The sequence below is a fragment of the Homarus americanus genome, unplaced genomic scaffold, assembly GCF_018991925.1.
Source record: "Homarus americanus isolate GMGI-L3 unplaced genomic scaffold, GMGI_Hamer_2.0 scaffold30314, whole genome shotgun sequence".
Classification (NCBI taxonomy): Eukaryota; Metazoa; Arthropoda; class Malacostraca; order Decapoda; family Nephropidae; genus Homarus; species Homarus americanus.
Genome location: NW_024725341.1, coordinates 18345 through 148875, shown reverse-complemented (window position 1 = coordinate 148875; position 130531 = coordinate 18345). Strand labels below are relative to the sequence as shown.

Below are 130531 nucleotides of genomic sequence, written 5' to 3'. Positions count from 1 at the left end.
GGAATATGGCACTTAATGTCGGGTCCTGTCACGGTCGCCATTTGTTACGAGTTGGGGATTTAGAATATAGTTAAAAGTCTACCCAGATCCCAACAGGCAACAACAATAAAAAAACAAAGACAATCGGACTATAGAAGGGTAGACAAAGGATGCGAGTTTTTGTTGTGTATAATAAAGTACCATAAATTCCTTAACAAAATATTCAGCTTTCTATAATTTACCCTTAACCATACTTAACCTAAACATTAACAGTATATACATATTTATGCAACATACAATAATTTGAAGCAAGGTGGAGGTGGGGAGGCAATATAAGATTACAAATACTTAAGTGCGGAGCTGAGATGGCTGACGAGTGAGGCTGAGTATTGTAGAAGACGGTAGGTAGTCACTGTGCCGTAGGTTTCCAGGATAGGTGATCCTGTGGTCACTTCCCAGAGTGAACTGAGCTTTCCTCGATCTGGATCTGATGAGGAAGACTTGGAGGAGGTGACGCAACAACCAGGATATGGAGAAGGGAAACCCCGGAGTGGTAACTAAAATCAGTCATACTCGGGTTTCGTCCCTAGATGACGTGGTTCGTAGTGCTGGGTAGGTAGATCATGACAATTGATGGCGTGGTTCGTAACAATATATTTATATATATATATATATATATACAGTTGTACCCCACTTAACGCGGTCAATAGAACCCAGAGGGTCCCGCGTTAAGTGAAATCCGCGTTAAGTGAACAACAGAACATATGGGATTAATTCCAATAGAAACCGGCCCGACCCCCAAACTCCACTTTTTGAAGACACATAACTATGTTGTAGTAAAAATAACATCTTAATTTTATGATGGTACATGCACACAATTAATACTTAAGAGAAATAGAGAAATACAGTCGCCAAGTTAATGTCCATTCAAATAATGGACTCAACTCCCTCCCCCTCTTCTCACACTACACTTCTGGCTCTTCCCTCTCTGAGAAATTTTTGGGGGAAAACCACGAGATTTTAATAAATAATACCTCAAACTAAAGTTAGGATAATACAATTGACATTGCTGGATTCCTTGTAAGTCCAGGAATATTTTGAATATAAATGTCATATATTTTTCACAAAAGATAACAAATTTACTCAGATTAAACATTTTATCTAAAATTTGTATGTCTAATGCAAAATATATGATGTTTATATTCAAAATGATCACCAAATTATAAGAATTCCAGCAATGTAAATTATATTCTGGCCGGGTAATTTGTATGAATTTTATGAGCTAAAACAAATATCTTCAGTTAATAAAAAAAAAATATTCTTCACGACACTATCTGTCAAAGTACCCCACCTTGCCTCCCCCCTCTTCCAACCACGCGATCAGTCCCAACCCTCCCCCCCCACCCCCCACCAATCCTCCCTTCAAGAGAAAGAGTGGGTGAAAAAAATAAATTTTAACATTTTGTATTAAATAATACCTCAGATTAAAGTTAGGATAATATAATTGACATTGCTGGATTCCTTGTAAGACCAGGAATATTTTGAATATAAATGTCATATATTTTGCACAAAAGATAACATATTTACTAGAGAAAACATTTTATCTAAAATTTGTATGTCTAATGCAAAATATATGATGTTTATATTCAAAATGATCATCAAATTATAAGAATTCCAGCAATGTAAATTATATTCTGACCGGGTAATTTGTATGAATTTTATGAGCTAAAACAAATATCTTCAGTTAATAAAAAAAAAAAAATATTCTTCACGGGGTAACAGATGGTCGGTCGGTCCCTCCCTCCCCCCCCCACCCCCCACCAACCGTCCCAAGGAGATGTGTGGGGAAACCAGAATATTTAACTTTTTAGTAATAAATAATACCTCAAACTAAAGTTAGGATAATATAATTGACATTGCTGGATTCCTTGTAAGACCAGGAATATTTTGAATATAAATGTCATATATTTTGCACAAAAGATAACATATTTACTAGAGAAAACATTTTATCTAAGATTTGTATGTCTAATGCAAAATATATGATGTTTATATTCAAAATGATCACCAAATTATAAGAATTCCAGCAATGTAAATTATATTCTGACCGGGTAATTTGTATGAATTTTATGAGCTATAACAGGCAGTCAGGCAGGGTGGCGGGTGGGGCAAATCTAAAAATAGCGTCTCAAGCCAGACACTCACCGCGTATATGTGGAAAAAATCCGTGTTAAGTGAAAGTTCAGCTCTGGCGAGGCACCGCGTATATGAAAAAACGCGTTAAGTGAAACCGCGTTAGGCGGGGTAATACTGTGTGTGTGTGTATATATATATATATATATATATATATATATATATATATATATATATATATATATATATATATATATATATATATATATATATATATATATATATACATATATATACAGTGACCCCTCGTTTAACGAACACCTCGGTTAACGTAATTTCGATTAACGAACTGCCTTCCATAAGGATCTTCAATTCGGTTAACGAAAAAAAATTCGCTTAACGAACTTCTTACGAACCGACCTCAACATGTTTTCGCTTGCACTGACCGGGCAACCAGCTTTAGTATCAGTCCGCCAATACATTAATCGGTTCTAGGGCTTAAATTCCTTACTATTTTTGTAAATATCAAGAAGTTTATACTATTCAATAATTTTAAAAGTTTAATATTCAATTTTTTAGTCATTTTAACAATTATTGAACAAAATTGAAGGTAAAGTGACTAGTTTAATGCGCGGCATCCAGCCTCTTAACACAGCAAACAGGCGTCAGTCTCTCTCTGTTTTCACTGGAGGTAACATCTTGCTTGAGACTCTCTTCAACTAAACGCTTTTTTTCTGTGTTTCCAAGCAAATTATTGGTCATTTTGAAATATATTTTATATATTGACAATATATAATGCAGTGCAGTGTTGATTTAAAGAAAATAATCTTGAATTAAACCAGAGAGCTAAAATTTTATGGGTGAAATGGCACCATGGGGTGACTTCTCTTCCACCCCAATACCTTCTCTTCTTCCTTCTCCTCCACCCCCATTCTAAATCCCATCATCATCATCATCATCCAGGAGCCTTCTACATACACACCTCAAAGTAAGTGAACTTTCTACCATTTTTGTTGAATTTAGGAAATTTTCGGTGAGCTGGAACCAATTACCCAAAAACCCATTGAAACAATGGTTTCGGTTATGACGAACGACCTTCTGGAACGGATTGAGTTCGTTAACCGAGGGGCCTACTGTATATATATATATATATATATATATATATATATATATATATATATATATATATATATATATATATATATATATATATTTGTGTAATAAATGTATGTAGTAAGTATGTACAGTAATCTTTTCCACTCAAATCCTAATGAAACACAATTGAATTAGAATACTCTAGCTGGTTGAAGCAAGCTTATAAATTAAAGAAAATACTTGCAGTGTGTTTAATATATTACAGTATGTTATAAATAAATAAACAAATAAATCGGTAAATCCATTTCAAGTAAATGAAACAATTGTATTCGACACCGACATTAGTTCCAGTTAAATAACAGACGTTTAAGTGAGTCACTAGTGTTTACACTACACCAGCCGGTAACATTTGAAGACATTACTTGAAGTGAATTGGCCTTATTTTAAAAAACCAAGGATGTGTAAACAGCACTGGTCAGTGGGATGGTTGGTAAAGGACTACTGGGTCAGTAAGCTCCCAATGGTAAGTGTCACATTTGGAGTACTGGTCTTATACAGCGAATAGAGCTCAAAAGTGACTTTTTAAATGGAAATTTTGGGGGCCGTCTTATACACCCCGTCGCCTTGTAGGCCGAGATATACGGTAATTCGTTAACCAAAATTTTTTTTAATCGTACCGTTCGCTAACTGAGGGACCACTGTACTGTATATACTTACAATATAAATAAAAATAAATTTACTAAAAAATAAATAAATAAATAAATAAAATAAATACAGTAGTACCTCGCTTAACGCGGTCAATAAAACCCACAGGGTACCGTGTTAAGTGAAAACCTCGCTAAGTGAACAACAGAACATATGGGATTAATTCCAATAGAAACTGGCCCGACCCCCAAACTCCACTTTTTGACGACACATAACTATGTTGTAGTAAAAATTTTATCTTAACTTTATGATGGTATGAAAAAACAAGTAATATAGAAGAGGTTAGGTTAGGAAAAATAAAGGTTAACATAGGAAAAATAAAGGTTAGGTTAGGAAAAATAAAAGTTAGGTGGAACACTTACTTTAGTAGAAGAGATGGGTCGGCGTACGGGGATGGAGGCTGGTTCCGAGGCAGAGGGCAGGCTACTGGCCCTCAGGTGAGTCACCATCACTGTCACCCACACTTGTTATGGCCTCCCTGACAAATCCCTCAAAGTCATCTTCACTGTCTCTACCTCTGTCACTATCACTGGCTTGGGCTGGCTGTGGTGGGTTGCGGGCGAAGAACTCGGTTATGCTTTTTTGACGGCTGGTGTTTATGTTGTCGTGATACACCATGATGTACGGCTCCATAGCCTGCACCAGCCGGGTATGGAAGACTTCATAGCGGTCATCGTCATTGTCGCGGGAAAGGAAGGACTTCATTTTCTCTGCACACTCCATGGCACCCTTAATATCACTATGAGTTAAACTGTGTTCTTCGGAGAATGACGCACCTTCTTCCTCCTCTTCACTGACGTGATCTTCTTCCAACATCTCGTCGGCAGTCACTTCAGGATCTCTGATCACCTCCAGGATGTCTTCGTTGGTGGTCTCGGAGAAGCCTTCAGCTATAATAGTGAGCGCAGCTTATCTGGCAAGGTCCACTGCTACTGCAACAGTCTGAACCTCACCAGTCACAGGTTCACTCCTCCTCTCACCTGGTATGCCATGCAACACATGTCTCCATGCCTGACGAATCGTAGCAATAGACAGCAGATCCCATGCCTCCACCAAGAAGTCTACAGCTTGTTTGACGTTAAACTTCTTCCAAACTTGTTTGACGAGAACTTCTTGAGTTGCCACCTCTTGTTCCTTGTCCTCGTCGCTTTTACTCTCGCTGTCGGTGTCACCCAGCTTACGCAACTCATTCTTGGTGTTGGTAGAGTCGTTCAGGAGCTTGAACTTCTGTGCAGAGTACGCAGCTTTCACATTGCAGATCAACTCCTGGTCCATGGGCTGGATTAATGACGTAGTGTTGGGAGGAAGGAAGACCACTTTTATGTTGGGGTGACGATCCATAAGTAGGGGCGAGTGTCCAGGTGCGTTGTCAAGGAACAACAAAATGTTGAATGGAACATTCTGTTGCTCGCATAATTTCTTCACGTCAGGAACAAAACAGTTGTCAAACCAGAAGAGGGACAGAGAAGAGGACATCCACGCCTTACGTGCGGTTAGCCAGTGGACATTAAGCTTGTTCATGTCCATATTCTTGTAGGCGTGCGGCTTGCGGGCTGTGTGAATCACCAATAACTTTGTGTAGTGATGGTTTGTCAGACCACAGCTTACATCGCGAGGAAAGCCAGACTTGACCCGACATTAGGGAGGTCCTGACCTCACATTAGCCAGGTCAAATGTAACCCTCGGAGCCCAACTCATGGGGCCACAAATCAACCAGGGCCTCTCATGTCACACGGCCCCACCTGATGACTTCTCCAGAAAGTACGTCTTACATCTCAGAAACTCCAGTCTGACCCGACATTAGGGAGGTCAAGTGTAGGGGAACTCTCACGGTTGCTCTCCCAATATACACACGGCCCCACCTGATGACTTTCCCAGATAGTTTCTGAAAAGTCCAGACCTGACCTCACATTGGCCAGGTCAAATGTAAGGAGACCCTTCGCCGCCCCCCCCTCCCCCGACCAGCTGAACCTGACGGCTCGTATCCCAATATATAGGACGTCCTAGTCCTCCCTCAGGGAATTCGGAGAGTCAGAGAGAGAGACACACAGGGATCGGAGGAGGAGGTCCACCACAGCCGAGTCCCGCTCACGGGAGGAGAGTCGTGCAGGACTTCCCTCCCCGACTTCTCCCCGGTGTCCCAGCTAAGCAGTCGCCCTCCCGACACCAGTGTCCCAGCTAAGCAGTCGCCCTCCCGACACCAGTGTCCCCGCTAAGCAGTCGCCCTCCCGACACCAGTGTCCCAGCTAAGCAGTCGCCCTCCCGACACCAGTGTTCCAGCTAAGCAGTCTCCCTGCTAGGCCTCCCCTAGGTCACGTGAGTGTTTGTCAGAGCTTTCCACGGGATGAGTTACTTATGTGGGAAGTGTATTCATTTCATGTTCGTGTCCGAGAATCAGTGTCTATTAAAGTAATAATGTCCTAGTAACTTTCAATAGAAGGTGTTATTAATGTGTCCATGTCATGTTCGTAATTGATAAAGAGTTGTAACGAAGCAGTGTTTGACAAGTCGCCTTTAAGAACGTAATAGATGTGTATTGACGTATAAGATACGATAAGTGTACGATAAGTGTAAATAACTATCACGGCCACGCTACCAAAATCTTCCTCTCTTTATACTCTTATACTATCAATATTCTACCTATATGTAATCTTCTTCTTGTGAGTTTGTCTCATTACATTTGGTTTACAGGTACCGGAGGCATTGGTGGTAAACAGGACGGCGATGCGTTCCTTCTGCATCTTCCGGCCCCGAATCTTGCTGGCATTCTTTACAACAAAGGTCTTGGACGGTAGCTTTTTCCAGAAAAGACCAGATTCGTCCATGTTAAACACCTGGTCGTCGGTGTACTGTCTTTCCTCCATAATCTCACGTAAGAACGGAGGAAAATCTCTAGCCGCCACACGGTCAGCACTCGCTTCCTCACTACCAATGTTGATGTTGGTGATCTTGTTCCTCTTCTTAAACCTATGCAGCCAACCAGAGGAAGCATTGAAGGGTTTGGGCTCTGCAATTCCCAGCTTACGTGACACTGCTGCTTATAGCTCATGTGCGTACTCCTGCACTGAGCGCGTGTCCACCGCCATGTTGCGTCGCGCCTGACGAATCAAATAACTCGCCAGCAAATTTTTCACTTTTGCCAGCACCCTGTTCTGGCAATACCTGATCGTTGAAGCACCTGCAGACTTTGTGTTTTTCATGTGCTCTTTGATCTTGGCTGCATCCTTCTTGATAGTGCGAATCATAGATTCGTTGAAGCCATGCTGGCGTGCGAGACCAACTTGCCGTGTTCCTTTCTCCAAATCTTGAATGATCTGGTACTTCACTTTGTAGCTTAGACCACGGCGTGTCTTCTTGGGCTTAGGGTGGCTGGGTCCAGGTAAGGAAAGGTCTCTCTCTGGTGGCGGTGGTGGTCCGGCGGAAGCCATTTCACAGAACAATGGGTTCACGTATACACGGAGCAGCCTAGAGGGATGAAACTGCCGCGGCTAGGTCAAGCGTCGTCTTTCCTCCCTCCCTCCCTCCCCCGGGTGGACACGTCATAATACTTTAAGCCAATTACAGCTAGCAGCAGAGGGGGGTTAGGGATTCATGGCCAATCACAGTCCGATACGTCATATGACGTCAGTGATAACGCAACAAAGACACACACTGCGCAACCTTACCGCGCGGCTTGCCCAAGCGGAGGGAGGAGGCGGGAGCAGGCGGGTGGGGCGAATCTAAAAATAGAGTCTCAAGCCAGACACTCACCGCGTATATGTGGAAAAAACCCGCGTTAAGTGAAAGTTCGGCTCTGGCGAGGCACCGCGTATACGGTAAAACGCGCTAAGCGAAATTGCGTTAAGCGGGGTAATACTGTAAATAAATATTGAAGTGATAACTGTGGTAACATTATGAGATGTTTTTATTACCACGATGCTTTTGTACTATTCCAGATGATACTAAATGTTACATAATACAGTCAACCCTCACTTTACGCGGTTCCACATTCCGCGTTTCCACGTTTACGCGGTGCCCTGCCGGAACCCAGGATGCTCACATTCTGCAGTGCGTGTACCCCTTTACGCGGAGAGCGGCTGGCGAGCCGTGTCATTTTTGGATCCAAACCTCCCGCCCTCTCCCGCCATCCGCCATGTTGTGTAAGCGGCGCGAGCATGGTGCGCACAAGGTCGCCCAGTCATCAAAACATTACCAGTTCTTCACCCGCCACCCACCACAGCCGGCCCAAGTCAGTGATAGTGATAATTATAGTGAAGATATGGACTTTGAGGGGTTTGACAAAGAGGCCCTGCAAGCCTCTGTGGTGGATAGTGATACAATTGATACAAGTGATACAGGTGAGGGCCAATAATCTGCCCTCTGCCTTGGAACCAACCGCCCATCCCCATGTGCCCAGCCATCTTTTCTACTAATGTAAGTGTTAAAAAACCTAATATTATTGATATTTCTCTTAATTATTAATTGGGTGTGCATACCATCATAAAGTTAAGATTATATTTTTACTACAACATAGTTGTGTGTCGTCAAATAGTGGAGTTTGGGGGTCGGCCCGGTCTCTATTTCAATTAATCCCATATGTTATGTTGTTCACTTTACGTGTTTCTCACTTTCCGCGGTACCCTGTGGGTTATATTAACCGCGTAAAGTGAGACCCAACTGTACTTCCTTGAGATAAATGTGTACTGTAGTATATATCAGGTGCCTTAAAGAGAGCTCAGCCATGTTAATATTGTTATTATTATCCACTCTGTATCTGTGTTTCTTCTGGCTAAATAAATTGTTTCAATTCAATTAAATTAAATTCGTATCATCATATTTTTTTTAAGAATGCTCGTATAACGAGATCCCCCTGTATTATATTACTGAGTTACTGTTATAAAGAAGTGCCAAACTGATGTTTACGGTAGATCCCAAAAAAGGCTGTGTAATTCATCCTATTTTTCTCCATACAATACTGTACAGGGAGTCCCCGGGTTATGAATGGGTTCCATTCCTGAGGACGTTCTTAAGTAAAATATGTATGTAAGTCGAAATACATGCTATGTGCACACCGTACTTACAGAACAATGTTTAAAATCTCACTATGTCATTATGTAAGTCTTTATATGCATCTAAAATCACTTAACTTTAGAGAAAAGAAGAAATAGAATGACAAAATGCAGTAAATGAAAGTAAAAAATAAGTCATCGGTTAACTAAAATACTATAAATTTAAAGTTTAACCTCGTTCTTATTGGCAGGTGTTTGTAAATCGGACGTTCATAAGTCGGGGACCCCCTGTATACAGTACAGTACTGTAACTAAGAACTGTATAATTAAGTTTATGTGAATTTGAATTATTGGAAATTTTAGGAGAATACAACCTTTGCATGTATTGAAACCTGAATGTACTTATGGATAATGTTGACCTGGCCACATGCTGTGGTTTATTGACAATTGCATTTATTGAAATTGCAGATAATCAAGCAGGGGCTAGTGACAATGTTACGATTACGAATAAAAACCAGTGGAGGTGGGCAGTATCCCCTGACTGAGCATGTTACTGGGGAAAGCACTCTCCATGACCTTCTCTTGGCCATCCAGCATCTAACGACTATTCCTCCGCAGCAACAAAAAATTTTGACAGGTGAGGATATGTATACAGTCCAGTCCAGTATATATAATTTTGTTTAATAGTCTCCACTTGTTATATGGACATTGATTTGATAATTTTTCAAAATTCATTGTGTTACAATTTTTCCAGAAGTTGGTGAGTACAGGTATATTTGATATTGAATTAATGTAGTGAATTTTTTTAATTTAAATTTGATACTGTACTGGTAGTACAAATACTGTACAGGTACTTTATATTGCTTGTATGCCGAGCTTGGGACCAGAAACAAAATGGATTTGGAGATTTGGAAAGTTTTGTTAATAGGCTTAGATCATACATACTGGTAAATTTTAAATATAGTAAGAGAATATATGCCAAAATTTCGAGAATTTGATCTGCTGATGACCCCAGAATGAAATGCAGCACAGTGGGGTCTCATTTTGCACAGTTATATCATACTGGCATATGCCCGTGCACTGGAAATCCTCACAAGTGATGCCATTTAACGTGCTAAAATCACTACAGTATATTGTTCTGGATTCGTCAGACCTTTAATCTAGACCGAATTTGGGGAACCAACTTAACCTCCCCAAAATTTCATCTACACAGAATGTCTCATAAACTGCATCTACATTATTAAATAAATATTTTAAGAAAGCCCAGGAAGTTAATTATGTGACACTCCACCAAATAGAGGAGGTGTGGGAAGCTCTGTGAGATGATGGAGGTTCGAGGCAGGGGTTGAAGGCTAATCGGATTCAAAGCCTTCAAAATCAACTGTAGACACTTGTAAAGCAACTTCAGCTTCATCACCAATCTCCAGAGTGACAGTGTCATCGTCACTGGATTCCCCTTGATCTTCTTCATGTTGTTGAGGCGTAAAATAACCGGCAATGAGAGCTTGGCAGTAAATGGTAAATATTTTTCATGTCTGAAGCTAAAAGTTGCTCCTCGCCCACACTAGTGGTGGAGATGTTACATGTTTTATCCCAGCAGTGGGTGGACCAGCATTTTAGCATAAGGTCCGCGTAGGTAATATTCCTACAAATCTTTAAAAAAAAAAAAAAAAATCAGATTTTGTCCGAATTATCCAAAATCCGGATTAAAGGGGTCCGAATTAATGAGGGTCGACTGTATATATACTGTATGTGCAAATAAATCACTGTAGGTGCACGTGATCCAGGTATATGCTGATAACCACAAGGAAAAAGAAAACACGAAGTTCCCAAGCGCTTTCGTGTAATTCACATCTTCAGGGGTGAGTACAAACTAAGTAGAAGTGCAGAACAAGTTATATATACAGTACATATACAGAGGAGGGTGAGATCAAGTCCACAGAGGTCAAGTATAGGTAATGACCCTACTAATCTTCACAAAAGCACCGCAGCAGTCGGTGGTCAGGTCAGAGGGAAAAACTGACCAAACCTTCTCACCTGGTTACAAATCTTCTTAATTACAAAATTGTCCAATTTGTACATACCATTACTCAAATTCATGCTAATGGATTCAGTATGTTTAATGAGACTAGATTCTCTAATGTTCTTACTGTCAATTGAATTACAAGGTAATATTGAGGAGGCTTTATCCCAGTCAATGCAATGTTTATTATCCCTCAAATGAACAAACAAAGCATTGGATTCCTGGCCTGTCCTAACACTATATTTATGTTGTTTAAGTCTAGTTACAAGATCTTTACCTGCCTGGCCTAAGTAAAACATATTACATTCCTTGCAAGGGATTTTTTAAATGCAGCCATTTGTATTGTTGGGGGGGTTCTTGATTAACATTTGTTTAACAGTGCAAGAGTTTTTAAATGCCACATTGACGTTCCAGGTTTTTAGTTGTAAAGGAATTTGAGAGAAATTTTTGTGAACTGGTAATACTAAGAGATTCTTATGGTTATGGGTGGGCTTGGGATCAGTTCTATAAAAAGATTTCTTAGTAATGTTCAGGCATTTGTCTATGAAAGATGTAGGGTATTTAAGGTTTGAGCCAATATTATAGATATACAGTGGGGTATGCTATAACGAACGGATTCTACTACGAATATTCCTATAACAAACGGTTTTACCTATAAAATTGAGAATGCTATAACGAACGCAACTCCTACAACGAACGCCGATGAATACGGGACTATTTCGCCTGGCGCATGAATATTGTTGTACCGCGACCCACAACAAGAGCGTCAGGCGCCATCTTTGTCTCATTGTGTAGCCTGTGCACCACTGTTATTGTTGAAATTTCATCTTTTGATGTGGAAATAGAGTTATTTTTATAAATATTTTGTTATACAAGTGTACAATTGTGACAATGAATCGTGCAAAGCTCATAAGTCTTCAAACTAAGAAAGAAATCATAAAGAAACGTGAGGATGAAACAAGCATTGCAAAACTTAGTGATGAGTATGGGATGGCTAAATCGACTATATGTACGATTTTAAAGAATAAAGAGAAATTAAAAACAGTGCAAGTGGCTAAGGGAATCTCTAGAGTTAGCAAAGCAAGGTGTAATGTGATTGAGGAGATGGAAAATTTACTCTTGTTGTGGATAACGGAGAAAGAAATGGCAGGTGATAGCATTAGTGAAGCTATAATTTGTGAGAAGGCCAGACAATTGTTTGAGGACCTTAAAGCCAAGACTCCCAGTGCAAGTGATAGTGATGTGCCAGTGTTTAGGGGTAACAAGGGGTGGTTTACTGGTTTCAGAAGGAGAAATAAAATACATAGTGTTGTGAGACATGGTGATGCTGCTAGTGCAGATAAGGAAGCAGCTAAGGAGCACCATGACATTTTTTTGAATATTATTAAAGAGGGAGGCTTTGTTTCTCAGCAGGTATTCAACTGTGATGAAACTGGACTTTTTTGGAAAAAAATGCCTCGCCGTACATACATTACCAAGGAGGAAACTTCTGTCCCTGGCCATAAGCCAATGAAAGACAGGCTTACCCTCCTTCTTTGTGCTAATGCTTCTGGTGACTGCAAAATAAAGCCACTCCTTGTGTACCACGCAGAAAACCCCAGAGCCTTCAAAAAAATTAGGAAGACCCGCCTTGGCAGTCAAACCCAAAGGCTTGGGTGACCAGGAATTTATTCTCTGAGTGGGTGATTGAGGTGTTTGGACCCAGTGTTCGGGAATACCTCAGGGAGAATAATCTTCCACTGAAAGCTTTGTTGGTGATGGACAATGCACCAGCCCACCCTCCTAATTTGATGGTTGAACTGCCAGAGGAGTTGAACTTCATCACTGTGCACTTCTTGCCACCCAACACAACACCTCTCATCCAGCCCATGGATCAACAGGTAATTTCTAACTTTAAGAAGTTGTACACAAAGGCACTGTTTAGAAAATGTTTTGCGTCCACTTCTTCCAGTGATGTTAGCTTGAAGGAATTTTGGAAGAGTCACTTCAATATAGCAGACGCTGTATTTTTAATTACCTCAGCCTGGAAAGAGGTTACTGTGAGGTGTCTTTGTGCTGCTTGGAGGCCATTGTGGCCTGAATGTGTCCTTCAAAGAGACTTTGAAGGCTTCGAAGAGTTAGAAGAAGAGGCTGTTGTTCATGAAATTGTGTCTCTGGGCAATTCCATGGGCCTGGAAGTGGATGATGATGATGTTGAGGAGTTGGTGGAAGAGCACAGTAAGGAATTGTCCACTGAGGAGCTGCTTGAGCTTCACAAAGAGGAAAATGAGACACTGAAGCGGAGCTTAACTTCTGAGGAGTCAGGGGAGGAGGAGGACAAGGAGGAAAGCCGCATCATTCCAGCCAAAGATCTCAAGGATGCGTTCTTTTGCTGGAGCAAACTGTCCAAGCTTGCTGAGGATTATCATCCTGATGTTGGTTCTGTGCAAAAGGCCATCAGTGTGTTCAATGACAATGTTATGAACTACTTTTGGAAGGTCCAGAAATCAAGGTTGAAGCAGCCAACCCTGGATTCCTTCTTTACAAAGGTAACAAAAGAACCTACAGACAAAGTGCCTGTGAGACAGTCACCAAAGAGGGCTAGGAAGGATGACTCCTCTCCTTCCACCTCTTCTCCATAATTCTCTCCTCCCCCTCCTCCCCCCTCCCCCTCTGCCTCCTGTCCTGCATGCTGAACAACACTAAGGTAAGATAAAGTACCGTATTTTTTACATTTTCCACAGAATTTTTCAGTGTTAAGTGGTTGTATTTGGGGGCCTGGAACGGATTAATCCTATAACGAATGAATGCTATAACGAACGAGGTTCTGGAACCAATTACGTTCGTTATAGCATACCCCACTGTATTTATATTCTTCATCAATGAATTCCGGGCTGCAATTTCTCAAAGCACGTAAAAACATTGTTGAAAATACTGACTGTTTGACTCTATTATGGTGGGCAGAATAATAATGAATGTATGAACACACAATAGTAGGTTTTCTATAAATACTGAACTTAAAGGTGTTACCTATTCTGTAGATCAGACAGTCTAGGAAAGGCAATTTACAGTCATGCTCTAATTCCACAGTGAATTTGATCGAGGGGGCTAAGTTATTAAGTTATTAAGTAATATCTTACCACCTTCAGCAGTCTGGTTTAGATATGTAGATGATGTATTATGTCTCTGGCCAAGTAATGAGGACCTAAATGCTTTCCTGCCACAACTTAATAACTTAGTCCCCTCGATCAAATTCACTGTGGAATTAGAGCATGACTGTAAATTGCCTTTCCTACACTGTCTGATCCACAGAAAAGGTGTGAAACATAACATAGTCTAGAACTGCTTTTAGTGCTCTTGTGGTATGGTCGGTAACATTCCCTAGTCCCATGCAGTAGGTCGAGGGTTCGAGTCCTGGCTGGTGAGGTAGTTGATTATATGTTCAAAGTTCGCATGTTATATGGACTAAAAATGAAGTATATATATATATATATATATATATATATATATATATATATATATATATATATATATATATATATATATATATATATATATATATATATATATATATATATATATATATATATATATATATATATATATATATATATATATATATATATATATATATATATATATATATATATATATATATATATATATATATATACATACATACATACATACACACACACACACACACACACACACACACACACACACACCTCTCGGAGCAGCCAGGTCAACTGTTTTGTTGGCCCATACCAGCCCCCTCCCCTGAACCCTCCTCCCCACCGGAATATCAACATGTTCTCGCCAGAAGTTGCTGTTTCATTTAGGAAAGGAATGGAACCAGTGTTAAACAGAGGTGAACAGTGGTGAACGGTGCTTAAGTCAGTGAGAACAACTCAACAGTAACAGTCATACCCGGGTTGACCTTCACACAGTGAGGTCCCAGGTACCCAGTGATAGCGGCCCGTGAGACCCAACAACCAGCGATGTGTTAATCCGTCTACGATAGGAAGGCCTGGGACCACACCTCACTCATATAACACCATCTGTGAGGGAATTACTACACCACGTCAGGCCCCTCATAACACCATATGTGAAGGAGTTACTACACCACGTGAGGCCCCTCATAACACCATCTGTGAGGGAATTACTACACCACGTGAGGCCCCTCATAACACCATCTGTGAGGGAATTACTACACCACGTGAGGCCCCTCATAACACCATCTGTGAGGGAATTACTACACCACGTGAGGCCCCAAATAACACCATCTGTGAGGGATTTACTACACCACGTGAGGCCCCTCATAACACCATCTGTGAGGGAATTACTACACCACGTGAGGCCCCTCATAACACCATCTGTGAGGGAACTACTACACCACGTGAGGTCCCTCCTAACACCGTCTGGGAGGGAGTCACCACACTACGTTTTTGCTGTTCAACACCTACAATAATCTGTATGTTCACTGTATGTTCCTTTACCTTTCTCTAATGAAGGCTTTTGTTAAACCACCAATGTATGTAATAAGTCATTTATGTCCAATGTATATTTTCAGCCTTCGGGCTGCAGAACTTTTTCAATAAACCGTCAATTATTATTATTATTATTATTATTATTATACACACACACACACACACACAATCATGCGCCGGTTAACGTCTGACCGAACAACGTCCGATCGCATATACGTCCGTGGCCCCACCAAAAAAAAATCCGTGACGCCTGCTGGACCACCACTCCACGCCCCCTTGATGGAGAGACGATGATCCTCCCCATACTGTTCAGATATTATGTGTTAAAGGAATATGCTTCCTCCCTAGGCTTTTTTTAAGCATTTGCCTCTAGGTGTAATGCTAACCTACATCTGTTGAGGATAAAATCTTTCACCTACAAATTGACTAACACATTTACTGTATTCAGATATATCTAGTTTCCTCAACAATTGCACCCCAGTTGCAATTAGGGTAGCAATTTCAAATTCTGTGGCATTACTAAGAATAGTGAAGTCTCTGGTGCACTCTAAGATTAAGAGAGAAAATGGAGGACTCAGGTGTCATGATGTGAGAGAAAACGGACTCGTATGATGGGGGACCAAATAAAAAAAGCATAGCTACATGTTTTGTGGACTACAGTATTAAGCGTACCCTTTTCATCACTTTGTAATAAACCTAGCCATGCCTATGTGTGTTTATGATATTTACCATAACATTATATATATATTTAGTGGGCATAAATGGTCGTAAAATGGGAAACTTGGGGTTGGGTCTTGGGTGCCTGGAACCAATTAGAATAAATCCCATAGGTTCTGTACTTTCGATATCGGCAGGGTCCCAATTAGGCACGATAACCAAGGGATGACTGTACTGTACTGTATATACTTGTGACACTGGCCAGTTGCTTCTGGTGTTATGGTACAGGGGTACCAAGTGACAGCACTAGGATCCCGCTTCCTCTATCAAGGAATAAACAATTACAATTTAAATTGAAAAAAAAACCATTCAAATAATGGGACCTAGCGAACCTAAATGGCCCTAGAGCGTGCACAGTCACGTATGCATCGCGTATTCTTATAGATTGTGCTGCCAGGCGTACGTTATCTAGTGAATTTACTCAATATTGTACACGTACAGTAACAATGGACCTAAGGGCAAATCTGTATTGTACATGTACTAAATGTTTACGGTACTAAAATTGTTATGTCTATTGCAAATATAGCTTGTTTATACAGGTATTCAAATAAATTACTATCTTACAAGAATCCCACCAATGTAAGTTATATTCACCCAGGTCGTTTGGGTGGCAAATTATGAGAAGAGCTTAGTCACTCTTAAGTAATGATAAATATACACGCAGGCAGGCCTTCAGCGCCAACTGTCAAATCTTATCTCAAATAAATAAATAAACAAACAAACGCCAGACATTCTGTCACCTCGCCTCCCCCCCCCCTCTTCCTGCCACCCTCGTGTTCAAGATAAAAGATTGGTGATTTCTTTATGTTTATTTTATATAATATCTCAGACTTAAGTTACGGTAATATAATTTGCATTGCTGAAATCCTTGCAAGACAGAGATTAATTTGAATATAAGCGTCATATATTTTGCTCAAGATATAAAAAATGTAGTACATTAGTGTACAATGTACATTTTATAAAAAGTTTTTCAACTGTAGTTTTGGGTAGATTTACACAAATTTCTTTCATTTATTTTCACCCATTTACATTCACACACCATACTAAAAGAAACGTAAAATAAATTAGTGCAAAGCTGGACTGCACATGAACTAATTTGATTACGGTACTAAAATTGTTATGTCTAGTGCGAATTACAACATGTTTATATTATAATAAATCAGTATCTTACAAGAAACCCAACAATGTTAATTATATTCTCCTAGGTCATATCACTGGCATTCTAAAATGAGAGAAGCTTAGTCGGACTGTTAAATAAACACACAGAGACCTTCGGCTCAAACTTATCACCTCAACCCCCCCACCCCCCCCAACCGCTCGCTGGGTGGCTGGCTCCGTCCCTCCCTCCCTCTCTCCTTCATCTGCTCAGCCAGGGGTTTATTTAGGCTTACACTTTTTATCTTATATAATATCTCAGACTAAAGTTAGGAGATTATAATTTGCACTGCTGGAATCCTTGCAAGAGAGCCAATAATTTGAATATTAACATCATATATTTTGCTCAAGAGATAAAAATTGTTGTACATTAGTGTACAGAACTGTAGTACATTTTATAAAAAAGTTTTTCAACTCTATTTTTGGGTAGATTTACGTAGATTTCTTCATTTATTTTCATCCATTTACATGCACACACCACACTAAAAGAAACGTAATAGAAATAAATGACCTTAGTGCAAAGCTGGAGTGCACATGTACTAATTTGATTACGGTACTAAAATTGTTTTGTCTAGTGCAAATTATGGCATGTTTATACAGTAAACCCTCGCTTTACACGGTCAATTGAACCCACGGAGGCCTGCGTAAAGTGAACGACATAACATATGGGATTTAATTGAAATAGAGACCGAGGCGACCCCCAAACTCCACTTTTTTCCGACACAATATGTACGTTTTAGGAAAAAAAACATCTTAACTTTATGATGGTATGCACACACACATAATATAGAAGAGAACAATCAATAAGAGAATAATATACTGTAGGTTAGGTTAGAAAAAATCAAGTTTAGGTTTAACACTTACATTAGTAGAAGAGATGGGTCGGCATAAGGGAATGGAGGCTGGTTCCGAGGCAGAGGGCAGGCTACTGGCCCTCAGGTTAGTCATCATCACTGTCATCCACACTTATCAGTGCCTCCCTGGCAAATCCCTCAAAGTCACCATCACTGTCTCTGTCACTATCACTGGCTTGGGCTGGCTGTGGTGGGTTGTGGGAAAAGAATTCGGTAATGCTTTGTTAATGGCTAGTGTTGATGTTGTTGTGATACACCTTGATGTAGGGGTCCATAATCTGCAACAGCTGGGTAGTGAAGACTTCATACCGGTTATCGTTAGGGTCGTCGGAAAGGAGGAGCTTCAGTTTCTCTACACACTCGATGGCACCCCTTACATTACCATGCGAGAACTTGCGTTCTTCTTGGGATGACGCACCACCTGCCTCTTCACTGACGTCATCATCATCTAACATCTCATCGGCAGTCACATTAGGATCCCTTATCACCTCCATAATGTCGTCGTTGGTGGTCTCGGAGAAGCCTTTAGCTGTAACACTCTGCGCAGCTTCTCTGGCAAGGTTTACTGCTACTGCAACAGTCTGAACCTCACCAGTCACAGATTGACTCTGCCTCCCTTGCAACACATGTCTCCATGCGTGACGAACCGTTGCTACAGACAGCTGATCCCATGCCTCCACCAAGAAGTCCACAGCTTTCTTGACGTTAAATTTCCTCCAAAAGTGTTTCACAAGTACTTCTTGCTCTGCCAACTGTTGTTTCTCGTCCTCTTCGCTCTTGCTATCGGTGTCACCCAGGTTACGCAACTCATCCTTTGTGTTGGTATAGTCCTTCAGGAGCTTAAACTTCTTTGCAGAGAATGCAGTTTTCACATTGCAGATTAATTCTTGGTTCATGGGCTGGATTAATGACGTAGTGTTGGGAGGAAGGAAAACCACTTTTACGTTGGGGTGACGATCCAACAGTAGGGGCGAGTGTCCTGGTGTGTTGTCAAGCAGCAACAAAGTCTTGAATGGAACATTCTGTTGTTCACAGAATTTCTTGACGTCGGGAACGAAACTGACATCAAACCAGGAGAGGTACAGAGCAGAGAACATCCACGCCTTACGTGCGGTCAGCCAGTGGACATTTAGCTTGGTCATGTCCATGTTCTTGTAGGCGTGCGGCTTGCGGGCTGTGTGGATCACCGATAACTTGAGCTTATAGGTACCGGAGGCATTGGTGGTAAACAGGACGGTCATTCGCTCCTTCTGCAACTTCCCGCCCCGACACTTGCTGGCAGTCTTGACAATGAAGGTCTTGGAAGGTAGCTTTTTCCAATAGAGACCGGATTCATCCATGTTGAGCACCTGGTCGTCGGTGTACAGTGAGTTCTGCTATAACGCGTGTTTTGATAACGCGAATTTGCTCTAACGCGATTTATGAATTCGGAACAATATTTGTATAACGCGATCGCTTGTTTGCTATAACGCGATTTTTGCTTACTATTTCTCCAATTTTGTGGTATTAACTGTGAATATGGTAAAGAAGAATATCTCCAAAAAGCATTCTAATGATAGAATTCTCGGTGATTATCGTAAAAGAAAGGATATAACACTTGAAGAGAAGCTTGATGTTATCAACCTCAAAATCACCCTTCTCCCCCATCAAGTTACATTCATATTTTTTCAAGGTAAAGTGTTAAATTTACTGTATGATTTCATTATTAGATATGAATGTAACATTTATTTAGACTGTGCTATCCTTTGTGTTAGGCTAACTACTAAATTTTTTCGATTTCGAGTAATCTGCACCTAACCCTATTTTCTCCATAAGCCCTGTTATTTCTATTACGCGATTTTCTATAACACGATATTTTACAAGAACACAATTATCGCGTTATAGCAGAACTACCTGTACTGTCCTTCCTCCATAATCTCACGTACAAATGGAGGAAAATCCCTAGCCGCAACATGGTCAGCACTAGCTTCTTCACCACCAATGTTAATGTTGGTGATCTTGTTCCTCTTCTTAAACCTCTGCAACCACCCAGAGGAAGCATTGAAGGGTTTGGGCTCTGCAATTCCCATCCTACGTGACACTGCTGCGTACAGTTCACGTGCGTACTCCTGAACTGAGTTCGTGTCGACCGCCATGTTCCGTCTTGCCTGACGAATCAAGTAGCTCACAAGTAACTTCTCCGTCTTGAGAAGCACCTTGTTGTGGCAATACTTGATCATAGAAACACTTGTAGACTTTGTGATGTTCATGTGTTCTTTTATCTTGGCTGCATCCTTCTTGATTGTCCGGATCATAGATTCGTTCACACCATGCTGGCGCGCCACATCAACTTGTCTTGTTCCTTTCTCCAACTCTGGAATAATCTTGTACCTCACATCGTAGCTTAGGGCACGTCGTATCTTCTTTGGCTTAGGGCAGCTGGGTCCAGGTAATGCAAGGTTTCTTTGTGGTGGTGGTGGTCCGGTGGCAGCCATTCTTATGGAACAATGGATAGCGATATACACGGTGTAGCCGGGAGGGGTGTAACTGACCCGGTTAGGTCAACGGGCTTCATCGCTCCCGTGGCGGGGCACATCATATTACATTACACTAAACCAATCACACTCGTAATTTTTTAGTTAAAATAAAGCCAATGGTCAAAACCGCAATTAAAAAAACACGTGAATACTGTACAGTGAACCCTCGAAGATCAGGATTAAAAAGGGGGGACCACCTGTCCAAAAAAGCCAATTGTCTGAATCTTCTGGTGAATGTACAACATGTATAAAAAACGATAAATAATGATATATAAAAAACATCAAAAATACACTATATATTATGCTGACCACTGGGGTTAGTTATACAAACTTTATCCTGTGAAAAAGCCATAACTTTGAGCAACATATTACAGTGATATCCCCATATGTCGGAACAATTAGTGCAAAGCACTTCCGAGAATGAGAGATTTCCGGATAACGAGACGACTCTTAAAATCGGAAAAATCTGTCATCCCCGGAATTTTCGGGAATTTTCCGGGTAACGGAAATTTGTCTCGGAATTTCCAGAAAATGCACCTATTTATATCTCATAAAACACGGAAAAAACTCCCCCTTGCCCGGAATTTTCCGAGTATTGGGAAAATTTTTTGTGAATTTTCCGGGAAATGTGCCCCATGGAAAATCGTTCCCAATGCCAGAATTTTCCGGAAATTTACGGCTTTGGGAACTATTTTCCGGGAAATTTCAATTCCGGCTTTCGGAGAGTTCCGGGTTTGAGAAATTCCGGCTAAGGGAGATATGACTGTGCTGTGATGTTTATACTCAAATTATTTGCTATCTTTCAAGGATTCCAGCAAAGCAAGTTATTTTCTGGCAAGTTTAGTCTGTGACATTTTATAAGATAAAACCTTTAAGCCTAAAACCACCTTCACCCTGTTTTGGGAATGCTTCTTCGGGTGGCTTCTTAGCCCAGAACCCCCAAATTTTTGGTCCGAATCTTCAGAAATCTGGATTTACCGGGTCTGAATCTTTGAGGGTTTACTGTACAGTGCAGAAGACTTATTGTTGGTTTGTTGCTAAAACCATATGTCTCGGGTGAGCCTTGCAGTCTTGCACTGCAATGCAACTGGTGGCACAGTTTTTCAGTAAATTTCAAATGCTATGATTTACCGTAATCATAAAATTATTACTGTACAGTCAACCCTCGCTTTACGCGGTCCCACATTCCGCGTTTCCACGTTTACGCGGTACCCTGCCGAAACCGGAATGCTCACATTCCGCGGTGCGTGTAGCCCTTTACGCGGGTGAAGTATAATTTTTTTATTTAGCTCATAAAATTCATACAAATTATCCAGCCAGAATATAATTTACATTGCTGGAATTCTTACAATTTGATGATCATTTTGAATATAAACATCATAGATTTTGCATTAGACATACAAATTTTAGATCTAATGTAAGTATTTTGTTTACTCTGAGTAAATATGTTATCTTTTGTGAAAAATATATGACATTTATATTCAAAATATTCCTGGTCTTACAAGGAATCCAGCAATGTCAATTATAATATCCTAACTTTAGTCTGAGGTATTATTTATTACTAAAAAGGTAAATATTCTGGTTTCTCCCACACATTTATCTGGTAGGGAGGGTTGGTGGGGGGTGGGGGGGAGGGTGGGACTGACCGACCATCTGGCATGGTTGGAAGAGGGGGGGAGGCAAGGTGAGGTACTTTGATTGACAGATAGTGTCGTGAAGAATATTTTTTTATTATTAACTGAAGATATTTGTTTTAGTTCATAAAATTCATACAAATTACCCGGCCAGAATATAATTTACATTGCTGGAATTCTTACAATGTGATGATCATTTTGAATGTAAACATCATAGATTTTGCATTAGACATACAAATTGTAGATCTAATGTAAGTATTTTGTTTACTCTGAGTAAATATGTTATCTTTTGTGCAAAATATGACATTTATATTCAAAATATTCCTGGTCTTACAAGGAATCCAGCAATGTCAATTATATTATCCTAACTTTAGTTTGAGGTATTATTTATTACTATATCTTAAAATCTAGTGGTTTTCCCCCAAAAATTTCTCAGAGGGAAGAGCCAGCGAGTGTAGTGTGAGAAGAGGGGGAGGGAGTTGAGTCCATTATTTGAATGGACATTAACTTGGCGACTGTATTTCTCGGTTTCTCTTAAGTATTAATTGTGTGCATGTACCATCATAAAATTCAGATGTTATTTTTATTAGAACATAGGTATTGTGTCGGAAAAAGTGGAGTTTGGGGGTCAGCCGGTCTCTATTTCATTTAATCCCATATGTTATGTTGTTCACTTTACGCGTTTCTCACTTTCCGCGGTACCCTGTGGGTTGGATTAACCGCGTAAAGTGAGGGTTCACTCTACTGTATTGTACAGTACTACGGTACATGCATTTCTCTTATATTTATGATCAGTGTACAGTCATGCGCCGGTTAACGTCCTAGATACGTTCTTGGAAACGTGACTTTAACCGAAATGGACGTTGTCCGATCATCACAAAAACGCAATAACGAAAGTACAGAACCTATGGGATTTATTCTAAAATTGGTTCCAGGCACCCAAGACCCAACTCCAAGTTTCCCATTTTACGACCATTTAGACCCTCAAATTTATATATAACATGTTATGGTAAATATCATGAACACACATAGGCATGGCTAGGTTTATTACAAAGTGATGAAAAGGGTATGCTCAATTTAGTAGTCCACAAAACATGTAGCTATGCTTTTTTTATTTGGTCCCCCATCATACGAGTCCGTTTTCTCTCACTTCAGGATGCCTGAGTCCTCCGTTTTCTCTCAATCTTAGAGTGCACCCGAGACTTTGTTATTCCTTAGTAATGACACAGAATTTGATATTGCAACTGGGGTTGCAATTGTTGAAGCAACTTAGGCATGTCTGATTACAGTTGGAATATTCAAGATCCATTGTGAGTGATGTTTAAAGGTTCAACTGTCTTTATGGTTGGTAAAACTTGTCAAGTCTGTCAGTCTTAGTGGCATGTGTGAGTGCTTGTGTTTGTACAAGTGCTTTCATTCAGACCAACTAAAGATATAATGTTATGGTAATTATCAGAAACACACATAGGCATGACTAGGTTTATTACAAAGTGATGAAAAGGGTATGCTCAATACTGTACAGTGGGTAGTCCACAAAACATGTAGCTATGTTTTCTTTATTTGAGTGCCCCGTCATAGGAGTCCGTTTTCTCTCGCTTCAGGATGCCTGAGTCCTCCGTTTTCTCTCAACCTTAGAGTGCACCAGAGACTTAGTTATTCCTTAGTAAAGACATATAATTTGAAATTGCAACTCCAATTGCAACTGGGGTTGCAATTGTTGAGGCAACTAGATATGTCTGATTACAACAAATGTGTTATTGTCAATTTGTAGGGGAAAGATTTTATCCTCAATAGATGTAGGTCAACATTACACCTGGAGGCAAATGCTTACTAAAGCCTAAGGAAGGAAGGATATTCCTTTAACACATAATATCTGGCCAGTATGGGGAGGATCATCGTGTCTCCGTCAGGGGGTCGTGGAGTGGTGGTCCAGCAGGCATCACGGAAGTGTTGTTTTTTTGGGGGGGGGGGAAGGCATTCTGTGGTCCGGAAACTCCCGTGGTCCGGAACGATTTTAGTTTGTCCAATAGGTAGATAGGCAGTTTTTTTTTTTTTTTTACTTATCTGAATTATTATTATTATTATTACAGGAGTATTAAATTTTTGCCCCTCAGGCCCCAATGTGGGTCAGTGACCTATGCCCGGGTGGGCTAATCCCCTTAAAAAAAACAACAACAAAGCCGCGGAAATTAAGGTTTGTTTACATCCGGCAGTTCGGCTGCTCTCTCTCTCTCTCTCTCTCTCTCTCTCTCTCTCTCTCTCTCTCTCTCTCTCTCTCTCTCTCTCTCTCTCTCTCTCTCTCTCTCTCTCTCTCTCTCTCTCCCCTCTCTCTCTCTCCCTCTCTCCCCTCTCTCTCTCTCTCTCTCTCTCTACTCTCTCTCTCTCTCTCTCTCTCTCTCTCTCTCTCTCTCTCTCTCTCTCTCTCTCTCTCTCTCTCTCTCTCTCTCTCTCTCTCTCTCTCTCTCTCTCTCTCTCTCTCTCTCTCTCTCTTTCTCTCTCTCTCTCTCTCTCTCTCTCTCTCTCTCTCTCTCTCTCTCTCTCTCTCTCTCTCTCTCTCTCTCTCTCTCTCTCTCTCTCTCTCTCTCTCTCTCTCTCTCTCTCTCTCTCTCTCTCTACTCTCTCTCTCTCTCTCCCTCTCTCTCTCTCTCTCTCTCTCTCTCTCTCTCTCTCTCTCTCTCTCTCTCTCTCTCTCTCTCTCTCTCTCTCTCTCTCTCTCTCTCTCTCTCTCTCTCTCTCTCTCTCTCTCTCTCTCTCTCTCTCTCTCTCTCTCTCTCTCTGTGTCCTATTTCCTCTCTCTCTCTCTCTCTCTCTCTCTCTCTCTTCTCTCTCCAGAGTACAACATTTAACCCTTCAATATATATGAGCAGTAAATAAGTGTTGCTTTCATATTCTTATGTAGAGTAATGACGATATATTTTCACATGTGCGCACTTACATACGAGCAGTCTCACTTTTTTTTTACCATTAATGGTTAGCTACTTATATTGTTCCATTTATTAGCATTAAATAACATTACAGGTACTTCAAGCAACCATATTCATTTTTTACATTAATTTTACTACAGCTAAACTCAGGGTCTTATTTTCTTCAGTTTTATATGTAGAACCAATCAGTCACTGGTTTCGTAAGCTTTAACATAAACAATGCCGGCAGCCGTCTCGTCTCCTCTAATATTCCACGTATTATTAATAAATTGTATTGTTAATTTTGCACACACGTACATTAATTCAATAAAAACAAATTCAGAAACATTAATTAAAATATGTTTTCACGTGTACGCATGCGCACTTACATATTCGATCTCTCTTTTTCTTTACCATTATCGTTAGCTACTTCTATTGTTCCATTTATTAACATTAAATAACATTACTTAAAACAACCATATTAATTTTACTACAGCTACAACCAAGGTCTTATTTTCTTCAGTTTTATATGTAAAACCAGTCAGTCACTGGTTTTGTAATCAACGAAAACAATGCTGTGTCATTTCCTCGTGTGATTTAATATTCTACGTATTATTAATGAATTGTATTGCTCATTTTGCACACATAAACATTAATTCAATAAAAAAGATATTCAGTAATAAACAATAATGAATCTTTTGTACATAAGAGAAATGACGCTGTTTACACGATTATGCACGTCGTCTGCACGTTGGCGGGCCATTCAAACCCGTCGAAATTCAAGTTTCCGCCGTCAAAATTTGTATTTATTTATTTTTTTGTGTGTTCCAATAAAATACGTTAAGAGTTAAAAACTCGCGAAATTTGAGAAGCTACTATACGACATTTAACCCTTCAATATGTCTTCAAAGAGACCATGACGCAGAGAAAGTGGTGCTAGTGCTTCCAGGCATAAGCACAAGTCACTATCTATCCAGGAAAAGGGTGAATTTCCATGGTCCGGCACCGGTCAGGTCCCGAGGTTGCCGGACTAGAGAGGTGCAACCTGTAGGACAGTATGTTATTTAGCAATACAGGATTTCTGTTTTTTAGTAGTGTATTGCATCTCCTATAATGGGAGTCTATGAGAAAATGGTTCTGATTTATGTGAAATCAATTTATGATTTTTTTTCAAGGATCAACTCTTTTTTTTACAAATCAGGGAGTGCCAGTATTTAATTATTCTGGGCTTATACCACAAAATTATGCAATAAGAAAAATTTTATGTATTTTAGGATGCCATGAAATAAGAAGGCAAATTGTAAATCTGAAATATTTAGGGGCTATTGTAATTTCCTTGCCTATTTTGGAGTAGCACTAATCACATCAGTAAATTAAGCCTAATAACATCTTTCAGAATATAAAAGAAAAAAGTCGGGTTATGAGAAGTTTGTTGAGGGCAGCATCTGAGGGATGTTTGTGGAGCAAGGGTCTGTATCTCTGCAGTTCTGCCGTACTGGCTAGTAATCTCCCGTGGCGGCCATGGAAGGGATTGACAGTGTTTGGGGCAGTTGATAAAGTCATATTGAAAGTCAGTACAGAGTAGTTGTTTTACAGAAGCACTTGCATTGGCTTGGGAGACCTTCCTGCTTTTAGGGGTATCATAAAGCCATTTGGAGACCATTTTCTTTCAATTTGATGGTTGCAGATTTTGACTGAAAAAGAAGTGTGATTGGTAACACCCACTGGAATGTTCACTGGTAATATTTGGCTCTGTTATGGTAACATTAATGTGCCATAACTGTGTAGGATCAATCCTGTTATTTTTATTATTATTATTTTTTTAAATAATGTGTTTATTGTTAGAAATTTTTTAATTTATATCATTGATCTGTTTCAGGATTTCCACCAAAACCAATCACAGGAAATCCTGACATGACTTTGAACAGCATAGGAATTCAGAATGGAGAGGTGCTAATAGTTGAAGATGTTGATCCATCGAGTAACATGGTAAAGTAACACAACTATTCTTTGATCAGTTATGACTATCTTGTTGTCTAATATTGTACTGCACTTGTCTGCAAGTGAACTTATAGGTTTTTAATTCGATATTTAAAGTTGAAAATTAAATTTATTGCTCTCACCTACTTATTCAATATAGTACTGTAAGGGCATTTGGAGTGGACAGGCTTAAACTCTACAACTTCCATCGTACAGAACCTCTCTGTGGTACAACATCATAATACAGTTGGTACTGTATTATAAACTCCCATGAGATATATCCTTCTATTCTTCTCTGCTCTGACCATTCTCTGTATAAAACTGGTTAAATGTTATATGCTGTACATTACACACACACTACAGATACAGTGGGCCCTTAATAGAAAATATTTCAATAGAGAAAAATTTGCTAGTGTTAGCCTCTATTAAGACCAAAATTTGAGTGAAATTGAGGGATTCCACTTGTGTTGTTGTTGATACAATAATAATTTATTGTGATACTTCCACACTGTACCAGGACACTCCAAAGCACATGCAGTACAGACCTCACTGTACACAGTGCCTAAAGGGCATGATGGCCTGACCTGAATGCAGGTGTTAGTTGAGAGAAGTACTGTATGTCATGTAACATCATTAATAGCACTACTGAATGTTATGTGGCATTATACAGTGAACCCTCGAAGATCCGGACTAAAAGGGGGGACCACCTGTCTGGAAAAGCCGATTGTCTGAAACTTCCGGTGAATGTACGACATGTATAAAAACGGCAAATAATGATATAAAAAACACCAATAATACACTACATATTATTCTAACCACTGTGGTTAGTTATACAGACTTTTTCCTGTGAAAAAGCCATAATTTTGAGCAACATATTACTGTACTCAAATGTACAATACTACATTAAAGGACTAACATTTTATCTTTTTTGCAAATTATATAATGTCTATACTCAAATTATTTGCAATCTTGCAAGCCTACAGCAATGCAAGTTATATTCTGCTAAGTTTAGTCTGTGAAATTTTGTAAGAAAAACTTTAAGCCTAAAACTACCTTCACCCCTGGGAGGGGGAGGTGAGGTGTTGACAGCCAGGCATGGGGGAGGAGGGGGAGTGAGGTGAGACATTGACCAGCCGTTGGGGAGATTACCCAGTACGTACCGTATTTACCTGCATATAAGACATTTTTTTTTTTTCAATGTATCTCAAATTACCCTGCATCTAATGCGCCCGTATTGCAGATGGGATGCCGAGCGCCATAGGCGGAGGTGCCTAGCTAGGGAGTCTGGGACGAGCAGTAGTCCACTAAGCACAAAAATTGTGTTACTAATAATATTACTAATAATAAAATACAGTCAACCCTCGCTTTACGCGGTCCCACATTCCACGTTTCCACGTTTACGCGGTACCCTGCCAAAAGCGGATTGCTCACACTCCGCGGTGCCTGTACCCCTTTACGCGGGTGAAGTATAATTTTTTTATTTAGCTCATAAAATTCATACAAATTATCCGGCCAGAATATAATTTACATTGCTGGAATTCTTACAATTTGATGATCATTTTGAATATAAGCATCATAGATTTTGCATTAGACATACAAATTTTAGATCTAATGCAAGTATTTTGTTTACTCAGAGCAAATATGTTATCTTTTGTGCAAAATATATGAAGTGTATATTCAAAATATTCCTGGTCTTGCAAGGAATCCAGCAATGTCAATTATATTATCCTAACTTTAGTCTGAGGTATTATTTATTACTAAAAATGTAAATATACTGTTATAACCCAATCATTTCTCTGGTAGGGAGGGAGGGAGGGACCCAGGGAGCAGGTGGGAAGAGGGGGGGAGGTGGGAAGAGGGGGGGAGGTGGGAAGAGGGGGGGAGGTGGGGTATTTTGATTGACAGATAGTATTTCGGTAAGTATATTTTGTTTATTTATTGAAGATACAGGTATTTGTTTTAGCTCATAAAATTCATACAAATTACCGGGCCAGAATATAATTTACATTGCTGGAATTCTTACAATTTGATCATTATTTTGAATATAAACATCATAGATTTTGCATTAGACATACAAATTTTAGATCTAATGTAAGTATTTTGTTTACTCTGAGTAAATATGTTATCTTTTGTGCAAAATATATGACATTTATCTTCAAAATATTCCTGGTCTTACAAGGAATCCAGCAATGTCAATTATATTATCCTAACTTTAGTCTGAGGTATTATTTATTACTAAAAAGGTAAATATTCTGGTTTCTCCCACACATTTATCTGGTAGGGAGGGAGGGACGGACCGACCATCTGGCGCGGTTGGAAGAGAAGGGGAGGCAAGGTGGGGGTACTTTGATTGACAGATAGTGTCTTGAAGAATATTTTTTTTTTATTAACTGAAGATATTTGTTTTAGCTCATAAAATTCATACAAATTACCCGGCCAGAATATAATTTACATTGCTGGAATTCTTACAATTTGATGATCATTTTGAATATAAACATCATAGATTTTGCATTAGACATACAAATTTAGATCTAATGTAAGTATTTTGTTTACTCTGAGTAACTATGTTATCTTTTGTGCAAAATATATGACATTTATATTCAAAATATTCCTGGTCTTACAAGGAATCCAGCAATGTCAATTATATTATCCTAACTTTAGTTTGAGGTATTATTTATTACTATACCTTAAAATCTAGTGGTTTCCCCCCAAAATTTCTGAGAGAGGGAAGAGCCAGTCAGTGTAGTGTGAGAAGAGGGGGTGGGAGTTGAGTCCATTATTTGAATGGACATTAACTTGGCGACTGTATTTCTCTATTTCTCTTAAGCATTAATTGTGTGCATGTACCATCATAAAATTAAGATGTTATTTTTACTAGAACATAGGTATTGTGTCGGAAAAAGTGGAGTTTGGGGGTCAGCCGGTCTCTATTTCATTTAATCCCATATGTTATGTTGTTCACTTTACGCGTTTCTCACTTTCCGCGGTACCCTGTGGGTTGAATTAACCGTGTAAAGTGAGGGTTCACTGTACTGAAAAACAAGCCAAATTATCACAATCTATTATCTCAAACTTGAGGCAAATTTGCTGAAGACGTAAATACAGTTAACCCTCACTTTACACGGTTAATGTAACCCGGAGGGTCCCGCGTATAGTGAGAAACGCGTAAAGTGAATAACATAACATATGGGATTAATTGAAATGGAGTCCGGGCCGACCCCCAAACTCCACTTTTTGACGACACACAACTATGTTGTAGTAAAAATTTTATCTTAACTTTATAATGGTATGAAAAAACAAGTAATATAGAAGAGGTTAGGTTAGGAAAAATAAAGGTTAACATAGGAAAAATAAAGGTTAGGTTAGAAAAACTAAAACTTAGGTGGAACACTTACGGTAGAAGAAGAGATGGGTCGGCATACGGGAATGGAGGCTGGTTCCGAGGCAGAGGGTGGATTACTGGCCCTCAGGTGAATCACCATTACTAGGTGAAGCACCATCACTGTCACTTACAGTTGTCAGGGCTTCCCTGACAAATCCCTGTCACTATCACTGGCTTGGGCTGGTTGTGGTGGGTTGCGAGCGAAGAACTCGGTTATGCTTTTTTGACGGCTGGTGTTTATGTTGTCATGATACACCGTGATGTACGGCTCCATAGCCTGCACCAGCCGGGTATGGAAGACTTCATAGCGGTCATCGTCATTGTCGTGGGAAAGGAAGGACTTCATTTTCTCTGCACACTCCATGGCACCCTTAATATCACTATGAGTTAAACTGTGTTCTTCGGAGAATGACGCACCTTCTTCCTCCTCTTCACTGACGTGATCTTCTTCCAACATCTCGTCGGCAGTCACTTCAGGATCTCTGATCACCTCCAGGATGTCGTCGTTGGTGGTCTCGGAGAAGCCTGGAACTGTAACAGTCTGCGCAGCTTCTCTGGCAAGGTCCACTGCTACTGCAACATTCTGAACCTCACCAGTCACAGATTGACTCCTCCTCTCACCTGGTATTCCATGCAACACATGTCTCCATGTGTGACGAATTGTAACAATAGACAGCTGATCCCATGACTCCACCAAGAAATCCACAGCTTTCTTGATGTTAAATACTCTCCAGAATTGTTTGAACAGTATTTTTTGCTGTGCCAACTGTTGATCCTCATCTTCTTTGCTCTTGCTATCGGTGGTGGTGTCACTCAGGTTACGCAACTCTTCCCTGGTGTTGGTGTAGTCGTTCAGGAGTTTGAATTTTTTTGTTGAGAATGCAGCTTTTACATTACAGATTAACTCCTGGTCCATGGGCTGTAATATAGACGTAGTGTTGGGAGGAAGGAAGACCACTTTTACGTTGGGGTGACGATCTAACAGTAGGGGCGAGTGTCCTGGTGCGTTGTCCAGCAGCAACAAATTATTGAATGGCACATTCTGTCGCTCACAGAATTTCTTTACATCGGGAACAAAACAGTCATCAAACCAGGAAAGGGACAGTGTAGAGAACATCCACGCCTTACGTGCGGTCAGCCAGTGGACATTTAGCTTGGTCATGTCCATGGTTTTGTAGGCGTGTGGCTTGCGTGCTGTGTGGATCACCGATAACTTGAGCTTACAGGTACCGGAGGCATTGGTGGTAAACAGGACGGTGATGCGTTCCTTCTGCATCTTCCGGCCCCGAATCCTGCTGGCATTCTTCACAACGAAGGACTTGGAAGGTAGCTTTTTCCAGAAAAGACCAGATTCGTCCATGTTAAACACCTGGTCGTCACTGTACTGTCCTTCCTCCATAATCTCACGTAAAAACGGAGGAAATTCCCGAGCCGCAGCACGGTCAGCACTCGCTTCTTCACCACTAATGTTTATATTGGTGATCTTGTTCAGGATCTTAAACCTCTGTAACCACCCAGAGGAAGCATTAAAGGGTTTGGGCTCTGTACTTCCCATCTTTCGTGCCACTGCCATGTACAGTTCACGTGTGTAGTCCTTAACAGAGCGCGTGTCGACTGCCATGTTCCGTCGCGCCTGACGCACCAAGTACCTCACAAGTAATTTTTCTGTCTTGAGAAGCACCTGGTTGTGAAAATACTTGATCATAGAAGCACCTGTAGACTTTGTGATCTTCATGTGCTCCTTTATCTTGGCTGCATCCTTCTTTATTGTTCGAATCGTAGATTCATTCACACCATGCTGGCGCGCCAAATCAACCTGCCTTGTTCCTTTCTCCAACTCTTGGATGATGGTATACTTCACCTCGTAGTTTAAGGAACGTCGTGTCTTCTTTGGCTTAGTGCCGCTGGGTCTAGGTAAGGAAAGGTTTCTCTCTGGGGTTGGTGGTGGTCCGGCGGAAGCCATTTTACGGAACAATGGATACACGTTTACACGGTGTGGCCTTGAGGGATGAAACTGCCGCGGCTAGGTCAAGCTTCGTCTTTCCTCCCTCCCTCCCTCCCCCGGGTGGACACGTCATAATACTTTAAGCCAATTACAGCTAGCAGCAGAGGGGGGTAGGGATGCATGGCCAATCACAGTCCGATACGTCATATGACGTCAGTGATAACGCAACAAAGACACACACTGCGCAACCTTACCGCGCGGCTTGCCCAAGTGGAGGGAGGAGGAGGGAGATGCGAGGAGCACAGGCAGGCAGGCGGGCGGGTGGCGGTTGGGGAGAATCTAAAAATAGCGTTGCACCGGACACTCTCCGCGTAATGGGGTTCACGTACCGCGTAATGTGAGCACGTTAGGTTTTGGCAAGGCACCGCGTAAACGTGGAAACGCGGAATGCTGGACCGCGTAAAGTGAGGGTTGACTGTAATGGCTTAACGGCACAGGGAAGCTCACAACATCTCACTGTACCTCCTTCCCCAACATACGTAGCCCACACCAGATACATGTCTTACATTATTTAACGACTGTGTTACCTTTAAGAAACATTTGTTTATTATCTAAATGAAAAATGCCCCTAGAAAGATTAAAGAAATGTTAACAGAAAGTTCAGCCGCCAGTCAGCTATTTGCAATGTGTCGATGACGTCAAAACAATAGCAATGGTGCTACACCCCGGTGGCCGATCATGGCAACAAAAAACATCACAGCTAAAAATACGAGTTTCACATCCTGTCGGTAATTCTCTTGACCAAAATATTAAGAAGCCACACAGCTGCTCTGATCAGAGGTAGAGTTGGGTTAGTACAGGTTGTACCTCTCTAGTCCGGCATTCTGTGGTCCGGAAACTCCCGTGGTCCGGAACAATTTAATTTGTCCAATAGGTAGATAGGCAGTTTTTTTTTTTTACTTATCTGAATTATTATTATTATTACAGGAGTATTAAATTTTTGCCCCTCAGGCCCCAATGTGGGTCAGTGACCTATGCCCGGGTGGGCTAATCCCCTTAAAAAAAAAAAAAGCTGCGGGAAATTAAGGTTTGTTTACATCCGGCAGTTCGGCTGCTCTCTCTCTCTCTCTGCTTGTCTATACAGAGTACAACATTTAACCCTTCAATATATATGAGCAGTAAATAAGTGTTGCTTTCATATTCTTATGTAGAGTAATGACGATATATTTTCACATGTGCGCACTTACATACGCGCAGTCTCACTTTTTTTTTTACCATTAATGGTTAGCTACTTATATTGTTCCATTTATTAACATTAAATAACATTACAGGTACTTCAAACAACCATATTCATTTTTTTACATTAATTTTACTACAGCTAAACTCAGGGTCTTATTTTCTTCAGTTTTATATGTAGAACCAATCAGTCACTGGTTTCGTAAGCTTTAACATAAACAATGCCGGCAGCCGTCTCGTCTCCTCTAATATTCCACGTATTATTAATAAATTGTATTGTTAATTTTGCACACACGTACATTAATTCAATAAAAACAAATTCAGAAACATTAATTAAAATATATATGAACAGTAAATAAGTGTTGCTTTCATATTCTTATGTAAAGTAATGACGATATGTTTTCACGTGTGCGCATGCGCACTTACATATGCGATCTCTCTTTTTCTTTACCATTATCGTTAGCTACTTCTATTGTTCCATTTATTAACATTAAATAACATTACTTAAAACAACCATATTAATTTTACTACAGCTACAACCAAGGTCTTATTTTCTTCAGTTTTATATGTAGAACCAGTCAGTCACTGGTTTTGTAATCAACGAAAACAATGCTGTGTCATTTCCTCGTGTGTTTTAATATTCTACGTATTATTAATGAATTGTATTGCTCATTTTGCACACATAAACATTAATTCAATAAAAAAGACATTCAGTAATAAACAATAATGAATCTTTTGTACATAAGAGAAATGACGCTGTTTACACGATTATGCACGTCGTCTGCACGTTGGCGGGCCGTTCAAACCCGTCGAAATTCAAGTTTCCGCCGTCAAAATTTGTATTTATTTATTTTTTTGTGTGTTCCAATAAAATACGTTAAGAGTTAAAAACTCGCGAAATTTGAGAAGCTACTATACGACATTTAACCCTTCAATATGTCTTCAAAGAGACCATGACGCAGAGAAAGCTGTGCTAGTGCTTCCAGGCATAAGCACAAGTCACTATCTATCCAGGAAAAGGGTGAATTTCCATGGTCCGGCACCGGTCAGGTCCCGAGGTTGCCGGACTAGAGAGGTACAACCTGTATAATGTTACTATACTAATGAGATGCATTCCCAAGAGTGACCTTTTCATATCTTTTGTGTGGCTTTTTACCCTCTTTTCCCCCCAAAACAATACAATTAATGAAAATTTCAAAACTACATTCTTTAAATAATGTTTCTGAATGCACCTTATACAATATAAATGGATAATATGGTCACACAAGAGGAGATGGGACGTCATTGTTTTCGTTTGTGTTAACAGCTGGGAGTCCGGGACGATGGTTTTACACAAGAAAATTAGACCCTGGTTGTAGCTGTAGTAAAATTAATGTAAAAAAATGATTATATATGTTTTAAGTAATGTTATTTAATGTTAATAAATGGAACAATAGAAGTAGCTAACCACTAATGGTAAAGAAAAAAAAGAGATGGATTGGGAACGCCAGCTTATACATGCGCATTTAAGGATACCGCGTCATTTATCTTTTTAAGAATATGTACAAAAGATTCATTATTGTTTATTACTGAATATGTATTTGATTGAATTAATCTTTATATAGGTGAAATGAACAATACAATTCATTAATAATACGTAGAATATTAAAACACACAAGAGGATAAGAGACGTTATTGTTGTCAGTGTTTACACCCATAATGTCAGTTATCCACCTGAAACTGAAGAAAATAAGACGCTGGTTGTTGTTGTAGTAAAATTAATGTAAAAAATATATAATGTTTTAATTAATGTTATTTAATGTACAGTAGAAGGAATCACTGATATTGAAGAAAAAGTGAGACTGATAGTGGAACGCCAATGTATACGTGCGCACTCAAGGAAACATAGTCATTATCTTAAGAATATGTACAAAAGATTCATTTTTGTTTATTACTGAATATTTATGTGATTGAATTAATGTTTATATATCTGAAATGAATAATGTAATTCATAAATAATACGTAGAATATTATAACACACAAGGAAACAAGACGGCGGTGTTTTCGTGAGTGACGATGGTTGTACATAAGAAACTGAAGAAAATAAGACCCTGGTTGTAGCTGTAGTGACCTTAATTTAAAAAAATTTAATACCTGTATGTATGTTTTATGTAATGTTATTTAATGTTAATAAATGAAACACTAGAAGTAGCTAACCACTAATGGTAAAGAAATAAAGCGAGACGATTGGGAACGCCAACGTATGAACAGTAAGTGTGTACAGGTGTACCTCTCTAGTCCGGCAACCTCGGGACCTGACCGGTGCCGGACCATGGAAATTTCCGGACCATGGAAATTCACCCTTTTCCTGGATAGATAGTGACTTAGCTTGGAAGCACTCAGGGTTGGAAAAAATCATGATTTAAAAAAAAAAAAAAATCGATATATTTGATTTAAATTGGATTTTTTTTTTTTTTTTTACTAATTGCATTAAAATAGTAATTTTAAACCATAAAAACTATATTTCAACCAAAGCTTATTCAGGATAATAAACAGAAAATTGTCATTAAGATATTTATGCAGTAGATGTACCAATGGAATTTGACACAATAATATTCTTTTTGTAAAATAAAAGAAAACTGGTAACATATCTTACATTTGAGTGCACAAATCCAAACGTAAAAATGAAATTTAACATAAATGCTCTTATAGGATTACAGTGTTTCAAAAATTAATAACTTAATTTCTTCAAGTCAACAGAATAATATTCTCATTTTGTAAAAAAAATAATACTGGTAACAAGTTTATTTTCTTACATTTGTAGGATTATAGTGTATTAAGAATTACCGGTAATAACTTCAAGTCAACACAATATTCTCATTCTGTAAACAACAAAAATAGTTCAAAACATTTACAGTAGCTTAGTTGAACATTGAAATGCTTATGTACTGTGACAACCTTAGATGCCTTTTCGTGTCCTAGGTGATTTCTTACCTATGAGTGTACAAATCCATATGTGGAAAAAATTCTCTCAACCCCTGATGATGCAACAGCTGTAAATAATTGCCTAGGAACATCCATTACATTTTCTGTCATATCATTGGCAAAATACTGCCACCAAGCATGGGGTGAGAGAGATTTTACAACATCTTTACCAAAATAGACCTCTTTAAATGGTGCACTTCTTCAATGGAAGGACATTAATGTTGAAAGGAAATGTGGAAGAGACTCGCACACATACTGTTCTGCAATGTCTCGCTGCTCAGGAGTCAGATGTCTGCCCTGATACCTTGGATCTATCACATTAGCTAGAAAATGGGCAGGTGTCAATGCTACTTTGATTCTTTTTTCAAAATTATCTATATCCTTCTTATCTGTTAAATACTCCTTAATATCAGTGTTCAGTTTTACCCAGATTTCTACAGCATCACTTAATAGGGTATGTTCTCTCTGGACTCAGTCCAATGCCACAGCAATAGGCTTAAGTCTCTCTAAATAGTCTTCTGCGGTTCTTTTTAATGCCTTATCATTAACTTTCCTTTCAATTTTCTTATCAATGTCTTCACTATTTTCTTTGCACACTTTGACAAGGGTCTCCCAGTTCTTTAAATAAGATTCAATAGAACCTGTCACTGTGTTCCATCGTGTGTCTGATGGCATTACTAGCACCTGCTCTTCTATACAAAGATCCTGGGATGTGATGATTTCTGAAGTACTTAATGATTTCAGTAATATGCTCCTTAATGTTCTTGATTTGCAGGTCTTGTGAAAGCAAATTTAACAGGTGTGCATAGCAACCATATGTTATAATGGATTTATCTTGTCCGATTTCACTTCTCATTTTTGCCATATTAGCAGCATTATCTGTTACACAGCTTGTTACTGTGCATCCAAATTTGTCTTCACACTTTTTCGTAGCACATTCAGCTAATTTCAACAGATATTCAGCTGTGTGTCTTGATTCTGTGTCTAAAGTTATACATACTATAGGCTCATTATGGACATTACTCCATCCATCCATGGAGTAAGTATTTATTATCTTAATTAGCAATATATTTCATGTAAATATATACATTAATAATGAGACCTTATGATATGATCAAAGTTTTGCAAAACTGGAGAGAACAGACTATAATACAGTACAGTGAACCCTCGCTTTACACAGTCAATTGAACCCACGGAGGCCCGCGTAAAGCGAGAAACGCGTAAAGTGAACAACATAACATATGGGATTAATTGAAATAGAGACCGGGCCGACCCCCAACTCCACTTTTTCCGACACAATACCTATGTTGTAGTAAAAATAACATCTTAATTTTATGATGGTATGCACAGACAATTAATATTTAAGAGAAATACAGTCGCCAGGTTAATGTCCATTCAAATAATGGACTCAACTCCCACCCCCCTCTTCCCAGCTCACTGGCTCCTACCTCTCTGAAAAATGTTTGGGTGAAAACACTAGATTTTAAGGTATGGTAATAAATAATACCTCAGACTAAAGTTAGGATAATATAATTGACATTTCTGATTCCTTGCAGGTCAGGGAATATTTTGAATGTAAACTTCATATATTTTGCACAAAAGATAAAATATTTGCTTTGTGTAAAGCAAATTATTACATTACGTATATCTCGGCCTATAAGAGGGTGCAATAAGAGACCCCCCAAATTTCCATTAAAAAGTAGCTTTTGAGCTCTATTGCTGTATAAGACCAGTACCCCAAATGTGACACTTACCCACTGACTCAGTAGTCCTTACCAACCATCCTTGGTTTTTAAAATAAGGCCAATTCACTTCAAGTAATGTCATCAAATGTTACCGCTGGTGTAGTGTAACACTAGTGACGTCACTGAAGCGTCTGCTATTTACAGGTAACTGGAACTAATGTCTGTGTCGATAAAATTTTCCATTTACTTGAAATATATATATATATATATATATACAGATGAGCCGACTTACGGCAGGGTTAGGGACCCAAATCCAGGTCAGTAAGTCCGACATGGTAAATGAAGTCCGACATAGATAAAAAAATTTTAAATAAATAATCTACAATGAAATACAGTACAGTAAGTAATGAATAATGAGGAATGGATACAGTACAGTGAAAGTAATAAATAATAAGGAATGGTTACAGTGTGACTGAGCACTTACCTTTAATGTAGTCAGCTGAATGCACATGGGATCCTATATTTTTCTAATTATACATGGAGACTACATTAACTGGAAATAGAAAATCGTGTCATTTGAAAAAAAAAATTTAATAAAAAATCTAGAAGTAGGTGTCTGTATATATATATATATATATATATATATATATATATATATATATATATATATATATATATATATATATATATATACTGTGGGAGACTCAGGTGGTCCTTCTACTCAGGGGTAAAGGAAACACACTGATGTCAAGTCCGTAAGTTCTATTTCTGGGACAAACACAAAAAGGAGTTAAGACAGGGGTAAACAGCGTCCTGTCTTGGAATCTCTCTGGGTATCTCTATTTGCGCATGTGCGCTGTACGCGCATGCGCCCAAAACCTGAACTATCACTTGTGACAAAAGGGAGTATGATTATAATACATATAATACAGAGACCTGAATCAATAATGGTAAATAGTACAGAGTTACATATTCCAGCCATATCCGTCTCATATATCTACACCTCCCTCCCCCCTCATGCTCGTAGTGCAATCTCGAGCGGACTCTTTTTCCAGGAGCCTTTGAGAGTGACGTGGGAAAACTGGGGGGTCACTGAATGAGGACTTACTTTTCTCGTCCAAGCAAGGGTTCACAGGGATGTGGGGGAGGGGTTCACCACTAGAGGACGGTACTGAACGAAGGAAGCGGCGATTCCGCCACCATACCCGACCACTAGGGAGACGGACCTCGTAATCCCTGGTCTTGCCGCAGCCCATGACAACCCCGACCTTGTCCCAGCGGTGAGACGTCGGGTCTTGAACCCGAACTGTTTGCCCGATACTCAACCTGGGAAGGGGTCGGGCGTGCTGATCGTACTGTGCCTTTACCTGGTCAGTACGGGCGGCTGCACGACGATCGCAGTCCTTGGTCTTGGCCTGCCACTCCCTCGAGAAGGACTCAGGATGGGCAGGGACACATGACCGTAGTGGGTGGCCGTATAACATCTGTGCTGGGGAGCGACCTGTGAAGTTGGGGGTATTCCGCAATTCTAATAAACCCCGGTCAAACTTCTCACAGTCAATGTTGCCTGAGGGTGCCGTCTTGAGGATAAGATGCTTGACGGACTTTACGGCAGCCTCGGCATGTCCATTGGACTGGGGATAATGTGGCGAGGACACCACATGATAAACTCCCCATCGCTCCATGCAGTCCCGGAAGTCGTTGCTGGTGAACTGGGGCCCGCTGTCAGTCCTCAGGCGGAGAGGGACACCAACTTCCCGGAAGTAGCGACAGAACATACGTACTGTATGAGAGGCAGTAGTGTTGCCTCCGCAGGGAACGACAACAGGCCAACCTGAGAGCCGGTCGGCGATGACGAGAAAGGACTTTCCCGCCACAACGAAGAAATCCGCAGAGACGGACTCAAAGGGCCTCGTAGGGTTGTCGTTGTTCATGAGGGGTTCCTGCTGCTGACTAGGCTGCAGCACCTGGCATGGCTCGCAGACTTGAACGGAACTAGCGATGTCGGAGTCGATGCCTGGCCAAAAAACAGCTTGTCTCGCCCGGCGCTTCGTAGCTTCCACACCCCTGTGGCTGTCGTGCAGGTGGGCTAGGGTGCGGCGGCGGAGGGCGGCAGGAACCACAACTCTTGCTCCATACAAGACGAGGTCACCATCAGCATAGAGGTCGTCCCGCATCTTCCAGTATGGGAGTAAAGAGCTGTGTAAGTCGTACCGGTTGGAGGGAAATCCCGAGGTCACGCAGTTCAGTAGATGGATGTACGAAGGGTCCGCTTTTGCCGCAGCTCGGAGTTCCTGAAGAGTCCTGTCGGCGTCCTGCGGTGGAGACTCTTCTGAGATGACGGCGTTCACGGTCACTACAGTCCTGAGGTGTGCAGTAGCATCAGCACATGCGATCTCGTCCTCTGGTGTGGGGTGGCTGACTGGGGCTCGTGACAAAGCATCAGGGATGCAGAGCAGCTTGCCAGCACGCCACACAGCTGTGAAAAGGTAGGGCGAGATCTTCTCCCTAAGGCGTTGGAGGCGGGGATTCTCGACCGCATCCAAGGAGTAGTGGTTCAGGATCGGGATGAGTGGCCGATGATCCGTCATGAGGTTGAAGTGTTGTAGGTCGATCAGATACAACCTACATTTGGACATGGCCCAGACGGCGGCTAACAGCTCCAGTTCGATGGTGGCGTAGCAAGTCTTGGCGTCAGTGAGAAACCGAGAGCCACACTGAACCAAACGAAGGCGTCCATTGTCGTGGTCCTGTAGCAGAGCGTATCCAATCCTGTAGAGGCGAGAGGCATCAGTCTGGAGGACAACTGGCAGGGCCGGGTCGAAGGAAGCGAGAACAGGTGGGCTAAGGAGAGCTGTCTTGACGCGACGGAATGCCTCATCATGGTCAGCTGTCCAGATGAATGTTCTCTTGGGGCTCATCAGGGGGCGTAGGGGCTGTGCTGCAGCGGCGATGTCGGGGGTGAACTCAGCCAACTGGTTTACCAGGCCCATGAACGAGCGGAGGTCGGTCAGGTTGGCAGGAGTTGGAAGTCCCGGATCGCGCTGACCTTTCCAGGATCAGCTGAGATGACCTTGCCTGAGAGGGTGTACCCACAGAAGTTCACACTAGGTGCGGCGACCACAAACTTATCCTTGTTGAGGGTGATCTCGTACTTGCGGCACCTGGTGAGCATCTGGTGAATACGCTCAAGATGCGTGGAGTAATCCTCGTCATATAGGAGCACGTCGTCGATGACCTTGACACAGTTCGCCACACCCTGAAGGGCCATGTCACCACGGAGGCAAAAAGCATCGCCAGTAGCTGCGAAACCCATAGGTCCTCTGCAGTGCTGAAATCGGCCGTACGGTGTGATGAACGTCGTGAGGTGCTGATCTTCTTCCGCAAGTTCCATCTGCCAGTACCCACATAAGGCATCTGCTGTAGTAAAGTACCTTGCCTTCGGGTCCACACTGCGTATAGCGGCGAAGGGTGTCGGTGAAGGGTGGGTCGGGCTGGAAACTTGGCTATTCAGCTTGGTAAGGTCGACGGTGATACGAACTCCAGTAATGTTCTTGGCGACTGCTACCATGGGGTGACACCAATCCGAGGGGTCGTCACCAGCCGGCTTAATGATCCCCTGGGCTACCATAGAGTCGAGTTCCTTCTTAACTTGGCTCTGGAAAGCGAAGGGTATCTGTCTCGGTGTGTGGATGGCGAAAGGTACTGCGTCATCCTTCAGGTGAATTCTCATGGGGGAGCCAGCCATTGGCTTGAGTGGAGCCGTCTTGAGGTCCTCCTTGGAAACCAGCACGTCCTTGAATTGCAGTAGGAAGAACTCCCTGGCTGCAGAAGGTGACGTATTGGGTGGGAGGGGCAGCTCCTTGCACCTGTTGACATGTTTTATTTCCAGAATTGGCTTAGGGAAGTCTGGAGATATTATGGCCAACTCTTGACAGTGGCCATAAGACAGTAGTGGCATCTGAACACCTTTGTGGACCTGAATCCTGGCAGAACATGACTGCTTACCTAGGGTGAGGGTAGCCTGAAATGTACCCAGAGCAGGTGCCATTGTAGAACCGTCTGCGGTGAGTGTTGCAGAAGTTGACGGTGGTTGCAAGCTGCTCCTAGGGATCCCCAGAATGTCGAGGTGTCTTGTGCCGATGACTGTGACGTCCGCACCTGTGTCAGGAAGCATCTGGATACAGGATGTAATGTCGCCGTATGACAGGTGAACACAGATGGGCTGAGGTGTCTTGCTGACAGGGGAAGAAGAGGATCCCACGCGACGACAGCGCTTGTTCTTCGCCGCCTGAGACTTGCGAGTAGTATTCTTCTTCTTCTGTGACCGACAGCATTTGTCATAGTGTCCAATGCGGCTACAGGAGCGGCACTGAACGTTGTTGGCAGGGCACTTCAGTGTCCTAGCCCATTGACCACGGCGGCCACAGTTATTGCAGGTGCTGTCAGCGGCAGGGCATTCAGAACCATGCCGACGAGCACAATACTGGCAGGAATGACCTGGCGTCGAAGTCTGAAGTGATGCTGAAGAGTGATGCGAAGCTGAAGTCTGATGTGAAGCTGAAGTCGGATGTGAAGCTGAAGTCCGGTCACGTCCTTTGTTCTTCTTATATGCGGAGATGGCACACAGCTGGTTAGATGGAGCACGAATGGCAGAAGTCGCACTTCTGGTGGCTTCGTAAGAGCGGCAGGTGGTGACAACATCCTGCAGAGAAGAGGCAGTGTCGAGGGAGATAAGCTTCTGAATTAGCTCTTCGTCCCGCACGCCCATGAGGATAATCATCTTCAGCTGTGTTTCCTCACAAGTCGACGAGTTCCCAGGACAAACGTCAACCTCCTCAGCGATGCGTCTGAGTTGTACGTAAAAATCGGCAAACGACTCACCCTCCAGCTGCTTACAACTGAGAAGTTCTCTCCTACGCAGAGCTTCGTTGCGGAGGCCCTTGATATGCGTCTGTAAAGCATCCAAGACATCCTTCACAGTCTTGTCTGTGTCGTGGGGAATTTGCAGGGTGTGCTCCAGGATATGTTGCGTCTCTAGGGTGAGACACATCCTCATCTGGATCAGCTGTTTCTCCCTAGGCAACCTTGATAAATCGACCATCATCGAATAATCGTCCCACCTCCGACGCCATTCACGGAATACCTGGAACGAGGCATCAGCTTGGACTGGCGGTGGACTCTGAGCGAGTGCTTTCTGTGGGGGGGGCAAAGAAGTTGAAGAGGACCCTGCAGGTGCACCTGTGGACGAAGAGGCAGGTGTAGTAGCTGCTTGAAGGTTAACAGGTGCCAACAACTCGATAATGGCACTGAACCTGGCATTGTCTTGTTGACGTCTGTGATTCTCTTCACGTCTTCGTTCATCGTCTTCCTGTCGCCTCCTGATGTCGTCTTGTCATCGGTTTTCTTCCAAAAACTGAATTAAATGAAGGAAGTCAACACCTGTGGCAGATTGCGGACGTGTGTAGTGGGGGCTAAGGGTGGGTGGGGCCGCTTGATCCACTTTCCGATCCACTTGGAGTCCACTTACTGCACCGACATCCGTCTGAAGTTGAGCTTGTTGGGTATCTCAAGAAAACCCAATAAATTCCTGATCTTCCATATGGCCTGGTTTATTTCTCTCACAATTACTGTAATTAATAAGTGAGCAGACGAGCAATCGTCTTTAAATGGAAGATATCTGCGAGCGTCTGTGTGTGTGTATGTGTGCTTTCGTTCGTGCTTGTACTCGGGGCGGGCTGGCTAGCGGGCTGGCTGGCTGGCTCACTCAGTGCCAGTCGAGACATGAACGGGGGTGGATGTCAAAACTTGAGCTCTCCCATAGGTCTTAAAAAGGCTCCCCTCTTTTGTAAAAAGTGCAGGAACACGGGGAACACTTTAAAGACACTAAAGGGCACACACAGCACTGAAAAAGCACTTCACAACACTGCACTGTAAATCCAGGAATATCGTGTTGAGGTACGCGCCGAGATCCACTCGATAAGGGAAGTTGGCAAGATGGCGGCTCAGAGAGAGATTCCGTGTCCACTCCAATTCTGAATAATGTGATGTCCCAGCTAAACACTGCGCCATGTGGGATACTCAGGTGGTCCTTACACTCAGGGGTAAAGGAAACACACTGATGTCAAGTCCATAAGTTCTATTTCTGGTACAAACACAAAAAGGAGTTAAGACAGGGGTAAACAGCGTCCTGTCTTGGAATCTCTCTGGGTATCTCTATCTGCGCATGCGCGTACAGCGCGCATGTGCCCAAAGCCTGAACTAACACTTGGTGACAAAAGGGAGTATGATTATAAAACATATAATACAGAGACCTGAATCAATAATGGTAAATAGTACAGAGTTACATATTACAGCCATATTCGTCTCATATATCTACAGTTACAGCGAGACTGACTGAGTGAGGTAGAGCTATGCGTGTGTGTGTGTGTGAGGTTGCGGGAGCGTGCGGTGTCCTGTGTTCAGTGCAGCGCGCGAGTTGAATGGCGCGCGATTTGAATGTACAGTACTTCAATTACTTCAATGTACAGAATATTCCTCCGGCGGGTCAATCCGCTTATTTGCGAATCCGTGAATGCTAAACCCTCGTATGTGAAGGGCCGACTGTAGATAGTATTCCACATACACGTAAGTACAAGTATAAATAAAAAGTTTATCTGATGATCGGACAACGTCCATTTCGGTTAACGTCACGTTTCCAAGAACGTATGTAGGACGTTAACCGGCGCATGACTGTATTTTAATTAATGTTTCTGAATTTGTTTTTATTGAATTAATGTTTGTGTGAGCAAAATTAACAGTACAATTTATTAATAATATATACGTGGAATATTAAAACACACGAGGAGACGAGACGGCTGTCGGCAGTATTTTTGTTAAGCCTTACAAAACCAGTGACTGATTGGTTCTACATCTAAAACTGAAGAAAATAAGACCCTGATTGTAGCTGTAGTAAAATTAATGTAAAAAAATTAATATGGTTGTTTGAAGTACCTGTAATGTTATTTAATGTTAATACAGTCGGCCCTTCACATAGGCGGGTTTAGCATTCACGGATTCGCAAATACGCGGATTGCCCCGCCAGAGGAATATTCTTTACATTGAAGTAATTGAAGAACATTCAAATCGCGCGCGGCACCGAACACGGGACACCGCCCGCTCCCGCAACCTCACACACACACACACACACACACACACACACACGCATAGCTCTCCCTCACTCAGTCAGTCTCGCTGTAACCACACTTGTGTTGACATCAGCATTGTAGTTGCAAAAATATTACATTTCCGTGAATGTATTATATCAAGCACAGTATGAATAGAATATCACTAATATAAGAGTATTTTAACCGAAAACTACTAAAAAAACGAGTAACATCTCTTGAACATCGGAAGGTTAGGTAAAGTCTCTTGTTTTCGTCATGTATTTTATTCTAATTTACATTGAAATACATCACGTTTCAGCAAAAGTACTATTTATCTCTGAGAATATGGAAATGTAATATTTTGCTGAAATGCATACGTATTACAGTGGAAAGTGACGAAAGCAATGACTCGCTTTCTTTCGTTCAAAAGATGTTACCGTAATCGCTTTTCGAATGGTTTTCAGTTAAAAAACTGTTGTATTACAATAATATTCTACCCTAATTCACTTGTGATGCAACAGTTTTTTAACTGAAAACCATTCGAAAAGCGATTACAGTAACATCTTTTGAACGAAAGAAAGCGAAAGTCATTGTTTTCGTCGTTGCGTCACCTTGCACAGGATGTAAAGGGGTGCCCAATAAACTAGCCCCCTCGGGGGCAAATCTGAAATCTGATTGTTTTCGTCACGATTTTGTCCCACATTCCACTGTAATACTTACGTCATTTCAGCAAAAATATTTCATTTCTGTGAATGTAGTATATCAAGCACAGTATGAATATAATATCATTGTAATATAACAGTATTTTAACCGAAAACTATTAAAAAAACGAGTAACATCTCTTGAACATTGGAAGGTTAGGTGAAGTCTTTTGTTTTCGTCATGTATTTTATCCTATTTTACATTGAAATACATCACGTTTCAGCAAAATTACTATTTATTTCCAAGAATATATTCATTCAGGCGCAGTTTAGGTAAAATATACGTGTGATGTAACATTTTTTTTAATTGAAAACGATTCGAAAAACACGTACCCTCTAGCCCTGTTCAAGGAGAGGACTGGGAGAAGCTGTATGGTGCTGCCGATGGCAAGGAAAATGATTTGGATGGATTTTAATGAAAATATTCAGAAATATGGTATCGTAGTATTTATTCAAGTCAGTTAGGATAGAATATTATTGTAATACAACAGTAGTGACAATGTGGAGGAGGCGGGAGGGATAGAGCGGGGAGGAGGCGGAGGGATAGAGCGGGGAGGAGGTGACTGGCGGGAGCAGGGACGAGTGGAGATGCCAGCCAGTACATTACGGGTGTATTAATTGTTTTTATAGCTAGTTTTGCATTTTAATGTTAAATACTGTACATTACGTTTCAACAAAACTACCATTTATTTCTGAGAACATGGAAATGTAATATTTTTGCTGAAATGATGTACGTAATACAGTGGAAAGTGACGAAAGCAATGACTTTCGCTTTCTTTCGTTCAAAAGATGTTACCGTAATCGCTTTTCGAATGGTTTTCAGTTGTGGGATTATAAGGCTAATGATAGGATAGAATATTATTGTAATACAGTACGAGTACAACAGTTTTTTAACTGAAAATCATTCGAAAAGCGATTACGGTAAAATATTTTGAACAACGAAAGAAAGCGAAAGTCTTTCGTCATGATTTTATCCCACTTCCCACTATAATATGTACGTCATTCCAGCAAAAATATTACATTTCCATATTTATTTCCGAGAATATATTCATTCAGTCACAGTTAAGGTAAAATATAATTGTGATGTAATATTTTAATGAAAATCCAGTATCGTAGTTTTCTCTTGTTTCAAATTTAATTAACAAAGATTGATGTTTCAAATGTAATGAACAAAAATTTATGTCCAGTATCTATAAATTAACTTTAATAAATGAATACTTTGTTTTACATCGTCCTGTGCTACCATACCATGGATTTGGCTACTTTGGGCTCGCAAGAGATCTGCCCTGGCAACTGTACCGACACTCACAGCTGGTGGTGTGTTGGTGCATCGTTTCCATTGTTTACTGGTAGTTACTGGTAAATATTTTTCAACCTAACGAAACTATTACCCGTTTAGAGGTCGACCCCCAATTTTTGCCAAATAATTTGGTCTTAAAAACTTGAACTACACACAGGTATATACGGTAAATAAGGACATGGGGGGCCAGGGATTTTTTTTTGGGGGGGGGGGCAGCAATAGTACACGGATTTTTAACATTCACGGGTATCTCTGTTACCTAACCCCCGCGAATGTTAAGGGCCGACTGTAAATGGAACAATATAAGTAGCAAACCATTAATGGTAAAAACAAAAGTGAGACTGCGCGTATGTAAGTGTGCACATGTGAAAACATATCGCCATTACTCTACATAAGAATATGAAAGCAACACTTATTTACTGCTCATATATATTGAAGGGTTAAATGTTGTATTCTGTATAGACAAGCAGAGAGAGAGAGAGAGCAGCCGAACTGCCGGATGTAAACAAACCTTAATTTCCCGCGGCTTTGTTGTTTTTTTTTTTACGGGGATTAGCCCACCCGGGCATAGGTCACTGACCCACATTGGGGCCTGAGGGGCAAAAATTTAATACTCCTGTAATAATAATAATAATTCAGATAAGTTGAAAAAAAAAAATTAAAAAAAAACTGCCTATCTACCTATTGGACAAACAAAAATCGTTCCAGACCACGGGAGTTTCCGGACCACAGAATGCCGGACTAGAGTGGTACAACCTGTACATGTGAAAACAAATCGTCATTTCTCTACATATGAATATGAAAGCAACACTTTTTTCTGTTCATATATGTTTTAAATAATATTTACGAATATAAAAAAAAAATTATGCTCACCAATGGTGGTAAAGTCTAAAACATAAGGACAGTCAATGAATATTGTGCGAGTTTTTACTCAGATGACAAAATCATCAGGTTCAACTCTGTCTGAAGCTGTAGCTTACCATAAAGCTGTTGCTGAAACTGTTACTGAACCTGAAGTTGATGTTGAAGCTGCGTATGATGCTGAAGTTGATTGTGTCGACTGAAGTTGATGATTTAGGCCTTCGAATCATAAAGCTGTCGAAAGAACCTTGCACAGATGCTTTCTTTTCTCATTATACATCTTTATGTAGAGGTCATTTGCATTTATTTAAGTTTTAATGCTTAGTTCTGTGAATGGATCCACTTCAGAAAATATGTTCATTGCTTGCGCCATATAATATCCACAGACCTCTCACTTTTTTCATATCGTTTTAACACATCTACAGTGGTCCCTCGGTTAACGAGCACAATCCGTTCCAGCAGGTTGCTCATTAACCGAAAATCTCGTTATCCGAAACCATTGTTTCAATGGGTTTTTGGGTAATTGGTTCCAGCTCACCGAAAATTGCCTAACTTCAACAAAAATGTTAGAAATTGACACTTGCCTTGAGGTGTGTATGTAGAAGGCTCCTGGATGATGATGCTGATGTGAATTTGAAGTGGGAGGTGGAGGAGGAGAAGGGAGAAGAGAAGGAAGTGTAGGTGGAGATGAAGCATTTTACTGCTTCTTGGAAGGTGAGTCCCCTTCCATGAAAATGTCAGGAACCTCTGGATTCACATTTTCTCCACCATGAACATTCTCTCTCCTTGAAGTGGAAGGCTAGCATCATCCTCTCTCCTTCTTGAAGTGGAAGGCTGAGGGCTAGCATCATCCTCTCTCCTTCTTGAAGTGGAAGGCTGAGGGATAGCATCTTGTTCCCTCTGCCTTTTATTGAAGAAAGTATCAATTGTGGTCTGTGGGGCATCTCTCCTCCTCATCATTAACTTATGTTTAAAGAAGGAGACCATTGAGTCCTCAACATGACATAAAGTTAGTTCAGTTTTTTCCACATCTGGGTGCCTTGAAGCCAGTTCCCTGAACTTCTCCCAGTGGTAAATCACATCTTTCAACTCTTTAGTTGACATATGGTCATCACTTTCAATTTCCTCCTCACCATTGTCAGCCTCTAGCATCTCATCCAGTTGCTTCTAGTCATCAAGAGTAAGTTCCTCCTCATGAGACATCACAAGCTCTTCCACATCCTTCTCCTCCACTTCAAGGCCCAATGACTGACCAATGGACATAATCTCCTGGTCCAACTCTGTGTCATCCTGAAATCCCTCAAAATCATGGACTACTGATGGCCACAGTATTTTCCATGAAGAATTGAGGGATCTAGTAGAGACTTCTTGCCATGATGCCATGTTTCAATGTTAGTTCAGGATCATTGGAAGTTGCCTGATGACACCTCCTAAACATTTTCTTCATGTACAACTTCTTGAAGTTGCTGATCACATTCTGGTCCATTGGCTGTATGATTGATGTAGTGTTGGGAGGCAAAAACAACACTTTCACAAAGTCAAATTGATACTCCAAAGTTCTGGCAAGTTCAGGGTCATAACCAGGAGCATTATCCATGATGAGAAGAGCCTTTAAAGGGAGTTTATTGGTGGTTAGGTCGCTCTTGCCAGAAGGGCATAACACATCAACAGCCTATTCATTAAAGAGCTGTCTTGTCACCCATGTCTTACGGTTGGACTTCCAATAAACTCCAAGCTTTGCTCTTACCACTTTCTGTTGCTTGAACACCCTGGGGTTTTCAGAGTGGTAGACAAGCATAGGCTTCAGTCGGAAATCCCCTGAAGCATTGGCATCAAGGATTAGAGTGAGACGGTCTTTCATGGGTTTATGCCCAGGTAAAGAGGCTTCATCTCTGGTGATGAATGTTCTTTTGGGCATCTTTTTCCAGAACAGCCCAGTTTTATCCACAGTGAATACTTGCTGTGGAAGATAATTTTCTTCTTCCATCAGTTCTTTAAATTCCACTAAAAACTTTGCTGCTCCTTCCTTATCAGCACTAGCAGCTTCACCATGCCTAACAACACTGAAAATGTTGCTTCTTTTCTTAAATTTTTTGAACCAGCCTTTGCAGGCCCGAAAATCTTCAAATTCTGTGCCTGAAGAACCAGGTTGATCTGTCTTTAAATGTCCGTAAATCTCCCTGGCTCTTTCACAAATGAATTCATTAGAAACTGAATCACCTTTCATCTGTTTTTCCCTAATCCAGATGAGAAGTAACCTCTCAGTTTCTGCAATTTGGAATCTACTTATAAACACTCTGGTAGATTTGTCTCTCACTTTCACTTATTTAAATTTGTGTTTCTGTGCAAGAATTGTCAACACAGTTGATGTCGACATGCCATATTCTTTGCATAGCGCATTGTTCTAATGCCTTGTTCATGTTTTTTTTTATAATTTCCTGCTTGGTTTGGATTGAAATCGCTTTTCTTGATCTCTTATGCCCCATGCTGGATTCAAACAATGTCAATACGTGAGTTTTAAAGTTAAACTAGCTGTAAATAAAGAATATTTTCTTTAAAATAACCCTGCGCTATATATTGTCAATATGTAAAATAAATTCCAAAATGACCAAAAATTTGCTTGGAAACACAGAAAAAAAGCGTTTAGTTGAAGAGTCTCACATGTAAGATGTTACCTCCACTGAAAACAGAGAGAGACTAACGCTTGTTTAGTGTGTTAAAAGGCTGGATGGCGCGCATAAAACTAGTGACTCTACCTTCAGTTATGTTCAATAATTGTTAAAATTACTAAAAAATTTAATATTTAACTTTTAAAATTATTGAATAGTATAAACGTCTTGATATTTACTAAAATAGTAAGGAATTTAAGCCCTAGAACCGATTACTGTATTGGCGGACTAATACTACAGCTGGTTGACCGCCAAGTGCAAGCGAAAACATGTTGTGGTCGGCTCGTAAAAACTCGTTAACCGGGGGATTGCTCATTAACGGAAGTTAAGAATCTTATGGGAGGTAACTCGTTAACCGAAATCTCGTTAACCAAGGCTCTTGTTAACCGAGGGATCACTGTAGTTTCTCGGCTTAGCTTATACACTTTTTATTAGCTTTTGAAACAACACTACCATCACTTGCTCTCTTGCTAATGTTGAATAGAGATGCAATAATGCTGTAAGAAACTTGAGAAAATTTTCTCCTCTTCCAGATGCATGAAAACAAAAGGCCCGTCAAGCTCTGACTGTTGTTTACCACTCATTAGCCAGGCAGCTTCTTTATAGAAGGCGCTCCTAATTTTTTTTTACAATAATTTAAAGTTTTTTATAATACGTATCGGGATTTAGTTATTATTTATATGAAAATGTAATTTTATTTAATTTTTATTATATTTTTGCCGTAAATACGAATGAAATAAGGATGTAAATTGAATTGGATCCTAAATTAACTCGGGTCTTAAACATGAAAAGTTGTTGGTCGAACCGTTGTTATCGGAGGCTTTACTGTACATATATTGTATTAACCTGCACAAAATCATGTTTTCCCCTACAAAAATCACATGTTTTCCCCTACAAAACCACTTTAAAATCACTTTCAATAATTGTATGACGAAACATACTAAAAAAAAAAAAATATCCACAAATTATCCTTGTAAAATTGGGGTGCGTCTTATGCGATGGTGCATCTTATATGCCAGCAAATACGGTAGTTATCACTCATATAGAGGGAGTTTAAGTTTTTCACTTAAAAAAAAATGTTACCGAATTGACTTGGGAGAATATATCTTAAATTGATGGAATTCTTGTAAGATAGTGATTAATTTGAATATAAGCTTGCTATAGTTTGTATTAAACAAAAATTTTATTACATTTAAGTACAGTACAGGTTTGCCCTTAGGACAATTATTCCTTTTACTTTTTTCACAATATGTATTTAGGATAGTGTGTACATGTAAATGAGTAAAAATAAATGAATAAAGTTACGTATATCTACCCAAAAATACGAGTTGAAAAACTTGTACTTAAATATACTACACTAAAGGACTTAAAATTTTATCTCTTGTGCATATTATATGATGTTTATATTCAAATTATTCACTATCTTGCAAGGAATCCAAAAATGCAAGTTATATTCTGCTAATTTTAGTCTGTAACATTTTATAAGATAAAAACTTTAAGCCTAAAACTACCTTCACCCTGTTTTGGGAATGATTCTTCAGGAGGCTTCTTAGCCTAGAACCCCAAAAATTTTTGTCCGAATCTTTAGAAATCCAAATTTACTGTACCGGCTCCGGATCTTCGAGGGTTTACTGTATACTGCATTATAATAGATTAATGTATACTGTACACTAGATACCTATAATGAAACCAAAAGTGCCATATTAAGGCTTTGTTCAACAGAACTTGTGAGACAAACAAAGATTTGTGATACAGTACATAGCTACGGTATACAGTATACAGTATGGAAGGCAACAGAACACACACACATATTCTTCTGGCTTCTAGCGTGAACTGAGACTAATACAGTATTTTTTTTATTTAATGAACTCTCGGCGGTCAACTAAGTATACACTGGAGCACCTTAACTTCCATCTTTATTCAAGACATCTTCAGAGGCAACTGAATTTATAGGGATGGAATGTCAGGTCACCCCTCCTTGGGTGAGGGATTAGTGGGTCTCATGACCTGAAGATGTCTTGAATAAAGACTGTTATGCCTAACTTAGCAACTTAGGTTAAGTTAAAGTTAAATATATAATAATGAGGGCACATATGGCATAACAGAAAACAAATTGGCAACTCAGCACATCTTAATCCTTAATATTTATCACTTAAGATTAATGTTATTTCAATACATGACAAGCAATGGTAAAATGCAAAGGTCATAACACAAATACAGTGGTCCCTCCGTTAACGAGCACAATCCGTTCTAGAAGGTTGCTCGCTAACCGAAAAATTCGTTAACCGAAACCATTGTTTCAATGGGTTTTTGGGTAATTGGTTCCAGCTCACCGAAAATTGCCTAAATTCAACAAAAAAGGTAGAAAGGTACACTTACTTTGTGGTGTGTATGTAGAAGGCTCCTGGATGATGATGGGAATTAGAATGGGGGTGGAGGGGAAGGGAGAAGAGAAGGCATTGGGGTGGAAGAGAAGTCACCCCATGGTGCCATTTCACCCATAAAATTTTAGTTCTCTTGGTGTAATTCAAGATTATTTTCTTTAAATCAACACTACACTGCATTATATATTGTCAATATGTAAAATAAACTTCAAAATGACCAATAATTTGCTTGTAAACACAGAAAAAAGCGTTGAGTTGAAGAGTCTCAAGCAAGATGTTATCTCCACTGAAAAGACAAAAAGGCTGATGCCTGTATGCTGTGTTGGCAGGCTGGATGGCCTTCCACAAACTAGTGACCCTACCTTCAATTATGTTCAATAATTGTTAAAATGACAAAAAATTTAATATTAAACTTTTAAAATTATTGAATAGTATAAACTTCGTGATATTTACTAAAAGGGTAAGGAATTTAAGCCCTAGAACCGATTACTGTATTGGCGGACTAATACTACAGCTGGTGGACCGCCAAATGCAAGCTAAAACATGTGGAGGTCGGCTCGTAAGAAACTCGTTAATCGAGGGATTGCTCGTTAACCGAAGCTAAGAATCTTTTGGAAGGTAACTCGTTAACCAAAATTTCGTTAACCGAGGTGCTCGTTAACCGAGGGATCACTGTAAGGACAAAAGTGTGCGTCATGGGTTCAATCACAGCCCTCTTACTTTATCACATCAGTTCAGGAGTGATGGTTTGGAATTATACATGACACAAAATATTTAAATAAAATTTAATAACAAAAGTCTACCATAATAAATGTGCAGGTTCCATAATGAACGGATCAATTAAATCAAGAGAATAAAGAATAAACATGATCACTGACTTTGAAAATATTTAGCGAAGGACAAAACATCGTAGGCAATGACTCCTTACAAAGTTTAACTGCACTTGGTTTTTCATCCTTAATAAACAATTAATATGTTCACAGCATGTAAACAATAAACCACATTATAACACAATAATTGATTGCACTTTACACACAATACATAATAACAGAGCAGCACTGAATATATAATACTTAACTAAACCATATAAGAGAAGGTGTCCACCACTGACTGACCCAGACATCCTGTCAGCACCAATGCCCAGCTGTGACTCCCCAAAACATACCTGTGCACCGGTGAACTACCAGCCTCAACAGCACTAATATAAAACACTTATTACATTAAACTGTAAAAATAGTTTAACATACTTACATTTTAGGACATAATTTTAGGAATCAAGTACCAGTTTTACTCTCAAATAATTATATCAAATATTTTACATATAATTTACCATGACACTTAGTCATCCCGACACCAACATCACCACCACACGGAAGGTGAGGGTAACAAGCATTTTCCAAATTTGTGTAGGGAAATGCTTGTTAAATACATAAGTCAAATATTTTGCTATGCATAATGCAATGCATTACTGTGCAGTACGCTATGCATAACTAGACAAAGCTAAAGTATTTCTAGGGGGATTGTGATAAGTACAGTGACCCCTCCGTTAACGAACTCAATCCGTTCCAGAAGGTCGTTCGTTAACCGAAAAGTTCGTTAACCGAAACCATTGTTTCAATGGGTTTTTGGGTAATTGGTTCCAGCTCACCGAAAATTTCCTAAATTCAACAAAAATGGTAGAAAAGTTCACTTACTTTGAGGTGTGTATGTAGAAGGCTCCTGGATGATGATGATGATGATGATGGGATTTAGAATGGGGGTGGAGGAGAAGGAAAAAGAGAAGGCACTGGGGTGGAAGAGAAGTCACCCCATGGTGCCATTTCACCCATAAAATTTTAGCTCTCTTGGTGTAATTCAAGATTATTTTCTTTAAATCAACACTGCACTGCATTATATATTGTCAATATGTAAAATATATTTCAAAATGACCAATAATTTGCTTGGAAACACAGAAAAAAAGTGTTTAGTTGAAGAGAGTCTCAAGCAAGATGTTACCTCCAGTGAAAACAGAGAGAGACTAACTCCTGTTTGCTGTGTTAAGAGGCTGGATGCCGCGCATTAAACTAGTCACTTTACCTTCAGTTATGTTCAATAATTAATTGTTAAAATGACTAAAAAATTTAATATTAAACTTTTAAAATTATTGAATAGTATAAACGTCTTGATATTTACTAAAATAGAAAGGTATTTAAGCCCTAGAACCAATTAATGTATTGGCAGACTGATACTAAAGCTGGTTGCCCGGTCAGTGCAAGTGAAAACATGTTGAGGTCGGTTCGTAAGAACTTCGTTAACCGAATTGAAGATCCTTATGGAAGGCAGTTCGTTAATCGAAATTACGTTAACCGAGGTGTTCGTTAAACGAGGGGTCACTGTATAAGTATAAATGAGGAAAGTTGTATCCCTTCAACATTACATTACATAACATTTTAAAATACAGTGGTCCCTCGATTAACGAACGGTTCAATTAATGAAATTTTGGTTAACGAATTAGCTCCCATTTGGATTTTCAGTTCCATTAACTAACATAACTTCGATTAACGACAGCCTTGAGAGAATTACGCTTTGTTGTGCGCATCAGCTGATAGGCTAGTCTGCCAATACAGTAATTGTTTCTGTGTTTACATTCGTTTCCAGTGGAGTAAATATAAAGAAAGTTGTGCTCTTGAATATTTTTGCATTTTTTATATTAAAATTATTGCTCATTCTGAAATTTAGTTAACATATTGATGATATATACAGTACAGGGAACAATTTTTGTGTGCCCTTCAGCTGATCGAATCACCAACCAATGCTTCTCAGTTTAACTTTGTTTACAGTGGAGTGAACATTGAGTTTGTTGGTCTCTTGAATATTTTTACATTTTTACATAAAAATTATTGGTCACTCTGAAGTTTAGTTTACGTATTGATAATATACAGTGCAGAAATTATTATGAAGCATGAAGAAGGCATTAGAACCAATGCACGCTGTAAAGAATATGGCATGTCATCATCAACTGCCTCTACAATCAGCTCTTTGATATGTAAGCAAAGCCACCGGGAATATGACATACACACCTCAAAGTAAGTTAAAATTTAGTCCAGTGGTCCCTCGGTTAACGAACACAATTCGTTCCAGAAGGTCGTTCGTTAACCGAAACCATTGTTTCAATGGGATTTTGGGTAATTGGTTCCAGCTCACCGAAAATTGCATACAAAGTAAAAATAAATGCAGTAAAGTACACTTACTTTGAGGTGTGTATGTAGAAGGCTCCTGGTTGATGGTGATGATGATGGGAATTAGAAGTGGGGGTGGAGGAGAAGGGAGAAGAGAAGGAAGTGGGGGTGGAAGAGAAATCATCCCATGCTTCATGCCGTCATTTCACCCATAAAATTTTAAGTTCACTAGGTGTAATTCAAGATTATTTTCTTTAAATCAGCACTGCCGTGCACTATATATTGTCAATATGTAAAATGAATTTCAGAATGACCAATAATTGTACTGTAAAAACGTAAAAATAATTTATGTTCAAGAGAGCCACAAGCAAGATGCTACCTCCACTGACCAGAGATACAAACTGATGCCTTTGTGGGTGAGTCAAGTGGCTGTTGGGGGCACCAAAAACTAGTTTTCTGTACTCCAATTATGTTAAATAAGTGTTAAAATTATTAAAATTTTAATATACAACTTGGAAAATTATTGAATAGTACAACCTTCTTGATATTTACTCAAATAGGAACGAATTTAAGCTATAGAACCAATTATTGTATTGGCGGACTAATATTCCAGCTGGTGAGCAAGCGAAAACATGTTGACATGATTTTGTAAAAATTTCGTTAACCAAATTTTTTTCGCTAACCGAATTGAAGATTCATATGGAAGGTAATTCGTTAACCGAAATTTTGTAAACCGAGGGATCACTGTATTATACTGTATTGTTTTTTTATTTATTATCGTACAATATACTGTACAGTACAGTACTGTACTGTATTTAGTACAGTTTATATTTAATGTTATATTAATTCTATTTCTGGTATACAGTACTTTGTCTGTATACTTTTTCTGTGAATTGGAACCAATTACCCAATATCCCATTGAAATAATAGATTCAGTTAACGAAATTTTAGGTTAACAACCGACTCTAATAAAATAATAATAATAATTAACGGTTTATTGAAAAAGTCGGCAGCCCGAAGGCTGAAAATATAAATTGGAAAAAAATTTATTACATACAAAGACATGGGGTGGGTGGGTCGTTTAACAAAAGCTTTCATTACTGAAAGGAGAAGCAACATGAAATTGAACATACAAATTATTATAGTTTACAGTTGATGGCCCCTTCCTGGACTGGTCCTGGAGACACCGGGTGGTGTGGTGTTCTTGTGGTGTAGTAACTCGTCCTCGGGTGTTGATATGAAGGACCTCACGTGGTCATGGGGACACCGGCTGGTGTGGTGTTCACGTGGTGCAGTAACTTGTCCTCGGGTGCTGATATGAAGGACCTCACATGGTCATGGGGACACCGGGTGGTGTGGGATGGTGTCACAGTACCCCACCCAACTGGGTGGTGTTGTGCTATTTTCAAAATCACGTGTGAAGCCGACCCACTGTTGTTCCCAGGGTGGACTGATTAGCACCTCCTTGTCAGAAGATGGCGGTCAGTTCCCAGGGGTGCTTAGCTCATTGGTGTGAACACTGTTCATCACTGTTCAACACTGGTCTTCTTCTTTCCGAAACGAAATTGTCACTTTTGATTATGTTGATATCACGGTGGTGAGGATGGGTCGGGGAGAGGGACTTGGGGAATGAGCCGAACATTGGCCAAGGGAAGCCGCTGCTCACAGGAGCAGCGCCTGAATAGTTCTTGACCCTCTGGTGGTCAGGGATGGTGTGGAACCAATTGTGTTCGTTAATTGAGGGACCACTGTATGGAGTGAGGAAGCAGTCAAACAGATGGGGGGGAGAGGGGGAGGGTCGCGTGGTCACTTCCCCCTTCCCCACTCAAGCGTGGCTAATTGTGATAGGGAGGTGAATTTGATACCATAATGATCCTTAATAAACTATCTACAAGATGATTCCAATATGATATCCTTAAATGACAAGCTGAATAATACGTATGGTAAAAATAAGTATTTTACTGTATATGAAGGGTACTCAAATACATATCTTTACTAATTAATCAGTAACAAAGAAACTATATTTTGCCCAGTAAGAATGACAGAGGCAGACAACCTTTTTAGGGGTGTGTGGTCAGTTTCTACCAGTCTCTATGTACAGAACTAAACAAAGAATTTATTTGAAATATTCTGTAACATTTGATACCATAATATCCTGACCACTGGGGCTAATTATACAGACTGCTCCTCATGAAAAAGCCATAATTTTGAGCAGCATATTACTATACTTATTTGTACAAAAATATATTATGCTAAAGGAATAAAAATTTTATGTTTTGTGGAAACTATGAGCTGTTAATACTCAAATTAATCAATATCTTGCAAGGATTCCAACAATGCAAGTTATATTCTGCTAAGTCAAGTCTGTGACATTTTATAAGATAAAAACTTTTAGCCTAAAACATCCTTTATCACCCACCAACATCTGGCTCCTCTGTTGGCTGGGAGGAAAGGGGAGGGGGAGGTGCGGTGTTGACAGCTAGGAGCCAGGGTAGTGCGTAGTTATCAAGGACAGGGAGTTTAATTTTTCGCTTATGAAATGTCACCGACTTGACTTAGTAGAATATAACTTGAATTGCTGGAATTCTTGCTGATGGTGATTAATTTGTCTACAGTATAAATATCCCATAATTTGCATTAGACATATAAATTTTAGTAATTAGCTTAGTACATTTGAGTACAGGTTGTGACAATTTATGTGTTGCGGTTGCAGTTGCAAAACTTTGAGACATGACTAGTGTATTGTGGTAAAAGAAGACTAGAGTCGACCTTTTTTTAGGCTTTATTGTTCTTATAACTGACCAAGGGTAGTATGGCATCTGGAAGAGAACAAGAGAATATTCTAGTAAGTGAAGGGAACAATGAAAGTACTTATATAATATAACCCCAAACAAAACAAAACACACACACACACGCACATAACAAGATAGAAGTCATGGGTTCAAGTGTAAAAGTGTTGCATAACTTTATTACATTCTACCCATCTTGGTGAATTAGACATCAGGACAACCATAAAAATCAGGCTTCCGACGTGCACGACCCGATCAACGAGGAAGCGAGGGTGAATCTGTCAAAACGGCTTCATGCAGACGAGCATCACTTGAAAGGTCGTCCCTGACAGGAGATTCAGCCACTGGAGTGCCGGGTGTAGGCGTCAAGGGGCACCGAGGTAGATGCCTTAGGTAACTAAGTCGGTTCTTGATCGGTAGTATCTGTAACAGCTTGTCCAGCAGGGGTCAGATCTGGGAGTGACATGGTAGACAGTCGTCCATCAGGGAACTGAACGTGGGCGTACCATGGATTGGCTTCCAGAAGCTCCACCTCATCAACCAGAGGGTCCTACTTACTGTTCCTGACATGTCTTCGTAGCAAGATTGGTTCATGAGAGGAGAGCCAGGTTGGCATTGAACTACCATGGGCTGATCGGCGTTGGAAGTTGAGCAGTTTTTCATGAGGCGTTTTGTTGGTGGCAATACATAACTGATTATTTCCTCTAGGGTTGTATGGGGTAGTTCGTCTGGTAGACACACCATAACTAGTGAGGAAATCTCTCAGCTCTCGGCTCATGAAGGAGGTGCCTTGATCCGAGTGGACATAAGCAGGCATGCCGAATATAGAGAATAACTGACGCAGACACTTGATGACTGTTGCGGCGGTCACGTCTTCGCATACAAAAGCGGAGGGGAATCATGAATGTTCGTCAACCACAGTTAGTAGGTATCGATTTTGGGAAGTCGACGGCAAGAGACCCTTGAAATCGATGTTTAACCGTTCAACTTTGATGAGGGCGGTTGTGTCGGGTTTGTAGAACTGAGGTTTAAACCTGGCTGGCACAGGAGAGCACTCAGCACATACCTTCTTGACGTCATCTACAGAATATGGTAAGTTGCGAATGTGGATGAAGTGAGCCATCCTTGTGACTCCTGGATGACATAGCTGCTGATGGAGATCCGACAGATTGTTGTGGTTGGTAGCCAAACAGAAGGCTCTTGATAGAGCATCAGCAGTTGAGTTTTCAGTCCCTGGCCGATAGACAATGTCGTAGTCGAAGCAGGCTAGTTCGACCCATCACCGTGGATCTCTTCGTTCTTGATTTTTCCCAGCTTCTTGGAGTGGAACATGAAGGATACTGATCACTGATCGGTGATGATGAGAGTAAAGTGTCTGCCAGATAGGAAATGTTTCCAATTCCTTACTGCTTCAACGATAGTGTAGGCCTATGGCTTGTAGGCCTGGGAGGAGTGACTCTTGTCAGTATACAGTCTCACTAAATATTAATTTGTTTGTACAGTCTCTCCCTGACTTACGACGGGGTTAGGGACCCAAATCCAGGTCGTAAGTCCGACATGGTTGTAAGTCTGACATAGATAAAAAAAAAAAAAATAAATAAAAAAAAAATAAATAAATTTTCAAAAAATTAAAAAAAAAATTAAAAATCTACAATGAAATACAGTACAGTAAAAGTAATAAATAATGAGGAATGGATACAATGTGATTGAGCACTTACCTTTAATGTAGTCAGCTGAATGCACGTGGGGCCCCCATAATTTTCTATTTACAGGATACATGGAGACTATATTAATTGGATGAAGCAGAGGAGGAGACAGGGCTGGTTGGGTCATCAATGTCGCTTTCTTCAGACAGGTTTATATACTTTGGAAACTTGCTGGTTGAAGGTATTGGATCATCTTAGGGAGTGAAGAGGCAGCACTGGTGGGGCGTGAGGAGACAGCACTGGGGGTCTTCTTGAAATAGATGTCCAATTTACACTGCACAGTTTGCTTTTTCTTTTCATGATAAATCTCCCTGTAGCAAGCAAGTGCATCTTGGATCATTCTGTCAACTTTGGCATAACGCTCATAATTTTGATCCATGCCATCAAACATTTGCATTCCTTTATTAATTGTAGCAAATGCCTCTGCCATTTGTTTCACTGAAAACTTTTTGGGGGGTGCAGGTTCTTCTACATTTTGTCTCTCTTCTTCCTCCGCAATTTTCTGTGCATCTAGTTCAATAAGATCCTCGTTTCTGAGCTCTTCTGCTACACTTTCAACCAACTGTCCAACATCTTCATTATCAATTTCTAACTGAAGCTGTTTACCTAACTCCACTATCTTGTTACTAATATCCAAAATAACTTCATTTTCATTAAATCCTCTAAAACTGTTCACATATCTTTTCAGGATTTTCTTCCATATTCCATTCATGCAATGTTTTGTAACCTGATCCCATGCTGCACTAATGTTATTTATACATGACAAAACGTTGTACTCCTTTCAAAACCTTCTGAGCGTTTTCTCACCTTCAGTAGCATTAACAGCCTGAGCGAAGGTCGTGCGTAAATAATACGCTTTAAAGGCAGCAATAGCACCTTGATCCATGGGTTGGATGACAGAGTTAGTGTTAGGTGGAATGTAGACTACCTTAACATCAGGGTGCATGTCGTCCAGGTGTGATGGGTGTCCCGGAGCATTATCCAAAATCAGCAAAATCTTGAATGGAATCCGTTGTTGCAGACAATACTCCTTGGCTCGTGGAATGAAACAAATTCATGAACCAATCCTCAAACAGTGCTAAGGTCATCCAGGCTTTCTTATTACTGCGATAAAACACTGGCAGTGTGTGCTTGCTGACATGTTTAAAAGCCCTGGGGTTCTCTGAATGATAGATCATGAAGGGCTTTAGCTTGAAACCAGCAACATTCCCTCCCCAACAGAAGTGTAAGGCTGTCCTTGAATGCCTTGAATCCTGGCATTGTTTTCGTCTTTTTGTGGATGTATGTCCGCTCAGGCATGCGCTTCCACAATAATCCAGTCTCATCCACATTGAATATTTGCTCAGGCAAATAATTCCCTTCCACAATCACTTCATCTAACTCTTCCTTAAAAGCTTCGGCAGCACTAACATCGGTACTAGCTGCCTCTCCACTCACCTTAACATTGTGTAGACTGTAGAGTTTTTTAAATCTATCAAACCACCCATGACTTCCTGTGAAGGTTTGATCACATTCATCTCCTGCCTGTTCCTTCAGTCTTTGGAACAGGCTTCTTGCTTTAGCCTGTATGGTTAGAAGGCTTAAGGGTACACGCTTCTGTATCTGGTCTTCTATCCATATCACCAATAATTTTTCCATATCGTGAATAGGACCTTGTCTTTTCTTTGAAATTATAGTTCCCTTTATTGGTGTTGTTCCTTTCACTACATCACGAATACGTTCCTTGTCCTTCAGAATAGTGGATATGGTCGAGTGTGAGAAACCTAGGTCACGTGAGATTAGTGCTACAGTCTTTCCATTCTCATGCTGAGTTATTATCTTCATTTTCATCTCAAAAGTAATTTCCTGTCTCCTTTTCTTTGGAGCACCACCAGCACTCTCACTTTTACGCTTTCCTGTCATTATAAAGTCAATTATATACGATAATAACGAAAGTTCACAGCGCAATCAGTTTATAGGATACGATAGCCAAACACCAACTAAGCGCTCCACTGAGTGAGTGTACCCACGCGGCGACCCAGCCGCACCACGCTCTCGCCCGGGACAGAAACGTTTCGGTATAGAAAATGCGCGCATCATTTGAAAATATTTTTGGTCACGACTGCAGCGGTCATATGTTCCGACGGTCGTAAGGTCAGAGCAGGTTGTAAGTACCGATGGACGTAAGTCCATGCAGTCGTAAGTCGGGACTACCTGTACTTTAAAGTCCAGTTGATATCAGTTGAGTCTCTCCATAATTATGGCTCCACACCTTGTCCACAATAATGGGGATAAATTATACACAAGATTAGTGTATATAGTATACAGTGTGATATTTACAAGTCCAAATACTGAACAGTTAATTAGACTGGCCCCGTGATCCGTGATGGGAATGTTCTCAGTGTAGGTCGTCTAGAAGTTGAGGTGGGCTCTGTGTTAGACAACCCGAACTGGGGGTGGTCCAGGTACAAATCTTAACTCAGAGGGGTCCAGTTAAAGACTGAATAAGGGCACAGCTGAGACTCGCCACCAGAGCGATCTATGTGTCAAGCTTCTAAAAGGTTCCTCGAAGAAGGAAGTAGTCAACCTTTCGGAATGTCAAGTAACTCTACAGTCAGCGGTGGTGCAAGTGTAAATCAAAGTATCCATTTACCACGGATGAGCAATCTATTTAGTATTTTAAAGAATTAGGGTTGCATCATACTGCGACACTCGGATAAGACTAACATCCGCGTGACTGAAGCTGGGTGTTTGGTCTATCGCTAAGCGCCTAACCTTATGAACAACCTCTAACCTCTACAGTTCACTGAATAATGAATGTTCATAATTATACATCCATGGTTGTAAGTTATTTACTACTTACTCTAAATTATACACTATGTAAATTATACTGGTTGCAATAGCATAGGCCTCTTTTTCGACAGAAGAGTGTCTGCACTCACTGTCTGAGAGTGTTCTCGAGAAGAATGCAACTGGTCTACCGGCTTGATTGAGGGAGGCAGTGATGGAAGATTCGGAAGCGTCGGTTTCTACTATGAATGGAATCGTATCGTCAATCGAGCTGACTACCGCACTTGCTATTTCCTCTTTAAGATTTTCGAAGGCGGAGACTGCTTCCCCTTGGAGAGGGAATGTTTGAGTCTTGACCAAAGGTCTGACCTTGTTGGAAAAGTGTGAGATCCACTGAGAGTAGTATGAAAAAAGTCCTATCATGCGTCGTATAGCAGGTAAGCCTTTTGGAAGTGGCAATTCCTTCGGAGGATGCAAGCGATCGGCGTCTGGCTTGAGAGTACCATGTGATATGGTGTAACCCAACAAATTAGTCGACTTTGCTAAGAAGTCAGATTTGTCTTCACTGAAGGTGAATTTTGACTTCTTTGCTGCCTCAAGAAATCTGGACAGATTTTCATCGTGCTCCTGTTGAGATGAACTGGCGATGGTGATGTTGTCATGTACGCGAAAGTACCCAGCAGGTCGTTTCTACATATGAATTCATCGATGGTTTGTTGGAAACAAGCCAAGCAGTTCGTCACTCCGAATGGGACCCTACGGAACTGGTACAATTTACCATTCGCCTCAAAGGCAGTGACTGGCTTATCTTTATCCCGTATAGGGATCTGATGGTACGCACTCTTTAGGTTGAGAGTGCTGAATATCTTGTAATGAGATAGATTAGTCACCAAGTTGTCTATCTGGGGCAAGGGGTCAGCATCCAGCTGGGTATACCTGTTGATGGTTTTGCTGTAGTCGACAGCAAGCCCCTTTTTGTGCCGCTCATTAGTCGTGATGAGGACTTGCGCCCTCCACGGTGAAGTGCTGGGTTCGATTATTCCTTCAGACAACATCTTATCGACTTCACCTTGGATGAAAGCCCTGTCCTTTTGACTAAATCGTCTTGACTTCGTCGCAACAGGTTTACAAGGGGAGGTCAGTTTAGAATAGAGGGATGGTGGATCGACCAAAGCAGATGTTAGGCTACAAGCAACTGTATTATCTCCGATGATGAGGTGCTCTTTAGGCCCACCGAAATCAATAGTAACACCACTATTTAGGCTCATGAAATCTTGACCAAGAATAACATCACTGCATTGGTCGGGAAGAACAATTAGTCGAGTATCTGGATAGAGCTTCCCCTTGAGGGTAATGTCTACAGTACAGTGACCTAGTTCTGGCGATGACAGGGAAGACGAGGCCATAGACACGTGACCTGTCCCTGGATGACACTTCAGAGATTTCTGCTGGACATAGCGGTTTGATACAAACGATTTTGAGCTCCCGGTATCAACGAGGGCTGTAGCTGTATCGTCATTAACAAGCACATATATGGTAGATCGAGCGTGACAGCCAGGGGAAGTTGCAGATATTGCAGCCAAAGTAGGAGAGTGTAAGACCACACAAGTGGAAGATGAAGTATTGTAGTAGGTGAGTAACGAGATGATCTGCATACTTTCGCAAAATGGCCTTTCTTGTTGCTTTTGTGGCAAGTTGAATCACGCGCAGGACACTGAAGTCGGTTATGCCATGCTCCACTACAGAAATAACACTGGTTGCTGAGTGGCAGCTAAGAGGGGAGAGTCATCGCTGTGATTTTCTCATGTGAATTAACAACGGCAGTGTTCATAGGAGCCTGAGACCGAAGACAGGACTCTGAGTTTCTTTGAGCCAGATCGAGCACGGGAGCCTGGTTGAACGCAGTAGCCAAATCGAGAGTCTTGTTTTCTAAGAGACGCTGTCTGATCATAGGAGATAGTAGACCGTTGATAAGAGCATCGTGGATATACTCGTCTCTGTTCGCCTCTGCTGTGACAGCTTTGAAGTTGCAGTCCTTGCTAAGCTGACGAAGTTCCTGTAAATATTCATCCAAACTCTCGCTAGAGTGTGGCCTCCTGGTAGCTAGTAGATGACCGGCGAACGCTTCATTCTTTGGCTTTATGTACAAGTCTTGCAGAACCAGGATGGCTGCATCGTACGAGACACAGTCGGCTATGTATTCTTACACAGATGGGGAGACGAAGTTGCAGAGAGTGGCTAGCTTGTCGGGCTCGAGAGCAGAAATGGAGGTGAGGAACGTGTTGAAGGTCCGGAACCACTGGCGCCACTCCTTTGAAGCGGTGGGAGAGTTCGGCATAGCATCTAGACGTTCCGGCCTCAGGAACTTCTCCATTATGACTCGGTTTCAGTTATGAACAATAATTGTGGTAAAAGAAGACTAGGGTCGACCTTTTTCTAGGCTTTATTGTTCTTATAACTGACCAAGGGTAGTATGGCATCTGGAAGAGAACAAGAGAATATTCTAGTAAGTGAAGGGAACATTGAAAATTACTAATATAATATAACCCCAAACAAAACAAAACACAATGATAAGAAACTTAACATATGTACATACACACATAACAAGATAGAAGACATGGGTTCAAGTGTACAAGTGTTGCATAACTTTATTACATGTATAATGCGTCTCCATGAATCGAGCCATTAATTTTTAAATAGAAGTTGTGAAGTCAAATGTTATAAACACAATAGTTTAGTAGTGCTGTCAATGTGTGTACTGTGTAAGTGTCTTGGCACATTACCTCACTCTTCTCAACCACGCACTAACCATGTGAGGATGCGGCTAAACATGGTGCAATCTTTCATAACGCTAGGAACCTTTGTCCCAGGCCCAGAGCATAAAGGTTTGGTGTGGTTTTCTCGCCATTTTATCAGATTTTATGGAAATTTTATAACATTATTTATTGTTTTTATACATCTAATACATTTGCCGAAGGCTGAAGTAGGTTTTACTGTATCATGTGTCTGAGGTGTCTCCATAGTAGGTGTGAGCGTATTAATGGAATTAATCTCGTTTATATATGGCTTATATCGGATTTTGTTAAATTGAATGTACAGTGGTCCCTCGGTTAACGAACACAATTCGTTCCACAGAGTCATTCGTTAACCGAAAATTTTGTTAACCAAATCTATTATTTCAGTTGGATATTGGGTAATTGGTTCCAGCTCACAGAAAAGTACTTACAAAGTATAAACAAAATGCAGTAAAGTACACTTACTTTGAGGTGTGTATGTAGATTGTTGCTGATTGATGATGATGACGGGAATGAGAAGTGTGGGGTGGAAAAGGGAGAAGAGAAGGAAGTGGGGGTGGAGGAAAAGGGAGAAGAGAAGTATTTTAATGCCTCTTGGAATGCGAGTCACCTTCCATAATAATGTCAGGAACCTCTGGACTGACAGATTCTCTAATATGAAAATCCTCTCTCCTTTTTGGAGAGGAACACTGAGGGGAATCATCTTTCTCACCCATGTTTGATGCAGTAATTTCACCACTAAAATTTTAAGTTCACTTGGTGTAATTAAAGATTATTTTATTTAAATCCACACTGCACTGCGCTATATATTATCAATATGTTAACTAGATTTCAGAATGACCAATAATTTTAATGTAAAAACGTAAAAATAATTTTAATATAGAAAATGCAAAAATATTAAAGAGCACAACCTTCTTGATATTTACTCCACTGGAAGCGAATGTAAGCATAGAACCTATTACTGTATTGGCGGACTAGCCGATCAGCTGATCAGCTGATGCGCACAACAAAACGTGTGTCGTAAATCGGATTTCGTTAATCGAAGTTTTGTTTGTTAATCGAACTGAAAATCCCTATGGGAGCTAATTCGTTAACCGTATACTGTATACTGTACAGTGATCCTCGGTTAACGAACGCCTCAGTTAACGTTAATTATTATCTCACACACACACACACGACAATATGTTTACACATGTGCTCTCTTACATACGCGATCTCACTTTTTTTCACCATTAATGGTTAGCTACTTTCATTGTTCCATTTATTAGCATTAAATAACATTACTTAAAACAACCATATTAATTTTACTACAGCTACAGCCAGGATATTATTTTCTTCAGTTGTATATGTAGAACCAATTAGTCACTGGTTTTGTAAACATTAACGAAAACAATACCATCTCGTCTCCTCGTGTGTTTTAATATTCCACGTATTATTAATGAATTGTATTGTTCATTTTGCACACAAACTTTAATTAAAAAAAAATCAAGAAACATTAATTAAAACATATAAAAACAGTAAATAAGTGGTGCTTTCATATTTTTATACAGGGAGTTCTGCTATAACACGTGTTTTGACAACGCGAATTGGCTCTAACGTGATTGATGAATATAGGAACAATATTTGTAAAACGCGAAAGCGTTTGCTCTAATGAGATTCATATTCCACTCGAACGGTTGTTGTGGCTTGGCGCGGGGTTATGCAGTGTTTACAGTTCACGTTCGACATCACATGTTCAATTGATTTATGTGTTTTGCTTGTGAACAAATGCAGAAATAATTTACTGTATATCTCGGCCTATAAGAAGGAATTTGAACCATAAAAAAATTAGCCCAAAGTTAGGGGGTCGTCTTTGGCACCAGATATAAAATTCTTACCTCTTAAATATTGCGGTTTAGCATGTCAAGAGTGGTGATGGAAACATGGTAAACCACTCAAGGTCCTACCACTAATTATTTTATACTGAAACTTACGTTTGGGAAGCTGGATTAAAATGAAGATTACCAGTATATTAAAATAATAAAAATGTACTATAAACCTGTCTAACATACCGTAAAAGAACAATATAACCCGGTAATAAACACAGCTGCTATCATCACCCCCCCCCCCATTTGCCAGTGACAAGAAAGGGAAAGTGACCTTGACTGTGACCGCCTGTGGCTATTTTTAGCCGTCCTTGTGTTCGGAGGTGGTCAGTAATGCATATTTGTATATTTACTGATGATAATACTTATCTCCTATAAATAATTCATTTAAAATTTATTTTTTTACAAAGAATATTCAGTAAATGACTGCGTTAATTCTTGAAACTACCGACAGTGGTAAATTTAGGATATACTGTAAATGATAAACACGAAGTCATGTCATGGATTCGGAGTTTGGTCCTTAATGATCACCATAAATGTCTGGTCAACTTCACCTACCAGGTATAATGGTAGCCTCCCTTTTTCACGAAACAAGTATATAAATTAAAGAAAATACTTGCAGTGTGTTTAATATATTACAGTATATTATAAATAAATAAATAAACAAATAAATCGGCAAATCTATTTCAAGTAAATGGAAATATTTTACTCACACCGACATTAGTTCCAGTTAAATAACTGACACTTAAGTGAGTCACTAGTGTACACCAGCCGGTAAAATTTGATGCCAATACTTTAAGTGAATTGGCCCTATTTTAAATAGCCAACCATAAATAAATGCAAAAAGGAAAAAAGATCAAAGGTGAGAAAAATTATATTGTATGTATGTTGTGTTGTCAAAGGAAGAGAAACAATTGAAACTGCAATTGTGTGTAAATGAGGCAGAATGATAGATCAGCAACCTAAGACTTGGTCACAATTTTCGTGATGCCATATGGAAGTAGGATCTACCATTAGACAATACTGTACATTATTCTTCCAATATCTTCCCAGGCGGTAGTATCTCCCTGTTTGGTAGCTGCCTACTACCTATACACAAATTTTATTAATATTACTTTGATATAACATGATAAATTAGACAAACAATGAAAATAAACAAACAAAAGTAATTTACCAAGACCTTCTCTCTGAGAACAGAGGGTAATAGATGGAGAGGAGATAAGAAGGCTATTTATAGCCCGTCTTTGTGTAGGAAGTCGACCACACTATAAATAATTCATTTAAAATTTATATTTTTTACATAGAATATTCAGTACATGACTGCGATTATATAATAGGCCGAGATATACGGTATGTAATATTTATGTGTGGGTGATGTAAACAGAGCTCTCTCTCTCTCTCTCTCTCTCTCTCTCTCTCTCTCTCTCTCTCTCTCTCTCTCTGTCTCTCTCTCTCTCTCTCTCTGGATGAAATTCGTGGTTTAGAGCGAGTGACTCTCTCTGTATGGATGAAATTCGTGGTTTAGAGCGAGTGATACGAATGTCGTAACATTACTAGGCTGAAGGCGCCTGAATACTACTTAAACACATCAAAATTATGTTAATTGATCACTGTTTAATAAATTCATTCACTCATAATTTCAAATTCCCTTATCATCCTGTGTTATATACAGAAATACTTGAGTCCCTGAGCAAGTACACAAAAAGAAAACGGAGGACTAAGACATCCTGAAGTGGATAGAGAACGGACATCTCTAGTGGGGGACTCAAACGTTTCTCATGTTTTGTGGGCGCTGTAGCATAATATGAATAATATGTAAATTACAATTTACATATATATATACTGTATGTAAATTGTAAAAATTTAAATAAAAGAGAAAACTAAATACGTAGCGTTTAAAGTGTTCTGTACAGTGTTGTGGCTTGGCGCGGGGTTATGCAGTGTTTACAGTTTACGTTCGACATCACATGCTCACTTGATTTATGTGTTTTGTTTGTGAACAATTGCAGGAATAATTTATGTAATATTTATGTATTCAGTATACCTGTCCATATGTAAATTGTAAAACTTTAAATAAGAGAGAAAACAAAATACATAGCGTTTTAGACCCTCGCGCTCTGTTTACTCCACACGTTCAGTTTGAAACACGTGTGAAGTTTTTAAGCATCGTCAGTAAATTCTGATTACTGTTTCTCCAATTTTGTGACTATGGAAAAGAAGAATATCTCTGGGAAGCGTTCTGGTGATTGCATTTCCGGTGGTGATCGTAAAAGAAAGGCTATAACACTTGAAGAAAAGCTTGATGTTTCATGACTCCTCACCATCAACCTTCTTCCCCATCAAGTTATATTCATATTTTTTCAAGGTAAAGTGTAACATTTCTGTATGATTTCATTATTAGATATGAATGTAACATTTATTTAGACTGTGCTATCCTTCGTGTTAGGCTAACTACGAATTTTTTTTTGATTTGGAGTAATCTGCACCTTACCCAATTTTTTCCATAAGCTCTATTATTTCTATTACGCGAATTTCTATAACACGATGTTTTACAAGAACACAACTATCTCGTTATAGCAGAACTACCTGTATAGAGTAATGACGATATGTTTTCACATGTGCTCTCTTACATACGCGATCTCTCTTATTTTTTTACCATTTATGGTTAGCTACTTCCATTGTTCCGTTTATTAGCATTAAATAACATTACTTAAAACAACCATATTAATTTTACTACAGCTACAATCAGGTTATTATTTTCTTCAGTTTTATATGTAGAACCAGTCAGTCACTGGTTTGTAAACAACGAAAACAATGCTGTCTCGTCTCCTCGTGTGTTTTAATATTTTACGTATTATTAATGAATTGTATTGTTCATTTTGCACACATAAACATTAATTCAATCAAAAAGACATTCAGTAATAAACAAAAATGAATGTTTTGTAAATAGAGAAATGACGCTGTTTACAGAATTGTGCACGTCTGAACGTTGGCGGGCAGCTCAAACCTGTTGAAATTTGAGTTTCCGCCGTCGAAATTTAAATTGTGCAGTGTTTTTTTGTGTCTTAACAAAAACATTGAATTAAAAATTTGCAAAATTTGAGAACCTACTGCACAACATTTAACCCTTCAATATGTCTTCAAAGAGACCACGAAGCAGTGAAAGTGGTGCTAGTGCTTCCAAGTGTATGCACAAGTAACTATCTATCCAGGAAAAGGGTGAATTTCCATGGTCCGGAAATTTCCATGGTCCGGCACCGGTCAGGTCCCGAGGTTGCCTGACTAGAGAGGTACAACCTTTACTGCCTGGTAAGATATTGGTAGACCCTGCTGCCATATGGCATCACAAAAATTTTGACCAAGTCCCAGGCTGCTAATCTGACTTTCTGCCTCATTTACACACAATTGCAGGGTCTCAGATGTGTCTCTTACTTTGACAACACAAAATACATATACAGTGAACCCTCACTTTGCGCTGCCAATTAAACCCACGGAGGCCCGCGTAAAGCGAGAAACACGAGAAACACGTAAAGTGAACAACATAACATATGGGATTAAATGAAATAGAGACCGGCTGACCCCCAAACTCCACTTTTTCCGACACAATACCTATGTTGTAGTGAAAATAGCATCTTAATTTTATGGTGGTACATGCACACAATTAATACTTAAGAGAAATAGAGAAATACAGTCGCCAAGTTAATGTCCATTCAAATAATGGACTCAACTCCCTCCCCCTCTTCTCACACTCCTGGCTCTTCCCTCACTGAGAAATGTTTGGGGGAAAAACCACTAGATTTTAAGGTATAGTAATAAATAATACCTCAAACTAAAGTTAGTATAATATAATTGACATTGCTGGATTCCTTGTAAGACCAGGAATATTTTGAATATAAATGTTATATATTTTGCACAAAACATAACATATTTACTCAGAGTAAACAAAATACTTAAAGTAGATCTAAAATTTGTATGTCTAATGCAAAATCTATGATGTTTATATTCAAAATGATCATCAAATTGTAAGAATTCCAGCAATGTAAATTATATTCTGACTGGGTAATTTGTATGAATTTTATGAGCTAAAACAAATATCTTCAGTTAATAAAAAAAAAAAATATTCTTCACGACACTATCTGTCAATCAAAGTACCCCACCTTGCCTCTCCCCTCTTCCAACCGGGCCAGATGGTCGGTCGGTCCCTCCCTCCCCCCAACCCCCCACCAACCCTCCCTACCAGAGAATTGTGTGGGAGAAACCAGAATATTTACCTTTTTAGTAATCAATAATACCTGAGACTAAAGTTAGGATAATATAACTGACATTGCTGGATTCCTTGTAAGACCAGGAATATTTTGAATATAAATGTCATATATTTTGCACAAAAGATAACATATTTACTCAGAGTAAACAAAATACTTGCATTAGATCTAAAATTTGTATGTCTAATGCAAAATCTATGATGCTTATATTCAAAATGATCATCAAATTGTAAGTATTCCAGCAATGTAAATTATATTCTGACTGGGTAATTTGTATGAATTTTATGAGCTAAAACAAATATCTTCAGTTAATAAAAAATAAAAAATATTCTTCACGACACTATCTGTCAATCAAAGTACCCCACCTTGCCTCTCCCCTCTTCCAACCGCGCCAGATGGTCGGTCGGTCCCTCCCTCCCCCCAACCCCCCACCAACCCTCCCTACCAGAGAATTGTGTGGGAGAAACCAGAATATTTACCTTTTTAGTAATCAATAATACCTGAGACTAAAGTTAGGATAATATAACTGACATTGCTGGATTCCTTGTAAGACCAGGAATATTTTGAATATAAATGTCATATATTTTGCACAAAAGATAACATATTTACTCAGAGTAAACAAAATACTTGCATTAGATCTAAAATTTGTATGTCTAATGCAAAATCTATGATGCTTATATTCAAAATGATCATCAAATTGTAAGTATTCCAGCAATGTAAATTATATTCTGGCCCGGTAATTTGTATGAATTTTATGAGCTAAAACAAATATCTTCAATAAATAAACAAATATACTTAGCGAAATACTATCTGTCAATCAAAATACCCCACCTCCTCCCCTCTTCCCACCTGCTTCCTGGGTCCCTCCCTCCCTCCCTACCCCTCACCCCCACCTTCCCTCCCTACCAGAGAAATGATTGGGTTATAACAGTATATTGACATTTTTAGTAATAAATAATACCTCAGACTAAAGTTAAGATAATATAATTGACATTGCTGGATTCCTTGCAAGACCAGGAATATTTTGAATAAACACTACATATATTTTGCACAAAAGATAACATATTTGTTCTGAGTAAACAAAATACTTGCATTAGATCTAAAATTTGTATGTCTAATGCAAAATCTATGATGCTTATACAGTCAACCCTCACTTTATGCGGTTAATGTAACCCGCAGGGTCCCGCGGAAAGTGAGGAATGCGTAAAGTGAATAACATAACATATGGGATTAATTGAAATAGAGTCCGGGCCGACCCCCAAACTCCACTTTTTGACGACACACAACTTTGTTGTAGTAAAAATTTTATCTTAACTTTATGATGGTATGAAAAAACAAGTAATATAGAAGAGGTTAGGTTAGGAAAACTAAAAGTTATGTGGAACACTTACGTTAGTAGAAGAGATGGGTCGGCATATGGGGATGGAGGCTGGTTCCGAGGCAGAGGGCAGATTACTGGCCCTCAGGTGAATCACCATTACTAGGTGATTCACCATCACTGTCACTTACAGTTGTCAGGGCTTCCCTGAGAAATCCCTCAAAGTCATCTTCACTGCCACTATCACTGGCTTGGGCTGGCTGTGGTGGGTTGCGGGCGAAGAAATCTGTTATGCTTTGCTGACAGCTGGTGTTGATGTTGTCGTGATACACCTTGATGTAGGGCTCTATAGTCTGCAACAGCTGGGTAGTGAAGATTTCATACCTGTTTGCGTCAGGGTCGTCGGAAAGGAGGAGCTTGGCTTTCTCGATACACTCGATGGCACCCCTAACATTACTATGGGATAAGTGTTGTTCTTCTTGGGATGACGCACCACCTGCCTCTTCACTGACGTCGTCATCATCATCATCTACCATCTCGTCGGTAGTCACATGAGGATCCCTTATCACCTCCAGGATGTCGTCGATGGTGGTCTCGGAGAAGCCTGGAACTGTAACAGTCTGCGCAGCTTCTCTGGCAAGGTCCACTGCTACTGCAACAGTCTGAACCTCACCAGTCACAGATTGACTCCTCCTCTCACCTGGTATTCCATGCAACACATGTCTCCATGCGTGACAAATTGTAGCAATAGACAGCTGATCCCATGACTCCACCAAGAAGTCCACAGCTTTCTTGATGTTAAATACTCTCCAGAATTGTTTGAACAGTATTTTTTGCTGTGCCAATTGTTGATCCTCATCTTCTTCGCTCTTGCTATCGGTGGTGGTGTCACTCAGGTTGCGCAACTCTTCCCTGGTGTTGGTGTAGTCGTTCAGGAGTTTGAATTTTTTCGTAGAGAATGCAGCTTTTACATTACAGATTAACTCTTGGTCCATGGGCTGTAATATAGACGTAGTGTTGGGAGGAAGGAAGACCACTTTTATGTTGGGGTGACGATCTAACAGTAGGGGCGAGTGTCCTGGTGCGTTGTCCAGCAGCAACAAAATCTTGAATGGCACATTCTGTTGCTCACAGAATTTCTTTACATCGGGAACAAAACAGTCATCAAACCAGGAGAGGGACAGTGTAGAGAACATCCACGCCTTACGTGCGGTCAGCCAGTGTACATTTAGCTTGGTCATGTCCATGGTTTTGTAGGCGTGCGGCTTGCGTGCTGTGTGGATCACCGATAACTTGAGCTTACTGGTACCGGAGGCATTGGTGGTAAACAGGACGGTGATGCGTTCCTTCTGCATCTTCCGGCCCCGAATCTTGCTGGCATTCTTTACAACGAAGGACTTGGAAGGTAGCTTTTTCCAGAAAAGAACAGATTCGTCCATGTTAAACACCTGGTCGTCACTGTACTGTCCTTCCTCCATAATCTCACTTAAAAACGGAGGAAATTCCCTAGCCGCAGCACGGTCAGCACTCGCTTCTTCACCACCAATGTTTATATTGGTGATCTTGTTCCGGATCTTAAACCTCTGTAACCACCCAGAGGAAGCATTAAAGGGTTTGGGCTCTGTAGTTCCCATCTTTCGTGCCACTGCCATGTACAGTTCACGTGCGTAGTCCTTAACAGAGCGCGTGTCGACCGCCATGTTCCGTCGCGCCTGACGCACCAAGTACCTCACAAGTAATTTTTCTGTCTTGAGAAGCACCTGGTTGTGAAAATACTTGATCATAGAAGCACCTGTAGACTTTGTGTTCTTCATGTGCTCCTTTATCTTGGCTGCATCCTTCATTATTGTTCGAATCGTAGATTCATTCACACCATGCTGGCGCGCCAAATCAACCTGCCTTGTTCCTTTCTCCAACTCTTGGATGATGGCATACTTCACCTCGTAGCTTAAGGAACGTCGTGTCTTCTTTGGCTTAGTGCCGCTGGGTCCAGGTAAGGAAAGGTTTCTCTCTGGGGGTGGTGGTCCGGCGGAAGCCATTTTAGAGAACAATGGATGCACGTTTACACGGTCTGGCGTGGAGGGATGAAACTGGCGCGGCTAGGTCAAGGATCATATTTCGTCCCTCCCTCCCTCCCCCGGGTGGAAACGTCATAATACTTTAAGCTAATTACAGCTAGCAGCAGAGGGGGTAGGGATGCATGGCCAATCACAGTCCGATACGTCATATGACGTCAGTGATAACGCAACAAAGACACACACTGCGCAACCTTACCGCGCGGCTTGCCCAAGCGGAGGGAGGAGGAGGGAGAGGCGAGGAGCACAGGCAGGCAGGCGGGTGGGGCGAATCTAAAAATAGCGTCGCGCCAGACACTCTCCGCGTAATGGGGTTCACGCACCGCATAATGTGAGCACGTTAGGTTCTGGCAAGGCACCGAGTTAACGTGGAAACGCGGAATGTGGGACCGCGTAAAGTGAGGGTTGACTGTATTCAAAATGATCAGCAAATTGTAAGAATTCCAGCAATGTAAATTATATTCTGGCCGGATAATTTGTATGAATTTTATGAGCTAAATAAAAAAAATTATACTTCACCCGAGTATATGAGTAGATGCACTGCGTAAAGTGGGAATTCCAGTTCTGGCAGGGTACCGTGTAAATGTAGAAACGCGTAAAGTGAAACCAAGTAAAGCGAGGGTTCACTGTATTGTTTTTCACTCTTGATTTTTTTTTTTTTTTGTATTTCCTTATGGTTCTTTATTATTATTATTATTAATATAATTATTATTATTATTATTATTATTATTATTATTATTATTATTTTAGTCGGCCCTTAACATTCGCGGGGGTTAGGTAACAGAGATACCCGTGAATGTTAAAAATCCGTGTACTATTGCTGCCCCCCCCCCTAAAAAATCCCTGGCCCCCCATGTCCTTATTTACCGTATATACCTGTGTGTAGTTCGAGTTTTTAAGACCAAATTATTTGGCAAAAATTGGGGGTCGACCTCTAAACGGGTAATAGTTTCGTTAGGTTGAAAAATATTTACCAGTAACTACCAGTAAACAATGGAAACGATGCACCAACACACCACCAGCTGTGAGTGTCGGTACAGTTGCCAGGGCAGATCTCTTGATAGCCCAAAGTAGCCAAATCCATGGTATGGTAGCACAGGACGATGTAAAACAAAGTATTCATATATTAAAGTTAATTTATAGATACTGGACATAAATTTTTGTTCATTACATTTGAAACATCAATCTTTGTGAATTAAATTTGAAACAAGAGAAAACTACGATACTGGATTTTCATTAAAATATTACATCACAAGTATATTTTACCTTAACTGTGACTGAATGAATATATTCTCAGAAATAAATATGGAAATGTAATATTTTTGCTGGAATGACGTACATATTATAGTGGGAAGTGGGATAAAATCATGACGAAAGACTTTCGGTTTCCTTCGTTGTTCAAAATATTTTACCGTAATCGCTTTTCGAATGGTTTTCAGTTAAAAAACTGTTGTACTCATACTGTATTACAATAATATTCTATCCTATCATTAGCCTTATAATCCCACAACTGAAAACCATTCGAAAAGCGATTACGGTAACATCTTTTGAACGAAAGAAAGCGAAAGTCATTGCTTTCGTCACTTTCCACTGTAATACGTACATCATTTCAGCAAAAATATTACATTTCCATGTTCTCAGAAATAAATGGTAGTTTTGTTGAAATGTAATGTACAGTATTTAACATTAAAATGCAAAAATAGCTATAAAAACAATTAATACACCCGTAATGTACTGGCTGGCATCTCCACTCGTCCCTGCTCCCGCCAGTCACCTCCTCCCCGCTCTATCCCTCCGCCTCCTCCCCGCTCTATCCCTCCGCCTCCTCCCCGCTCTATCCCTCCGCCTCCTCCCCGCTCTATCCCTCCGCCTCCTCCCTGCTCTATCCCTCCGCCTCCTCCACATCGTCACTACTGTTGTATTACAATAATATTCTATCCTAATTGACTTGAATAAATACTACGATACCATATTTCTGAATATTTTCATTAAAATCCATCCAAATCATTTTCCTTGCCATCGGCAGCACCATACAGCTTCTCCCAGTCCTCTCCTTGAACAGGGCTAGAGGGTACGTGTTTTTCGAATCGTTTTCAATTAAAAAAAATGTTACATCACACGTATATTTTACCTAAACTGCGCCTGAATGAATATATTCTTGGAAATAAATAGTAATTTTGCTGAAACGTGATGTATTTCAATGTAAAATAGGATAAAATACATGACAAAAACAAAAGACTTCACCTAACCTTCCAATGTTCAAGAGATGTTACTCGTTTTTTTAATAGTTTTCGGTTAAAATACTGTTATATTACAATGATATTATATTCATACTGTGCTTGATATACTACATTCACAGAAATGAAATATTTTTGCTGAAATGACGTAAGTATTACAGTCGAATGTGGGACAAAATCGTGACGAAAACAATCAGATTTCAGATTTGCCCCCGAGGGGGCTAGTTTATTGGGCACCCCTTTACATCCTGTGCAAGGTGACGCAACGACGAAAACAATGACTTTCGCTTTCTTTCGTTCAAAAGATGTTACTGTAATCGCTTTTCGAATGGTTTTCAGTTAAAAAACTGTTGCATCACAAGTGAATTAGGGTAGAATATTATTGTAATACAACAGTTTTTTAACTGAAAACCATTCGAAAAGCGATTACGGTAACATCTTTTGAACGAAAGAAAGCGAGTCATTGCTTTCGTCACTTTCCACTGTAATACGTACGCATTTCAGCAAAATATTACATTTCCATATTCTCAGAGATAAATAGTACTTTTGCTGAAACGTGATGTATTTCAATGTAAATTAGAATAAAATACATGACGAAAACAAGAGACTTTACCTAACCTTCCGATGTTCAAGAGATGTTACTCGTTTTTTTAGTAGTTTTGGGTTAAAATACTCTTATATTAGTGATATTCTATTCATACTGTGCTTGATATAATACATTCACGGAAATGTAATATTTTTGCAACTACAATGCTGATGTCAACACAAGTGTGGTTACAGCGAGACTGACTGAGTGAGGGAGAGCTATGCGTGTGTGTGTGTGTGTGTGTGTGTGTGTGAGGTTGCGGGAGCGGGCGGTGTCCCGTGTTCGGTGCCGCGCGCGAGTTGAATGGCGCGCGATTTGAACGTACTTCAATGTACAGAATATTCCTCTGGCGGGGCAATCCGCGTATTTGCGAATCCGTGAATGCTAAACCCCTGTATGTGAAGGGCCGACTGTATTTTTATTATTTATTATTATTATTATTATTATTATTATTATTATTTTTATTATTACAGTGACCCCTCGTTTAACGAACACCTCGGTTAACGTAATTTCGATTAACGAACTGCCTTCCATAAGGATCTTCAATTCGGTTAACGAAAAAAATTTCGCTTAACGAAGTTCTTACGAACCGACCTCAACATGTTTTCGCTTGCACTGACCGGGCAACCAGCTTTAGTATCAGTCCGCCAATACATTAATCGGTTCTAGGGCTTAAATTCCTTACTATTTTAGTAAATATCAAGAAGTTTATACTATTCAATAATTTTAAAAGTTTAATATTCAATTTTTTAGTCATTTTAACAATTATTGAACAAAATTGAAGGTAAAGTGACTAGTTTAATGCGCGGCATCCAGCCTTTTAACACAGCAAACAGGCGTCAGTCTCTCTCTGTTTTCACTGGAGGTAACATCTTGCTTGAGACTCTCTTCAACTAAACGCTTTTTTTCTGTGTTTCCAAGCAAATTATTGGTCATTTTGAAAATTATTTTACATATTGACAATATATAGTGCAGTGCAGTGTTATTTTAAAGAAAATATTCTTTATTTACAGCTAGTTTAACTTTGAAAAATACGTGTTGCCATTGTTTGAATCCAGCATGGGGCCTAAGAGATCAAGAAAAGCAATTTCAATCCAAATCAAGCAGGAAATAATAAAAAAACACGAACAAGGCATTAAATCAAATGCGCTATGCAAAGAATATGGCATGTCGGCATCAACTGTGTCGACAATTCTTGCACAAAAAGACAAATTTAAGGAAGTGAACGTGAGAGACAAATCTACAAGAGTGTTTAAAAGTAGATCCCTAATCGTAGAAACTGAGAGGTTACTTATCATCTGGATTAGGGAAAAACAGATGAAAGGTGATTCAGTTTCTGGTGATTTCATTTGTGAAAGAGCCAGGGAGATTTATGAACATTTAAAGGCAGATCAACCTGGTTCTTCAGGAACAGAATTTGAAGATTTTCGGGCTAGCAAAGACTGGTTCGAAAAATTTAAGAAAAGAAGTGACATTTTAAGTGTTGTTAGGCATGGTGAAGCTGCTAGTGCTGATAAAGATGGGGCAGCAAAGTTTTTAGTTGAATTTAAACAACTGATGGAAGAAGAAAATTATCTTCCACAGCAAGTGTTCAATGTGGACGAAACTGGGCTGTTCTGGAAAAAGATGCCCAAAAGAACATTCATCACCAAAGATGAAGCCTCTTTACCTGGGCATAAACCCATGAAAGACCGTCTCACTCTATTGCTTGGTGCCAATGCTTCAGGGGATTTCCGACTGAAGCCTATGCTTGTCTACCACTCTGAAAACCCCAGGGTGTTCAAGCAACAGAAAGTGGTAAGAAAAAAGCTTGGAGTTTATTGGAAGTCCAACCGTAAGGCATGGGTGACAAGACAGTTCTTTAATGAATGGGCTGTTGATGTGTTTTGCCCCTCTGTCAAGAGCTACCTAACCACCAATAAACTTCCTTTAAAGGCTCTTCTCCTCATGGATAATGCTCCTGGTCATGACCCTGACCTTGCCAGCAATTTGGAGTATCAATTTGACTTTGTGAAAGTGTTGTTTTTGCCTCCAAACACTACATCACTCATACAGCCAATGGACCAGAATGTAATCAGCAACTTCAAGAAGTTGTACATGAAGAAAATGTTTAGGAGGTGTCATCAGGCAACTTCCACTGATCCTGAACTAACACTGAAACAGTTCTGGAAGACACAATTCAACGTCCTGGAGGCTGTAAAATTGATTGTGTCATCATGGCAAGAAGTCTCCAATAGAACCCTCAATTCTTCATGGAAAGCACTGTGGCCATCAGTAGTCCATGATTTTGAGGGATTTGAGGAAGAAACAGAATTGGACCAGGAGATTGTGTCCATTGGTCAGTCATTGGGCCTTGACGTGGAGGAGAAGGATGTGGAAGAGCTTGTGATGTCTCATGAGGAGGAACTTACTCCTGATGACTTAAAGCAACTGGATGAGATGTTTCGGGTAGAGGCTGACAGTGGTGAGGAGGAAATTGAAAGTGATGACCATATGTCAGCTAAACAGTTGAAAGATGTGATTTACTACTGGGAGAAGTTCAGGGAACTGGCTTCAAAGCACCCAGAAGTGGAAAAAACTGAACTAACTTTGTGTCATGTTGAGGACTCAGTGGTCTCCTTCTTTAAACATAAGTTAATGGTGAGGAGGACAGGTGCCCCACAGACCACAATTGACACTTTCTTCAGTAAAAGGCAGAGAGAACAAGATGCTATCCCTCAGCCTTGCACTTCAAGAAGGAGAGAGGATTTTCATGGTGGAGAATCTGTCAGTCCAGAGGTTCCTGACATTTTCTTTGAAGGCGACTCACCTTCCAAGAAGCAATAAAATGCTTCTCCTCCACCTCCTTCTCTTCTCCCTTCTCCTTCTCCACCTCCCACTTCAAATGCACATCATCATCATCATCCAGGAGCCTTCTACATACACAACTCAAAGTAAGTAAATTTTTCTGCCATTTTTGTTGAAATTAGGAAATTTTCGGTGAGCTGGGACCAATTACCCAAAAACCCATTGAAACAATGGTTTCGGTTTACGAACGACCTTCTGGAACGGATTGAGTTCGTTAATGGAGGGGTCACTGTATTATTATTATTATTATTATTATTATTATTATTATTATTATTATTATTATTATTATTATTATCATCCCGCTTTTCACAGTTTCACTTTCTGCGATTTCTCATTTACGCGGTACCTTGCCAGAACCGGACTTTCACTTTCCGTGGTGCATCTACTCATATACGCTGTGAAGTATAATTTATTTTTTATTTATTTTTTATTTAGCTCATAAAATTCATACAAATTACCCTGCCAGAATATAATTTACATTGCTGGAATTCTTACAATATGATGATCATTTTGAATATAAACATCATGGATTTTGCATTAGACATACAAATTTTAGATCTAATGTAATAATTTGGTTTACACAAAGCAAATATTTTATCTTTTGTGCAAAATATATGAAGTTTACATTCAAAATATTCCCTGACCTGCAAGGAATCCAGAAATGTCAATTATATTATCCTAACTTTAGTCTGAGGTATTATTTATTACTAAACGTTAAAATCTAGTGGTTTCACCCAAACATTTCTCAGAGAGGTAGGAGCTAGTGAGCTGGGAAGAGGGGGGGGATTTGAGTCCATTATTTGAATGGACATTAACCTGGCGACTGTATTTCTCTTAAATATTAATTATGTGAGCATACCATCATAAAATTTAGATGTTATTTTTATTACAACATAGGTATTGTGTCGGAAAAAGTGGAGTTTGGGGGTCTGGCCAGTCTCTATTGGAATTAATCCCATGTTCTGTTGTTCACTTAACGCGGTTTTCACTTAACGCGGTACCCTGTGGATTCAATTGACCGGGTAAATCGGTGTACTACTGTATTATTATTATTATTATTATTATTATTATTATTATTATTATTATTATTATTATTATTATTATTATTATTATTATTTTTCTTATTCTTATTTCGCCCCCTAGGCCCTGATGTGGGTCAGTGACCTGTGCCTGGGTGGGCTAATACAGTTGTACCCTGCTTAACGCGGTCAATTGAACCCACAGGGTACCGCGTTAAGTGAAAACCGCGTTAAGTGAACAACAGAACATGGGATTAATTCCAATAGAGACTTGCCCGACCCCCAAACTCCACTTTTTGACGACACACAACTATGTTGTAGTGAAAATATTATCTTAACTTTATGATGGTATGCACACACAATTAATAATTAAGAGAAATATCAATAATATTAGGGTTTTTAACACTTACATTAGTAGAAAAGCTGGCTGGGCACTTGGTTCCGAGGCAGAGGGCAGATTATTGGCCCTCACCTGTATCACTTGCATCAATTGTATCACTATCCACCACAGAGGCTTGCAGGGCCTCTTTGTCAAATCCCTCAAAGTCCATATAAGTCCATATCCTCACTATAATTATCACTATCACTGACTTGGGCTGGCTGTGGTGGGTGGCGGGTGAAGAACTCGGTAATGTTTTGATGACTGGGCGACCTTGTGCGCATCGTGCCCGCGCTGCTTCCCGTGTATATGAGTAAATGAACCGCGTTAAGTGAAAGTTTGGTTCTGGCGAGGCACCGCGTATATGAGAAATCGCGTTAGGTGAAACCGCGTTAAGCGGGGTACAACTGTACCTGTAAAAAAAAAAAAAAAATTCCTAGAATTTCATTTTCAAATTCAGGGTGCTTCTTCCATGATGCAACATCTTCCAAGCCGAAAAATAAGGTATATATTGTCTGTAGAAACTTCTGTGGCGCCTCAGTGATGAGGGAAATATGGGAAAAGGATTTTTTTTGACAGCTGGTGCTCATGGTCACTAGGCACTTAAAGGTAATTTTTCCGCTTGCCTTTGTGTCCAAGATGGCCAATAATGCATATACAGTCATGCGCCAGTTAACATCCAACCGAACAACGTCCGATCACATATACGTCCGTGGTCCCCCCAAAAAAAGTGACGCCTGCTGGACCACCACTCCACGACCCCCTGACGGAGACATGATGCTCCTCCCCATACTGGTCAGATATTATGTGTTAAAGGAATATACTTCCTTACTTAGGCTTTTTTAAGCATTTGCCTACAGGTGAAATGTTAACCTACATCTGTTGAGGATAAAATCTTTCACTTACAAATTGATAATAACACATTTGCTGTAAACAGACATATCTAGTTGCCTCAACAATTGCAACCCCAGTTGCAATTGGGGTTGCAATTTCAAATTCTGTGGCATTACTAAAAATAGTAAAGTTTCTGGTGCACTCTAAGATTAAGAGAGAAAACGGAGGACTCAGGCGTCCTGATGTGAGAGAAAACGGACTCATATGACGGTGGACCAAATAAAAAAAGCATAGCTACATGTTTTGTGGACTACAGTATTAAGCGTACCCTTTTCATCACTTTGTAATAAACCTAGCCATGCCTATGTGTGTTTATGATATTTACCATAACATTATATATATATTTAGTGGGTCTAAATGGTCGTAAAATGGGAAACTTGGGGTTGGGTCTTGGGTAAATGAACCAATTAGAATAAATCCCATAGGTTCTGTACTTTCGTTATCGGCGGGGTCCCAATTAGGCGCGATAACCAAGGGATGACTGTACTGTACTGTATATACTTGTGACACTGGCCAGTTGCTTCTGGTGTTATGGTACAGGGGTACCAAGTGACAGCACTAGGATCCCGCTTCCTCTATCAAGGAATAAACAATTAAAATTTAAATTGAAAAAAAAAAACATTCAAATAAATTACTATCTTACAAGAATCCCTCCAATGTAAGTTATATTCACCCAGGTCGTTTGGGTGGAAAATTATGAGAAGAGCTTAGTCACTCTTAAGTAATGATAAATAAACACGCAGGCAGGCCTTCAGCGCCAACTGTCAAATCTTATCTCAAATAAATAAACAAACAAACGCCAGACATTCTGTCACCTCACCTCCCGCCCCCTCTTCCCACCCTGGTGATTTCTTTATGTTTATTTTATATAATATCTCAGACTAAAGTTAGGATAATATAATTTGCATTGCTGAAATCCTTGCAAGACAGAGATTAATTTGAATATAAACGTCATATATTTTGATCAAGATATAAAAAATGTAATACATTAGTGTACAATACTGTAGTACATTTTATAAAAAAAAATTCTACTGTATTTTTGGGTAGATTTACATAAATTTCTTCATTTATTTTCATCCATTTACATGCACACACCATACTAAAAGAAACGTAAAAGAAATACTGTAAATGACTTTAGTGCAAAGCTGGAGTGCACATGTACTAATTTGATTACGGTACTAAAATTGTTATGTCTAGTGTGAATTACAACATGTTTATATTCAAATAAATCAGTATCTTACAAGAATTCCAGCTATGTTAATTATATTCTCCTAAGTCATATCACTGGCATTTTAAAATGAGAGAAGCTTAGTAGGACTGTTAATTAAACACACAGAGACCTTCGCCTCAAACTTATCACCTCAACCCCCCCCCAACCCCTCGCTGGGTGGCGGAGCCGTCAGTCCCCCCCACCCCCCAGCCAGGCTTTTAGGCTTACAGTTTTTATCTTATATAATATCTCAGACTAAAGTTAGGAGATTATAATTTGCATTGCTGGAATCCTTGCAAGACAGCCATTAATTTGAATATAAATGTCATATATTTTGCTGAAGAGATAAAAAAATTTGTACATTAGTGTACAGTACTGTAGTACATTTTATAAAAAAAATTTTCAACTGTATTTTTGGGTAGATTTACATAGATTTCTTAGTGCAAAGCTGGAGTGCACATGTACTAATTTGATTACGGTACTAAAATTGTTTTGTCTTGTGCAAATTATAGCATGTTTATATTCAAATTAATCAGTATGCTACAAGAATCCCAGCTATGTTAATTATATTCGCCCAGGTCATTTCACTGGCTTTTTATAAGAGAGAATCTTAGTCACCTAAGAACTGATAAATATACACGCGTTAGACCTGGGCCTGTGCCAACTGTCAAACGTACTACCTCCCCTCCCCCCACGCCCGCTTGCTCGCTCCCACCCTCTCCCCCATCTGCTGGGCGTTGCTGGAATCCTTGTAAAACAGTGAATAATTTTAATATAAATGCCATGTATTTTGCACAAGAGATAAAAATTAATCACCTGTATCACATTACAGTAGTGATTTAACAGTAAAAGTGTATATGTACGTATATAGTATTCCACATACACATAAGTATAAATAGAAAGTTTGTGATGATCGGACAACGTCCATTTCGGTTAACGTCACGTTTCCAAGAACTTATCTATGACGTTAACCGGCGCATGACTGTATTTACTGATCATAATATTTATTTCCAATAAATAATTCATAAAGAGTTTATTTTATTTGCATTATTTTTAATAAAAAGTGCTCGGCGACACACACGCAGTCTGTCGCCAGGCTGTCTTTGTGTTTGGGAGAGCACATGTTTCATACAAATAATTACCGGAATAATAATTCCACAAATAAATACATTTATAACGTAATCATAGCATTATGATCTGGTAATACTAAAAAACTACAATACACAACTTTTAGTAATACTACTTTGATACAACATGATAAAATGGACAAACAATGAAAATAAACAACAAAAGAGGTTATTTACTAAGAAACTTCCCTCTGACCACACGTAGGGTGCTGAGGTGGTGGTGATGGTTGTGGTGATACCCTGACGCCTAGCTAGCTGTCTACCAGAGCTTGTGAGTAGTGACGAGTGAATGCATTACTATTTACACTTGCTTTATGGTACTTCATAAAGCAAGGTTTACAGAGACCAATGTCATACTCCGTACACCACGTCGTCACGTCTGTACGCTTACCTGGGCGCTTTGTGGTGTTCTTGCAGACGTAACATTGCCTTTGCACCTTACGACCACTTTGAAAGTTGGGAGGTCGTCAAGGTAGTGACTAACAACCCAGTCACGTGCAAGGAGTCTGTCAGGTAGGCCTGCTTGGCTGTGAAGTGTTACAGCTGCCACAATTTTGCCATACTTCTCTAGTTGTGTTATAACTTGCTTCTGAAAAACCCTGAGAGAGGGTTTTTCCCATTTTTGACTGGGTACAAGTTGTATGCATTCAGGATGGTGATGTCTAAGAGGTGTAGGAACATCTTCTTGTATCACTTGAGATATTTCCTTACACACTCAATTGTGCCAACCTGCACGTCACTCTTATCCACGAGGCGCCTGTTGACATTGTAGTCCACGACAGCGTCATATTTTTTCATGGCCTCTCCTGACGTCAAGTCCATTTTTCCCACTGTAAACCATTTCACCCTTATGCACGGTTGACAGCATCTGTACAGAACTCTTATCTTGCCAGCGTATTGCAAGCATCTTGTCTGCTTGCTTCAGCTGGATCTCTCCTCATGCAGGCTTACCAGTAAGCACAGACCAGTGTTTCCTGTTCCTTCGTACAGTCCCACAAGAACAGGTGTCATGTTCAACTAGGAACTTGGCCAGGGCAGGAGAGGTATAATAATTGTCTGTGTAGAGGACGTGATTCCCTCCAAAGTAACGGTCCATAGGTTTCTTGACAACAGCGCCGGAGCAACCATGTGGGTCATCCTTGGGTATGTCTACGTCACTTGCTGTGTAAACAACGAGATCTAAGACATACCCAGTATCGCAGTCAACAGCACAAAGAACTTGATCCCAAAGCGATGTCGTTTGGAGGGAATGTATTGTCTAAAAACAACACGTCCTCTGAAAAGCGCCAGAGACTCGTCCACCACTACGTTTTGAAAGGGTCTGAAGAACTTCATAAACCGCTCCTTCAGCAAAGTAAAAACTTCTCTTATTTTCCATAGTCTGTCACCAGCCACAGGAATGTTGTTATCTATGAAGTGTAGATAATGTATGATGGAGACAAACATGTCTCTGGACATGAATTTTGCAAACAATGGAGTTGCTGTGATGTCACCAGGAGATATCCAGTACTCCTGAAGTACTGTGCGTGTTTTCTCGTATGTGCCACAGGGCATCAGTAATGCAAAAAAACACAAACAGTTCGGAAACACCAACATCACTCCATCGACACACGTGCGGCGAGGGGCCAGAGCTGGGGTCAACATCACACGTTTACTGATAAAATTTATTTGTCTCGTCACACAGTAAGTCCATGATTGCACCATCAAAGAACACACAAAAATAGTCCATCTCACGTGATTCCTCTGTACAAGGAAAATCAGGAGTAATTCCACCTAATGATCGTTTGAAATCAGGGATGTCAGGTTGAAAATTACTGCCATCAGACCAATCAAAGGTATCCATTGTCCCTTGTCTGAGCCGTAAGCACACAGCGGGGATACATCGTTCTGGGTGGGCTTTGCTGCCAGCGTCTTGCTCATCCTCACTTGCTTCTAATACAGTGGAGGCTTCATTTACGCGGTCAATTGAACCCGTGGAGGCCCGCATAAAATGAGAAACGCGTAAATGAAATAACAGAACATATGGTATTAATTGAAATAGAGACTGGGCCGACCCCCAAATTCCACTTTTTCCAACACAATACCTACGTTGTAGTAAAAAATAACATCTTAATTTTATGAGGGTATGCACACACAATTAATATTTAAGAGAAATACAGTTGCTGGTTAATGTCCGTTCAAATAATGGACTCACCCTCCCCCCCGTCTTCCCACGCTCACTTTCTCTTCCCTCTCTGAGAAATGTTTGGGTGAAAACAGTAGGCTTACATTTTTAGTAATAAATAATACCTCAGACTAAAGTTAGGATAATATAATCGCTGGATTCCTTGCAAGACAAGGAATATTTTGAATATAAACGTCATATATTTTGCACAAAAGAAAATTTTTTTGCTCTTTCTAATCAAAATTCTTAAATTAGATCTAAAATTTGTATGTCTAATGCAAATTTGATGATGTTTATATTTAAAATAATCACAATCTTATAAGAATTCTAGCAATGTAAATTATATTCTGTCCGGGTAATTTGTATGAATTTTTTGAGCTAAAACAAATATCTTCAGTAAATAAACAAATTATACTTCACCACCGTAAATGATGAAATTTACTGCGTAATTAAAACATTTCATTTTGGCAGGTGCTGCGTAAATGACAAAACGCGTAAACAAAAGCCGCGTAAATGCAGACTGTACTGTACATCTAACTCGATGTTATCATCAGGGTCACTGGGCATATAATCACTACCTTCCTCACCACTTTCACCAGATTACAGCACTCACATCAAATAATTCTTTCCTTATCTGGCTATCATCCAACCCACGGCGACGACACTTGATTGGAGTGGAAGATGAGGGGCGACCCTCCATGACGACTGGAGAATGGTTGCTGACTGCTCTGAGCCCACTCACGCTCCCCTACTTGTGCCAGGACAGATAAATAGTCATGCTGGAACCTGTTAACTCGCGATGGGCATTCAAACAGTGGTGTGAAAAGGCGCGCGTTCTGGAACGTCACCCAGGGCGTGCTGGTCCAGCGTTCCAGAACGTCAAGTGGGGCGTAAGTAAAGGTTAATTAATAATATATAATGGATGTCCCTCGAAATCGAAGATGGCCAGCCCTAGGGTCACCTAGGAGTGAATTTGTTTTTGGCAGGGGTGCCAAACATGCGGCCCAATACCCTTTTACATGCAGTCCATGGCCCACTGGCTACTCCAGCTGCACCTTGAGCAACTAAGAGCCTAAGACTGTAGCACTTGAAGTAAAAAGTTAAGACTATTTGTATAGGATAATAATCTTTTGGTCTATTGCTTCTCTCTACTATATTGATTCTGTTCAAAGGCAAAAGCTTGTAAGATGTTTTGTGAATCTCGGTCCAGTACGTATCTGATGCTTGAGCGACAGCCTGCTAAATGCATTAATAGCCCTTTGACTAGTGGGGGTTTCCCTCAGCTGAATAAAATTGTCTGGTGTTTGCTAGCAATTAGAGATAGTTTTAATTGGTAATTGTGGTTCTCAGCATGCTACTGTACAAGTTGTGAGACGGGCCCACCAATGGCCGCATACCGTTATTAGATGTGATAGCTCTGATGCGGCAGGCTCTCGCTTGGGCAGTCATACGGGTATTCTGTATAGTCGCTCAAGGCAGTTGGAGCATTGCAAATACAGTATTACCCCGCTTTACGCGGTTTCACTTTCCGCGATTTCTCATTTACGAGGTGCCTCGCCAGAACCGAACTTTCACTTTCCGCGGTGCATCTACTCATATACACGGGAAGCAGCGCGGGCAGGATGCGCACAAGGTCGCCCAGTCATCAAAACATTACCAAGTTCTTCACCCGCCACCCACCACAGCCAGCCTAAGTCAGTGATAGTGATAGTGAGGATATGGACTTATATGGACTTTGAGGGGTTTGACAAAGAGGCCCTGCAAGCCTCTGTGGTGGATAGTGATACAATTGATACAAATGATACAGGTGAGGGCCAATAATCTGCCCTCTGCCTCAGAACCAACCCCCCATCCCTGTGTGCCCAGCCATCTTTTCTACTAATGTAAGTGTTAAAAAAACTAATATTATTGATATTTCTCTTAATTATTAATTGTGAGTGCATTAGGGGGCAGTGAAATTTTGCTCAAAGCTGCACTCTTCAGGCATTGTTCCTTATACATATCTAAGACTCCATGCCAAATTTGAAGCTGATATGTCGAGGTTTAGTCTGCTGCATTTTCTACTGAAATTTTTAAATTTACCTACAGTACTAGCCAAACAGCCGCTGTGGCGGTGCAATGTTCTGTTCAGTGTTTATCAACTTTTTTTTCATATCTCTTATTTCATTTAAGTTGTCTTGTTGCAGATGAGTATGGTGCTATGTCTATATTGATTATCAGCCTTTTCTCATTTCATTATGTCATCATGGTTGAGCCTGGCAATGAATATCTCACACATGTGACTCCCAAGACTGGACACGGAAAGCAGATTGCCAAAACTATTCACGAGTTTCTGGTGGAGAAAAATCTAACCCAGCAGCCCATTGTGTGTGTTGGTTGTGATGGAACCAATGTAAATGTAGGATCAGAAAATGGAGTCATTCATCATCTTGAAATGTTACTTGGTCACCTGCTCCATTATTTCATATGTCAGCTTCACGGAAATGAGCTGCCTTTCCGCGCAGTTTTTTATCACTATGATGGTAAACCAAGTGGTCCTGAGCATTGGCGTGGTCCGATTGGAAAGCAGATCAAGGAGTCTTTGTCTGAGCTTCCAGTTGTCACCTTCCAGCCAGTCAGTTTCCCTGATTTCCCTGTGTTTAATGATGAAGTGGAGAAAGATCTGTCCTGGGATCAGAAATACCTGTATAGGATTTGTAAAGGAGTTATCACAGGTGTTGTTGAAGATGACTTGGCTGCTATTGAGCCAGGTCCTCCCTGTGTGTCAAGGTGGAACACCTTATGGAGTAGAATCCTCAGGCTGTATGTAGCAACATCAAGACCCAGCCATGAGTTGAAAAGAATTGTCATTACAATAATAAAGTTCAGTGCTCCAATGTGGTTTTACATCAAGATACACCCTTACGTAACACACGGCTCAAGGAACGTATTCCAGTCCCTGCTATATATGAAACACCTGAATAGTGAGGAGGAGACGATAGTGAAAAAGGCTGTCCAGAGAAATGCATACTTCGCCCACACAGATCAATTTCTTCTTGGTATGTGTGCAGATGAGGACATGACTGTTAGAGAAAAAGCTGTCTCAATGATAAGAAAAATTAGAGAGGAGAATCAGCAAAAGGAAGAATGCACTGGCAGATCTGAAGAGGAGGAGGAAGATTCTGATGCTGCTGTTGACGAGAATTTGTTAAACTATACTGATGAGGAGGGTAAAGATGGAGATGGGAATGAGGATGTGCCTCCTGTAGTCAACATGAGAAAGGTGGTGACTCAGAAACTAAAGTGGCAAGCAAAAAACTATCATTCCATGATTAACTGGAGGAATGAACTCAAGACTGAGCCTCCTTACATTGCTTCTCTGTCAAATCTACAGGTTAATGACATTCTTGAGACACCATTAGTGGTGCCCAAGTGGCCAAACAGCACTCAGGCGGTCGAGAGAGGCATAAAAGTGATGACTGAAGCTTGCACTGAAGTGACGGGATACGAATCGAGAGATGGATATATTAGGCAAAGATTATTGTCTAGGAAAATGATGCCAAGGTTCCGCACAAAAAAGAATTTTAATATGAACTTGTAATGATTTTCTATACGGTGTACCTGTAAAATAACATGTGAATTAAATCGATGTCACCCATGTTAAATTTTTCATTATCCTGGAAAACATTAAATGACACCTAATTTTTGGTATACACTAAAAGTTGACAAAAAGTCATTCGCGATGCGGCAGGGTAAGTATGCATGAAATGGCATGAAATTTTGCACAAGTGTTTGTTACAGCCATACAAACGATGCCTGAAAAGTGCAGCCTGCAACTCAAATAAAAGTGTTTTTTCCCTGCCCCCTAGAGTGCATACCATCATAAAATTAAGATGTAATTTTTACTACAACGTAGGTATTGTGTCTGAAAAAGTGGAGTTTGGGGGTCGGGCCAGTCTCTATTGGAATTAATCCCATATGTTCTGTTGTTCACTTTACGCGGTTTTCACTTTCCGCGGTACCCTGTGGGTTCAATTGACCGCGTAAATCGGGGTACTACTGTTTCGGAAATAGTGTCCATTGTTTTTACCTTTGAGGCCATAATCATGTTATTAAATAAAATAACAAGTAATGACGAGCGTCGGGTGGTACAGGCAAAGTGGATAATCTTGTACTTTTTTGTTGAAGTGATTGGAAAACTGACATGTTTGATTTGTAAGCAACAAGTAGCTGTAGCCAAAAATTACAATGTTCGAAGGCATTATAACACTAACCATGCTCGAAGTATAATAAATATACAGTGATACCTTGCTTTACGCTTTACGCGGGAAACGCGTAAAGTGAACAACAGAACATATGGGATTGATTGAAATAGAGACTGGGCCGACCCCCAAACTCCACTTTTTCCTGACACAATACGTACGTTTTAGTAAAAATAACATCTTAACTTTATGATGGTATGCACACACACATAATATAGAAGAGAAATATCAATAAGAGAATAATATACTGTAGATTAGGCTAGAAAAAATCAAGGTTAGGTTTAACACTTACGTTAGTAGAAGAGATGGGTCGGCGTACGAGAATGGAGGCTGGTTCCTAGGCAGAGGGCAGGCTACTGGCCCTCAGGTGAGTCACCATCACTGTCATCCACACTTATCAGGGCCTCCCTGACAAATCCCTCAAAGTCACTATCATTGTCTCTGTCTCTGTCACTATCACTGGCTTGGGCTTGCTGTGGTGGGTTGCGGGCGAAGAACTCGGTAAAGCTTTGTTGACGGCTAGTGTTGATGTTGTCGTGATACACCTTGATGTAGGGGTCCATAATCTGTAACAGCTGGGTAGTGAAGACTTCATACCGGTTATCGTCAGGGTCATCGGAAAGGAGGAGCTTCAGTTTCTCTACACACTCGATGGCACCCCTTACATTACTGTGGGATAAGTGGCGTTCTTCTTGGGATGATGCACCACCTGCCTCTTCACTGACGTCATCATCATCTATCATCTCGTCGGCAGTCACATCAGGATCCCTTATCACCTCCATAATGTCATCGTTGGTGGTCTCAGAGAAGCCTTTAGCTGTAACACTCTGCGCAGCTTCTCTGGCAAGGTCTACTGCTACTGCAACAGTCTGAACCTCACCAGTCACAGATTGACTCTGCCTCCCACCTGGGATACCTAGCAACACATGCCTCCATGCGTGACAAACTGTTGCTACAGACAGCTGATCCCATGCCTCCACCAAGAAGTCCACAGCTTTCTTGATGTTGAATTTCCTCCAAAAGTGTTTCACAAGTACTTCTTGCTCTGCCAACTGTTGTTCCTCATCATCTTCGCTCTTGCTATCGGTGTCACACAGGTTACGCAACTCATCCTTGGTGTTGGTATAGTCGTTCAGGAGATTAAACTTCTTTTCAGAGAATGCAGCTTTCACATTGCACATTAATTCTTGGTCCATGGGCTGGATTAATGACGTAGTGTTGGGAGGAAGAAAGACCACTTTTACGTTGGGGTGACGATCCAACAGTAGGGGCGAGTGTCCTGGTGTGTTGCCAAGCAGCAACAAAATCTTGAATGGAACATTCTGTTGCTCACAGAATTTCTTCATGTCGGGAAGGGGAACAGTCATCAAACCAAGAGAGAGACAGAGTAGAGAACATCCACGCCTTACGTGCGGTCAGCCAGTGGACATTTAGCTTGGTCATGTTCATGTTCTTGTAGGCGTGCGGCTTGCGTGCTGTGTCGATCACCGATAACTTGAGCTTACAGGTACCGGAGGCATTGGTGGTAAACAGGACGGTGATGTGCTCCTTCTGCAACTTCCGGCCCCGACACTTGCTGGCAGTCTTGACAACGAAGGTCTTGGAAGGTAGCTTTTTTCCAAAAGAGACCAGATTCGTGCATGTTGAACACCTGGTCGTCGGTGTACTGTCCTTCCTCCATAATCTCACGTGAAAACGGAGGAAAATCCCTAGCCGCAACACGGTCAGCACTAGCTTCTTCATCACCAATGTTAATGTTGGTGATCTTGTTCCTCATCTTAAACCTCTGCAACCACCCAGAGGAAGCATTCAAGGGTTTGGGCTCTGCAATTCCCATCTTACATGACACTGCTGCGTACAGTTCACATGCGTACTCCTGAACTGAGCGCGTGTCGACCGCCATGTTCCGTCTTGCCTGACGAATCAAGTAGCTCACAAGTAATTTCTCCGTCTTGAGAAGCGCCTTGTTGTGGCAATACTTGATCATAGAAGCACCTGTAGACTTTGTGATGTTCATGTGTTCTTGTATCTTGGCGGCATCCTTCTTGATTGTCCAGATCGTAGATTCATTCACACCATGCTGGCGCGACAAATCAACCTGTCTTGTTCCTTTCTCCAACTCTTGGATGATCTTGTATTTAATTTCGTAGCTTAGGGCACGTCGTATCTTCTTTGGCTTAGGGCGGCTGGGTCCAGGTAATGCAAGGTTTCTGTGTGGTGGTGGTGGTCCTGTGGCAGCCATTCTTATGGAACAATAGATACCGATATACACGGTGTAGCCGGGAGGGGTGTAACTGACGCGGGTAGGTTAACGGGCTTCATCGCTCCCGCGGCGGGGCACGTCATATAACATTAAACCAATCACAGCTAGCGGGGGAGGGAGGTAAGGATGCTTGGCCCAATCACTGTCCGATACGTAATATGACGTCACCGATCACGCAACAAAGACATACACTACGCAACCTACTCGCACTGCTTACCCAACATGGCGGGATGGCGGGAGAGATGGCGGGAGGTTTGAATCAAAAAATGGCGCGGCGCGAGATGACCGCCAGCCGCTCTCCGCGTAAAAGAGTACATGCACCGCGTAAAGTGAACATTCCGGGTCTGGCAGGGTACCGCGTAAACATGGAATCACGTAAAAAAAAACGCGTAAATCGGGGTAATACTGTAGTGGCAAGGTACGTGAAGACAAAGTTAATGAGTTAGTGCAATCATTGGAAAAACAGCAGTCAGTATTTTAGAGTGTTCATCAAGTCAGTGATGCTGCAGCTAAGGCAAGTTCCAGGATTGCCCATGAAATAACGGTGTCATCGAAGCCATTTTATGAAGGTAACTTCATAAAGAAATGTGCAGTATATTGATAGCTTCAGAAGATATTTGCCCAGAAAAACATCAAGCATTTGCAAATATTAGCCTCTGAAGAAGATGCAAAGAAAATTAATTAATTATCAGAGAATATTAATGGTCAACTCAAAGACAAAGTGAAGAACTTTACTGCATTTTCTATTGCAATTGATGAAAGTACCGATATAACTGATGCAGCACAACTTGCAGCTTTTATATGTGGTGTGGATGAAAATATGTAGTTAACTGAAGAGTTTGTGGAACTGGCACCAATGAAAGGAACAACAACAGGTGATGACATCTTCACGAGCTTGGTAGGGGCACTGGATAAATTAGGTGTTGACTGGGTACAAACTGTGAGTCTGGTTACAGATGGAGCACTGCAAATGGTGGGTAGAAAAGCTGGTGTGGCAACAAAATTAAAGGAAAAACTCCTAGCTGTGAACCCAAAACATTAATTTCATAATTTGCATTGCATTATACATAGAGAAGTGTTGTGCAGTAAAACATAAAAGATGGTTTATGTCATAGATGTCATTATAAAGACAGTAAACCTTGTATGAGTACGAGGTCTGAACCACAGACAGTTCAACTGCTTTTTGGAGAAAAATGAGAGCACACATGGACTGCCATATCACACTGATGTTCTCTGGTTAAGTCAGAGAGTCGTACTGAATCAATTTAATGAACTGTGTAGTGAAATACAGATGTTGATGGAACAGGAAGGAGAGGATGTGCATGAATTGAAAGATAATGATTAGGTTAAAATTCTAGCTTTCGTGGTGGATATTACAGAGCGCTTAAATTACCTGAACACAATGATGCAAGGACACAACAAATTGGTAACAGAGTTGTATGACTGCTATAAGCGCCTTCTGGACGTTTAAAGGTTAATCAGATTCTTCACGTTAAACTCGGACGTTATAATTCGGTCAAACCTGTTGAATACAATTCATTTTAGTATTTCAGATAAATTATACATAGGCAATCATACATAAATGCTTAATCCAATATATATTCACATAACAATCATAGGTATGTAATTAATCTAATCTTAACACTTATAATGAGTATTTAATTTGCCATATTTCTATGTTGTCACAATGATAACCGATGCAATCGACACAGTCTACCTGTGTAAACTTAAGTACAAATAAAACTTACGTGTTGAAAGTCTCAAGAGAAAACAGGTTAGGTGTTGTCTTTATGATGAGGATAGCTACAGTGCCAGTCCCTGCACAGCATCGCATGCCAGCCCTGGCTGGCCAAATTTGCTGGGTCAGGCGTTTATACACAAACAAGCTCCCCTTACTACCACCCAACACCTCAACCTCCTCTGGGTCTCTCCATCTCCACCATCTCAACACTCTATATACTGTATACGGGCAGGCACACCCAATAAACATGACATGACTTACAGCCAAACATAATGTTTGCTTATGTGTCATCCTACTCATTACTGCTTGCGGTAACAACTGCATTTGTGCCTTTGAGGTGAAACTGCAGCTTTTTGAAAGGCAACTTTCACATTTTCCGACCTTAAAGTCTCTGCAAGGCACACTTGAGCTTCATGTTGATACCAACAAAGAAAAGCTCTGCAACAAGATTGCAAGTTAAGGAATGAGTTCCAATAAAGATTTGCTGACTTTAAATACCTTGTGAAAGATTTTCCATTTTTCAGAACCCATTCTTTGTTAGTGTTAATGAGGTACCAGAACATCTTCAGTTAGAATTAATTGATCTCCAGTGTGATTCTGTTTTGAGGAATAAGTTTTAGAGTGTTGATGTTGGCACATTTTATCAATATGTGAGACCAAATTATCCCAGGATTAAGTGTTTTGCCTCAAAGTCTATGTCCATGTTTGGAAGTACATATGTCTGTGAACAGCTCTTTTTTGTAATGAACATTAACTTCCCTCTTATGGTTTCTTTCCCCCACTTTGTTCTCTAATTTATAGCCTCTTTGAGAACCGATCCATGGCAGTTGTTGTACAGGGATCGATCTCGCGCTCTTTCTCTACCAATAGTGGTGTCCCACAGGGTTCTGTTCTTTCACCTACTATCTTCCTTCTTTTTATCAATGATTTACTTCACACTACGACTAATTCTATCCATTCTTGCGCTGATGATTCTACTCTTCACTCTTCTTCAGATTTTCCCCTTCCCCCTAATTCTCAAACAAGATCTATTTACCTTGATGACACTGCCTCTGGATAATGAGTTCCCTAAAGGCTCTAATATGTTGATAGTATTGCTGAACATCATCAGTTTCTGCTGACAATTCAATGTACGAAATGAGATTATCAGTGGATTCTCGTCTTCCTCATCTTCACTATCTCTGCTGTTACCAATGAGAACTTCATCCGCTATTTCATCTTCTGTTAAGACTTGGTATCCAGGGTCACCCTCTGTGTCTTCTAGCCAGTTTCTGATGTCGTCTTCTGTGACATCATTTTCGCCCGCCCTCTGAAGGATACGATGAAAGTCCTTTGCCTCGAATCCTTCGAAATCATATTCTACCTCCACATTGTACAGAAGCTTTTTCCAAGCATTGGCTAGAGTGGTAGTCTTCAGTGCCTTCCATGAAGCTGCTAAGTTGAATATTGCAGACTTGAGGTTGTAGTTCTTGATGTTATTAACAGTTCTTTGTCCTCGTGTGTCTTCCGTAAGATCTTCATCTTCTTCTATAACCGCAAGAACTTCGTCCAGATATCTTCGTTGGTATATTCTCTTGCAGGCTACAATTATACCCTGATCCATTGGCTGGATCAGGGAGGTAACATTGGGTGGCAAGAACATGCATCTTATTTTACCATCATTACTGACAATCTTGTCAGCACCTGGGTGAGCAGGTGTGTTGTCCAAAATTAGTAGTGCCTTCACCTCAGCAGCAGGAAGTTTGAGGACATTATAACCGCCAATCAGGCGGTTAAAGGATAATTAGACTTGTGACGTCAAACTCGAACATTATAATTTGGTCAAATCTGTTGAATACAATTCATTTTAGTATTTAAACTAAATCATACATGACAATCATAGCTATGTAATTAGTCTAATCTTAACACTTACAATGAGTACTTAATTTGCCATATTTTAGGTTGTCACAATGTTAAACGATGCAATGGACATAGCCTACCTGTGTACACAATAAGTACTAGTTAAACTTACGTGTTGAAAGTCTCAAGAGAAACCAGGTTAGGTGTTGCCTCTGTGGTCTGAATAGCTACAGTGCCGATACCCTGCTGTCGCCTCCCCAACCCTCTCTCGATGGGTGAGGACTGCTGAGTCAGGTGATTATACACAAACAAGCTCCCTTACTACGACCCAACACCTCACCTCCTCTAGGTCTCTCATCTTCAACCATCTCAACACTCTACATACTGTATACGGGCAGGCACACCCAATAAACATGACATGACTTACAGCCAAACATAATGTTTGTTTATGTGTCATCCTACTCATTACTGCTTGCGGTAACAGACATCTTCTTGATATTTTTGAACCACAGGAATGAAATGCGAGAAAAATCACTCATTAAAGATTTGCATGTTGAACCACGATTTCTTGGAGTGGTAATAATGCACTGGTAGATGGTGCATCACGTCTTTCAAAATTCGCGGGCGTGATGATCTCCCCACCACCACTAACTTTAAACGGTGCATACCGTCTGTGTTCGCGCAACACAATGCCGAAAATTGTTCCTTACTTACTTTACGACCAGGTGAGGAGGCTTCATTCTTGAAAGCTTGGGTATTCCGGGGTAGGGACCGGGGGATTTTTCTGGCTTTAAGAAAGTCGTCTGGTTACCTGGAAATCTCTGCACCAATTTTTCCGGCTAACTTGGATATCACTGTACAGTACTGTATATGATATAATTTTAGGATGGGGAGTTTGACAGGCAAAGAGGACATTGGGCAGGCTATTGAGATTCTGGATGACCTGTGTTGGTAAATATTACAAATTATTTTTATTTCCATCCTTGTATTCAATATTTCTCCTCATATCAACATTATTATAAATATCTAATTATCATTGCTTAAAGCCTGAACAACAACCCGAAAAAACTATAAATAAGGAACTGGCTGGCACATTATATTAATCTTAAAATAAGGGTCCTCGTCTATTACTCTTTCAAGCATGTAAACCTATGATAATATGGTGAGAAAAAATTACATCTATCCTTCTCTTCCTTCTTTCATGAATTTCTGTACTTTCTTCAATCCTCTCTTTTTCTGATGAGCAATTTGCATCACATACCACCCTCCCCAACAAGTGGCTCTCCCCCAAATTAACACACCCCTCTCCACCCCATGTGACTTACCATGCAGACAGGACCACAGCCAGATGCAAAGGTTACTTGGTGGAGTGGATGATTACTTTTGACTGTGACTGTACAATATTCATTTCTTATTGGTATTCTTAATTTGTAACATTGTATGCTTATACTGTGTATGCATAATATAAACTTTTATTTCAGACTTGCATACCACAAGAATTGCTAACGATACCTAGTTGTGGTCCAGACATCCCAACACCTAGTGTCACAGATACAAAAGTGCCTTCACTTATGAACCAGAAAGGTATCCTTCTGAAGAAAATTGTTCCCTCAGACAACTCTTGCCTTTTTGCAAGTGTCTATTATCTTATTAATGGTAAGTACAGATGTGTATGTACAGTACAAGCATATTGTCTACCTAATCCTTTGTCAGTAACTTTAACCATACTGGGCAGCTTTCAGGAAGCCCTTCAGTTCTCAAACAAGAATTGCTTACATCACCCTAGGTGATTCTGTTAATCATGTAGATAGATCATTTACTATTTCCTTCCCTTAAAGGTCTGTCAAGACTCGTGACTATTCAACTGAATGCCAGTTTTTCCTTGGTACTCGTGTCCTCGGGGTTTATAATACATATCCCATTAAGTAGGTCTGGGTGATTTTGTGCATTGTTGGCCCACATTTAACCCAAAGTCACTCTTAATTTCACCCCTATTAAGTGTATATTCTAGAGACTAGTGTAAATGTAACATGAGTTGTATTATCCTCAGAATACAGTAAAGCCTCTGATAACAGTGGTTTGACCAACAACTTTTCATATTTAAGACCATAGATAATTTAGGACCCAATTCAATTTACATCCTTATTTCATTTGTATTTACAACCAAAATATAATTAAAAAAAAGTTAAATTTTCATATAAACAATAACTAAATCTTGATATGTATTACAGGTTGACAATCCCTTATCCGAAATCGTTGGAACCAGATGCATTTCGGTTTTGGGAATTTTTCGGTTTTCAGAATGGTTAGTTAGTTAGTTTTTTTTTTTTTTTTTTTCGGTTTTCAGAATGGTTATTTTTTTTTTTTTTAGCAGCAGCAGGGATCACCCCACCCGGGCACAGGTCACTGACCCACATTGGGGTCTGGGGGCTAAAATATTATAATAATAATAATAATAATAATAATAATTCATAGGTCTAGGTCGTGTTTCTCACTTTCGATCTTTTTTTCATTCTTGTATTTCTTTATTATTACAGTGACCCCTCGTTTAACGAGCACCTCGGTTAACGTAATTTCGATTAACGAACTGCCTTCCATAAGGATCTTCAATTCGGTTAACGAAAAAAAATTCGGTTAACGAAGTTCTTACGAACTGACCTCAACATGTTTTCGCTTGCACTGACCGGGCAACCAGCTTTAGTATCAGTCCGCCAATACATTAATCGGTTCTAGGGCTTAAATTCCTTACTATTTTAGTAAATATCAAGAAGTTTATACTATTCAATAATTTTAAAAGCTTAATATTCAATTTTTTAGTCATTTTAACAATTATTGAACATAATTGAAGGTAAAGTGACTAGTTTAATGCGCGGCATCCAGCCTCTTAACACAGCATAACAGGAGTTAGTCTCTCTCTGTTTTCACTGGAGGTAACATCTTGCTTGAGACTCTTCAACTAAATGCTTTTTTTCTGTGTTTCCAAGCAAATTATTGGTCATTTTGAAATATAATTTACATATTGACAATATATAATGCAGTGCAGTGTTGATTTAAAGAAAATAATCTTGAATTACACCAAGAGAGCTAAAATTTTATGGGTGAAATGACGCCATGGGGTGACTTCTCTTCCACCCCAATGCCTTCTCTTCTTCCTTCTCCTCCACCCCCATTCTAAATCCCATCATCATCATCATCATCATCCAGGAGCCTTCTACATACACACCTCAAAGTAAGTGAACTTTTCTACCATTTTTGTTGAATTTAGGAAATTGTTGGTGAGCTGGAACCAATTACCCAAAAACCCATTGAAACAATGGTTTTGGTTAACGAACGACCTTCTGGAACGGATTGAGTTCGTTAACGGAGGGGTCACTGTATTATTATTATTATTATTATTTTATTATTACAGTATTATTGTTATTATTATTATTGTTATCATTCTTATTTTATTTTTGTGTATTTTTTATTAAAATTTTTATTTACTATGAATAATTATTATTACAGTAATACCCCGCTTAACACGGTTTCGCTTAGTGCGATTTCACGTATACGCGGTGCCTCGCCACAGCCGAACTTTCACTTAACGCGGGTTTTTTCCACGTATACGCGCAGAGTGTCCGGCTGGAGATGCTATTTTTAGATTCGCCCCACCCGCCACCCTGCCTGCCTGCCTGCCTGCCTGCCTGCCTGCCTGCCTGCCTGCCTGCCTGCCTGCCTGCCTGCCTGCCTGTTTTAGCTCATAAAATTCATACAAATTACCCGGCCAGAATCTAATTTACATTGCTGGAATTCTTACAATATGATGATCATTTTGAATATAAACATCATAGATTTTGCATTAGACATACAAATTTTAGATATAATGTTTACTCTGAGTAAATATGTTATTTTTTGTGCAAAATATATGACATTTGTATTCAAAATATTCCTGGTCTTACAAGGAATCCAGCAATGTCAATTATATTATCCTAACTTTAGTTTGAGGTATTATTTATTACTAAAAAGGTAAATATTCTGGTTTTCCCACACATCTGGTAGGGAGGGACCGACCGACCATCTGTTACCGTGTGAAGAATATTTTTTTTTTTATTAACTGAAGATATTTGTTTTAGCTCATAAAATTCATACAAATATGAATGATCATTTTGAATATAAACATCATAGATTTTGCATGAGACATAAAAATTTTAGATATAATGTTTACTCTGAGTAAATAGTTATTTTTTGTGCAAAATATATGACATTTGTATTCAAAATATTCCTGGTCTTACAAGGAATCCAGCAATGTCAATTATATTATCCTAACTTTAGTTTGAGGTATTATTTATTACTAAAAAGGTAAATATTCTGGTTTTCCCACACATCTGGTAGGGAGGGACCGACCGACCGACCATCTGTTACCGTGTGAAGAATATTTTTTTTTTTTTATTAACTGAAGATATTTGTTTTAGCTCATAAAATTCATACAAATTACCCGGTCACAATATAATTTACATTGCTGGAATTCTTACAATTTGATGATCATTTTGAATATAAACATCATAGATTTTGCATTAGACATACAAATTTTAGATATAATGTTTACTCTGAGTAAATATGTTTTCTTTTGTGCAAAATATATGACATTTATATTCAAAATATTCCTGGTCTTACAAGGAATCCAGCAATGTCAATTGAATTATCCTAGCTTTAGTTTGAGGTATTATTTATTAAAATTTAGTGGTTTTCCCCCAAAAATTTCTCAGAGGGAAGAGCCAGTGAGTGTAGTGTGAGAAGAAGGGGAGGGAGTTGAGTCCATTATTTGAATGGACATTTACTTGGCGACTGTATTTCTCTATTTCTCTTAAGTATTAATTGTGTGCATGTACCATCATAAAATTAAGATGTTATTTTTACTAGAACATAGGTATTGTGTCGGAAAAAGTAGAGTTTGGGGGTCCGGCCAGTCTCTATTGCAATTAATCCCATATGTTCTGTTGTTCACTTAACGCGGTTTTCACTTAACACGGTACCCTGTGGGTTCAATTGACTGCGTTAAGCGGGTACTACTGTATTACTGTATTATCATTATTATTATAATTATTATTACTATTACATTTTCACCCCCCAGGCCCCGATGTGAGTCAGTGACCTGTGCCCGGGTGGGCTAATGCCAAAAAAAAAAAAAAAAAAAAATTGCTACACAAAAAAAACTTTCAGTTTTCAGAGCTTTTCGGTTTTTGGAATTTCGGATAAAGGGTTGTCAACCTGTATTAAAAAAAAACGTTTTTTTCTGAAAAAGAGTTTTTGTGACATAGTCCAGAATGCGACGTCTAGCTTTATACCTTTAGGTATGTAAATGCCTAGCATTAACTCGCTAGGCCAACATACAGGCAATTAAAACATCCAATAATTACTTAAATACGTAATACTGTATTAGGAGGAGACGTTACTACCTGGCATTTAATTGCAATTCTCAAAACCCCCTCCCGCACCCCCCATCACACGCATTGCTACTGTTATTTCTTGCCCAAGAGCGAGCAGTAAACAAATGTCAACTCTCGAGGAGTGAAGATGGGTGGGACGTCGACGTCGCATTCTGGACTATATATCACAAAAGCTGGTTTTTAGATAAAACGGCTTTTTGTTCAATCCAGAATGCCACGTCTAGCTTTGATTACCCGAGCAGGAGGTGGAAAGGGAGGTGACATTGAGTATAGGGTTGTCCTAGCTTAGATCCAGATTATAATTATAAACTTTTGGATTATTTTCCAATATTAGGAGCATTTATCAGAAGGTATAATTTTAATTTACATATCCCAATGAGGATGCTCACTTTATTCTGATGAGGAAGAAGAAGGTCCTGGTTGTGGAGATTGACTAGGTGGGGGAGGGGAGCCTAGCACCACCACATATGAAGCAGCTTGCAGACATAGATGAAGATCGCTGTCTTGAAAGGTTTTTGAAGGTTTCCAAAAGCTCTCTTCTATGATCTGACTGAGGCTCATATGCCGCAGAAAGACCACAGACCCTGCATATTTCCTGGTGTCATGTGCCAAAAATATTTTTGCCAGGGTCTGCTTGACTCACTAACTGATAAAAATATTTTGTCATTTGACTAGGCGACAATTTCCTACCATCTTGTGATGAGAATATATAGGAGCCTCGATTAGGGAATCTGGTTAACCATTCTTGAAGAATCTTAACTGGGCACATTATATGAGGAACCCTTGTCTCATCCATTAGCAGTTTTATCCAGATAGGTTGAGCTTGAAAATCCTCCCTTTCATTTTTCCTAGAATCTATCTCCGTCGGAAAAAGAGTGACACTCCTCATAAAATACCAATAATGATGGATTATTGGAAATTGAAATCAGCTCACTGATTCTCATACCTGTTGCTATTGCTAGAAGGAAGGCTGCCTTCTGGAGCAATCAGTCCCGGTTCAGATTTATATTGTAATTAGGCCCCATAAGAAATTTAGTAACTTTATCTAGAGACCAAGGTTGGATTTTCTTAAGCCAAGGGGGTCTCTGAATGAAGAAAGACAATCTGAGCATTTGATAAATTCTTGGGTTCAAAGTAATATTAAAACCCCATGCCAGAGGGTCAACCAATGCTGATTTATAAGATGCAATTGTCGATCCTTGAAGGCCTTTAACTCTGAACAGAAATTCTAAAAATTGTAGCACCACTGTTTCCGATAATATGATTGGAGTCGTTAACCTGATAAATTATTGAAAAAGTTTCCAAGCTTTCTCAAATTGCATAGAAGTTTGGTGTCTATGTCCTGCTACCACTTGGTTAACTATATTGGAATTACCCAACAATCTATTTGAGCATCTTTTGAGAAACTCCAACCTTGAAGTGCCAAGGATATCTCGAACTGAGGGTGCAGTACCTGGTCTAGACATCCTTGTTGCAATTGTAGTGGATGCAGGCACCAGTCCAACAGATCCAGACACCACGGATGTAGGATCCAATATGGTGCAATTAAGAGGACCTTGCCTTGGAAGGATCTGAGTTTGTGAAATACTTTGGGCAACATTTTCACAGGTGGGAACAGGTAGATTGAATTCCAACGGTTTGAATCTATGAGTAGAGCAATTCCTTAAAGATTCTATCATTCCAGAGATGCATAAGTTGACATCTTATGATTGTTTTTTTATTTAAAGAGATCTATTTGTGGAGTTCCAAACCTCCTTGCTAGACTCTTGAACTTCAATATCTTTAAGGACCATTCTGTTTCCGTCAACACTGGCTGGAGACGGGACAACGCATCTGCCCAATTGTTTTGTACTCCTGGTATGTGAGTTGCTTTGAGGTATAGTTTTTGTGTTACACAAACCTTAAAAAAATTTTCTGACAGTGTGAGAAGAGTCCAAGATCTGGTTGAAACTTGATAATTGAGACAAAACACTTCCACTTTGTTGTCCATGGCAAACAGAATCGTCATGTTTTTGAAGTTTGGGTTTGCCAACAAAATGAATAGGACTATTACTAATTCTTTTATGTTTATATGTTGTTTTTTCCTTAAAGTGCCCAAAGGAACTACAGTGGTCCCTCGGTTAACGAACACTATTTGTTCTACAGAGTCGTTCGTTAACCGAAAATTTCGTGTGGTACGTTTGACAGTTGGCGCCCAAGGTCTAATGTGTGTTTATTTATCAGTCCTTAAGTGACTAAGCTTCTCTCTTATAAAATGGCAGTGAAATGACCTGTGAGAATATAATTTACATTGCTGGGATTCTTGTAAGATAGTGATTAATTTGAATATAAACATGCTATAATTTGCACTAGACAAAACAATTTTAGTACCGTAATCAATTTAGTACATGTACACTCCAGCTTTGCACTAAGGTCATTTATTTTTTTTACGTTTCTTTTATTATGGTGTGTGCAAGTAAATGGATGAAAATAAATGAAAAAATTTATGTAAATCTACCCAAAAATACAGCTGAAAAACTTTACATTATATAATGTAATACCTACTGTACACTAATGTACTACACCTTTTATCTCATGTGCAAAATATATGACGTTTATAATCAAATTATTAACTGTCTTGCAAGGATTCCAGCAATGCAAATTATATTCTCCTAACTTTAGTCTGAGATAAAATAAGATAAAAACTTAAAGCCTACTGTATAACCACCAAGCCTTTGCTGGGAGGGGGGTGACAGTGACATGTTTGACAGTTAACGCTGAAGGTCTAGTGAAATATTTACAGTTTTACCCCGCCTAACGCGGTTTCACTTAACGCGTTTTCGCATATACGCGGTGCCTTGCCAAAGCTGAACTTTCACTTAACGCGGATTTTTTCCACATATACGCGGTGAGTGTCCGAGACGCTATTTTTAGATTTGCCCCACCCGCCACCCTGCCTGACTGCCTGTTTTAGCTCATAAAATTCATACAAATTACCAGGCCAGAATATAATTTACATTGCTGGAATTCTTATAATTTGGTGATCATTTTGAATATAAACATCATATATTTTGCTTTAAACTTACAATTTTTAGATAAAATTTTTTCTCTAGGTAACTATGGTATCTTTTGTCCAAATTATATGACATTTATATTCAAAATATTCCTGGTCTTACAAGGAATCCAGCAATGTCAATTATATTATCCTAACTTTAGTTTGAGGTATTATTTATTAAAATTTAGTGGTTATCCCACACATCTCCTTGGGACGGTTGGTGGGGGGTGGGGGGGAGGGAGGGACCGACCGACCATCTGTTACCCTGTGAAGAATTATTATTTTTTTTTATTAACTGAAGATATTTGTTTTAGCTCATAAAATTCATACAAATTACCCGGTCAGAATATAATTTACATTGCTGGAATTCTTATAATTTGGTGATCATTTTGAATATAAACATCATATATTTTGCTTTAAACTTACAATTTTTAGATAAAAATTTTTCTCTAGGTAACTATGGTATCTTTTGTCCAAAATATATGACATTTATATTCAAAATATTCCTGGTCTTACAAGGAATCCAGCAATGTCAATTATATTATCCTAACTTTAATCTGAGGTATTATTTAATACTAAATGTTAAAAACTCTGGAAGGGAGGATTGGTGGGGGGTGGGGGGGAGGGTTGGGACTGACCGCGCGGTTGGAAGAGGGGGGGAGGCAAGGTGGGGTACTTTGATTGACAGATAGTGTCGTGAAGATTATTTTTTTTTTATTAACTGAAGATATTTGTTTTAGCTCATAAAATTCATACAAATTACCCGGTCAGAATATAATTTACATTGCTGGAATTCTTATAATTTGGTGATCATTTTGAATATAAACATCATATATTTTGCTTTAAACTTACAATTTTTAGATAAAAATTTTTCTCTAGGTAACTATGGTATCTTTTGTCCAAATTATATGACATTTATATTCAAAATATTCCTGGTCTTACAAGGAATCCAGCAATGTCAATTATATTTTCCTAACTTTAGTTTGAGGTTATCCCACACATCTCCTTGGGACGGTTGGTGGGGGGTGGGGGGGGGAGGGAGGGACCGACCGACCATCTGTTAGCCGGCTGTGTAGTGTGAGAGGGGGAGGGAGTTGAGTCCATTATTTGAATGGACATTAACTTGGCGACTGTATTTCTCTATTTCTCTTAAGTATTAATTGTGTGCATGTACCATCATAAAATTAAGATGTTATTTTTACTACAACATAGGTATGTGCCTTCAAAAAGTGGAGTTTGGGGGTCGGGCCGGTTTCTATTGGAATTAATCCCATATGTTCTGTTGTTCACTTAACGCGGATTTCACTTAACGCGGGACCCTCTGGGTTCAATTGACCGCGTTAAGTGGGGTACAACTGTATTTGTTTATTTATGTCGTTTAGATTGAATTTTTGTTTTTGCTTATAAAATTTCATAGAAGTGACAGGGGAGAATATAATTTACATTGCTGGAATTCTTATAAGATAGTGATTAATTTGATTGTAAACATGCCATAGTTTGCACTAGACAAAAATCTCAGTATTCATTTTGCACAAATATTAAAGAGCAAAATTCTCTTGATATTTACTCCACTGGAAACGAATGTAAACATAGAACAGATTACTGAATTGGTAGACTAGCCCATCAGCTGACGCTCACAACAAAAAGTGATGTTCTTAAGGATTTCGTTAATCGATTTTTTGGTTGTTAACCGAATTGAAGATTCTTATGGAAGGTAATTCGTTAACCGAAATTTCGTTAATCAAATCATTCGTTAACCGAGGAACCACTGTACTATGGTGGCAAAATTAAACAGACCCAGTACTGTAGTTTTTCCCAATCGTGCCAAGAAACTTCTTGCTTTACACAAAAGGCTTCTACAGTAGGGTCGGGATATATTGCGACTTAACGATTTTTTCATATCACGGCTACCAAAAGTATAAAAATTTTCCTATATACGTATAGCGATAAATTGTGTTATTTCGTGAGGGAAAATCGGGCAGGAAATATTTCAAATGTACTGCCATGCTTTCATTGTCAATATTTATAAGAACAAGGGAGACCGGTCAGACTGTGGCATCTATCGCGGATCTCGCTGCTGTCCATAGCTAGCAAGATTTTCGCCCAAGGCCTCCTCAACAGACTTCTTCCTGAGGCAGAAGACTTCCTCCCAGAATCTCAGTGTGGTTTTAGATCATCACGTGGCACCACAGACATGATCTTTGCTGCCCGCCAGATTCAGGAAAAGTGCAGAGAACAGCGTCATGACCTGTACATGGCTTTCATCGACGAAACCAAGGCCTTCGACTCGGTCAACATGAATGGCAGTGTCCTGCACAAAGGCACCCAGTTTGAGCTCTTCCTCATCCGAATGGGGGTTAAACAAGGGTGTGTACTGGCACTAACTCTTTTCCATTTTCTTGGCTGCCTATCTTACTCATGTCAGCGCCAATTTGGCCGGCGGTGTAGAAATCCAAATACCAGATGAAGGGTCTTTTCAACATAAGATGACTTCAGGCAGGAACAAAGGTGTCGGCAGTTTCCATTACTGAACTTCAGTATGCAGACAACTTCATCCTTGCTGCTCACACTGAACACGACCTACAGGAGATCCTGAACACCTACGCAGACGCGCATGCACACTTCGGCCTTGAGGTGAATGTACGTAAGACTCAGATTCTCTTTCAACCTGCCCCTGGTTCAGCCACACTTCCACCAGCCATCCATCCAGCTTAAGGGTACTACCCTTGTTATCCACTTTCAGTATCTCGGCTCCCACCTGTCCACCACCGCGAACATCGATGAAGAGATTCAACATCGGATCAGATGTGCATCTCAAGCCTTTGCCAGAATCTGAAAAGGTGTCTTCAGCTGAAGGGAGCTGAAATTATATAAAAAGTTACACGTATATCGAGCAGTGGTCCTCCCCACCCTGTTATATGGCAGCAAGACATGTGTCACTTACAGGAGGCACCTTAAGTCACTTGAAAACTTTCACCAACGTAGTCTACGTTCCATCCTCCGAGTTTGCTGGGAAGACAAGAGAACAAATGCCAGTATTCTTGCTGACACCAACTGTAGAAGCATCGAAGTTACCATTATCCATGAACAACTTCGTTAGACTGGCCATGTTACCCGCCTGGACGACAGTAGACTGCCAAAGCAGCTACTTAATAGTCCCCTGACGAATAGTAAACATAACGCTGGCGGGAAACTGAAAAGGTATAAGAATAGTGTTAAGGCAAACCTGAAAAAAGTTTCAAATCGACCCCCTTACCTGGGAGATGATTACTCAACACTGTAACGTTTGGAGGATCACCACACAAGAGGGTGTCAATACTTTCAAGTTAGCCCGACTGCATATCGAGGCAGACAAGTGCCAATGCCGGAAAGATGCTGCTGCCGCCCCTCCTGCACTAGATATAGCCTCCATATGTGGAACATCTGTGGACGACTCTGTCGTGACATCACTAATAACTCATATCATTTTATTACAGGTGGATAATCGCCATACTGCATGCCCTTCAAATTTGCTGGGGTTAGGTTCTCAAAATAGCAGCGAATTGCCAAATCCACGAATAACATTTGCTGACTGGGATGGGGGGTCATTTTTATTTGTTTACAAAGAAATGTATATTCCCCTTATGTGTTTGCCTTTAAAACAATTACAGTAAGTTCTCGCTTAACATCGGGGTTACATTCCTGAAAATGCGACGTTATACGAAACAACGTTAAGTGGATAAATTTTCCCCATAAGAAATAGGAGTTACGTTCCTGAGTCTCCCTTTGCCCCATGAAATACATTACATATCCAGAAAATTATTGCCATTTCTATAGAAAATAGTGCATACATATACAACTACAGTACTAAGTGTGTATGGGTACTTACCCATGGGACTAGGTGGTAGAGTGAGTGTGTGGTGGGTAGTGAAGCGGAGGAGCCGGATGGCGAGAGCTGAGGAGGCGGATGGCGGGAGCAGAGGGGAAGGATGGCGGTAGAGAAGGAGGAGGGTGGGAGCGGAGGAGGGCGTGAGGGAAGGTGGGTGGTGAGTCACTGAGATTCTGCTGCTGCCTCCTCCTCCTGCGCTGACTGGGGTTCCTCTGCCGCTGCTTGTTCTTCCTACATTGTTGTTTGCTCCTCTTCCATTGTTGTTTGCTCCTCCTTGGCTGCTGTGTGTTCCTCCTCGGCTGCCGGCTGTTGTGAAGATGCTGCTTCTGCCATCCCGCGACGAAAAATGAATCCAGTGTTGGCTGCTTGGAGCTACTCTTCTTCTTATGCATGTTATCAATGCTGCGTCGAATCTTTGAGCTACGTTCTCTTGTTTGGGTTGTCATCTGCAAGGATTTGCATTCCTTGCTGGATCATGTTGAACGCTTCTGTCATCCTCTTGGTAGTTAACGTTCATTGAGGTTCTTCTTCGTCATCTTCGTCTTCAACGGGACTGTGTTCTGTTAGTTGTTGCAAATCCTCATTGGTGAGCTCTTCTGTATGGGATGCCAGGACGTGCTCAATATCCTCTGATTCCAGCTCATTAAAGCCAGCCTCTCTAGCCAAGCTGAAGATATCCCTGTTCACTGCTGGGACTAAGTCCGTGAATCCCGTAAAACTGTTGACGCACTCGGGCCACAGTTTACCCCACACACCATTCAGGCAACTTTCTGAAACCTTTTCCCATGCCTTGCCAATGTTGTCAATTGCATGAAGAATGTTGAAGCCTTGCCAATATTCTCGGATCTTAGGTTCATTATCTCCGTCTGTAGCCTTGAGCAGCTGGGCCATGGTATGGCATAAATAATATGCCTGGAATGCGGCGATGATGCCTGAATCGGCTGCTTGTCCAGTTAACCAGTCCGTTCACACATATTTATATTTGGGTTTTAAGTAACGAAACCCAAACGGTAGTTCCTTTGTTTTATTATAAAAGGTTGTATATATAATTCCTGAGTGTATATCAACCGTAAGTCTCACTGTCTAGGAGTGAATGAGAAAGGGACGGCGTTTATGTATGATAAACGTTTGGTCACGTCCTTTCGATATGAGTTGAGGTGAGCTACTGAAGCTTAGGGGCATCGCAGTGCGTGCTTACAGAAATGCTGAACTATGGGTCTCGCCCTCTTGGGTAAGTTGCCCGCTCACGTGTCAATCTCATGTCTTACTCATAGACAGTGGAAAGTTACAGGGTGGTGAATCTGAATATAATATCAGATGTATTGACCCATTTATATAATACGTTCTGTTGATGAGACAGGGGCCTATTACATCGCTCGGTCACCTACCAGCCGAGCTCCGTGAGGCCTAAATAACTCACAGAGTACAGTACATCCTAGACAACCCTAACCATGTTATAAACAGATATGTAGACACTAAGCTGGGGAAGTTACTGTAGGGGTATTCTCTACTACAGGGGACCTAGACTTTTGTGTCGTACTGGTTAGTATATTATGAACAATGTTGAATTTGGACGATACTGCCCGGTAATAACAGAACAGGAACATTATTGCCAGAATTAACAGAATAGAGGGAATCGTAAGACTTGGTAGTGCAAATTCCCGTGACAGGTAAAATGGCAAGTTATTATTCAAATCAGCAAAATGTGTCTCGTTCAAGAAAGCTAACACTTTTAATTTCTCTGATACTATTTGAATATCCTTGATAGTGAAATTCATCACAGGAAGTGGAATTAAAGCAGACTTGAGTTTTCGATTTAACGCAAAATGCTGATGAGTAGGCAAGGTCCGTAATGTGCTACAAGTGATTTCACAGTAATCAGGAGCCTTGTAATGCCCTTTCACAACTAGCTGCTTAACACCATTTCGGCATTTTAAAATTACAGTAGTGAGATTTGGAAAGAACAAATACTGCACATTGTGAAGGTGAGCGTGGAACACAGTCTTTAGACTAACTGGCCTATAACTGCATTGCGCTAACGCTGTGCGTACATTTGGTTGTATGACTGCCAATTCACATATTCCATCTGCAGCAGGAATAAATGCAAACAATGTAGGCTGGACATACGTGTAGGTGTAGATAAGACGACTTACACCGTGACAGTACCTCAGAATCCTCTATTGATAACAATGAATATTCTTCATCTACTAAGAAAAGTTCTTTAGGCCTATCTAGGGTATACAGTGTGTCGTTCACAAACCAGGGGAAGGGTTCTAAATGCCATGCATTAAACTCATGTTGCCCTCGCATAGGAATGTGGATTAGAATTGCATTGTGCATGAGGGTTGACTCCAACAGTGGGTCATGATATTGAACCTCATTGTCATTGAAAATCGGAGTTAAATGATACTGCAACTTGGCTATTTTTAAAGCTTCAAGAAGCGTCTGCACAGGCACAAGCTTCGCGTCCACACGTCCTATCCCGGCATCTACAATGCTGTCTATTAGTTCATTTTTAGAGGTTACAATTTTATGAACTGAAATTTCAGCAGCATGCAAATATTCTGTGAAGTAAAGGAGCCATTCTAACGTCGGGATTGCTTTCTGTAACCTAGTAACAATCCTCGAAACTTGGTTAGACTCCATTATGATTGCATTAACCTTTGATTCTAGAGCAGTAATCGCGTGAAAGGTTTGAGAAATAACACGATTCTGTTGAGATACAGCTTGAACGACAACGTTCATGAAACTATTGTCGAATTCATCGAAGCTGTGCTGAGACCATGAAGAATGTCCAATGCTGATTGTAGTTGGCCGTCGACGTTTTCCATCTGACGCGAAAGTACGAGTTAACTTCTACTCGCAGAACGTAGTTTCATACAATAGTCATTTGGGACATTTTGCTTCTGAACAGTCTGTAAGGATGTATCAATCACATTATCATCAACTTGAGGTAAGACATTTATCTGGGTCTTCTTCAGACGATCCGCGTGCACGACATCTGCGATCTGTGCATTAGGCTTCCATATTTTGAATTTGTTGCCTGCTTCTTTTGAGATTATGCGGAATGGACCAGAAAATTTCGCCGAAAGTTTGGAGTTCCTTTCAGGTTCCTGTAACATAACAGCGTCCCCAACGTTCAGTGCGATAGGTTTAGCATGTTTATGTTGTTTGATGATCATTTCGGCGCGTGACGCCGCTAGCTGTGATCGTACTTGGTTATGAATTTCTGTAAAGACATGAATTTGTTTTGCCGCAAAATCATCCGTATTATATACCGGGTATGGCGCCTCTGTAAGGATGTCGTAAGGCAGACGTTTATCTGTGCCATAGACAATATAGTAGGGTGTTTTGCCCGTAGAGCTATTAACTGACCCATTAATCGACGCTGCAACCTGCGGTAACCAATCCTCCCATGCGTATTGAAAACCACTAACAATTGGACGCAGTATTTCTAGGATTTTACGATTGGTTCTTTCAACAAGGCCATTAGCCTGTGGATGATAAGCTGTCACAAAAGTTTGTTTAATTCCATATTGTAAACATATATGCTCTATTAGCTCATTCTTGAACTCTGTTCCATTATCAGAGAGTAGAACTTTAGGCATAGTATATGGACATATGAGATTCATCACTAATGCATAGGCTACTGCTTCGGCCGTTTTGCTTTTTAGTGGGACCAAGACCACGAACCTGGAAAAATGATCCACACACACTAAGACGTATCCTGATCCCTGATGACTCATTGGGAGTTGTAACAAGTCAACAGCGACTGTGTCAAACGGACGGTCTGGTGTAGGATATTGTAGAATCGGGGCAGGTGATCCTGTTGATCCTTTATGTTGAGCACATGCCAAACAATTAGCTATGTGTAATTCTATGTCTTTCTTCATCGTGTTCCAGAAATACTTCTTTCGTAAATCCGCTAAGCATTTATCACGACCTTGGTGACCTGCTTGTGGGACATCGTGGAACAATGTCATTACTGCTTTGCGCAACGTGTCAGGTACGACTATTTGAGACACATTACCCTCAGGAGATTTTCTCGTCCTATGGAGTATGTTATGTCGTAATTCAAACTGACTTAAGGGAAGAAATAACTTGGGGAGTTTAACATCCTCGCCCGATTCGAGAGCAAAAATAACAGCTGACCAATATGGGTCGCGTCGTTGCTCATCTTCCAGCTGCGAAAGAGTGAATGTTGATACAGGCATAACTGGTGCTATATTTCTTGACAGAGCGTCGGCGACAACATTCGCCCTCCCAGGTAAATACCTAAATTCGGGGTCAAACTCTTGAATTGTCAGATACCAGCGTGCTAATCTGCCTGATAAGTTTCTGCCATGGAACAGTTCGGTGACTGCCGCATGATCAGTAAAAACAGTTATCTTGTAGCCAAAGATAATGTCTTTGAACTTCTTAAGTGCCCACACAACGGCTAACGTTTCTAAATGCGTCACCGAATAACGTGTTTCAGCATCGATTAGTTTGCGACTTGCAAATGCTATCACTCTAAACTTCCCACGCGTGTCCTCTTGCATGAGCACTGCTCCGACTCCAATTCCGGGAGCGTCAGTACAGAGAGTGAAAGGTTGAGTGTAGTCTGGGAATGCTAGAACCGGGGCATTGGTTAGCGCTGTCTTCAATGCCGTAAAACTTTCCTCGTGTTCAGCATCCCATATGAACACTGCATCTTTTTTGAGCAACCTCGTTAGGGGCGATGCTAATGTTGCATAGTCCTTGATAAAGGAACGATAATAACCAGATAATCCGAGAAAGCTACGCACATGATCATTTGAGGTAGGACGCGGGAACTGAGATACAGCTTTGACTTTTTCATTAACTGTGTGTATGCCCTCACCGTCGACTACATGACCAAGGAAATGGATTCTGGATTTTAAAAACTCGCACTTTGAGAGTTTTATTTTGAGTCCTGCTGTGGAAAGTTTGGCCAAAACTTCACGCAGTTTTATCAGATGGGAATCGACGTCCTTACTGACTACTATTAGATCATCCAAATAAGCGCAGACTGTGTTACCAATTAGTCCGGCAAACAGGGTGTTGATCATTCTTTGAAATGTTAGTGGGGCATTTCTGAGACCAAATGGCATTCGTAGAAACTCAAAGTGGCCTAGAGGCGTGCTAAATGCCGTGATTTCTCGTGATTTTTCATCGAGTGGTATTTGCCAATACCCACTAAGCAATTCTAAGTTGCTAAATACCGCATTATCCTTGCCTAAGGATTGCAATATGTCACTCAAGATAGGCATTGGGTACCTATCAGGGATTGTTTGATCATTTACGCGCCTGAAATCTATGACAGGGCGCCATCCACCATCCTTTTTCGGGACGAGGAATAATGGGCTATTAAAGGGGGATTTTGAGTGTCTAATGACATTCTCATCTAACATACCCTGTACCATATCTTGCACTACAGCGCGCTGGCTATGAGGTAGTCTATAAGCTGGTATGTAAATAGGGTTGGTTCCTTCCTTTAACGCTATGTGATGGGATGTTAAATCTGTCTGACCTAGCGTTTCCCCTGGCAAGGCTACTATCTGTAGTCGGCAAGCAGCTTTAACAGGCGTGTCTTGCCCTGAGGATGATCCATCACCTTGACATGTGGTGCTATTTGATCTATCCTGGCCAGTCGAGTCTGTTGGCAATTCGCAACAATACCTCGAATTAGGAATTTATTTGGTTGCACTTCGACATTGCTGTGATATCTATAAAATCACACACATAACATCCTTTCTTTAATTTCTTGATAATGTGAAATTGCTCCCGCAATCCCGTAGACTTGTGTGTGTGTGTCACAGTAGACACAGCTGATTTCAAGGTCCGGTGATTGGGTCAATGCTCACAAAAATCCTGAGTACAGCAAACCGCCGCTAATTGTTACACAACGTCATCCACAACACCATACCTCAGAATGCTGAGACCATCTCTCAGACCGGATGTGTCATCATCACTAGGGTGGGTGCTGGGTGCTGGTAACTGGGGGTTGTTCACGCCATACGAAAGAATTTTGTTGACAGGATGTTGATTGATGAGTAGTCTTCAACAACTGCAGTCACGTCCTGTCACACCCTGGGCAGTGAACGAATCATTTGCAGAAACTAATGTTCATTTCAGCTCACAGGATTGTTGCGTTGGTGAATTCCTCATTCTGGTAATGGAGAGTACTCTTCAACATTGCAGGTACTATCTTCCAACTCTTGCTGCTGTAATCACGCTGGGAAAGTGTGTGGTTGAGGTCGAGAGATATCTCTGACGCATGATCCGCATGACTCATTGCTGTGTAGGAAACACCTTTAAACGTAACACTATTATTACGTGGATGAACATCTAACATGTTCTTTCGAAGAGTTGGTAGACCAAGTAACCCGTCAGCTGGCAAATTGAACTGCTGAACTATATAAAAGTCTGCGTAGAAGGGACAACCACGTCTTGAGAATCTGAGTGGTAACGTCACCATTCCTTTGATGCTCAGCTGAGTACCTGAAACTCCTTCGACCTCAGCGTTACTAGGCCTCCATTTGAATTTGCGGTGAGGGAATTTACGTTGTAACTCGTGATATGATGTCAAGGCCAATACATTAGCGCAAGCACCTGTGTCTATATCAAGAGCCAATCTGGTATTATCCACTCTCACCGGCACTGACAACACTTCCACTTTTCTAAGCGCCGCTATTAATGAGGCCGCTATAGAAGTGCTGTGAGGAGGGGCGGGAATTACCCTATCTATCCCTCTCCTTGGTGTAGTGTGCGCTGGTCTTCCCCCGATGACTTGTCCTGGGGACGTTTCTGCTTGCGCCTATACGACACCTCCGTTTCACTTAGGTCCACTCCCCTAGCCTTTATTAGTATATCGCACTCATGTGAACTATGAGATGTCGATTTGTGAAGAGCGCACCATTTGCGCGCTGTCTGGGTAGGAGGAGGAGGTGCTGCTTTAGCTCCCTCTCTGTTTGACCTTGAGAATGGCTTTGCACCGGGTGTGGCCTTAAAATTAGCACTATTACCTCGGAGCTGAAAACAATCTTCCATTACGTGGCCACGTTTATTACAATGTGCGCATCGTAACGATGTTTTTTGTTTATATGTTAGGCGGGGAGGAGCGATCGGAGCTAAGTGTGTCGCATAAGGAGTCTGGGAGTGAAGCATCTGTGGCATCTGAGACTGCTGGGGTTGTGGTGACGTCACTGAGGGTTGCGCCAGTAAGGGGCCCGTAGCCTGGGGACAGAGCTTGTTTGCGTATTCCACCATATCCAAGGGTGGTTCATACTGTACTTCCTGTGCCCGGCTATATAAGGGAACACGGACGGAAAGAAGAAAACTTATTAGTTCTATCAATGTTTCCACATTTTCCGGTGGCATATCACCCCGTGAGTTGTACCAGCCTGATGACCGGAAGGTCGCTTGCATGTCCTGGCGAACCTCGCCCGCGATGTCAACAGCGTCAACGGGTGTTTCGTTTCGTATACCTGGAATACAGCGATCCAACCATCTGAAGATCCATTGCAGTTGGCCCAGCTGTGACCTACCCCCAAAAAGCCCAATTAGCGTTCGCTTGAACTTTTCATAGTCAGGGCTTTGTAAACCAAACGCATTTAAACGACTGCCTGCATAGGAACCCTGCGTTATATGGGAACGTACATATGCTTTCTTTTCTTCGTCAGTCGTTATGTGACTAATGCGCATGCTATCTTCACATGCACGAACAAAATGTGCGACCCTATAACTGTCTTGTCCCGTGAAATTTCGAACATTGTCGCTGCGCTGCATGATATTAATAACATTATCAGCTTTAGGTGTGGTAGTAATACTGGTGTGAGGGTTAGAAGATGCCATTTTAGTGTTATTAAGCAAGTTAGTATTCTTACTCTTAACAGAAGGCTGGGTTAATAAGGTTGTTACCGATTTAGCAACAGACACACTATTACCTGTAACAGGGGTAACTGCTTTAGTATACTTAGGTGAGGTACTATAGTGATTACCAGACCGTAGGGTACGACGGTTTAAGTCGTCAAATGATTCGTCTATAACATTCTCACTACTTCCTACCGACTCATTTAACTGTGTTCCATACTCAAAATCTATGTCAGTCTGGGCTTGATCATTGATGAGCTGGTTATCAGCAAATAGTTGCGCTAGGCGTTCGATTTCATCTACATTAGACATGGGAAACTTAGAAATTATCTATTAGCCCCCTTGGGTCAATGAATACTTAACAGTAAGTAGATCACTTGCCTCTCATTTACAAGACAAATGAATATGTTTTGTAGTTAATTATTAAACTATCAATAAGTAGACAGACACTTACAAACTACTGTAAATTATAGGATTCCAATACATTAATCTTACATTCGACACTTTATCATTGAAATAATCTTATCCGACGAACCTATCGGTGTGAAGATATCTCTCGAACGTGTTCATGTGTGTAGAACTATGTAATTTAAATACCTATTTATACAGAGTACGTCTGTATAGAAAATGTGATCATCCTTCAAGAGTTCTGAGTGGAGTGTGGGCGGGGCCTCTTCCTAGGATGCGTGCGCTGCTGCTGGTTTCCTTGGCAACGAGATGACGCTTCTGCTTTGGTGAGAGACGAGTCCACTTGATTTAGGTGAGTTCCTCTTCCGGCGATCAGAAAACTGATGATTGGTTATCACACTGGTCGTGCTGGTTCGCTGGCGAAAACTGCCGTGTGCCAAGTCTTCACAGTCCACGTATATATGGAGATCTGTATGATGACACCGGAATTCGTAATTCGCGCTGACGACACAACAATACTGCTCAGCTGCTAGTGAAATACCAATTGAATTCCAGGTTACGAAACTGTTGTTCAACACTGCAACACTGTAATGTCTAGGGAATGCTGAGTGGAGTCTATCTCAACCGGCTCAATCTGGATATGTACCAACAGGCTGTAATATTTGTATATTACGAATTCTGCACGTATTTGTATGTGACAGAGATAAGGAGCGCTCACTACATATCGTCTCAATACGGGATATAGTTTTAAACACTCGGATTATGTAACGCGTCACTGCTGTGTGGTTTCTTGTTTTTCACAAGACACAGACGGATGATACGACTACCAGTTTGAAGAATCCGTACACACCGCTTGCCACCTATATGAATTGGCTGCTTGTCCAGTTAACCAGTCCGTTCACACATATTTATATTTGGGTTTTAAGTAACGAAACCCAAACGGTAGTTCCTTTGTTTTATTATAAAAGGTTGTATATATAATTCCTGAGTGTATATCAACCGTAAGTCTCACTGTCTAGGAGTGAATGAGAAAGGGACGGCGTTTATGTATGATAAACGTTTGGTCACGTCCTTTCGATATGAGTTGAGGTGAGCTACTGAAGCTTAGGGGCATCGCAGTGCGTGCTTACAGAAATGCTGAACTATGGATCTCGCCCTCTTGGGTAAGTTGCCCGCTCACGTGTCAATCTCATGTCTTACTCATAGACAGTGGAAAGTTACAGGGTGGTGAATCTGAATATAATATCAGATGTATTGACCCATTTATATAATACGTTCTGTTGATGAGATAGGGGCCTATTACACGCCTTGGTCCATAGGCTGCACCAATGCTGTCGTGTTGGGAGGAAGAAAGACAACTTTTACACTGTCATGCAAGTCGTTGAGATTGGGAGGACGAGCTGGAGCATTGCCAACGATCAGAAGAATTTTGAAGTCAAGGTTCTCCTTGGCACAGTATTCCCTCATTGCTGGGACGGCATACACATTTAACCACTGGCTAAATATGGCGCCGGTTTATCCATGCCTTCTTGTTTGCCTTGTAAATGACAGGAAGGTGATCCTTAAAGTAACCTTACAGGGCCCGTGGGTTAGCAGCGCGAGAAATCAGCATAGGCATCAGCTTAAAGTCGTCGACAGCGTTCGAGTCAAGCGGTCTTTTTGCCGCTTTAAAACCTGGTGCTCTTTTCTCCTTCTTGGAGATATAGGTCCTCTCAGGCATCCTCTTCCAAAAGAGACCAGTCTCATCCACTGTATCTGAACTGGCAGCTTCACCAGTCATCTTAATATTGTGGAAGTTATAGCGATGCTTAAATCGTTGAAACCATCCTCGGCTGGCCGTAAAGGTCTCTTCCTTCTATCCTTCTCCCTTTAAGTCGTCAAACAAGGATCTGGCCTTATGCTGGATAAACATAAGGCTCACAGGGGCATTGCATTGATTGTGGTCCTCCATCCACATTACCACCATCTTTTCCATCTTTTCAATCACGGAACTTCAAGTACGACTTGTCTTTGTTGCACTCAGAGAACTACCACTACCAGCACTAACCTTAATCTTGTCCGTCTTGGTCCGGATATTATGCACTGTTGTGGGGGTTAGTCCAAGCGCAGCGGCGATGTCCACAGCACGTTCCCTTTTTTCAAAACAGGCTAATACATCCATTTTTGTAGCCAGGGTAATGGTCTTACATTGCCTCTTTACTACACTAGCATCAGTAGCATTTATGGGCACGTGGAAGCCATTTTGATTGGTTAGAGTACAGTTTTAGAGCAAAACCACTTAAGCACACACGAATGATATGAAGTCGTAGCAAACACTGGCTCGGCGTCGCTTGGGGACGTTGTGACGTTCTGAGAGTGAGGGCAGCGCTCCGCACTGAGAGAGTGTAGCGCGGCCAGACAAGAGCGGGTGATGCGCCTTAAAAAGTAGTCCCTGATGACGCAAAACAACGTAGTATCCGATCTCCAGGACATTAAACAAATTCTGGGTCTCTAAAGTTTAGAGATGCAGTACAGAAACAATGCTAATCGGGATGACGTTAAGCAAGGACTTACTTTATTTCTTTTGCCTGTACAGGTATTGTATATATGTGTGTGTGTGTGTAGATACACACACACACACACAACACTTACAAATAAAAAATACAGTTAGCCGGAACAATTGGTGCAGAGCATTTCCGGGGATGAGAGATTTCCGGGTAACAAGACGGCTTTCTCAAACCAGGAAAAATTCCTTATCCTTGGAACCTTTTCCGGTTTCTGGGAAAATTTTTTTCTGTGAGTCTAAACTCGACATCTTGCACAGACGGACACTAGCCCACTTCCTCAGAACTCTTCTGGGTGCTGGAGATGTTTTTCTCAAGTCTACGCTACTGGAATCCGTAAATACAGTTCTAATTAAGTTAGAAACTTAATTTGTTTACTATAATAATACCGAATACTGTAGTTTATCTAAAAGTTTGGTTAAATAAATGTATTTAAAAATTAAAAATCTAAAGGATATGGGCACGAATGAAGCTGTGTGTTACAGCAAAGACTGTTATTTTCCACTCACATAGAGCTGTGAGGGGTTAGTGGGTCTCATGTATCTGACCTGACCTGATGCAATGTCAGGTGGAGGTAGGGTGGAGGATTAGTGGGTCTCATGACCTGAAGATGTTTTGAATACACACGAAACCTACAATATTTTTAGAGAGATTTTGGTAAGTACAGTCGAACCTCGTTAATTCGGACCCCTTTAATCCGGATTTCGAATAATTCGGACAAAATCTGAACTTTTTTTTTTTTTTTAGATTTGTAGGAATATTACCTGTGCGGACCTTACTGTAAGCTAAAATGCTGGTCCACCCACTGCTGGTATAAAACACCAGTGTCTTTTTGGTTAAATGTAACATCTCCACCACTAGTGTGGGGGGGGGGGATGCAACTTTTAGCTTCAGACATGAAAAATATTTACCATTTACTGCCAGTAAACAATGGAAACGTAAAATATATACCAATTAGTAATGAAAAGTTGTGCAGTTCCTTCAGCAAATGAAGCTCGCCAACTTACAATAGGCTAAATTACCTTACAACGTGTTTTCAGTAGTCTATGTTGAAGTTCTTAACACAGGCTAACTTATCATATCATATACGTTATCACAGTTCTCATTGATCTACAAAAAATACCGGTAATAAAAACCTTTTTGATATTTCACATTTTATATAATACCCGGTAATCTACTTCAACCTCCTATTGTTTACAACGACGCATAACGCACCACCAGCTGTTGAGTGTATCAGCTAGACGGTACACGTGTTTTTCGAATCGTTTTCAGTTAAAACACTGTTACATCACATGTATATTTTACCTTAACTGTGCCTGAATGAATATATTCTCAGAAATAAATAGTAGTTTTGCTGAAACGTGATGTATTTTAATGTAAAATAGGGTAAAATACATGACGAAAACAAAAGATTTTACCTAACCTTCCGATGTTCAAGAGAAGTTACTCGTTTTTTTAATAGTTTTTGGTTAAAATACTGTTATATTACATAGATTTTGCATTAGACATACAAATTTTAGATCTAATGTAAGTATTTTGTTTACTCTGAGTAAATAGGTTATCTTTTGTGCAAAATATATGACATCTATATTCAAAATATTCTTGGTCTTACAAGGAATCCAGCAATGTCAATTATATTATCCTAACTTTAGTTTGAGGTATTATTTATTACTATACCTTAAAATCTAGTGGTTTCCCCCCAAAATTTCTCAGAGAAGGAAAAGCCAGTGAGTGTAGTGTGAGAAGAGGGGGAGGAAGTTGAGTCCATTATTTGAATGGACATTAACTTGGCGACTGTATTTCTCTATTTCTCTTAAGTATTAATTGTGTGCATGTACCATCATAAAATGAAGGTGTTATTTTTACTAGAACATAGGTATTGTGTTGGAAAAAATGGAGTTTGGGGGTCAGCTGGTCTCTATTTCATTTTATCCCATATGTTATGTTATTCACTTTACGCGTTTCTCACTTTCCGCGGTACCCTGTGGGTTACATTAACCGCGTAAAGTGAGGGTTGATTGTATATATACAGTGGGGCATGCTATAACGAACGGATCCTACTACGAATATTCCTATAACGAACGGTTTTACCTATAAAATTGAGAATGCTATAACCAGAAACTCCTACATGAACATAATTTAAATTTTTTTTTTTTTCTAATTTATTGTTTTATTATTACAAATATTAATGATATTCTTTATTTCAGGGTTTAGATGCATATTTATGCACTTTTTACAATTTTTACAATTTTATATTATAGTTTTCAGTGTTAGGTAGTTTGTATTTGGGGGCCTGGAGCGGATTAATCCTATAACAACGAATGCTATAATGAACAAGTTCTAGAACCAATTAGATTTGTTATAGCATCCCACTATATATATATATATATATATATTTCATTAACAATAAAACAGCGGACTTCTACATACAATCAACACTCCAACCCGCCAGGATTCAGACCTGCCACAAGCCTATGATGTGACGAGAAGCTAACAGCTGGACCACCAGGATACTAAACAGTCCTAGACTTTGTTATATTTCACACAAAGCCTGTTCAAGGCTTGCCGTAGAACCTCTAATAGGGACCACCATTATCACATTAGGTGATATATATATATATATATATATATATATATATATATATATATATATATATATATATATATATATATATATATATATATAGCTAGATCCCGACTTACGACTGCTTTGATTTACGACTGTCGAGACTTCACGACAGATAATTTTTTTTTTTTTTTTCAAATAGCGCACATTTTCTATACCGAAACGTTTCCAGTTAATGTAGTCTCCATGTATAATTAATTATGGGGCCCCATGTGCATTCAGCTGACTACATTAAAGGTAAGTGCTCAGTCACACTGTATCCATTCCTCATTATTTATTACTACTGTACTGTTTCCCATTCTTCATTATTTATTACTTTACTGTACTGTGTATTTCATTGTAGATTTTTATTAAAATTTTTTTTTTTTTATCTATGTCGGACTTACGACCATTCGGACTTACGATCTGGATTTGGGTCCCTAACCCCACGTTAAGTCGGGGTCTAGTTGTATATGTGTGTATATGTATGTGTATATGTATGTATAAATAAATAAAAATAAAAAAATATGAAAATAAATACTGTAAATAAATAAAAAAATAAAAATAATAAATAATAAAATAAATAAATATTGAAGTGATATCCGTGGTAACATTATGATATGTACTTATTACTACCATGCTATTGTACTATTCCAGATGATACTAAATGTTACAAAAAACTTCCTCGAGATAAATGTATAGTATATATCAAGTGCTCAAAGAGAGCTCAGGTTCTCAACTGGCTCAGCCATGTTAATATTGTTATTATTATCCACTCTGTATCTGTATTTTTCTGGCTAAATAGACTGTTGCAATTCAAATCAGGCAGCTTCCACTGATTCTGAACTAACACTGGCACAGTTCTGGAAGACACAATTCAACATCCTGGAGGCTGTAAAATTGATTGTGTCATCATGGCAAGAAGTCTCCACTAGGTCCTCAATTCTTCATGGAAAACACTGTGGCCATCAGTAGTCCATGATTTTGAGATTGAGAAAAACAAGTTGGACCAGGAGATTGTGTCCATTGGTCAGTCATTGGGCCTTGAAGTGGAGGAGGAGGATGTGGAAGAGCTTGTGATGTCTCATGAGGAGGAACTTACCCTGAAGACTTGGAAACACTGGATGAGATGTTAGAGACTGACAGTGGTGAGGAGGAAAAGGAAAGTGATGACCATATGTCAACTTCAGAGTTGAAAGATGTTATATACTACTGGGGAGAAGTTCAGGAACTGGCTTCAAAGCACCCAGATGTGGAAAAATCTGAACTAACTTTTGTGTCATGTTGAGAGGACACAATGGTCTTCTCCTTTAAACATAAGTTAATGATGAGGAGGAGAGATGCCCTCAGACCCACAATTGACACTTTCATCAGTAAAGGCAGAGACAAGATGCTAGCCCTCAGCCTTCCACTTAAGAAAAGGAGAGAGGATGTTCATGGTGGAGAATCTGTCAGTCCAGAGGTTCCTGACATTTTCATGGAAGGTGACTCACCTTCAAGAAGCAGTAAAATGCTTCTCCTCCCTCCACTTCTTACTCTTCTCCTTCTCCTCCTCCACCTCCACTTCAAATTCACATCAGCTTAATCATCCAGGAGCCTTCTACATACACACTTCAGAGTAAGTGTACATTTCTACACCTTTTTAGAATTTAGGCAATTTTGGTAGAGCTGGAGACCAACTACCCCCAAAACCCATTGAAACAATGGTTTAGGTTAACGAGTTTTTGGTTAACAAGCAACCTGCTGGAATGGATTGTGCTAGTTAACCGAAAGGACCCTGTAATTGGTTCTGAAACCTAAATTCCTTCCCATTTGAGTAAATGTCAAGAAGGTTGTACTATTCAATAATTTTCCAAGTTTTATATTAAAATTTGCAGTCATTTTAACACTTATTTAACATAATTGCAGTACAGGGAACTAGTTTTTGGTGCGCCAATCAGCCACTTCACCCACAAAGGCGTCAGCTTGTATCTCTGGTCAGTGGAGGTAACATCTTTCTTGTGGCTCTCTTGAACATAAACTATTTTTACGTTTTTACAACACAATTATTGGTCATTCTGAAATTTATTTTACATATTGACAATATATAGTGCATGGCAGTGCTGATTTAAACAAAATAATCTTCTCCTCCACCCCCACTTCTAATTCCCATCATCATCATCAACCAGCAGCCTTCTACATACACACCTCAAAGTAAGTGCACTTTACTGCATTTATTTTTACTTTGTATGTAATTTTCGGTGAAACTGGAACCAATTACAAATCCCGCCAAACAATGGTTTGGTTATAAAATTTTTCGGTTAACAGCCTTCTGGAAGAATTGTGTTAGATTAACAGAGACCTAACAGATGGGAGAGTAGATAGGAAAGGAGGGCTGGAGGAGATCAGACTGGCCTATCTCGTGGTGAAGACCACAACCGAGTCAGGGTAGCACGACTACACACATCCTTACCCTATGAAGGCTGAAGAGTGTGTGTGTGTGTGTGTGTGTGTGTGTGTGTGTGTGTGTGTGTGTGTGTGTGTGTGTGTGTGTGTGTGTGTGTGTGTGTGTGTGTGTGTGTGTGTGTGTGTGTGTGTGTGTGTGTGTGTGTGTGTGTGTGTGTGTGTGTGTGTGTGTGTGTGTGTGTGTGTGTGTGTGTGTGTGTGTGTGTGTGTGTGTGTGTGTGTGTGTGTGTGTGTGTGTGTGTGTGTGTGTGTGTGTGTGTGTGTGTGTGTGTGTGTGTGTGTGTGTGTGTGTGTGTGTGTGTGTGTGTGTGTGTGTGTGTGTGTGTGTGTGTGTGTGTGTGTGTGTGTGTGTGTGTGTGTGTGTGTGTGTGTGTGTGTGTGTGTGTGTGTGTGTGTGTGTGTGTGTGTGTGTGTGTGTGTGTGTGTGTGTGTGTGTGTGTGTGTGTGTGTGTGTGTGTGTGTGTGTGTGTGTGTGTGTGTGTGTGTGTGTGTGTGTGTGTGTGTGTGTGTGTGTGTGTGTGTGTGTGTGTGTGTGTGTGTGTGTGTGTGTGTGTGTGTGTGTGTGTGTGTGTGTGTGTGTGTGTGTGTGTGTGTGTGTGTGTGTGTGTGTGTGTGTGTGTGTGTGTGTGTGTGTGTGTGTGTGTGTGTGTGTGTGTGTGTGTGTGTGTGTGTGTGTGTGTGTGTGTGTGTGTGTGTGTGTGTGTGTGTGTGTGTGTGTGTGTGTGTGTGTGTGTGTGTGTGTGTGTGTGTGTGTGTGTGTGTGTGTGTGTGTGTGTGTGTGTGTGTGTGTGTGTGTGTGTGTGTGTGTGTGTGTGTGTGTGTGTGTGTGTGTGTGTGTGTTGTGTGTGGTGTGTGTGTGTGTGTGTGGTGTGTGTGTGTGTGTGTGTGTGTGTGTGTGTGTGTGTGTGTGTGTGTGTGTGTGTGTGTGTGTGTGTGTGTGTGTGTGTGTGTAATATAATAATTAACGGTTTATTGAAGAGCTTGGCAGCCAGAGGCTGAAAATATACAGTTACATATTTGGGGAATGGGTTACGGATTACAAATAATATACAAGTGACATAAGTGACACAAATAAGACATATAATGTAGATGGGGATCAGCTCAAAATACAGTTCATTTCAACATAGTGACAGTGTAAGAGCAGTGTTTACTGGGAGTGGATACACTGATTTATTACATATTGATAATTTTTACAATGGTTGGGACTAGGCTGTTCTTATAGCGATCAGTTCGTGCGTATGGGCTGGATCCGGTTGTGGTGTCGAACAGCAATTCTCGGACAAGGGATCTCAGGTGGTAGTAGGGGCCGGTAGGGGATGGTGTAGAACTTCTGCAAATTTGCAGATGAGGCCGTGGTGATGGTCAGTGAAATCGAGGTCCAGTGTGTTGGCCTTCTTGATATGTGGAGTAGGAAGGAGAGAATAATCTTGCATGCCCTCTTTTGCACTTTCTGGGGTGTTCGTTGTGTGGCATTTGGGAGGAAGACCAGGTGGGGAGGCATAGGTGAGCAGGAAGTATAGATGTTGTGTATACACTGAGAGCTCGTGTGCAGGAACTCCGAGGACTTAGTCGGCGGAGGTGGAAGGCGAAACTGGAGGATTGCTTAGCTTCACTGGCGTGTGGTTTCCAATTTAGTTTATTGTCTATGGTGACGCCGAGGCCGTGGAATCTACAACCTGGAGTGTGTTGGACCTAGGAGTAATGGAAGGAGGTGGGACAATGTGAGGAGAGAGGTTGATGTGCATAACCATTGTCTTAGTATGGTTGATGGTGACATGGTTATTTAAGTGGCCCAGTTTGGAGACTGTTAATAAATCCTGAAGGGGGTATAGTTGGGGCCCGGAATTGTTGGCGCTGATCCCAATGGTGGAGTCAAATCGACATATTTCAGCGAGCAGCGGTTTCTCTTAGGGCATCATTGATGAGCATAAGGAAGCAAGTGGTCCCATCTTTGGTGCCTTGGGGAGCACAGGTGAGTGACTGAAAGGTGGAGACAGCCCCCACCAGGGCGTGCAACCTGGCGTCGGCCACTGAGGATCTGTAGCCATAGTATGAGACTTCTCCGAAGCCCGAGTCAATAGCATTATAATTATATTGTAATGCATTGACGCTTTAATGTAAAAATCAATGAAAGCTGGCTACAGACGTTTTTAGTTTCTCGAGATGGCGGTATATGAAAGCTGACAAGACAGTGAGTGGTGGAGGAAGTTTTCATGTTGCCAAATGCTATGAGGTCTCGACTCCTGCAATATCAGCATAAGCCCAGTCAAACACAAAAAACTTTCTGCAGTTAGGCTGGTATTGGGGTGATTGCAATAGGTCGTAGCTGATTTAAGGATTATTGGGCTGGTTGACTTGGGCACTGGTGATACATAAGAGGTCTTCCAGTCAGCTGGGCATCTGGCTTGACTGAGAGAAGCATTGATGATGGAGCAGAGGGTTTAGCAAGCTCGGGAGAACTCATGAATAGTTTCATTAGTAAGTCAATGGGGTGGTAGAGAACGTTTTAATTTTAGTTTGTCAGGCGTTTTGCTACGTCAATTCCTCTACTAGTCAGTAGAAGGGGGCTGGTAAGTAAGCAGGAGAGTGGTTGTGTCAAGCCGTGAGGCGTCTGGCATATAAATGGCAAATGGTTATTTGTTTGCTCAGCTGCGTCAACATTAGTGAGATGGCTAAGGAGGAGGGTGTGTCATATTGTTTAGTCCACACACAGAGAGAGAGAGAGTGTGTGTGTGTGTGTGTGTGTGTGTGTGTGTGTGTGTGTGTGTGTGTGTGTGTGTGTGTGTGTGTGTGTGTGTGTGTGTGTGTGTGTGTGTGTGTGTGTGTGTGTGTGTGTGTGTGTGTGTGTGTGTGTGTGTGTGTGTGTGTGTGTGTGTGTGTGTGTGTGTGTGTGTGTGTGTGTGTGTGTGTGTGTGTGTGTGTGTGTGTGTGTGTGTGTGTGTGTGTGTGTGTGTGTGTGTGTGTGTGTGTGTGTGTGTGTGTGTGTGTGTGTGTGTGTGTGTGTGTGTGTGTGTGTGTGTGTGTGTGTGTGTGTGTGTGTGTGTGTGTGTGTGTGTGTGTGTGTGTGTGTGTGTGTGTGTGTGTGTGTGTGTGTGTGTGTGTGTGTGTGTGTGTGTGTGTGTGTGTGTGTGTGTGTGTGTGTGTGTGTGTGTGTGTGTGTGTGTGTGTGTGTGTGTGTGTGTGTGTGTGTGTGTGTGTGTGTGTGTGTGTGTGTGTGTGTGTGTGTGTGTGTGTGTGTGTGTGTGTGTGTGTGTGTGTGTGTGTGTGTGTGTGTGTGTGTGTGTGTGTGTGTGTGTGTGTGTGTGTGTGTGTGTGTGTGTGTGTGTGTGTGTGTGTGTGTGTGTGTGTGTGTGTGTGTGTGTGTGTGTGTGTGTGTGTGTGTGTGTGTGTGTGTGTGTGTGTGTGTGTGTGTGTGTGTGTGTGTGTGTGTGTGTGTGTGTGTGTGTGTGTGTGTGTGTGTGTGTGTGTGTGTGTGTGTGTGTGTGTGTGTGTGTGTGTGTGTGTGTGTGTGTGTGTGTGTGTGTGTGTGTGTGTGTGTGTGTGTGTGTGTGTGTGTGTGTGTGTGTGTGTGTGTGTGTGTGTGTGTGTGTGTGTGTGTGTGTGTGTGTGTGTGTGTGTGTGTGTGT

General features: G+C 40.4%; 1 protein-coding gene across 1 annotated transcript; it reads left to right on the top strand.

Annotated features, from left to right (window-relative positions):
- Positions 1–9365: 9365 nt before the first annotated feature.
- LOC121864796 (ubiquitin thioesterase OTU1-like) lies at positions 9366–100360 on the top strand (the record flags this gene model as incomplete). The annotated part of the gene is made up of 3 exons (XM_042363962.1): positions 9366–9534; positions 27048–27157; positions 100186–100360. Coding segments are annotated over exons 1-3 (430 nt in total), but the record flags the coding sequence as incomplete, so codon positions are not given.
- Between the last annotated feature and the right edge of the window lie 30171 nt (positions 100361–130531).